Here is a 141,807-nt window from a genome sequence, read left to right as displayed (position 1 = left end):
ATAATCAATGTAATACATTTGTTCAATATACTGTTATTTATTTTATACAATGTTTTAACATGTACAATATACATAATAAAAGAAACACAAAAAACAAAAGGAAATAATGCAGCTTGAATAACCTGAGCAATAACAGCTGTTTGTAAAGGTAAAATTCAGATTGTTTCCAATGAAACAGGTGGATCGAGCGTTTTCCGTGTGCGGAACAATTGAGTACATGGCTCCCGAGATTGTGGAAGGAGGCGAGTCCGGACATGACAAGGTGACTTTGTCACTTTTACGCTTATGATTTATGCTAACTGATGCTCACACATGCCAAGAACACTTGCGTCAAATGTGTGTGTGTGTGTCCTCGCAGGCGGTGGACTGGTGGAGTCTGGGTGTTTTGATGTACGAGCTTCTGACAGGCGGCTCGCCCTTCACCGTCGACGGCGACGAGAACTCGCACACGGACATCGCCAGGTGCGCATTTATTTATCGTCTGACTTTTGCTTCATCGGTCGTGTGCGTGTATTGTGCACTGAAACATGTGTCTGGCTCCGTCTGCCCCAGGAGGATTCTAAAAAAAGATCCTCCTTTCCCCAAAGATATGGCGCCGCTGGCCAAAGACATCATCCAGCGGCTGCTCACCAAAGACCCGGAGAAGAGGCTCGGCTCAGGTCCAAATGGGATGGAGAATGTCAAGAAGCATCCGTTTTACCAGGTCCGGGCTGGGATCATTCATCCAAATATAAGTGGGATTGTCAATGCAACAGGTTGAACCCCTGCAAAAAGTGAAATCAACAATATAGATATGCGGATAATCTTGGGTGTATTTTTCAGCCAATAGTTGTGAAAACACATCACGATATCCACAGATTAAGTCTCTTACACAGAACTGCTACGTTTTTCTTCCGGCCAGAAAATCAACTGGGAGGACCTGGCGGGCAAAAAGGTGCCCGCCCCGTTCAAACCGGTCATCCGGGACGAATTGGACGTCAGCAACTTTGCGGAGGAGTTCACGGAGATGGAACCCACCTACTCGCCCGCTGCTCTTCCGCAGAACTGTGACCGCATCTTCCAGGTGGGACACCAAACACAATTGAGCAGTTTGTGGTGCTTTTTGTATCATGAGTTTAGAGTTAGGCCATTCATCAAGACAGCAAGTTAACCAATAAACATCAGTGTCCTCAAAAGGTTGCTGTAAGTCAACACGCGTGTGTGTGTGCGCCCGTCGCCTTTCACGCCGCCACGATGAGCCTTTCATCGTCGTAATTGCAGCCGCACGACGTCTGCCCCATTGAAGCCGCAGATGCCAATGACTATTTTTGATGGCTTGGCTTTCAAGCATAACACGGGCCCCAACTCCCCCGCCGCCAGCTGATGTGCGGGTGTTGGAATTTCGACTCTCGATTGCCTTCTGGGTGCTCGAGCTGGGGCGCCATCAATAGATGCATTAGCTCGGCTTCTCTGTCGGAATAAAAGGTGACACTCGTGGAGCGTCGACGGGTCTGCCGCGGTCACGCCTCCCGTCTTTGATTGCACACGTTTTGCGCTCTCCGCCTGTTTGGGGAGGGGTCTTACCATGTGCCAACCCCACCCCCCCACCCCAACCAACCATGAACAAAACAGAATTAAAATTGCATTAAGAGCGGCAGGCTGTAATTTTGACAGCAATCACATTTTCAAGCCTGCCAATTTGGGGCATCGCATTCATTTGCGCAGCCGTCCTTCCGTCCATCCCTGGCTGCAGCTCTCTCGTGTGCGCCACAGCTGCGCGTATCTGTGTGTGTATGTGTGTATGTATGTATGTGTGTGTGTGCGCGCGACTCACATTAATGCCAGTGCTTGGGGCTCCGGAATTCCCGCAGTTGGAATTAAGCGATCGTCTGTTCACAATAAGCAGTGGTACAGCAACAAGACCCAAAAAAGGAACAGCTGGACAATTTCCGTGCAGAATTGGTGTGATTATTAGACCAGAAATGTCAAAATGTCACTAGCTGGAACATACAGTGTAAAAATGCAAACATAGCAAAAAGTTGTCTGGAAAAATACTTACCATTAATACCATTAACCTTCTCACATTTGTGCGTTTTTTTGTTTTTTAGGGCTACTCCTTCATGGCCCCCTCCATCCTGTTCAAGAGGAACGCGGTGATGGATGACCCCAACCAGCTGTGCAGCGGCTCCGAGCGGCCCGGGTCAGTTGCAGTAGCCCGCAGCGCTATGATGAAGGTAGGGATGGAATAACAACAAATGACTAAGAGTTGTAAAAATGAGAAAATCTGGTTTCATTGTGTGTAGTACATTCAATTTTGTGGACATTGTATTTTTCTCTCTTGAAATTGTCATGGCTTTGTCTCCCGGCAGGACTCGCCTTTCTACACGAACTACGAGATGGACCTTAAGGACAGCGCTCTGGGTGAGGGGAGCTTCTCCATCTGCAGGGGTTGCACGCACAAGAAAACAGGGCAGAAATATGCCGTCAAGATCGTCAGCAAGCGGTAAGAAGTCAAAAAAGTGTTCTGACAATTAAATGTGGCTGCTTCACCTCTCGTTTGCCTTTTCCTTCCAGGATGGAGGCACAGACTCAGCGGGAGATGGCGGCTCTGAAGCTCTGCGACGGCCACCCAAACATTGTCAAGTTGCACGAAATCTACCATGACCAGGTGCCCGGCTCGCTCTTTCTGCACTTGATAATTCTGCTCGTGTTGCTCATACCCTCATTAATTTGTGTGAAGGGGCCTGCTTAAACAAGAGGCTGAAAGCCCGACAGATGCTGTTATGGCCTAAAAAAATAAATCAGACCTCGATACACTCACTAATTGTGCCCCAAAGAGCAGCTAGACAAAACAACGCTCAAATGAGGTTCTTGATTTTGACACACTTGGTGAATGCAGTGAGATGACTACGAGGCTTAAAAATAAATGGGGAAACATTTCACCAGAAATGCCATAACCTCCAAGTACAGTATCTATCACCACTTTAAAATACAAATTACTGCTTTCCGATTACAAACCGGATTTGGTTGAAGTTGGGAAATTGTGTAAAATGTAAATAAAAACAAAATACAATGATTTGAAAATCCTTTTCAACATCTATTCACTTGAATACATTACAAAGACAACATATTCAAACTCATGAACTTTATTTTTATTTTTCAAATAACTAACTTAGAATTTTATGGCTGCAACACGTGCAATAGAAGTTGGGAAAGGGCATGTTTACCACTTCGTTACATCACCTTTCCTTTTAATAACACTCAATAAACGTTTTGGAAGAGAGGAGACTAATTCTCTTAGCTTCTCATGTGGAATTCTTTCCCATTCTTACTTGATGAACCGCTTCAATTGTTCAACAGTCCGGGGTCTTCCCTGTCGTATTTTACGCTTCATAATGCGGCACACATTTTCAATGGGAGACAGGTTTGAACTGCAAGTGGGCCAGGGGAGAACCTGGACTCTTTTACTTTGAAGCCACGCTGTTGTAAAATGTGCAGAATGTGGCTTGGCATTATCTTGCTGAAATAAGCAGCGGCGTCCATGAAAAAGATGTCGCTTGGATGGCAGCATATGTTGCTCCAAAATCTGTATGTACTTTTCAGCATTTATGTTGCCTTCACAGAAATGTAAGTCACCCATGCCATGGGAACTAATGCACCCCCATACCATCACAGATGGTGGCTTTTGAACTTTGCGTTGATAACAGTCCGGATGGTCCGCTTCCTCTTTGGTCCGGAGGACACGACGTCCAGTGTTTCCAAAAACAATTTGAAAAGTGGACTCATCAGACCACAAAACACTTTACTATTGTGCATCAGTCCATTTTACATGAGCTCAGGCCCAGAGAACCCGGCGGCGTTTCTGGATGTTGTTCATAAACGGCTTTTGCATTGCATGGTAGAGTTTTACCCCGCACTTACTGATGTAGTGACGGACTGTATTTACTGACAGTGGTTTTCTGAAGTTTTCCTAAGCCCATTTGGTGATATCCTTCACTCATGTCGGTTTTTAAGGCAGTGCCTGAGGGATCAAAGGTCTTGGTCTTGGTCAGTCTTGGTTTCCGGCCATGGCGCTTACGTGCAGGGATTTCACCAGATTCTCTGAACCTTTTAATGATATTATGGACCGTAGATGTTGAAATCCCTAAATTCCTTGCAATTTTCCTTTGAGAAATGTTGTTCAACTGTTCTGCTATTTTCTCACGCAAAGTGGTGAACCTCGCCCCATCCTTGCTTGTGAATGACTGAGCATGTTTGGGGAGGCTCCTTTTATACCCAATCATGGTACCCACCTATTCCCAATTAGCCAGATCACATGTGGAATGTTCCAAATAGGTGTTTGATGAGCTTTTCTCAGCTTTCTCAGTATTTTTTGCCACCTTTCCCAACTTCTACTGGACGTGTTGCAGCCATGAAATTCTAAGTTAATTATTATTTGGCAAAAAACAATTACGTTTATCAGTTTGAACATTAAATATTTTGTCTTTGTAGTGTATTCAATTGAATATGGGTTGAGAAGGATTTTCAAATTGTATTTTGTTTTTATGTACATTTCACACAATTTCCCAAATTCAACCGAATCCGGTTTGTAGTCATAGCGACAATTTTCAACACACACACACAGTGGCTATAAAAAAAAAAAAAGAGACTTTTTTTTTTGAGAAGGAAATAATGTGTTCAGGATTAACTTATTTTTTTTTGTTTTGTTTTTGTCGCAGCTGCACACATATCTGGTCCTGGAGCTGCTCGGCGGAGGGGAGTTGCTGGAGCGCATCCGGCGGAAGCGACACTTCAGCGAGACGGAGGCTAGTCGCATCATGCGCAAGCTGGTGTCCGCTGTCAGCCACATGCACGACGTCGGCGTGGTGCATCGGGATCTGAAACCGGAGGTAGTCAGCACGCTTGGCGTATGCGACTTGGTGTTTTTCTAACAAGCAAGAAAAGACAAATGACCCTGTGTGTGTGTGTGTGTGTGTGTGCGTGCGTGTGTGTGTGTGCGTGCGTGTGTGTGTGTGTGTGTGTGTGTGTGTGTGTGTGGGTGGAACCCTTCCATAGAATCTGCTCTTCACTGATGAAAGCGAGAGCTCCGAGATCAAAATCATCGACTTTGGCTTCGCTCGGCTCAAGCCGCCGGACAATCAACTGCTCAAGACGCCCTGCTTCACCTTGCAGTACGCCGCACCCGAGATACTCAAGTATGACGGCTACGACGAGTCGTGCGACCTGTGGAGTCTGGGCGTCATTCTGGTGAGTCCGCTATGGCCCATTCTATCCATAATGTCCACTATTGGGTCTCTTTTAGTCCCATTTTGTCAAATTGTATCCCACAGTGTGCTTCACATAGTGTCAAAACAGCATTTAAAGACAAAATACAACGTTGAAGGGCAAAGAGTTTAAGACATTTAAAAGTAAAGTAAAGAAATAAAATAATTTCAGAAACGATGATTATCAAAACTCTCAACAACAAGAAAGCTCACTCATATGGAGGGGAGCTCACACGAGGATAGCAGGACGCATCCTCTGCTGTATATGCAGCTCAGCTTTGGCTTGCGGCTATTTCAGACCACGCTCAGCAAACCGGAGCATCCATTAAAAATAAAATTGCATTGATGAAACAGAACATTGTATGCATTTTTTCTGATGTCGTTGGCAGTATACAATGCTGTCCGGCCAGGTGCCTTTCCAGTGTCAGGAGCAGAGTCTGACCCACACCAGCGCCGAGGAGATCATGAAGAAAATCAAACAGGGAGACTTCTCCTTCGAGAGCGAAGCCTGGAGAAATGTGTCGCAGCAGGCCAAAGATCTCATCCAAGGTGAGAGCAGACCAGAGCAAAGTTCTTCCACTTGCTGTCGACTAAAAATGACATCACAGTTGCCCAATCGTGGCCCTGCTTCTGAATGTCACGTGACCAAACGTGGAAAACTGGCAAGTAACTGTCGGCGGTCCTGCAGAGCTGCTGACCGTGGACCCGAGCAAGCGGATCAAGATGTGCGGCCTCCGCTACAATGCTTGGCTCCAGGATGACAGCCAGCTGTCTTCCAACCCGCTCATGACGCCAGACATCCTGGGCTCATCCACCGCCTCGGTCCACACCTACGTCAAAGCTACCTTTAACGTAAGATAAATACACATTTTTATAAGGAGATAACTGATTAATCTGCCAGCCGATTAAATCGGTTGATTATGGCCCTTCAGACATTGAGCAAAATAAACAGCCAATTAATTGGTAATGCCAATTGCCTCAAAATATCCATATCGGTTTGACCATTGCTTTTAGAAAAATAATTTAATTCAATCTATTAAAATGTTCCAAATGCTCTGAAGCCCTTTTATGCTTGGCAGGCTTTCAACAAATGCAAGCGGGAAGGCTTTCGCCTGCAGACGGTGGACAAAGCGCCGTTGGCGAAGCGGCGCAAGATGAAGAAGACCAGCACCAGCACCGAGACGCGCAGCAGCTCCGGCGAGAGCAGCCACTCCTCGTCCTCTTCGTCACAGTCGCAGGAGAAGAACTATGCCGAGGGGGGTGACGGCAGCCACCGGCCCGCCGAGGGCACGCCGGGCACCACTCCGGTGGGCACACCCACCGGAACGGACCCGGGGCAGCAGCAAGAGCAGCCGGCGCCTCCCGCCTTTCACTTTTCCGACGGGAAGTGATGACTATCTTTTCTCCTTTTTTTTTTTCTTTGCATGGTAAGCATGCAAGCAAGGAGCGGCAACCTCAATATCAAGCAAACCTCCTCTAGCAATAGCTCGTCCCGCTCTTGACCCCGGGCCCAACCTCCCACACACACGCACGCACATACACACCAACACACCGACATGCACACACGCTCACACACTCTCTCTCACTCAGCTCTCTCACTCACACTCTCCCTCTCTCACACTCTCTGACCCACGCTCTCTCTCACTCAGCCTCTCACACTCTCACTTGCTCTCACCCACCCTCTTTCGCTCTCATTCACACTCTTGCTCTCTCTCTCTCTCTCATTCTCTTTCTCTCACTCACACTCTCACACTCTTCGCACACTCACTCTCTCTCACACATTCTGTCATACTATCTCTCATACTTCCTCACTCACACTCACTCTGTCTCATTCTTTCTCTCACACTTACTGTCACTCACTATTTCTCTCACACTTTCTCACTCTCTCGCACTCACACTTTCTCACACTTTCACACTTTCTCTCACACGCAAAAATATTAACACCACAGACACATGAACACAAAAACAGACATACAGAAACAAATGTACTGACATAAACACACGCACTGTGTCAATAAAGGAGTGGAGCTGGCACGGTGAAAAAAAAAGACAAAAGAACACAAGGGCTGCCCTTCTGTCCCAGCTCCTGACATTTCCATCTTGTAAGCCCTTCCATCCCCGTCTAACGTGCCGGTCACTGTCCCCCCACCAGGTCCAAAGGGAAAAGTCCGAGCCACGAGAGAGGAAATGCCGACGCTTGGCCGCATCGTGGGTCCACTTCTGTCGTCTTGGGCGAGTCACGTGTGTAACGGTATTTATACTCCATTTGTACGGCAGATTATTCATGATGAGATATCCTGTTAACTTATTTACGACTCGGACGAGGGAACGTGCGAATACGGTGAATCTTTTAAAAGAAAACTATTTTGTGTACAGCATCTAAGCTGGGAAAGACCCTTTTCCAAAAAATAGTTTGTATTCAATGGAGGATCCCTTTTTTATAGAGAGTATCAACGCTAACTCTTGTCAGTTAAGTTAGCATCAGTGTGGCTGCATTCCAAACGCTGCACTTAACATCAACTGAACGGAACGCTATATTTGTCCATTTGCTACAAAACTACGGAGCCCCAGACGAGACATAATTCAGTAAACTGTGGCCATGAATTAGGTTTAACCTTCACACAACAAAAATACTTGGGGACTAAATCTCAAGTCACATCTGGGGATCTGTACAAAAAATGTTGCTAGGCCACACGATCTCATAGCAGCAGATGTGTGTTAAAAGTCCCAAAGCAGACGGCTCAAATCGTCCGTTCACTTCCTGTTTGTGCTGATTTATAAAATAAATGTGCCAAAAAATAGCAATTACATTTTCAAACTGCAGATCAGTAGGTGTCGTTTATTTATTTATTCTTTCATCAGAAATCTTAGAAATGTAGCATGTTCCGTGAGCATGAGCGAAGTACCTCCATGAGGCAACAGTCACCTACTGAAAAATAAAAGAAATTCATGTGGGTTTACAAAATCTGCTATTTTACACAAGTTATGTAGATGTGAAAGTTGATATTGCTATTGTTGCCAACTTCAGTTAGCTCAACGCAAGGACTGACGGCTTTAATTAGCGCAACATAAGGACCGACTGGTGAAAAAAAAATATCTCCCTGCCTCAGAGATTTTAGTGGTCCGAAAATAGTTATGGATTTTTCAGTTTCACACCCTGATCCAATTTGGATGCGGTGGTGTGATTTTGTGACTGTACGCGACATGACATGATGTGACACAATGCCGCACAATGCCACACGACTTCCAATAGCATACTTGCTAAACCCAAGACGTTTTTGCCAAGTCGGCCACATTTATCACAATGTGGCTTTGAGGCCAACTTGATTAGTTAGATTTAAGCTCATGAGAACGTTTACTCAACACAACTGTACCGAAATTCCGTGCGGTAGCATTTTAGGATTATCAATTGCAAGCCACTCGAAGCACACCTGCTACAACAGAGGCTTCTCGATTAGCGCCGTGACGTCACATCAAGTGTTTGCGCATGCCAACCGTTCCCAGCCCTCGTGTCTGTTTTGTAGCCGCTTGTGTTCGGTAGACATGCGTGATCTCGCCCCTTTATGCTTCGTTTTAGTGGGAGTCGCTTTTCCCCGTCTTCTGTTCGGATGCACTCAGCCGCAAAACCAAAGCGCAATAGTACCGCTGATAATAACCTCGAGGAAGCTCCTCCGCAATCTCTCCTCTCGTGCAAATTATGCAAAACTGCTGTTTGTTTTGTCCCACTGCGCCAATCTGTTCTCTCTTTTCTTTAAACTATGCACCCCCCGCCCTTTTTATGTCTTTTTTGGGCGGGGGGGGTGTCCTCGCCGATCTTTTAAGCGCGTCTGCAACCAAAGTGCACCACATCCGTCGTCCACAATGGGAACGCAAAAAGTGGGATTCGTGGTAACATTGGAGCAGCAGCAACTACAAAGCTCTCCTTCAATTTAGTGCCCTACACCCCTCCCCAATCCACCAAGCCTTCTTCTTTTGTTTGTGTGTATTAATAGCTCAAGTGGAGCAAAGAGGAAGAGTGTCCTACATTGAAATGCAGGCTCCCTGTGGGAGCCAGCCACTATTAGCTAATGTGCGCCAAATCACGAGCCTCCTTTCCTTCTTCCAAAAGCGCGTCTCCAGAAAGAGCGGGTCCACAAGCTCGTTTACAATATCAGCCGCCCCCCCCCCCCCTCCCACCTTTAAACCCCGCTCTTTTGATTTAGCCCTTGAAGTAGCCTGAATGAGCTTCACGACCTTTGTTCCACACGGGTATTTCAATCATACATTTTCGAGGTGGAGGAATTCTCGTGAGTGTACGGCTGCAACGATACCCCAAAGTTGAGATACCATTTGTATCTCCAATTTCTAAAAGGAGATTTGATGCACGATAAAACTATTCCGTTTATATCTTAAATAGAATATTTTTAAGGAGAAATAAGGAGGCTTCGTACCAGCGCTTCGTAAAGGGGGGGGGGGATTTAGGGTTAGGATTAGGGCGAGGGGGTCCTATCTATAAATGACACCTGCAGTTGTATCTAAACCAGAAAATTTAGTTGGAAACTGAACACCGCATACTGGAAAAACTGGTGGATTCTTTATTTTTCTTTCCATAATTCGGATTACGACATTATTTTTCCAATTTATAAGACATATGTTAAAGTAACATTTATAACGATTTTAACACTTTTACACTTAACTGCTGCACAGTTCACGCTCGTGGATTTCTTTTCATGAGTCCATTTCTTGTTCTATGATTATCATCACTTTTTGTACTTTTAAATTTAACCCTAACTATATTTTTTAAGATGAAAAGTGTTAAGAATTGAGAATTTGAAAAACTGTATAAAATGTAAAAACACAAAATGGACCCTTTATTGCCAATAAGTAGATAAAATATGTAATTGTCTGATGTTAAAACAAGTTTGAGAAAGTAATTCAGAAATATCCCACAAATATCATCACAAGGTTCCACTGTACTTCATTGACATATTTTAATGACACTGTAAAAATGGCTTTTGAAGTATTCCCCCCAAAAAACGACTTTACTTAGGCACAAAATCTTACTACATTCCCTTGGGAAGCGACCTATTCAGCTGCTCCGTTTTCCTTTTTGGTTGTTCCCTTCCCACATGTACTGAGAAAAAAAAAAAGGTACTGTAGCAGTAAATCCCTTTGAGATGCGACATTTTGCACTCCGACGACTTTTGTTTTTAATCTAATGTTATCCGTTACGTTCGTCTTGATTTGCATCAAGGAGAATCTCCTCAAAGAGATTTTGCATCTTTCTTTACCGAACTTGTCATCCACTGTGAATCATTTGAGGCCTTTAGCCTAACGGGAGGAAGTACATCGGATGTCTTTTTCTTCTCAAGAACCTAATTGTATGTTTATTTGCTCATTTGCTTTATTTGTTTTGTTGTGTTTTCATTTGGGTACAAAACCTGCTTCAAAAAAAATAATAAAGTACTCAGGCGTGTTGTTATAGTTAGCGGCCGCCAGATAGCAGCAAAGCACACGCGGAAGGATGTCAAGCTTAAGTCCAAAACATCCTCTTCAAGCTACTTTCTTTGTTCTTAGTTTGAAACAAAAGAAAGAATAATGAAAATGAGAAAACTACTCAATAATAACTACTGTACTAATTGTTGACTGATCGGTTGGTTGTCTGCAGTTGTAGTCTTCTTCCCCGACCATTGTGAGATATTTATATTTATTTTAGACCTTTAAGGTCCCCGGGAACTATTTGTTTGTCATGTCACAATAAAATCTTTCTTTGTGTTTACCAACTTGTACTATTCGTCGTTTAAGTTATTTTCACAGCAATTAAATTCATCTTATATATACACGTGGGTTCTAAATTGTGTTCATGCTACAAACATGGTGTGCGACAAGCATGATCCTCCCCATTTTAAGAGATAGAAAATGCTAAAAATTATTACTCATGTTGATCTGATGGAGTGGGGGTCTCCCGAAGACAACACTGAAGTGGTTGCTGCTCCACGGGAGTTAAGCGTTTCCTTTTGTTGCCCCTCCAATTTCTGACTGGTACTGCCCCCACCTAGCACCCACCGTGTGCCCCCCCCCCCACTCCCCTTCTCACTCACCCCAAAGCGATTGGCATTCCTGGGGGCCACCAGTGAAGCGTCTTTAGAGGAAGAGGAGGGGGGCGGGCCGTGGCGCTGGGCTCCTGGGTGGCCCCTTACATGGACGACAACCCAGAGGGGCGGCAACAATGTCTTCTTAATTAACTGGGCATCCTTAGCAGAGTGAGTGCAGGAATTTGGCCAAGGCGAGGAAGAGGGGTGAAACATGAAGGATGAGCATGGAGGAAGAGTCAGTCCCCATCATCCACCTAGCATTTGTTTCGGTCACCATCTCGGTCACCTTGAGCCAGTTGCCCACTCTGTTGTGTTTGGACTACTTCCCACATAGACCGTCGTTGCCTTGGCGATACCAACAGACCCTTCGACAAACAAAACATGACCATCATCAGTTGTTGTGAGTTTTAGCTAATCAAGGCTCAAGTAAATAAAAAACAAATCAAACTCTCAAAAAATCACATAAATAAATCACAAATTCACATAAAAAAATCCACACAAAATACATGGAAAAGCTTCCAGAAATTCACATAAATCAAAAAATAATCCACATAAATCAAAAAATAATCCACATAAAAATCCTTTCTTTGTGGTCTTATCTTTTTAGTGTACGGCATGTAATAATAATAATAATAATCCACACATACATCAAGGTATACATGCAGCTTTGTGCAAAGAGCTGGTTACCATGACAGTACGTCTTTGAAGGAGGGCGGTGGGGGTCGACGGTGCGCGCATCCATCTAATTGTATTTCCTGGCAGCCAAAGTGAAATGGACCTGCAAAGACCTCAGGCAGCCACATGCGTGGCATAACGGGGACGCCCGCCCGGTCGGGTTAATGCATTGTGTTATTTGTGACTTTATACAGCAGCCTACTTCATCTCTTTTTTCCCCTCGAGATGCTCTCCATGACAAGTCCATATGTTATGCTTTCATCTCAAAAGAGGGAAAAACCATCTATACGGGTAGTGAGTAGAGCGAGAAACTTTTGAAAACTCTAACCCTGGTTTGATATCAAATTTGAATATCCAAACCCTCGTTGAAAATTAATTTGACACTCTAATTTGAAAGCTGTTATTTGAAACTGGTTCTGACGCTACCATAACTTGAAACCTCTTGATTGGAACCCTAATCTTTTCTTAGTACCCTAATTTAAAATTCTAATCCACTGGCATGGAAACACTTCCCCGTGCCATCTGAAGAGGGTCTCATTACATCAAAACCTAACATTCATAGCTTTTTAAAACCGTAACTTGGAACCCAAACACTGTCCTGAAACCGTCTTTGCTTGAAACCCCACCCTAAACACGGCCTTGAAATCTCAACGTTGTATTAAAACCGTAACCGCGTCTTTGAAATCCGAACATGAAATTACACTATCTCATGGAGCTCCAAGTGCCACCCCCTCCCTCGCTCATTTGCAATGCTCATAATAATAACATACGGATTCAAAGCTAAATAAAATAAATAAATAAACAATGAGCGTGGTCTGTGGCTAAATAGATGGCCTATTGTCGCGAGCAAGTTGTCCTTGCTCGCTCGGTCCTTGAAAGATGACGGCGGCGGCTCATTCAAAGCGCGGCAGAAACAAGTTTTGTTTTCCAGCCGCCCCAGCGAGCGGCAAAAAAAACAATGAAGGTCGTTTGGTTACGAGTGCTCTCCACCGAGCGCAGATGGAATCCGTGCATTGTCACGTCACGGATGGAAATGGATGGCGAGCGGCCTTCAGCCTGGTTTACAGCTGGCCAATAAAGTGGAGGCTTCTTTGCATGACAAGGAAACGTAATGTAACGAAATTGATGTGTATTCAATTTCAAACGTTGTCAGCCGTCACATTTCTCCCATTTCATCGCCTGGTCCTGACTGAACACGTGTGTTCTTTCAGAAGAACATCCAATTAGGGTTAGGCTTTCAAATTATTGAATCAAACTAGTGTTAGGGTTTCAAATTTTAAAATTCGGGATTGGTTTTTCAAATTAGGTCTTAAATTAGGGCTGAGGCTTCAAATCAAAATTTCAAACTAGGTTTGGGGTTTCAAATTAGGGTTTTGAAATAAGGTATTCAGTTTAGACTTGGACTTCCCGAGTATGGTATCAAGCTAGGGTTAGGGTGTCATAGGGTTTTAAATCAAGGTCAGGGTTTCTAATTGGGGTTTTAAATTAAGGTTAAGTTTTCAAACCAGGGTCTCAAATTAGGGACAGGGTGCCAAACTAGAAATAGGGTTTCTAATTAGATTTTTTAATTAGCATTAGGGTTTCAAAGTAGGGTTAAGGTTCCAAAGTATTGAATCAAATTCAGGTTAGGATTTCAAAATAGGATTTAAAACTATGGTTAGGCTAGATCCAGTATTTGTAAAATGCCTTGTTGAAGGGGTGAACTGAAAACAACTAATGCCTTGCTATCTTTGTGGCAGGGTGAAGAGCGAAGCTGAAAAGAACGTACAAAACATTTCTGCAAAAGAAAAAACAGACATAAAGAGCAAAAGCAAAGCTTTCTGTGCTAAGCCACTTGAAATTCCCATTGACGCGGCCTTGATGGAGATGGTCCCATTTATTCCAGAAGGTGGCACAATTGTGTAGGCGCAGGTCCGCACAGGCCATTCATTGCGATTGGGGGGGGGGGGGGGGGGGGGGCTCTCTCGTCCCTCAGTCGCCTCCATCTTTGTTACGTGCTGCTTGACCCGCTGGCCCCAAGACACTTTTGACAACTTGCCAAGATGTCACGGCCTCAACCATTTGAATAAAAAAAATGTAGCGAGAGGGAGAATGTGGATATTGAAAGTTACCAAGGGCGCAATGCTTTTGTCCGTCGAGTGCACTCTACCTTCTTTTTCTTTCTTTCTCTGTCTCTCTCCGTTTCTGTCGGCCTTCGTTTGGAGTCTGCCGTCAGTCAAAGCGTGCGCGTCCGTCCATCCTGTTTTTTCTCGCAGGTCGCCATGTTGAAAGCCTGGCAATGTTCATCTGCAGGTCACAGAAATCAATGACATTCATATTCATACCAGTTCACATTTGATTCAAATTGAATTCCTATTCCATTCATATCTCAATCCTCTTTGATTCACATTTGATTCAAATTAAATTCTCTTTCCATTCACATTTCATTCCCAATAATACATGACGCATTTTATATTTTACACTTACTTGATTCATATTTGATTCCAATTGCTTCCTATTTCATTCAGAATCATGACGTAAACTAGATTCTTATTTGTTCGCTAAACAAACAACTGACATTTGATTCCCATTTCCATTTTATATTGTGTTTACATTGCTTCTTGTTTGTTTCCCACTTTACCCTGATTTGAACCCCCAATTGATTGTTTCTGGATTTGAATGTGATTCACGTTTGATTCATCATGACTCACACTGATTCTGGCTCATTGTATCGTTAATCTTGATTGATTTCTGAGCTTTACATTTGATATCTTTCTTTGACCTCTTTGTTGATTTAGACGGCCGCCGTTCACACGGTTTGTGTGTGCGACTGGACACGGATTTGTGCGTTTGTGAAAGGACTGACGGCTGTTCACGCCATGTCTGTTTATTATTATTACATTAAGTAAAGTGGGAATCATCTGGGGCTAGCGAGCCTCTTGATTGTGAGATGCTGCTGCATGGTGGTGTGTGTGTCGGAGGGGGCGCACTTGACCTCCCTCTCAATGGCGGAGACGATGGAGAGCTTCTCAAAGTTGTCACTCAAGACTACCCCCGCTCTTGACGTGCTGCACCTTTGTTTCATCCCCCAGCTCTCCACTTTTATCTTCTCTTGACTTCACTCGGCGTAATGCCGCCAATCAAACTGAACAAATATGCTCCCAGAATTTGTTTTCACAAAGTAATAACAATATCCACAATATACTAACAACAAAATAAACCCAAAAAACAATTGAAGCATCTCACAGTAATTGGTTCCATCTTCATGAGCTAACCAAGATTAACGTTCCATTTTTAGGCTCGAAACAGTTCTCCAACCGCGATTCTTGAGTGACTGCGTCAACCATCTCGGTTACAATTTTACCAGCTCATCGAGATTAGGGTTCCACTTTGATGAGCTACCAAGCTCGCCTTTTAGACACACGAGCCGTCGTGATCTTACAGGACTTAGGTTCCACTTTCAAGAGTTAGCCAAGTCGTGAAAACGTGTTGGGTGGGCCCAGACAGGAGCGTTGTGTTTTACGCCAAGACAATGCAATTAAATGATTAACTGTCAGTGCGGGGCGTCGACAATTAAAAGCATTCTCGGAATGAAAACGGCATTATGACGCCGCTGATGATACCCGCCACGTCCCCTTTTTCGAAAGCAATTTTCATAATTCCAAATAATTGCAATGATGGCATATTCATCCGTTTAGTGGGTGCTGAAGGCGGACGCTAATGAAACGCAATCATTAGCATCCAAACAAAGTAATTGGACAGGCTTTTATTCCGGCACATAGGTGATAAGGCACAATCACCAGCCGGGTCCAATCCGACGTCGAGTAATTAAAGCAAAGAGGGAGATGAGACGGTGTCGCTTTGCTACACCTTTGAAAACAGCTCTGATTGCTTTGATTAGAAGCCTTACTGTACCCCCTGATTTTGTTTATGGATACGCTAAGCAAGGGTGGGGTTGGGGGGGTATCAGGGTCTTCATGTGAAAAGTATGACCGTAGAACTTGTTGAGCTCAGTATGTCAAGAAAGTATTGCATTAGTAATCATGGATAATTATAAAGAGGAGGAATATTATTTTTTTAACAGAAATAAATTAATGTATTAGTGTGAATGCTAAATTGTCATTATCGCACATTATTGTGTTAAATTTTCACATTTCAGCATTTACATCAATTTCTGCACTTCTTATAGTTTTTTTTAATAAAACCTTTAGTATACTTTATTAGGTTGAGGGGTGAAGGGTCAAGGCTTAGGGTCATGGTAAGCTCATCATAAAAAGCCTTATGGTCGTTTTTTTCCAAAAGGCTGCGCGAAATAACTTTGTGGCATATGTGTTGGGGGGGGGCGAGAGGGGTTGTGATTTCGACAGACGAAGAATGAGTTTGATTAGCGCAAGTTTCACGTCATCGGCAGCCATTGTGTGCCAGGCGCCAGGCTAAAGAAATATATATTTATATCCCCAAAAGCGCAACATCCACCGTGACATTTCTTAATCAAATATGGCAATCAGGCGGCCGCCATTTGCCGTCCCTTTTTAATTCTTAATCAAAAGCGGCAAGGAGCAAATGAGGGCGAGACGGTGGCGGCGGTGGAGACGCACGCGGGTCATTACGCGGCTTTCTCCCGGCCGACGAGAGCCGAGTACAATTCATCAGAGGCCATTAGGAGCATATTTACTTAGCGCTGCGGGGGGCGCCCCCATTTTGCCGTCCTTTTTTGACTGATCCTATTCTTGGACCACCACAAGGAGGGCGCAAAGTACAAGCGTGCCTGTCTCTCCTGTCTGCGAGCTGAACCAAGCCACGTTCGGCACCGCAAATCGGCAGTCCAAGGAAAGGGGCCAGGAGACTCACAAGACAAAAATGCTGATGTGGATACCAGCAGGAACCGGAAGGGACTCTGAAGCCAGCCAAAGTTTTGGTGGTCGTTGAGGCAAAACTTGAGCGGGGGTGGAGTTTTTGTGGCAACGGACTTCTGAAATTCTGTCCTTCAAACACCAAAACAACTGATAGCGTCACAAAGGAGGCCAAACTGCGCCCGCTTTTACCAAATTGACACAAGATTGAGTCACGGGGCCTTGCTCTGTTTGCCGGGTGTGACCCACCATTGCAGGAATGTGTGCATGTCCACTTGTCAATCATTCACTCGCTTTGCTACATAGACGCCCGTGGTACCAAACATGACATCATCGCTTGCACTACATTATGAAGGAGAAAGTTTGCGGGGGTTGCTGTTCATTTACATGTCTTGAGTACAAGCGGCGACACATAGGAAAGTTGACAAAACTCATGAAATTCAAATCATTCAAAAATTAATTCTGTTTAGCCCCCTGATTTCTTCCCCATCAAAAAGAATCCTAATTGAGACTTGTTAAGAATCAAAATTAAATCGAGGAACCCGATTCGGCATTGTGCAAATTCAACCGATGCCCCGCCCCCTGGTCTTGAGCACAACACTGCTCTGCAGTCATGCTGGCAGAAGTTGACGTGGATGAAGTGTGGCACTTGACGGATGGACAAGGAGCACGTCTGATGACGGCACTGCCACCGAGTGAGAGCGTGTCATTTTCTCATTAAGGCGCCAAGCGTTCTGGCCCTGCCCCAATTAGCGGCGGGCGCTGACCTCGGACGCACGTTTGGCACCTTCAATTCATCCTCCCAATCACCTTCATCAGCGCGCCGGCGTCCAATCATCGCCGGCCCGATACATAATTCATACGGCGGGGATGATTGTACGTCATCCGTGCAGTGTTTTTTCACATCGGAAAATCCTTTTCAAGCATAGCTTAACAACATGGTGACATACATATGAAATGTATTTCCATTTTCCATGCATCAACGTCGTCGGATGGCAATTGTCAGAAGCCTCACTCAACGCGGAAAAGTCGTAATATCTACCGTTTTTACCATTTCAACGCGAGAACGTGGATAGCAACGCTATAAAAATGTTGACTCATCTAAGTCAGAAAACATTTTAGCATTTGAGAACTAAATACAAAAATATTTTGGATTTCGATGCATTATCATAGTGTTTGTCACTAACCCATTAATCAATTGATCTTTTACGCATGAGAGTCAGAATCTTGATTTTACCGATAACGAGGGAAAACGTATATTTATTAACGATCCAATGAAATCAATCTCACACGCAGGAAGGTTGTTTTTAGCGTTTGTTAACAACGCAACATGAAAGAATTGTGTTGCATCACAACAACTCGCACAGCCACCGATAATTGCTGCATGGTTTTCTGTGTCGGTCCACAACGCAAGCTGTGTTTTATACGTGTTGAAGTCGTAAAATCTCGCATCTCGGGAAGAAAATGGCCGCCATCGAAACTGCTCTTGTCTCGGATTGTACAAGTGCGCCTGATAAAGTGTCAAGATGGCCTTTTTGCTGCTTTAAGTTCATCTTGTTGCCGAACTCGACGTGACAATTCATTAGCGTTTATCCTCAATGTTTGCACTCTCTTTCAACGTATGTTCAAGTGGGGGGGAAGGGGCGGTGCCCCCCTTTTCCCGCCCCCTCCGCCTTCTGCACGTGCAACCGCCTCCCTGCCTTTCATGGCTCAGAAACGCTCGATTCGGTGGCAGTAATCAGAGCGGCGCCTCCAAGCAGGCGGGCGGGCAGGAGCCCCCGGCCCCGGCCAAGCCTCTCATCGTTGGCCCCCGCTCAAGAGCTGCTTTAATTAACCATCATACCACAGATGGGATCGATTTTCCCCCCTCCGCCTTCCCTTCCACCCTCTTCTTCTCGCTGCTTTCTCCTCCATCTTTGCTACTTCTTCCTCTTCTCTCTCGACCGTAATTGCACTGGATTTGTGCCAGCATACCCCCCCCCCCTCGGCCCCCCCCCCATGGCAGGCCTCACCTGCTCAATCCCTTATTAGTGTCAGGAGCCATCGCGGATTCAACTAAAGAGACGGGAGATTGCTTTGTGCGAATCAAACTGGGACTTTTCTCGCCGTACATTTGTGTGTGCGCAAGTGTGTGTCAATGGCAGGCTGGACTTAAAGTGGTTCAACCTTAGGTGCGGGATTTACATGATTTATTCCATTTCTTCATGCCGCCAATATCTGGTCCCGATTATAGAAGCCATCAATCGATAAGATACCAAACAGCAACAACATCTACTATCTAATAACAAGCATTTGGTAGATTAGGTTGTCATGGTAACACAAAGGCTAAAACCTGATTGGTTAGGAAAACAATGGAACCAATTTGATTGAAATTTTAGCGGGTACTACCGTGACAAAAAAGCTGCTTCAGACCAAACATGGTTGCTAAGGACAATTGTCTTCTGAGGATGAATTTTCCACAATCTGGGGCTGCTACCAAAACGTGTGGGAAAGCCCTCCAAATAACGATTCATCTGGCCCTGGACGTGCAATTTGGGCGTACATACAGATGTTCACTTGGAATCTGCTAGAGTAGCACTCTTGAGAAATGACCTGTTGTGTGTAAGAAAATGGTGGCCTATTGATTATTCATGGCCGTCGCGAGCGGGAGATTAACATCTATTTGTGAGATAGGTGAGTTTGTGGTGCAAGGTGTGTTTGCTCACACACGCGTGTGTGTCGGTGAGGCGGGGTTCTGCTCAGGATTGCTCCGTAATCGCAGTCTTGCGTCCGCACGGCACAGCTTGAAAGTGGTGTCAGCTGGGCTCTTGTCTGTTTGCTAATAGGGAGGCGGGGCTGGGCTGGGCTTGGCTGAGGGGGGGGCAGTATTGGGACATTGGGTCAGGTCGCTCTCTTCGGTGTCTTTGATCCCCAGGTAGGGGACACGAAGGAGGTGACGCTGCTGAATACTAACAGAGGGTGGCTTGAGTTTGACATTCCCATCGCGTTGGTTTTGCCAGCGAGCAGTTTAGTGCGGCGCGGCTTGCTAACACACGTTATCAGCACACTAGCTCAGTGGACTAGTGGTAGCAGAAGGTTGTGGGTTCAAACCCCGGTCGGGTCATACCAAAGACTATAAAAATGGGACCCATTACCTCCCCGCTTGGCACTCAGCATTAAGGGTTGGAATTGGGGGGTTAGATCACCAAATGATTCCCGAGCCCGGCACCGCTGCTGCTCACTGCTCCCCTCTCCCCCAGGGGATGGATCACAATCACATGGGGATGGGGTAAATGCAGAGGACAGATTTTACCACACCCAGATGTGTGTGTGACGATCATTGGGACTTTAACTTATACAGGGGAAAAATAAAAGATAGACTATAAATTCCGTTCCGATCAAAGTAAGATGCGTTCGATGGTAACGGTAAGGAATGGCATCCATGGTGGAGCCTTAGAAGGAGGCAGCAGAAAGCAACTTGGACTGCTACTGAACGGCGCTTCTTGTTGCACGCCAGCAGGTGCGGCACTCGGGCTTTTGTGCGCTCCAGCTGCTGATTTTCTTCGCGTTTGTGTAGAAAGCCGGGCTGTCGCCGCCGCCCAGCTGCCAGAAGCAGGCGCGGGCGAGTCGGCCATCATTGTGGTGTGATTTCCTCCTCTCCTCGCAGATGGAGTGTTTTTGTCGGGAGCTCGGGCCACTGTGATTGCCTCTTCGCCACCGGTGTCAGCCTGGAATAATACTACCCCCCTGACAACCCCGAGCCTCCCTCCCCGCTCTGGAACAAAACAGGATCAGCGCAATCCATTTTCTTTTTCTTGGGCAAAATGGAATAATTTCAAAGAGACAATCCCCGGCGTTCCCAAAGGCGCCGGCAGGAGAATCAAAAGACAACCATTATGGCACAGAAACTGCGGGAGAGGTGTTCTGCTTTTTCTCCCCCACCTGACCTCCCCTTTGGCTGGCGGCAAACACACTCTGCCTTGTAGCCTGTTAGCATGCTAAGCTAAGCCTCGTGCAGGTTCAAGCAAAATTGACATATGTAGACGCGCCCCTAAAAATGTTCCTAATTACCTATCTTAACAATTGTGACTCTAAAGACATGCCTTTACTGTAGTTCTGGCGGTGTCAAACATATCAGGAGAACCATCTGGGCCCAGTGGCATCTTTACATTGAAAAACGTGTCGATTTGTGGCGCATCCACAGCGTGCTGCCCCCTTCAGCACCCTGATGATGCTTGAGCCGAGTGCGGCGGTGGCGCCGGCGGCGACTAAGAGAGAAGGCGGGCGGCCCATCTCACTTGCACCTCTTCTCCCGGAAAAGATCCAAGAACGAGGGTTTTTAAAAAAAAAAACGTTTGAGGGGTGGGTGGGGTTGCTATAAGAGTCATTGTGACGCCCCCCCCGTCCATATTCTCTGAATCGTAGATATTCCTGAACAGCTCCGCACTGGAAGCGTGGAGCACATAATAAAGGCCAAGAGGCTCGTGGCGCAAATAACTTTTTTTTTTCTGGGCAATGTCCGGAAGGTTTCAGGGATGCTTGACCGATGAGAGTCAATTACAGATGATGGAGGGCGATTGACTCCCCGCCATCCGTGTCAAAGCAAAGTTACGCCACTGAAGCACACATACTATGTATATGTACTTGGAGGACTATATATGCCATAGTGTGCAGGGAATTTTTTTTATTTTTTTTGTTATTAGAATTGAAGTTGTAAATGTAGGTCAGAAGCGCAGAGGAGGAGGAGTACAAAGAATCTGTACTTTGTTACTTCCTAGCACTCGTGGAAGGCACGAGGGGAGCTTGGGGGTGTTGGTGGGGGTGGGGCTAAGGATCTCGTCGGCATCCAGCACGCCACAGATGTGTTTTGCTAAACCAAATTGGCTCTGACCTACCAATCAGAGGATGGAAAATGCTGACAAATTCGAAATTTGAATTTGAAACTTAAAGAAACTCACCATGTCTGACTGGATTAAACAAAAATTCTAAAGTCCACACACTGGACGCAGCGCAGCAAAGAGAACCGCTCTGAAATGAAGTACAGTTAGGAAGTATTTGTACTCCACCGGCGTAGGGCAGGAGGGGAGCTGGGGGTTGCTTGTCGGGGGCTAAGTGTCTCATCAGCATCCAGCTCAGGTGCTGCCGGGGCCCGCGCTCTAACTATACCCCGACTTGATTGTAATTGCCTGAATTCCACTCCCGCTGCTTCCCTGCTGCCACTTTTAACTCCGCACAGCCCGGCGCTGGCTGGCGTGGAGCAGCTGACTTGTTGAGGGCTCCGAGGGGATGCTCTCCTTCGCCCCATCTCTAGTGGGGGTCACAGGTGCATGACAATAATTTCACCGTCGCCCCTTCTTACATGTGTCCCCACAGTGATGGCATGGCAGACGTATTTCGTCCTGAGGTTACAATGTGAAAGCCCAAAAAGACACTTGACAAGAAGCGTGAGCAAAAAGTGGGACTTGTGCCCACAAAGTTGTTGGGGAAATTTGGAAACTTCCGTACTCTCGTTATTGTCGCAATGCCGCCAAAGCTTTAGTTTTGGGTCAAATTTTTTTAAATGATTGATTCTAAATAATTTTAAAAATTACAACAAATTAAACAGCCGCAACATTTTTTTGGTCAAATATCTAATTCTGTGTATTTTTTTCCATTGATATTTTATGTCAGTTATGATTTAAATTTTGCTAATAAATGAATGGGAGACTATTAAAAATGACTTTTTTGTCTAATTTCCTCTCATAATAAACTCTCATCATTTTTGCCCCATTTTAGGAAGTATCAAATTGGTAAAATTTAAGACCCTAAATAAAGTGCTCATATATGTAAAAATTCATAGACAAACATATAGTTCGCTTTCGCAAAAGGATTTTTGTTTTTACATTGATAAATTGATATTTTTACAACAAATAAAAACAATTGCAAAATATAATATTTTTGTTGAAAAACGTTTCGGGAGCAAATATTAAGACCAAAATCAAAATTAAACAGCCTACTCCAAATTGTCATACAATCTTAATTATCGACGGTGCGTGTGAGCTCTTTAACAGTCCTTTTGTTTTGCGTCATTTTGTAATGAACAAGAGCACAAATGAATCACTTCCTCTCACAGAAACAAGAGCCCTGAAAATTACCAACCGGGTGGAGGGGGGTTAAGAAAAATGATTTTCCAGCAGCAACAGAAAGAAGCCTCCGCAGGGTTAAGCTAAAACAGTTAGCCTGTGGCGCTCGTCACCTTGCGATAATGGCTCCGGCTGTAATGAAGAACGGGCTTGTTGTCAACAGGTGGTCTCTTTAAAAAAGAGCCACGGCACTCACCATGATGGGGAAGGAAAAAGGGCTGGTGGTGGTGCTGGCTGAAAAACTGCCATGGCAAAATGTGTCAGAATCTAATGTTCTGCAGAGTGAAAAGCCTGTTTTCGCTCCTTTGTCCCACCCCCCCCCGCTCGAGATTCAGCCTTGTTCCTCATTGTTCGCGGGCTCAAACGAGCAACAGTCTTTTTTGACACCGAGCCACCGGCTGAATAAAGACTGGAGCTGACTAGTCACAGGAAAGAGCTTTCTTCCTGGAGGGCTTGGAGCCCATTAAGAGTTGCCGAGATATGAATAGATATGAATCCTCTCCGGCGACCTCACCAGAGGGAGGAAAAAAAAAATTATGAACTCCAAAAGACAGGCGGAAAGAAGAGGGGGGGTGTAGACAAGGAACACCTCTGTGTCTTTTGAGCCGGGCTCCCAAAAGACTCGGTGAGACACGGGGGGTGATTGACAGGTGGGAATTAGTCCCAAGTCAATGCGGAAGTGGACGCTTTGTTAGCGTGAAAGGACAAACGTCGCCCGCGTGACCTCGCAGCCATGCTCAGGTTCCACGCTTGCAGGAATTGAAATAAAAAAACGGTTGTTTTCAAAGACAAGCGAGCGATTGACAAATTAATGGCGTTGAAGTTGGATGAGTCCCAAGTCATGCTACGTCCCAGCTTGGCCGAGACGAAAGACAAAATGGCCGCTTCTCGACACGAGGAACGCATGGAACGTAAATTGGCCAAGCGCGGACTTCGAAGAATGTACGCGAGAACGAAAGGATATTTTCCCAGTCAAGCCTTCACAAGTATCGGACCGGCGATGCGGCTTCGATTTAAGCTAGCTCACATCGGGTATTCCTCTGAGTTCTTGGTTTATTTGTACTTTGGATTGGAACTTGGGCCGGAACTGACGATGAAGATCACATCGACGTAAAAACAGAAATGAATGCAATTGGGACACGGACAGTAACTTTTTCAGCACAACAATTTCCTACCGTATATTTTTGGTAAGTTGCGTAATTTATCTAGAGTTTTGATGTATTTACTTTCTTAATCACACTCACCTCTGGAGCTTTGACTTTGACAACGGCGGGCCACCATTTGTACAACGTTGCAGTTAGCCCAAGTTCCCCGCAGGAGGCCGCAACCCTTGCCACAAACTAAAAAACAGGCAGGATGAAGATAATGAGATATTTGGCGAGCCACTTGAGGAGGACGCGGGGCTCAATGGGCGCATGATGGGCAGATCCCGGCCGTCGCGTATAACCTTTTGTCCCGCCGCATAATCCATTTGTTACCCTCGGAGCAATTTGTCCTCATTAACCCTCACGAGGGGACCGCGTGCGAGACAAAAGCTCCAGGGGAACAATAAAAACCTCCAGAGAGCAGAGCCCCAAACCCAAATCCATTTGTCAACGTTGCAGCAGCTCAAGTGGTCCCTGCACATTTCGACCCCCTTGTCTAACATCCGCAGAAGGATCCGAGCCAAAGAAATAATAAAGGAAACAGAGGGGTACACCTGAAAGAAACAGAAAAAGAAATCCCCATTTCCGTGTTAACAATAATATATCCTGACAAAAAAGACGCCAGAACGCAAGTTCTATTGTACCAAGGTCACTCCATCAATCAAAGGGAAAAGAGTAGTGACATGACAGACAAAGAACGTCACCGAAGAATAAAACCGCTTACAGTAAATGCAATTACGGAAGAATGTGACACCTGTTAGCCGCTGACGTTTTATGACTTGGCAGTTTTTGCACCACTGTGGTGATTATTTTGATTGAACTAAATCAACTAGATGGCCTGTAATTGATTAGGAGTACAGAGCTCAAAATAAAAATATTTATATTTATGTACACACACATTCTAGTACTGGCTCTTTAACTACCATTTTTTATGAGCTTGAAGCAAGCACGCTTTGCCTCTGTGTGAGTGAGAAAGTGCAATCTGGCGCTCAAATACGTGTGTTTTTTAAGTTTGAATGTGTAGAATTTCATTTAGTGCTTCTGGATCTGGAACAGTTTGGAACCAACGTAAATGAAATTGAATAGCACTAATGCAAAACGAGCCTGTTTCATTGCAATCGCTCGAAAAAAAAGGAGAACGTAATTGTCGCTTTAGTCATTTATGAGGAGGACGGCGGCGGCGGCATCGTCGAGCGAGCGCAGCGGCAGCCCGTTTAAACGGCGACGGCGGCGCTGCTTTGTTGGGTCTGCGAGATGTTTCGCAAACAAGAGTTGCCATAATCAGGTCATTTGTCATAATGACAACCATTAGCGTGGATCATCAGCAACGCAGCAGTCAGGCAAAGAAATCAGGTGGCCTCGCTCAGCTTCCTCCCAATTACGCGCCGTGGCGCCCGCACACCCGCGTGTACACACATGTGCGCACTCTCGCTGTTAGCAGGTTGTTTGATTTGTCTGCTTGTCTGTTCGACACATTGCTGATAACCAGCCACGCTGATTTCGAGCAGGTTTATTTTTTGCGTCAAAAATAACTTAAAGATATAAAAACTTCAGCATGTGCAGTACAATTCAGTTAAGAGTACACACACAAAAAAGTTAATTTGATCAATCAGATGCTAACCTGATAATGGTCATGGATATGATCAATAATATACACTAATTCCAACTATTAATTCGAACCGGCAAGCAAATGAACGAAAACTACCAACAATGAAATTGAACGATTTTAAATGTTAACTACAGCACCATGGCAGCATGTCTGGCTGCTCACTCCATTTGAAGGTACAATATATAGCATGGAGCCTATGCTAAGCTAATGACTAGCAAGAAATGACTTCCCCGAAATAAAAAAACAAAAACAAGAACTAGTGGCTAATGAAGTGGATGCTAAAGTACGTACATAGCGTGTAGCATGGCTAACGAAAACCATGTAAATGATCAGAGAATTTGAAATGAAGCACAAGTCCAACGTTCCAAGCGCTAAATTTACATTTATTTACGCAGGGGAGCATTATACCGGACTGGGGACACACTGAAACAATGCAGACAAAACACGCCTTGGTTTCCTCATGTAAATTTTCTATGTCAGCCAAAAAATGATCATCTGGGTCCATTGCTACAGCTAATTTTACAATTCCACCAAATCATGTCAAAGTGGGAACTCGGGTCCATATGCAGGCTGGAAGTCATTGGCCTTCTTGAGCAGGGCTGCTTTGACGGCGCTAATCTTCTCATCCAGCTCGGTCAGACTGCAGGCCTGAAGGAAAACGTCAACAGCTAAGTCAGCCTGGCAGCAAGGAGACGAAAGCATCCCAAAAAGAACAGAAAAGAAAATGTGTACCTGAGCAGGGGAGGTCTTGGGTCTCTTGTGTGGGAGGTTCTACGAAGAAGTAGACACCTTGATGATTAGCCAAAAAGTCACAGCCTCCTCCTACGTCTCAAGTAAAATGCATGCACTATAGGATTTAACTCTGAGGACTTGTCCAGTCCAAAATCTTTTCTGTTTTTTGGAGACGTCATACCAAAAGGACGCCCTCTACTGTTTTTCAGCAATAACTTCATTTTAGTGCCTTTTTGTGACGTTTTTGTGGGAGCAACTACATGTAGCTGCTTGAGCAAACCCCCAAAATACATTTTATCCCCACCCCTCCCCCCAAAAAGTGGTACTTGGACTGGAAAAGACCCCGCGGATTTATTCAGAAACACTCGACATGTGCGCTGGCACAAACATGCAGCGAGTCAAAAGGGGTTGAAGAGCGCAGCGTGCTGTGCTGTGCGATGGCGGCATCACGAGACGGAGAGACATGATGCAGCTCATCTCGAGCACACTTTGAAAACGTTGTCGCTACACACACACACACACGCACACACACACACACACACACACACACACACACACACACACACACAGACACGGCGGAACTACGTCTTCCATCAAGCCACGTCGCATTCTGCTCATGTGCTTTTGACAGCACGTGAAGTCCCGAAAATATCGGACATGTAATCGAGTATTCCTCAATGTTTCTGCTTTTTTAACAATATTGTTATCTATTTATTGCTATCATTACGATGATGATCTATTTAACTATGAAAGACAATGTGGTCTTAAAAGTGGAAAAGAAAAACTATTGTACACAAGACAATGAATCGTGTGAAACAATTAACGAAGACGATTATTCGTTGATTTTAAAACTTTGTAATGATTCAACCACCAAAACTGCCCTCATAGCCTCATGTCAATTTCTCCACGGCATTTGGCACATTCATCGTTTCACTTCGATTACGTTTAAGATTGTGAGAGGCCAAAATCAAAATTACGATTCATTTTGGATTAATTGCCGGGCTCTACCTAGACGAACCTTGAACCTTTCCTAAATTTCAGCCGAGCATGTTACCAAGTCGTAAAACTGAATATTGAAGTCTGCCTCGAGTCATGTGACTCAAGTCCCACACCTTTGTTGTCACCTGGGCCCACACAATGGCCGGTGACATGGCACCTCTCCCTCTTCACTAAAGGAGTGACCCGCCAGCAATATTTTTTTGTTCACACTTTTCCGTCTGCCAGCTCAAACTTTTCTGCTGGAGTCTCCATTTTTGCTCCAAGCGGCTAATGGTGCCTCACAGGTGACTTTGCTACTAGTAATAGCAGCGGAACTAGCTAGCAACTTCAATTAGCCGCTTACAGCTTTGACTATGCCGGCTGGTTCTTGAGAAATAAAGCGTGCATGTCCTCACCATGGATTGGAAATACTCTGGCGAGAGTCCCTCCAGCTGTAAGATGCGGTCCTCCAGCTTCTTTAGCCTCTGGTAGACACTCACAGGAACTGGGCCCGCTGCAAGAAAAAAACATCTAAAATCACATATTAAACCCATAGAAAATGTGTGTGTGGTGATCCATCAGGGTTCTAAAGAATTCCAGTCAGGAGGTGAGCTTTCGTATTACCTGTCGGGAGTCTGAGGTGAGCCTCTATGTTGTTGAGGCGTTCCTCGATGGCTGGGTTGCCGCAGTCTTGTGTGGCAAGGCTTCGTGCCTGTTCGCCAGCTTCTCCTTGGCCTCCGGAGTGGGTCTGAGGTCCGTATGTGTTCACCACCCGCGTGACTGTGACAAACATTTCCACAAAAAAAAAAAAAAGCAGTTAATTTCTTTTCATGTTTGTTGAACTTGCAGCAATGTTTGTTTAAAATGAGATGGGCAAGACGCATCGCGCTTCCTTAATTCATCTCAAGAATTAGTTTTGTCAATTTAATAACGGTGGTCTGTGTTTTTTTTATACACACAATTAGTGTGTAAATGCACAATGATTGCTACTTTATGTTCCAGTTGTACCTTTGACGTGGCTTTTAAATCCGGGGAACGGCGTGAACACGGCGTCTGTTCTGGCGCAGCTCTCCCCTGGTGAGGAAGAACAAGAAAATCACATGAATAAAAGCGCAATAACATCACGGCCGCCGTGTTTTCCAAGGCCGTTAGCTACTCCAGCTCAGTCCGGCCTGACCTCTCGCCCGCTGGAAATCAGCTCTCTCCCAAACATTGGCAATCTGTGCGCAGGCTCCCACTCCACACCACGCCGCATTCAATCCCCCCACCCCTACCTCGCTCACCCTGATTGCAGTCGATCACGTTGCAGAACTCGCGCACGTTGTTTTCATTGATCTCCATCTGCTTGCGCTCCATAAATGCAGATATCCTGCGCTCGATCTGGAGGGACGACACGCGTAATGACAGGCGATGGATTGATCGGCCATCCGCAAAGCAAAATTGTGTCGCCGCTGTGATGAGAATGTAACGAGGCAAACGGGAGGGGAGGGCGGGGGTGAGGGGAACCTCGCTGGGTTTGTGGGCGTCGCAATTTACATGATGAGGAATGACAATTGCAATTCCAAGTAGGCGCATCGTGCGGGCCGGCTGGCCACTGTGGCGTGATAGAATATGAATACTGTTTGCTTGGCTAGCAAAATAAATGCACAACAGAATGGGGCCTCTTGTCCTCCATCCACATCCAATCTGAGAGTAATGAGCATCCACTTCATAATCCATCAAGGACCAGGCCCCGCTCTCAAAGTCCTCCAAGCTCTGCGGTCTCTCACAGCAGACCGCGCCGCTAAAGGACCCCCGCCCCTCCCCCTGTTGCCAGATCTCGGGCCTGCAACGAGCCCTTTAATGACGTGAGGATTATTCATAAGCGTAACCCACCTCAGACTTGCCGGCACGGATTTGCACCAAGACGTCATCGGCCGCGTCAGGGAGGGGCGGCGTTGACGGGCTGCGGCGGAGGGCGGATGCGGTGTCATGCGGCATTTCTTTCTCGGTCTCAAGTGACTCACGAGTTGGAGCCTCTGCCAGCGTTTTGAGGTTCTCCGACATGGCCTGGAGTAAATACAAATACTTTTCCAATCCTTTATTCCATAGGTGTCAAATTCTGGCCCGTAGTAGAATCCGTGTTCATTTTTTCCCAGAATGCACCTGAAATTTTCAAGATGGCGCTGCCTAGATTCGATACTATTGGCTTCCGAGCAGCAGTCCACAAACCAATGGGTGACGTCACGGATGTTACGTCCATTTCTTATATACAGTCTATGTGTCCGTGCCTATGTGAGCAACTTTTTTCCTCAATGGAGATGACGAAAACTTCTCACAGGAGATGTCTGACCGACAAACACCTTTGTTCGATAACTACGGTTTCCTCAGCTCAAACCCTACATTGATGAACTGGCATCCAAGAAAAGATGCCAGGTATCTGGCTTGGCCGCATCAGAGTAGATCAGTGTGTCGCAAAATGACCAGTAAATACATTTTCTATTCACTTTTTCTTGCTACTCCAAGGTCTGAATGGTTGATTTATTCATAGCTGTTATGTTATTTTATTTTCAAATTTATTAGCCTGTGTAAGAAGCTAATTTTGACATTTACCTCAGAAGGCTGCAAACAGAAAGGAGGCATTCAATTTTTATTTACATTTTATTTAATATGCCATTGATATGTTTTATTATTATTATTATTATTACTATTATTACTATTATTGTTATTATTAGTATTATTAGTGTTATTATCTATTCTATTTTTCATCACTATTTATTCCACGTCAACATTATTCGCTGCTGGTCGAAGCCGTTGGTTTTGTTTTGTTTTGCTTGTGCCATGGAATGAGATTTCATTCTGTTTACTATTTTGAATGACAAGAAAGCAAGTCAAATTTGAAAATAATAATAATAATACAAAATGTAATGTTCAGCAACAAGTTTAGAGAATACAAGCGTTTATATGGTAATGAAAAACTGGGGTTTTAATGGGAGTCAATAAAGCAATCTTGCCCACTAAGATGTTTAACACTATGGTAAAAAAAAAAAAAATCGTCAAATTTGTTTTGTTGGCATCCAAGTCTTACTACCACAACCTGAGAAAACTGTACAAAAATCCCAGTGAAATGTTGAGGACATGTAGTGTACCTGTAGCTTAATGATGTGCCGTTGTAGACAGTCGTAAGTGTAAGCGGCGTCCGACGGCTGTGGATTCAAGGCATCCAGGTTGACGTCCATCCTCAAAGCGGCGTCACCTAATTTGAGCTGAGACATGCACAAAAAAAGCAAGAAATGTTTAGTATTTTTTCACTCAATTAACTTGCCTCAAATGATTGTAGTGAACATACGTTTTCATTTTGTGTATTTTTATTCTTTATTTAATAAATGGGGGATTTCTTTGTTTTAATTCATAATGAGAAAGAAAAATGAAAGAAAAAGCTTTGCATTGAAAAACTGCAACATTGGCAACAATTACTAAATCTTCGCAAGGTTGCGGCACTCATAAAATAACTAATAAACTAAACTCATGAAAACATAAAAAATAATCGAGGACTTGGTTCTTATCCGTCACATAAATATATAGGAAAGAAACATTTTGAGCACTGTAGCGTGTCGCTTTACGAAGTTTTATTCATGTATTTGCAGTGGTGTATGATACCTGCCCCATCCAATATGGCGGCCTGGCTACCAAAACACGAGGGGGGGGGGGGCTAACCCTCTCAATGAGGCATCTACGATTGTCTGTGGTGAACAAAATCTCAGTTTAAAAAGGCTTTTACTTCTGCGAGGATGTCGGGTGTTTACGTTGTGAAATGCTGTCGTGCAGCAGCGACGTGCATTAGCATGTGAGCTAGCAAACAACACCGATTTGGCTGGCTTCCGCGCTTAAAAAAATACCGAACCAACCTCGCTGACGAGGTCGGCCAGCAGCTTGAGCAGGGCACTCATGCAGTCCGTGTAGCTGGACAATTCGCTACAAGTGGACTCCTTCGCGGAAGGGAAACTCTCACCGGTTAGCTTCATTGTTTCCGCCATTGCTGTTTTACAACAGGAGAAGACGTGCACGCCAATTGGTTGGAAGAAAAACATGGAGGGCGGAGCGTACGCGTCACTGCGTGGGCGCGCGTGTGCAGCCAAGAGCGCCCACTTCACATAAAACCAAAAAATAAAATCCCGATTATAAATTCCATAATTATTTTAGAAATGGTCACCGTACTGTGGGTGGAGTCAGTGAGATGCATCTTCACCAGCATTTACACCCTAATTTGCTCATTATGCTGATTTTTCTATTTTTTTTAATCGAGTCCACAATTTCAAACTTATAATTAATTTGTAATTTCAGGCTTTACATTTTCGCTCTCAAACGTGTTGTTTGTTTTAAATACCTCAATTCGTCACTTCTCTATAACTGTAAACAGTGATGCTTTGGCATGTAAAAACAGATTTGATAATACAGAGTGTGTTAATTGCATTAGATGAAAAGCACGCATTATAATGTAGTTAAAAATTATAAAACCAGGTTTATAATGTCATACTTAGCAGTTAACATTACACTTGACAATTCATACTAAGGAACAGTCATGCTCTAATGAGAACATTGTTGTTGAGTGCAGAGCAGCCTGTGCAGCAGTAGCATCGACCACAATGGTGATTTTCGTGTGAACGTGCGAGCGCACGTTGAGTGACTGTGGGAAAATCTGGCTGCTCTATTCATTTTGCCGTCTATTCACTTGATGGCGAGAGAGACTGATGAGGACAACAACAGGAAAATGACAGTTGCTGGCAAACGAGAAAGCACCGCGGCACTCACGCGCCTCAAATCTCTTTTTGTGGGTTAATCATTTTAGGAAAAAAACGGTCTGAGGACAAGTTCCTTGGTTTCATTTGTCCGTGTTCTGAAACGGGAGCGGAACTGTAATGTAATAAACACACTGAGCCTACGTTCTCCCTACGGACGTGTCGTCGGAAGAATTTAAACGCCTGGTGGCCATCTTACGTTGCCACCCACTAAAACTGACTACTTTGAATACATCGATGGAGCGAGGTGTATCTCATGCATGTGGTCTACATGTTGTCAATTTTTAAATGAACTGCAAAACGACTATCCTGATATTTCCAATCTTCGGTTTCATTTCTTTTTAAACAAATTATTTGTCTCTTTTTCATTGTGTACATCGCTGATAATTGTTAAAAACAGTATGCAGTTCAAACGATACAAGCACAATTTAACGCATTTTGCGTGTTGCCTTGATTTTGCCCCTCCCCCCCCACACACAATTTCTTTTAAATATCTTTTTTAAAAAAGCGCCTGCACCTGTCACCTGGGGTCCCGCTGCCTCTATTCAATCCTCATTTACATAACCTCGTTTAGCAGTTCACAAATCAGAGCCATTAGGCGTCGCTCACGGGAGCCGAGGCTTCTAATTTGCCGCCACCATGCAGTCAGCCGGGAAATTGTTGTGCTCGGGAGGCCCCCCAAAAGAAAGGTACGCGTCCTGGCTTTGATTGTTGATTGTGATGGTAAATGTACAGATGATTAGGCCACGTGACCACGTCACCCTCCCCCCGCCCCCACGGCACTATTGATTTCTTGCCAGAACTCAGCAGGCAACCGATCCCGGGTGCTGTGGGAGCCCGCATGAAGCAGGAAAGACATGGGTCATCTATAGGCTATATAGCAAGGTGCACAAGTCATCTTGCTGGTAAATGTCCGTCCGCACGTCTGAGCGTTTCGACTCTATTCCTTTTCACTCCAGCACATTCAATGGCCTCAAATTCATCCCAGTGTACGCTTACACAAATTCGATGACTCCCCAAAAATTTCCTCTTCGCTGCCGGTGCGTGAAATGATTGTCAAGTTGTGCGCTCGCTGCTTCAGCCCATGCGCAACCATTTATAACGCCATTCCTCAAAATGTGCGCGCGCGCAATCACTCCAAGTTCCCAAACGGGGGGAGCCTTTTATTGATGCGCCGTCGATTCAACAGGCCGTGAATAGGCCCAGTCAAGAGCCAAAAATATATTTTCAATCTGCATTCAATTTGGTAAAGATGACAGCAAGGAGGAGTGCGATTCACGCTGCCGCAAACTTGCCGCCGGCGCATTGTGAGGGGGGGCCGGGGGTGTGTGTATCTTTTGGAGAAGCCACGTTTAATTAATCAACAGATCGCTACTTTCCTCCTCCTACTCCCGCTCGCATGTGTTTGCACTTCACGCTCGGCATGAGGCGCATCCTAAAGATTGCGGGAAACATTGCGTAACAACACTATCTGATATGTGTTGATATGAAAAGAGTCAGCAGACTGTCAAAAGGGTCATGTCGCACAAAAGTGTTTACGAGGGGGTGATTCGCGAAAGTGCGCCGGGCCGGCTGCATGCATTTTTTTTAACCAATATATTTTATTCTTTCACTTCACTTGAGGATAATTTATTACAAGTGTGCAGAGCAGGTCGGTGTGGGGGAGGGGATTTAGCAGAGTGGTGCTCGAGAATGCTATAGCAACCAACAAGGGGACCTTTGGTAAAAGCAACTGTGCTGCTGGAGTTGCACAAAAAAAGAAAAAGAAAAAACAAAAAGGACACCAGACATGCAGATCATGGCGGAGGAAAAGAGATTTAAAACAAATCAGCTCCTTTCCCATGCAGATGCAATTAGCTTACATGAAAGTTCTAATTGTTTCATTTTAGACTAAAATATTTCAGTAGTGGCATCTCAAAAGTCTACACACCCCTACACACTTTATGAACCTAAAAAAAACTGACACCAAGATCATTTCTAAACCTTTTTCCCTACTGATACTGCAATAATGTAGTTGCACAAGTGTGCACACCATCTTATAAATGGAGACGTGGCCACATTCAGAATGAACTCTTCGCATTCAAAAGCGAGTCAGCATATACCTGCCACCATTTGAAGCACATCTGACTGAAGTTCAGTTGTTCTAGTAGGCTTTCCCTGACATCTCTTTTCCAAGCAGAAAATAAAGATTTTGCGCTTACATTGACTGCTACTTGGAATTGTTCGCAATTTCATCCTTCACAGTGGGTACGTTATTCTTTGGTGATGAGCAGCAATTTGTTCGTGTCAATAAAAAAATCACAGCTTGTGTTGACGTGATGACGGAAATTTCATTTTTTTGGATGACACAAAGCTGGAATGCATTTAGTTCCAAGTGTGTTATTTTGTTTGAAAATGGGCTGCTTGGGGGATTGTGAAGAACATACATACAGGGGCCACCTATAGCTCGCTCCTAATCTCGTAATCTTCCCTCCTGACAGGACAGGTCTTCTTAATGTTGTCTTGACAAATTACTTTTAATGAAGACGTAATTAATGGAAGTAGACTGTCAAAGCAAACAAGTCTTCTAATTGATTTGTGGGAGGGGCGGGTGCAGAGCGAGACCTCGAGCCAAACCCAACCCGCCTCCCTCTTTGTCCGGGGGAGCCTCTATTGATTAGTGCCTGTGTGTATCACCGCGCATGTGTTTGGCTTCATTAAGAGATAACGGCTTCCTGATTACTTCCATCCCCGGCTTTAATGTCGCTTAATGTCTACTTTGTTCCCGTGTCATGTCGGGGGCCAGCGGGAATAATAAGAGCGTGTGGGTGGGCCCGTTGAGGAGGGGGGGCCCCCGTGAGGGGCGGTGGGCCATCAGGGGGGATCGGTGGAACGGGTTAGAAAAGCAGAACCTCGAGACGCAGCATGTGGTCGGTCTGCTAAACTGTCGGCAGCCATTTCAGTGCCAGTCGGACCTGATGCTATGCTAACGTACAAAGTATCTCCATATTTGGGGATTCCCCCCGCCTCAGGTGTCAAAGTCGGGTCCTCCCTTGTATCCTGCCTGTTTTAGAATGATGCCTCCTCCAACACACCTGATTCAAATGATCTGGATGGTTATCGAATCTTGCCGAGCTTGCTGATCATGTGATCAGGTGTGTCAGAGGAGGCAGACATCTAAAAGAGGCGGGCAGGCAAGATGGAGGCCCTCGAAGAACGCAGTTTGACAGCTGTGGTTTTTAGAGCGATAGTTTCACCCCAAATTACAACTCCAAGGGTGTTCAACTTCAGAGATTCCACCAAATTTTCTGGTAGAATCCTTTTTGACAGTTCAAAGTTAACTCCGCTTGCTCCCCTCGAAAAAAGTTCTTCTTTCTTTTTGAAAGGGAAGCATTACCCCGGCGGCCCCCCCCTCGCGGTCGACTTCCGTTCGCCGAGCCTGTAAATTGACCACATTAAGAAAAACACGTCTCCAACTGAGCAATTGAAAAATACACGGTGACAATTGCGCCTAAAAGGAGCCGGCGGGGGCGACGCGCCACAGAATTGCATGTTAGCTAATTGTTAATTGAGGCGGCTGCCAGAGGCTAATTGCGTCGGCGCAGCCATTTGCATGATGGACCAACCACCTGCCCGCAGCCTCTGCCAGGGCAAACTATATAATTAGTCAACCTTTTTTTTTTGACTGTCGCCCCTTTTGTGTCGCATGAATTCCTCCTAATGACATATTTCATTAAGAAAGAGAAGGGAGGAGGAAGAGTGGGAGGGGGGGGGCGGTGGGCAAATATCACCACCACCCTCCCGGCTAATCCCCTCACAGGCTGTAGAAGAAAATATGTTAAGTCTCAACAGGTCCTAATGTGCGGGACCCTATTTACCTCGAACCTCGGGGGGTGGTCCTGGCTGGGGGTTAAATGGACATTTGTGCCTTTTCTCAGCTGGGATCATAGCGGCGGCCAAGACAGACGCCATTGAGCTGTCACATTTTGGGGATCTTGATTGCGTATTGTCTGGCAACATTCAAGGCTTCTTTGGGTGCTGCAACCTATCATTCACTTTGGGGGGGGGGGGGGGGGTGAGCAACATGCAGAACGTGGGACACTTGGCAGCCCCTGCGAGAATCAGGAAACTCAAAAGTGAGGATCGTTAATTTTCATACACTGAAAAGAAATGCTGTCTTGAATTTACTCAATTTGATTTGGTAAAGTGGTTGAAGAAAATTAAAACATCTGGATCCTGACACAATTCTTGTTTATCGGGAGGCGGTGCGTGCGTCAATTCCCTTTGACCCTTTGACTGATGCCCTCGCCAGGCCATTGACGGGCTCATTTAATCTCCAGTTATCTCAGCGGGGTGCTGACAGAGAAAGTGTGGCCTTAACCCATTTAGTCATGCCTCGTTAGCCCCCAATGAACCCCCAAAGGACCCCCGGGCGATACTGTACACAGACCCATGGGGGGCGGGGGGTACAGAGGGCCACATGCTTGATTGTGAGGCGTTCACTGGCAGAACGCAGACTTGCGGCATCTGCTTGGGAGAAGGGTCTCAATCTGATTGCTTTTCTTAAAGTAGTTTGGGTTTCAAGTGGAAGGGTAGTGTTTGAAGTCAGGGTTTCAAATTAAGGTTTGAAGTTAGTGTTAGGCTATAAAACTTGTCTTGTGAACACCTTCCTTCGTTCCTTCCTTCCTTCCTTCGTTCCTCCCTTCCTTCGTTCCTTCCTTCCTTCCTTCCTTCCTTCGTTCGTTCGTTCGTTCGTTCGTTCGTTCCTTCCTTCCTTCCTTCCTTCCTTCCTTCCTTCCTTCCTTCCTTCCTTCCTTCCTTCCTTCCTTCCTTCCTTCCTTCCTTCCTTCCTTCCTTCCTTCCTTCCTTCCTTCCTTCCTTCCTTCCTTCCTTCCTTCCTTCCTTCCTTCCTTCCTTCCTTCCTTCTTTCTACTTCTTATGTCTTTTTATCATTCCTTCCATCCATCCATCCCTTTCTTCCAACTTTCCTTTCGTCCTTCCTTGGTCATATCTTTTCTTTTCTTATCTTGCTTACATCCTATCGTTTTGACTTTCACTTTATCATTCCTCCATTGCTTCCTTCTTTCCATTCATACTTCCTTGGTTCTCCCATTCCTTTATTTCTTCCTTTCAACATACGTACATTCCATAGATCCTTTGTCCTTTCCATTCTTCCTTCGTCCTTTCTTAATCCCTCCGTTGTTTCCTGCCACCACCTACTTTGCTCCCTTTGTAGCGTCCTTCCTTCGTGAAAATTGGAGCCCACCTCCTTTTGGGCCCAGCCTGCATTTCTCCCAATAAAAGCTGCGCAGAGCGATGCAGGCATTCCCGCTGCAAAGCGGGCGGCCATGAGCTGAATGAGCTTGTAGGCTGATGGGATGCAAATGCGCGGCGAGCCCTTGCGGAATTTGGAGAGTGCACTTGTGCATTGGGATGAGAGGGCGGCAATCTGTACGGCTCTGTTTGACAATGAAACCAATAATGGAACACAATACAGTCAACACTCGCTTATTGTCGGCTTTAGGAACCAAGCTCGGAAGCAAACAGCCTCAATTCACCACAAATAATTGCCCAACCCCCTTGCTAACAAAAAGTATAGCATGTACCCTGCAAAGCTAACTCACTATAGCCTATGGAATGGATGATTACATTTCAAAATAAAACAGAATTAATATAAGCAACTGTACGTTCATGAGCCGTAAGGCAAAAGACGTATGCAACAATGACGCTAATCTGAAGGACAGCTGCGCAACAGGTGCAACACACACACACAGAAACACACACACACAATGGTGCCACAACAATGCAAACACTTGCGATGGCTTAGTTGAGAATAAAAAAACAGCACTTGAATTGCTTGGAGGACTAGCAGTTCACCGCAGTTAGCGTGCGCAAACATTATTTGAACAATTTTCACATGTTGTCGCGTTTCGGGCGTAAGGATTCAACCAACACTTTGTAGAGCAACTAGACGGTCTTTATTTGCGTCTCATATCTTCTAAACTCGCAGCCATTCCACATCACCGGAACACCCCCAACCCCAACTTCCTGTTTGGCCCTTCAGAATAAAACAGCAGTACAAACACTTAACACCACATCCCCCTTTCTTTGCAAACATGAAGACGTACTAATTTTGCATGAAGGAAAAACTTTTTCTTTTCTTATAACACCACTCTTAAACATTTCCTTTTTCTTTTCATGTAACACCACTCTTAAACATTTCCTTTTTCTTTTCATACATACATGCTTATAAATCCAGTTTTTGTGGCCTTGTGACAACACGGCCAAACCTTGTTCTGACAGGACTTGTTGCCTTTGGAGTTTGGACAGGGGACTCACTTATGTTTGGTGTTGGTAAGGTATCCTCTGTTGGACTGATAGGTGTACTTGGGATTGCCATCTTTGGTGTAGTTTCCGGCATTGGCAGTAGATGATGTCTATTTCTCCTGATGGCTCCGGAAGGACCTTCAACCAGGTAAGAGCGGGGTGCTGAGTGAGAAGAAATGACAGTCCCTTCACTCTTAGTGTCCGTGATCCATACCGGTTGTCCTGGTGACAGTTGAGGAAGATCTCTCACACGATGTCGCCTGTTGTACCCCTCACTGTATTTCAACTTCATCTCTCCTTCCCTTGACGCCACAAAGCCCTTGTTCGGTAGACTGGGAACAAGTAACGAAGGGAGCTGGGGCACTGGAGTGCGAAGTCTTCTTCCCATTAGAAGTTGAGCTGGGCTATATCCATTAGCCAAAGGGGTCGCTCTGTAAGCTAAAAGTGCAAGATACGGGTCTTTTGCCTTCTTGAGTAGTCCTTTAACAGTTTGGACATGACGCTCAGCCTCACCATTGCTCTGTGCAAACCTTGGACTGCTGGTTACATGTCTGAAACCGTAGGCTGCAGCAAAATCTTTGAACTGTTGGCTAGAGAACTGAGGTCCGTTGTCACTGTAGAAGAATTCCGGAATACCATGTCTGGAAAAAATTGACTTTAGGTGTACTATAACGTCTTCTGATCTAGTGGGTGTCAGTTTAGCTATCTCCACGAATCTGGAATAGTAGTCCACCAGAAGTACGTAGTTGCTGTTGTTGAGTGTAAAAAGATCTGCACCTACTTTTTGCCATGGTCTCTCTGGAAGCTCGCTGGGCATTAAAGGCTCCACTGGATTGACACGTTCTTTAATGCACGTGGTGCAGTTTTTCACAAGCTCATTTATTTGGCTACTCAAACCAGGCCACCACACTGCCTCTTTCGCTCTCTGTCTGCATCTTGACATGCCCTGATGTCCCTCATGGAGAGCTACCAGGACTTTGTCGCGCATAGTGGTAGGAATAACAAGTCTGGTGCCTTTCAATAACAGTTCGTCATGGACTGTTAATGTGTCTCTGTGTGGCCAATAAGCTTTGATTGGACCTATGAGACGGCTGTAGTCTGGCCAGCCTCTCTGGCAAAATGACATGAGTTCCGAACATACACTGTCATTTTTTTGCTCTTCTTTTAATTGTGTGATATATGTCGAGCTAGCAGGTAGGTTTTTGACTATTTCGTTCACATAGATGTTTGTATCATTTAGTAGTTCCTCCGTAGCTTTAGAGTCTGTCTCTTGATTGACAGGTGCGCGTGACAGTGTATCCGCAGTGAGAAGTGCTTTTCCTGGGGTGTGTGAGATAGAGTAACTGTACCTCATGAGCCGTAGTCTGAACCGTTGAATCCTGGGTGGAAGTTCTGTTAGTGCTTGTTGTCCCAACAGGCTGACAAGTGGCTTGTGGTCAGTCTCTAGGGAAAAATGTCTCCCGATGAGAAAGTCTTTGAATCTTTCGCATCCCCACGTTAATCCAAGCGCTTCTTTTTCCACCTGTGCATATCTCTGCTCAGTCTCTGTTAAGGAACGTGAAGCATATGCTACTGGTCTCCACTCCTCACTCTCCTTCTGGAATAGGACTGCTCCAAGTCCATAAGACGAGGCATCTGCCGACATTTTCAAGTCTTTGTTCGGGTCATAGAGTGTGAGAACGGGAGTGGATGCCAGCTCGTTTTTCAACTGATCAAAAGCGTTCTGCTGCGCATGGCTCCAAACCCACTGGTTTTTCTTTGACAGCAGGTCTCTCAGGGGCTTGTCTTTTTCAGCCAGACCAGAGATAAACTTTCCTAACTGGTTAACCATTCCAAGAAAGCTGCGCACTTCACTGACATTTGACGGCTCCTTCATTGCTATCACAGCTCTTATTTTGTCCGGGTCTGGTCTGACTCCCTCAGCAGACAAAATGTGTCCCAGGAACTTCACCTGTTGCGTGCTCAGTTCACACTTGTCCATGTTTAGCGTGACACCGGCCGCTTGAAGTTTGTTTAGCACTGTGTGAAGTCTGGCGTTGTGTTCTGGTTGGTCCTTCCCCCAGATGAGGATGTCATCCATGTGACAAACCACGCCAGGCAGCCCATTGAGAATCATTGACATTCTCCGCTGAAAATGTTCCGGGGCTGAGGCAATCCCAAACGGAAGTCTGTTAAAATGGAAGCGTCCGAATGGGGTAATGAATGTTGTGTAGTGTGCTGACTCTGGTGCCAATGGAACCTGCCAGAAGCCTCTGTTTGCATCGAGCTTGCTGAAGACTTTTGCTCCAGTCAGGGATCCAAGTGTCTGTTCAACTGAAGGCAGGATGTACTTTTCTCTGCACACTGCTTCGTTGAGGTGGGTGAGATCGACACATATGCGCACTGAGTCACTCTTAGTAGGCACTGGGACCATACCTGAGCACCATTCAGTTGGCTCTTCAACTCTGCTGATCACCCCTATTGACTCCATTCTTTCCAGTTCCTCTTTAACTTTTCCCAACAAAGGAATGGGAACGCGTCTTGGTGTGGAAAGGGAAAAAGGCACAGCATCAGGTTTCAACTTTATAGTATAAGGTTGCTGCATTAAACCCAACCCTTGACATAACTTAGGGTAGTTCTCATTCAACATTTTAATGTCTATGCTATCTGCTCTAGACACAAGGTTTAGTTTGACACTTGCTGGCCTACTTAACAGCGCCATGTGTAAGTCTCTGATAACATACACATTTTCCTGAATCTTTTGTTCACCTTTACACAGTGTTTCTTTGCACATACCTAAAACATTGAGTGGAGTGCCACCTGGTCCAATCAATGGTCTATCTGGTTTACACAGCTCTGTTTCATTTTGGTTTATACAAAAGTACATCTGGGCTGGGATAACAGAAACATCAGCTCCAGTGTCTATTTTAAACCTGACTTTGTGGTTTCTGATGGTTATGTCTGCATACCAAGGATCTGAACCTGCATGTACTGAACCAAGGAATATAGGTGTCTCGTTACATTTCTCTGTTTCAATCATATGTACATTTTTAACAGATTTGCATACTTTACTGTAATGTCCTCTTTTACCGCATGTATGACAGGTTACATCTTTCGCTGGGCACTGTCCTTTGCCATGTGCTGGGCTTCTACCACATCTGTAGCACTGACTCTCATTTGGTGATTTAGCCATTTTGTGTTTTGGTAGACTTGGGGCTTTGTACGTAGAATGCTTTTCTCTCTTGTATTTCACTGACACTGCATCTAGGTCCGCTTTCTTTTCCCCTCTTATATCGGTTTGCTGCCTCTTGATGACTTCTGACTGCCGGGCTTGGTTCACGGCTTTTTCCAGCGTCAAATCTTTGTCCATTTGGAGTCTCTCAGCTAAACTGGTGTCTCTCAGTCCCACGACGAGACGATCTCTTATTAACTCATCGTGCAAGGCTCCGTAGTTACAGTTTTCGGCCAACGCGTACAGGGCAGTGACAAATGAGTCTACAGTCTCATTAACTTGCTGTACTCTTTGGTTAAATCTAGCCCTCTCGTAAATTATGTTTTTTCTGGGCACAAAATATATGTCTAAAGTGTCTCTTACTGCTTGGTACTGATGCCTCTGCGCGTCCGATAAAGCTTGACCTCGAAGTATGTCGTCTGCTTCGTCCCCCATGCAGTAGATGAGCGTGTTCACTTGATTAGCTTCCGAACTCAGGTGCAGGTTGCTAGCAAGTCGGAATCTTTCAAACCTCCGTATCCACTTCTCCCATTGCTGTGGCCTTGAAAAATCAAATGCTTCAGGAGGCTGAATGGTGAATGTGGCATTCGGGGGCGGATTAGCCTGTTGCTGGTGCGGTGGAGTCGCCACGTTAGCTCCTGCGTTACCCTCCGACATCTTTCTGCGTGTGGCGAGGGCTACTTTTTCTTCCAGCACGACCTACTCTCAATCCCCGGCGAGTAAGCTCTTACAGTCGATCCACTTCTGACACCATGTCGCGTTTCGGGCGTAAGGATTCAACCAACACTTTGTAGAGCAACTAGACGGTCTTTATTTGCGTCTCATATCTTCTAAACTCGCAGCCATTCCACATCACCGGAACACCCCCAACCCCAACTTCCTGTTTGGCCCTTCAGAATAAAACAGCAGTACAAACACTTAACACCACACATGTCAACTACGTTATGCCCACTCTTGTTTTTTTTTTTGTCTTTTTAATAAAAACTTGAAATAAAATATGTTATTCACCAGACATGTTGATGCAGACCTCCTTCCTTCCTTCGCTTGTTTAAGCTAGCTGGTAGCGCTCATAAGTGCTGCTCTGATAGAGCCAGCCAAAAACTTTTGCTGGTTGAAACAAGCCAGCCAGCAACGGCAACGTGAAAAAAGGTGGTTTGATGTCAATTAGTTGAACCTGGGTTTCAAACCAAACATGGTGACGCGGCATTTTGCTGCTTTGCTGGATGCAAGCGGAGTAAGCTAAATTTATAGGGCCACTTGTTGCAATCTATGTTTGAAGGATTCCACGAGTTTGCAATGAAAAGAAGAGTAAAAATGACATATTTGGAGGCTTCATTTGTAATCCCCTACATTCATCCTCTACTTTTGCGCACTTCATTCAAGTTAAAGACGTAAACGGCAAAGCCAATGCGTGCTTGGAGGTCGTTGCGCTTGTAAAGCCGAGACAACCAAACCTTGACGACCTGCCCTTTCCACCGCCTTCAATTGGCAAATTTACATATTTGCTGACGTTGAACAAAAGGTCGCCAGCACCAAGTGGCTCCAATATTTGATTGCTGACCCCAGAAGGAATGAAACAGCCTTGGGAATTTGCTCTCGCTCTTTCTCCACCAGTCACATTGCTGTCACCTTGGACCAAACAAAAGCATAACCTCAAGTTTCAAAAAAGCAAGTTGGGGCAACAACGTTGTAGGTTATGCTACAATTTTGCAATAAAATGAATCGAGAGCACGCGTGGAACAAATTAGTGATGCTACTCGGTAATAAACAATTACAGAAGTATAACAAGGAGTCAAGCATCGAAAAATCATTTTTGCAACGAATTGGGAAAAACTGACACAAAAAACGATGTTTTTTAGGGATCTGACACAAAAATTGTGAACCACACATTACTGATGACTGTTGACAAGAATATGCTACATCACCATAATTTAAGAACCACTTATTCCCAAAAAATTGTAGGTTTTACTACATTTTTGCCCCAACATTTTTGTTTTTTGTTGGATTTAATTTTCTTTAATTCTTTGTTTTTGTGGAGTTTTTTCGCAGTTATGTTTAAGTGTGTGTGTGTGTGCGTGTGTGCGTGTGTGTGTGCGTGTGAGTGTGTTTTCTTCAGGGCCACCAAAAGGGGGAAGTGGGTAACATATCGCAAATATGAAAAATCCAGATATAATGCAAAGCGTGGATTACAATTCACCATGTTCTAAGCAGTTCAATAGAGTAACGAAAATGATGTAATGAAACAAACAAACAAACAAAATAAGGCAAGATTCCAAAGGCTATGTCTCTATTATTGTGAAAATGAGCGTCTAAATTCTGCTTTAAGTCAAAGGGCAACGCAGTAAAAGGATATATAGATCATATCACGCGAACACGTTTGACATACGCGTGCTTGTTCCACGGATCATTTTGTAACGATTGTATGTGTCAACACGGAATTGAAAAGCTATTTCCACCCTGAAATTAGACGACCTGCAGTGAGCCGCGTTGCCTGGCAACCACATTGTTAGGTGGCGGGAGAGTGGCTGACCCCCACCCCGCCCATTCGCCAGTTCCCCTTGCCCTTAATGATGAATAAAGCTTTTTAGACTTTTTTTCTCAAACGCCTTGAACAAAAAATTATATATAGTATTTAAAAACAGGGTCCGATTCAAAGTATATAAAAAAGAAAACAAATATTTGCTTTGCTAGTGATCTCTCTCACCATTGATTGATTGGTGATAAGATGGCGTTTGGCCTGCGATAAGCTGCTGTTTGATGTGCGTCGACTCACGCACCCAAAAAAGTAACATTGAAAGACAAAGGCAACAAAAAGCTCGAGTTGACCGAGCAAACGGACCCGCCCGAACACAAAAGCCCAAGAATGGACTTGCTGTTTGCTCCTCCGTGATGAAACGTTTCACGTGAGTTTGCCGTCAACACGTCAATCAGTGCCGAAGAAATGAAAGGACTTTAAAAAAAATGTTCCGTCAAAGCACTTGGAGTTTTCTGTTTTAATAACAAATACTTAAAAATGAATTACAGTACTGATAAGATGCTGGCCTATTATTTTGAATTTTTTTGTTAGAAAATATTTCATTAATATTTGTGACAGTTGTTGTGAATGTGCTATCCGAATAAAGATGTGCTGTATTCTAGTAGTAATACTAGAAGCGTGTTTTTTAAGCTCGAGTTGTCATCCTAATTATAAGAAAAACAGGACGGAAACAACATACAATATAAAATCATTGATATGTTACGTATGTCCCTTACAATATTGTTTTTACTGGTTACAAAACAAAATACATGTTTAGTAATACAAAAATGTAACATTCAACTTTAATAAATTAAAGTGTGGCAACTGTTATGGGGCAATTCAAATGAATTACAAATAAATACAAGTGAATTTTGAATTCTAACACTAATGAAGAAACTATTTTGTTAAGTTTTGTTTCATTTATGATTTCGTCATCATGTTTTTTTTATTGCAGTACTATTTGTATTCTTTTTTTTTTTTAACAGATTGTAAGGTCCACTTTGGCAGCACATTCCACAAATGAGGGAGAGAGGTGTAGGGGAAGGTCACCTTTCCATAATTTATTAATAAGACTATTTTTTCCGTGTTAAGTCAAATATCTATGATAATTTACATATAAACGTACAAATACCAAACCAAATGACAGCAAGATTGTCCCAACAGAAAAAAACTGTACAATAGAGCTGAAAATCCCAACTTTTTACATGAGGAAGGGGCGCGACAAGGGGGGAAAAAAAAGGCAGCTAATGTAAATCTATTTTGGAGCTAATATAATTTACATAAATAAATCCCACAAGTTGCAGTAGAAAAAGCGAGTCCGGAAAAAATCCTTTCCTCAAAAATGTTTGTTTTTTAAAATGTGCGATTACTTGAAGAAGTCGCATTTGCGCTCCCTTTTTGGTCACCACGTCCTGCCGTACAAGAGCGCCGAGCACTGCAACGCGCTTCCGTACTCAGCGGCGGGCGAATTGAGGTGTGACAGTCCGCCCACTTGGCCGCCGTGCAGCGACGGCGGGCTGGCAGACAACGGCGGTGCACCGGCGGCCACCAACTCCGGAGAGTGGCCGGCGCTGCCCGCCTGCTGCTGGCCGGACATGAGGATCACGTTGGTGGCTTGCTGCTGCTGCTGCTGTTGCGGATGCCCGTGCGGGTGCTGGTTGTGGGCGTGGTTGTGATGATGTTGATGGTGGTGGTGCTGTTGCTGCTGCTGCCCCGCCGTCGGCCCGCTCCCTTGACACGGCTTGCCGTCCTTAACCAGAACAGGAACCGCCACCCTGCGGGGCGATTGCTGCTGCTGCTGTGATTGCTGGCAAGCCGACGCTGAGCCACCCTCTTGCTGGTGCATCTGCTGCTGCGACACCTTGTCCTTGGCTTGCCTCTTCATCTTGTAGCGATGGTTCTGGAACCAGATTTTGACCTGGGTGGGGGTCAGGTGGATCATGCTGGCCAGGTGCTCGCGCTCGGGGGCCGACAGGTACTTCTGCTGCTTGAAGCGGCGCTCCAGTTCGTACACTTGGGCCTGCGAGAAGAGCACGCGGCGCTTCCGGCGCGGCACCGCAGCGCTCAGCGAGCCATGCATGCCCTTGGCGTGGGCCTCCGCCAGGGAGCCCAGCCCGCCCATGGCGCCCATGCTCATGGCCGACGACGAGCCGTGCATGAAGCGGGAGACTGTGAGGGGAAGGCGCACACACAGACACACACGGGCGCTCGTCAGTTCACACAACTCAAAACATGCACACACTGGAAAAAAGTTGTTGGATTTACCTTTTTAAAAAAAATAAAAAGACAACAATAAAATCAAGTTCCACCAACTTAATTTTATTTAGTGTAATATTTAAGTTGGGGGCAGATTTTAAAGCGTGCAACCAAAGCCCATGTTGCTGGTATTGTTTTGTTTTTTACTCTAAATCCAACAGACTCTTTTTTCCAGTTCACATATTACACTTTGAGTAGCAAATTTGCACATATATAAAAAAAGTACTCAGATTTCACAATTATAAGAAAACCTCATTTGTTAAAACAAACAAACAAACAAACAAACAAAAAACATATTCACTTTAACAGTAAATTTGTTTGGGATTAGGTTCAATATTTTACAGGGGGGAGTATGAATCCACTCTTAGCAACAAAATTCAATTCACGTCTATGGCTGAAAAAAGCATTTTGATAGAATTTGATTAAAAAATGTACATTAGTTGCATTTGAGTAAATTACGTTATATTAACACTGATTATTTTAAAGATGGACCTCATTTTACCACAATCTAATTATATGTGTGTAATGAACAGATTAAACTATAGACGTTTTAAAAGCACACCACCACCAATAATAATAATAGCAATAATAATCCTATAGACATAGACAGGTGCGTTCATGTGGGTGGACATGAGAGGTATGAGAAGCCTTGTCAGTGGGCCAAATTCTGGGCCCCCGTGAAGCACCCCCCCCCCCCCTTTCAAAAACGTCAATTCACTGTTTTTTGTTGTTTCAATAATAAGTAATCAATTTAATTTAATCGTCACATAATTTTGTGCTGTCATGGAAATGTGTCTGTTTTAAAAAAATATAAGTATGACGGCTGGGATAGGCTCCAGCACGCCCGCGACCCCAGTGGGGACTAAGCGGTACAGAAAATGGATGGATGGATGGATAAATACTTTGTTTTATTTTGTAGTTTTCAATCATAAACACTATTTTTATTAGAAAATCACAAAAAATATTTTTTTCCTCTTCAATTTTGTTGTATTACAGTATGTACTATCAATCTTTAACAATACAGGTATTATTGAACAATAATTATAAAAACTTTAAAAAATAATTAAAAATAATAATAATAATAATAATTAAAATTAAAAAATAATCAAAAACTAGCAAATGAAAATGTTTTGTTGCAGCTGTAAAAAATAAAAATGCATTTGTCTTTAGGTTTGAAAAGTTAACATGGTAAATAAGTATAGTTTTCTACTTCCGTTAGATTTTTGCAATTAGTTCAATAATCTATCAATCTTCAATAAAATAGTAAATGAATTAAAATTTTGAAGGCAGTTTGATAAATATAACTTGACAATAATTTCTCTTTTACGATAAATTGGAAAAACGTTATCATTTCCTATTTTCACATTGCAAAATATATATATATATATATATAGACGTCTAAAATGTTTCAATGATAAAAATGCAGTCTTAAATGATAAAAACCGGTTAATTTGCAGTTTTTTTTTTATTGTTAAGACGTAGTTGTGAATAAAAACTGCAATATTTTCTAGTTTTGAATAAGAACAAAGGGTACAAATATTAAAATTTTGCAATTAATTTTCAATGTAATATTTTTCATTTTGACCAAGTACAGAAGTTTTTGATCCTTGAAATGTTCCGTAAAAAAAAACCTGTTTAAATGTCAGGTGGCGCGCGTGTGCGCGTGAACTCACTCGTAGAGAAGCGTGGGTCAGCGGCGGGGTTGCCCGGGTACCATCCGGTGGCGGCGGCCGCCCTGACTCCGTCCTGGTAGGGCGCCAGATCACCGGCCACGCTGCCGTTGCAGTAGCCGCCCACCGCGCTAACAGCGGCGGCATGGGACAACTGCGGCACCCCGGCGGCGCTCATGTGGTAAGACACGGTGCCGCCAGCGCCGCCACCACCTCCGGCGTTGGGCCCCAGGTGGTGGTGATGGTGATGATGATGAAGGTGGGGCTGCTGTTGCTGCTGCTGTTGTTGCTGCTGCTGTTGTTGCTGCTGCTGTTGCTGCATGGCCGCCTGGGACCCCTGCAGCTGCCGGTAGCCCCCCAAGTTGTTGCCGCCGTTGTTGGCCGCCACCGCTGCTCCAACGCCGGCGGCTTCCATGGCGGCGGCGGCGGCGGCCGCCTTCTTGTAGCTCTCCTCCAGTGGACTCAGGATGTCGGACACGGAAAAGGGGGTCGTATGCTTGGGGCTCATCGACATTATTTGTCCTGGGGGGTCTCCTCTTTCTCTTCTACTTGTATTTAACTCTTTTCTTTTTCCCCCCTTTTTTTTAATGTCCCTCGTCTTGTAGTGGTTGTTGCAAGTCCTTCTGGTTGTTGTTAATTGGGTGGAGTGGGAGCTGGCCGTGGCTGGCTCGGGGGGTCCACGCAGCACACGTTTAAGGCGGAGGAGGGAGGGGGAGGGGGCGGGGGCTGTGGTGACGTCAGCGCGGCACTTTATTACCTGCGCTGACTGCTGAGGGCCTCTTGATGAGCAGCACGAGACACGCAGCCACAGTGGGCTGTCTTGCGTGGACCACTTCTTCGTTTTCTGCAGACTTGAGAACAGAACCACTCACTCCTTTCACGGTCTGTTTTAATGGACTGCCCACGTGCACGCGTGACAGTGGGTCAGACCGAGGACAGAAAGTTGCCATTTTTATGATAACGTTTAATTTTCCAGTTTTTGACAATATTAATTTACAATTGAGTTTGAAAAGGTTTTTCAATTTCTAATATATTTCACGCGGCGGCTCGGTGGCGCACTGGCACGTCACAGTTAGGAGGGTGCGGGTTCGATTCCACCTCCGGCCCTCCCTGTGTGGAGTTTGCATGTTCTCCCCGGACCCGTGTGGGTTTTCTCCGGGCACTCCGGTTTCCTCCCACATCCCAAAAACATTCTTGGTAGGCCGATTAAAGACTCCGAATTGTCCCATATGAGTGTGAGTGCAAATGGTTGTTTGTTTCTGTGTGCCCTGCGATTGGCTGGCAACCGGTTCAGGGTGTCCCCCGCCCACTGCCCGATGACGGCTCGGATAGGCTCCTGCGCGCCCGCGACCCCCGTGGGGACTAAGCGGTTCAGAAAATGGATGGATGGAATATTTTTCACACTGTATTCTTGCATTGTAAATATATATCAACTTCTCTTGTCTTTGTCTTCTATATTATAGTCAAGTAATTTTGAATGCGACTTTTTATTTGATGGAAAAACGCATGATTAAAAATGTGTTTCGTCATACCATTTTGAATAATAAAACCCCCGTTTATATTTTGGAATGGCAATAATGAGGAGTTAAATAAACTGTTTAGTTCCATATCTCTATATTACAGAAACTTTTTTATTTTATCATTGTATATATATTTTTAGCATTTTTATTTTTGGAGTATCGGAAATAGTTTATATTTTGAAAGATTATTTTCTATTTGTAAGCAACAAACATGTATTACCTTGTATTTTCTAATTTTATTTTCTAGTAGAAAAAAAATGCAAAAATATATTTTCTTTTTTTTAGGATGTTAGGATGTTTTATATTCTATTTTTATATTTTACAAAATGCTGTTCATGAAGAAAGAAAACTTAGTCTTCTATTTTTTCAACTGGAGTGGCTCGAAACTCAAATGGCTCAAAACGGGTCAAGCATATCAGTGACGTCACACCAAACAGCCCTGCGTCACACGAGGATTTAGTGTAGTAAATTTGCGTTAAACGTGTGCCCCCTAGTGGAGAAAAGCGCCATTGCAGACCGTTGACGTTTCCCGCTACCAAAGGAGGTGTTAGGGCTCTATCTGGTGGGCAAAGAGGGACGTGCGCCCACCTGCGAATAAAAAGCTCAAGCAACAGTGCTTTTATCTCCCTGGTTCTTCTCAGCACTGAAGTTGAGATGTCCTACTTTGTAAGCGGTCATTGAACGCTCCTTAAGATGATCAACGAACGGGGGTTTGAGTGAACCAGGCGTCTTACTTGCGGGTTAGACTAAACAGCGACCAAAATGACTCGTTTCATGAGAAATTAGACCACCAATGCATATACATGCCGATAATTATCAGTGTAAAGCTGAAAAACGCATGATTCAGCTCTCGAGGAACATTACAAGGACCGACTCGGCACATCACTCCCGTCTAATGAAGTGGCGTGAAAAGAGGGTGCTGGAGCGAGTCAACAGCCGGACAGGATGAGCCGGCGAGCCGCCGCCAATTCCTGGAAGACACCAATGGCAACCCCTGAAAGCTTGTCTTTGTCCGCCCCCATCATGCTCACACCCACAACGGCATTGTGGCCGCCACGCTCATAAATTGCTCGCAGGCAGCCACTGATTAAACATCGCGCAAATTGAAACACTAAACATTTTGTCTGTTCCCTCTGCAGATCCCCCTACTGGGTGGAAAGGGGAGGGGGGACAATGGTGCATTCAGGAGGGGGGGGGGCACAAAAAGAGGGGCCCCTCCCTCCATATGTGATGCAAGGTGGCCCCAGCGAGGGCCACAAAGGACCAGGTGACAGGGACGATGGGCTGCGAGGTCACAGGACGAGCAAACAACATTATTGGGGGGCGGGAAAACACGAGACCACCCGAACCCCCGATCCCCCGCAACACTAACCCCCAGCATTAACACCCACGTCATTTTAAACACCCATTCCACGCGGTTACAAAAGACCTTTCCAGTCTCCTGGTGATGAAAGATGCACAAAGATGTCTTCCGACCCTTGCTTCTCTTAATTCTGCTCTCAGGGAACGTTATGGGTTATTTATGACCCGGCGAGTCCAAAAGCAGATTTTCATCCAACCGCCGATTCTCTTCGACATTTTCATCACAATTTCTTCTACTTTAAGCCTCATATTGAAGATTGTTTAACAAGTAGCAGTTCATCCTCAAAAGTGCTGGGTTAAAAATTGGACCGACCCAGAAAGTTGGCTCAATTGAGTGGTTTTTAACCCAACTTTCAACATTTGATTTCTCAGCTTGTTCATAATGAACATTTTGTTTTTTTACGATTCTGTAGCGCATGCGGCTTCTCTTCAGTTCTCAGGCAATTTTGTAGCGCTGCTCAAGAGAAGTCAACCTCTTCAAACTCTGAGCATTTAAAAGTCTGAAAAGGAGTCGAGTTTTATGTATCCGACTCTGCTGCAGACGTCACAGCTTTTAAATCGCATAATGACTTTTTTCAACATCAGAAAAGCAACTCAGGCGCTGCTGTAGTATAGGCTCTTAACCCAATTTTTCAGGCGGGGGGTGTGATCATGATATTTTTGGAGTAACACGCATGTTTTGGTGTGTTTTGCAAAAATAATAATAATAATAATAATAATAATAATAATAATAATAATAATAATAATAATAATAATAATAATAATAATAATAATAATAATAATAATAAAAGGAAAAAATAATAATAATAATAAACAACAATCATTTTGTAAAGCAAAAAAAATGGACAATTCAACAAGCTACTTTTGCGAACGTAAAAACGGTCTTTCCCGCATTTTCAAGACTCCCTATTGTCCCCCAAATAATATTATATAAACAACATAGCAATGCCAACGTCAATAGCCTAATTGAAAAATATTTTAATGTTGTTCCACCTTAAATTGCTGTTTAGGCGCTTCTCAAAAAATACGATTTTTAGTTAAAATCGTTTATTTATGCATTCCTTTACAAAAGAAATAATACAATTTAGCATTTTAAGGAACATATTCCCTAAAAATACGTTTTCCCTAACAATATATTGGCTTCTAATTTGCATAAAACTGACGCTCACATTCAGCAAAGTCAACAACAGCCTACAGAGATGTCGAATTATACTCTGAAGGCAAAAATATTAACTGTATTTCAAAAACAAAATGTGCAAAGAGGTCTTATAAGTTGCGTGGGAGGGAGGCGGTGAAGTCCGTGCATGTCACTTGAACGGAGCAAAGTGGACCGGGTCACCCCATAAGTCCGTCCAAGCGAGCCTGGAGGCCGCCGGGTTTTCAAAGTGCGTCTGGCGGGGTGGCAGGGCCACAGCTGCAGGCGGCTGAAGGCCCACCAAGCCTTGTAGGCCTGGGTAGGCGGCCAGGGGTAGGCGGAGCGTCCTCGGCTGCGCGCAGCCGCCCGAACCGTCCAGTAAGCTGTAGGCGGTATGAAAGGGTTTTCCGTCACCGAGCAGCACCGGTACCGGCAACGGCATAGGCATCGGCACCACCAGCCTGCGCAGCAGTGGAGGGTGCAGCATCTGTTGCGGGTCGTCCGCCGCCGACGGCCCCCGGCCCCTCTTCATCTTGTAACGGTGGTTCTGGAACCAGATCTTGACTTGGGTGGGCGTCAGGCTGAGCAGGCGGGCCAGCTGCTCTCGCTCGGGGCCGGACAAGTAGCGCTGCTGGCGGAAGCGCTGCTCCAGCGCCAGCGTCTGCGACTTGGAGAACAGCACGCGACGCTTCTTGCTCTTTTTGGCTGCCGCCGCAGCCGCCGAAAGCGCCTCGCACGGAAGCTCGGCGTCCGCCGACGGTTCGTCCGGCTTGGTAGAGTCCGGAGACGCCTCTAGGCTGCTGCCTTCATCCCAGGCTGCAAAAAGGGGCGCACGCATGTCAGCTTTCAATTTAAAACGTGTGCGTGACTGTCTGTTACGCAACTAATAAATCCATGGCGCTCCACTCCATATTGGCAAATGAATAAGAAATTAATTAAATTAATTTTTCCATTTGTTTTTTTAGAAAACGTGGACTATCTTAGAGTGAAAACAGTGGTCAATTTCTAAATTACAGAGGTGCAAGGTGTTAAGCAAAATCAAACAACTGATACAGATTAACGACAGATATAAATTAAATGATGAAAAACTGCCATTAAAATTATATATAATTATTACTCGCCATTATTCAATTTGAATCTTTTTGTGTCATTATGCATAAAATGTTTTCTGCACCCTGGCGAGTGACATGGAAGTACGGACTAAGTTTCCTGCATCATCAATCCCCTCCATCCCTTGGATGAAGATAGAAAAAGGTGCACTCACACATGCAGGAGCTTGGGTCCGAGTCGAGCATCCACGACGAGGAGGAAGACGAGGAGGAAGATGAGGAGATGCAAGAGGAGGAGATGGAGTTGATGGGTGCAAAGGGCGACTGCGCGGCCGAGAAAGTTGAGGAGGACGCGGGAAAAGCCTTCGGATGGCACTCGGGAAGGTCTAGGATGCTCCGGACGGAAAAACTGAACTTGGTGGGCACCGCCATGAACGCGCACACCCATAAAAGAAAAAAAAAATAGATAGGAAAAAAAATCCACCTCCACCGTGTGTTTGCTCGGCGCAAATAAATAATCAGGAGAGAAAAAAAGTAAGCACTTGAGGGGATTCCAACAAGTCCACTTGACGGGCTGGTGCAACAGTGTTTACACAAACACATCCACGCTTATATATAACAACCCCCCCCCCCCCCGGGCGCTCTTTGGCGCTAAATATGCCGACACTGGTGTCACTCGATGCGGGAGGTGTTGACGAATGAGCGGCTAGGCGGCGGCACAATGCGAGCGGGGAAGCCACAAGTCATCGTTTAGACGTTTAGCGTCGCTCGTCCAAACACATCACGACAATTGCCGCCCCCCATGAATCACCGTCTTGGGTGGCGAGTGACAACAAGAGCCCCAAACGTGCTATTAGGACACACAGAGCCCCCCCCCCCCAAGACACTAGCCCTCCTTCCTTTTCAGCCCAAACAAGGTGTCAAAAATTAGCATACAAAGTGAGCAATTAGCGAGTTGGTTCAACTAAATGCACAAGTTATTTTCAGCTAATGTGCGCAGAACGCAGGCGTGACGACGATGACGGCAGACACTTCATGGGCTTGTTGGATTCCCACGGAAGGACAGTTTTGAAATATTCATTTGTTGTTTTTTGATACAATACGATGTGACGTCACCACGCATCGGTTTTCAATCTAGTGACGCACTGTTTAAATGAGCGTTAACTATTTTAAGGCCTACTGCTGGCATCACACAAGTGAAAATTTAGCTTAGGGGAAGGAATAGAGAGAGAGTGTGTGTGTGCGTGCGTGTGTATGTGTGTGTGTGTGTGTTGGGGGTGCGGGGGCTTCCCCTTCGCGGTGCGGGTCACCCATTGAGAGCCATGACAACACGGAACAAGTCGGGACTTATCCTGCCAACGTGACGCACATTGTGGCGCTCATTGGGCGTCAATCAAATGCAAAATGGTGACCGCGTGGAACAAATACTTGAACGGGCCTCGACATCTTCCTCCTTTGTAAGACCTCCGCCCTCCCTTGGCTGGGACGACCACCCAAGAGGAGTTGGGTGGCGGAGCCCACGTGCGCGCGCCTGTATCGATATCAAATCCTGCAAGTACACGCACATTTGTCGTTTCAGAATTAATGTATTTGCCGGTGAGCTATTTTCTTATTCACTGAAAAACCTTTGTGATTTTGCTTTCATCAAAACTCTACTTTTGAATAAGTACTTGAATGCATACAAAAACAAAGATCAAATGCAAACAGTTGGGCTTCAATAAATACAAGTGAACAGTGTCACGAGCAGAGACCGAACGACCATGTGCTGCACGGACTTTATTGAATTGGTGAAAGGGGAGGTGGACAGCTGATTGCTGGCTTGGCTGATGTAGCTGCAGGGCGACTGAGTACACTGTTTCGGTGGTATGGTCCCTGCTTTATTTAAAAATATATATTTATTCCAGTAAATCAATTTGGTTTTCTTCTTTAGGTGGGACCAGTCGAGGACAGAGTATAGGAGGCGAAGCTGGTTGCAGACTGCGGAGGCAAGAAGCAGAACCCAACCTGACGGAGAGTGCAGAAAAACGAGTGCGCAGGGCAGCGGAGCGCAGCGCGTATAGTCTTGGTCAGGGCCAAGCGGGCGGTAGGGACGGGCGATCAGAACGTGGTCAAGAACCGGCAAGTGGTCAGGACGAGCGGCGAGCAAGGAGAGTCGGGTCAGTACACGGGCAATGTTGGCACATGTGTTATCAGGCGGGCGGGCACAGTGAGCACGAGTTGTATCACAGCTAGCTTCCCTAGGGAAGGCAAGAGGACGAACCGACAGCGTGTAAACGGAAGCCCGGAGTAGGCTGTTTAGCGGGGACAGGCGCCAGTGATCAGCTCAATTACATGGGCGTGCGTGGCTGAGAACGAATGACGGCAAGGAAAAGTCACCAGCTGGATGGCAGGTGGAATGGGTACGTGACAAACTGTGTAAGTGTAATTGAAAAGTAAAATTAGGGTTCCCATGTAGTTTCTATTTCACCCAATTTTCCGTTGATCAAAGCATAAATATTTTTCTTAAATTCGTAGTCAGTATCAAAGCAGAGTACATTTAGTGCAGTTTGATGTCTTGCTTGCAATATGTGTACCTTTGCTGCCCTCTTCAGGACACTTGTATCTACTGCGCTCAACACTCGTCAAGCAAACGTAGTCACGTTGTACTTGCAATCAGCCACCAGGAGGGGCCATAGCATCTCACAGCAGCCGAGCCGCTCGGAGCACACACAAAAAACAATTATATAAATGATTATGCCACATTATTGACAAAAAACGTTTGACAATACCACTTTTGTTGTGTCAAAGTTCACACTATATGGAAAGGGCGCTTTTTTGTGGGGGGGGGGGGCCGATGGACGACATAATAATATGAATATCAATAGCAATAAAAGTAGCAATACACCAACAACAACTATTCATAACTATTCACATTTTCTTGTTCCCACTTTTTTGCTGGCATAAACTATTAAGCTTGCTGGTCTTTTTTGTCGCCGTTGCAGGAAACTGCCAGTCCCTGAACTAATTAGTCACTTAAGTGAATAGGATGAATGAATGAATAAATAAATGGATGGATACTTTAATGAATGATAATGTAGAAACAAATAAAAAGTCATATCAATAACCTAAATGAATTAAATATGTAAAAATAAAAATAAAAACAACAAACAACAAATATATGAAAATAACCTTTGAAATAAGAAACATTTAATTCATCATTATACACTTAACGTTCGACGTCACGTTTGGTTTGACCGGGCTGTAAAAATTGCACTATGTAAAAATGTTACACATGTCAGGAGTCAACATGAAATGATGCGTCCGCGTGCGTGCGTGCTTGGGCGCGTGGTTGTGTGTGTAACAAGCTGGTACATCCATCCACACAGTAGAAGGAGGTAAAATGGCGCCAGTGGTGATTAAGCTGCACATGTAAATTTGGACGCGCCAGCAAATCAGTGAGTGTTTTTTTAAGGCCGATGTGTGTGTGTGCGAGTGGGGTGGGGGGGGGGGGGGGGATGACTTTTGAGGATATTGCTTCTCACAATGACACCAGGAAAAAAAAGTCTGTTGGAGTTAGTCAGCAATACGAATATGATGATTTGTGCAATATTCATGCTGCTGAAAATGTTTTTAATGTGTTTTCACTGAATTATATATTTCTAAATGATATACTGACACCACAAATCTGATCAGAACGCTGCAATGTCATACTCATGACGCATGCAGCTATTCAAGATACACTTGTCCATTATGGAAATAAGGCTGGTGTAATATTTACTACATGATAACACTCGTCACAGAGTTGGACATTTACTATTTCTTATGGCGACCAAAGTTATTCACTTGCATTGCAAGTCTATTTTTCAGTCAGTGTTATTTTCCTCCCCTTGAAATTATTTTAGGCAGCATCACGTCATGCGTGAGCCGAGCTTGCGTAGAGCCGTTGAGGCCTCCATCCATCATGAGCCGGGTGAAGGCCGTGCAACAAGCGGCAAATCACGCGTGTTACAAGTACTAGTATGCGCGCCCACAAAACGGAAAGAGATACATTTTTACGACAATAAAATACATTCATAAATAGGGGGCTAGTGTGGTGCAAAATGTGGAGTGAGCCCGCATACGCATCACACAGCATTGTGTGGATGCACTTAGCATTTTTAAATACTACATGCATGCTTTGTGCACGGAATCTTCGTGTGTGAGACAACTTCCTTTGTTTTTTTTAATATACTGTACTATATTATATTTAGGTCCTTATTTGCTCATTATGCAGTTGGCCTATAACAAGTTACATGTTAAAATATAAATCAATGGAATATAATCAATAAAAGCGTAAACAAAGAGTCATCAAAAATCAATTAATTAATTTAAAACCAAAAAATGAATTTTAAACAATTAGTCCCGATTTTCTTCCACATTTTCTCGGACAAAAATGTATCATATGCTATTAAGAACACGATAATGATAGCAAATTTTGCGGTCAGGTTCTGGTTCACTTTTTTTCTTTAATACCGTGGCGCGTGAGGATATGCTTCCACGCCGAATTGCGCGTTTTTCTGCAGGAAGGTAACTTCAAAACGGCGAAAATGTTTGATATTTTTAATGGGTTTATTAAATAAAATAAAAATAAACTATTTTGTTCGCTTGTTTAACAGACACGCGAAAACAACGTTGTAGGTTTGCGTGCGTGCGAAGGCCTGCTGCGAAAAGGTCGCGCACCAGGACGGTCTCGTCCATGAAGATGATGCAAATATGTGAGCAGATTGTGTGCACGTGGCGTGTCAAAACCGTGTTTCAACGCACGAAAAACTGCCATGAAAGTTACATTTGATTTTTTGGAGGGCAACTTTAGTGCGAAAACAAAGAAATTGCTTGCTACTTTGGCGTAAATATGTGAATTCAGATTTTTGAAGTGGGATTTTCTTCTCGGGGGATAGATGGGAGATCCGCACCCACGCAGCGTGTATGTGGCCGCTAGTGTACTATCAGTCTCAATAACAAACACATCGGCGGTGACATGCAGTCAGAGTGATGGTTGGGGATGTTGGTGGGAAGGGAGGGGAGGGGGGGGGGGGGTCAGGTGTCATGTCAAACTTGGCGACCAATAGCGGCGTGCTTTCCTCGCATCCAGCCAATGACAGAGCGAGGACGTATGCGTACGTCCAGCCTTCGATTTGTGCGGAGCGGATGGAAATGTAAAAAAGCTGCTCCGAGTGCCGCGCGTCTTCAGTTGCGAAACACATACGAGCTTCGCGTCCGTCCGCCCGCCAGGCAGCCTCGCCTCGTCTTGTCCGTCTTCTGAAGGCTTCGCTCTCGGTGCCGGAGCAGACAGTAGGCTGGTGGTCACTGGTTGGGGGAGGAGGAGGGAGTCGATTGTTTTTGACACGCTGGACGCGGAGCAGGAGCCTCGGGGTAGCAGCAGAAGCAGCGGCAGCAGCAGCAGCAGCAGAGGCAGCGGGGCCCTGCAGCAGCCGCAGCAGCAGCAAGCGGACGCCGCCGTGTTCCTGCTTTGCGGCTTCAACGCCATGGGTAAGTCGCAAGCTTGAAAGACGGTTGCGGGGTGAGGTTTTGGGGGTGATGTTGTGCGTGTGTGTGTGTGTGGGGGGGGGGGGGGGTGAGGGTTTATGCGATTAAAAAAAGGGGGGGGGGCACTGGAAAGTTGTCAGCAGCCAACTTTCAAAACATTGCTCACGTTTCAGCATGATGCGTAAAGGTGAGCGACGTGATTGTGTGTGCTATAAAATTCTTACTTGGACGTCCACATGGATTTCAATCAAGACTATAGCAGAACAATATACGTCTTTATTTTTTTTTTTTTAAGTTACCCCCCTCCCCCAAAAAAGAAACTCGAGGCAAAAGAAACCTATGACGCCTATAGAAACTGATTTTTATGTTCGAGTCACGTTGGATGCGCGGAGGTTTCTTCATTTGACTGCCTGCACTGATTTTTTTTTTTTTTTACTTCATTTTGCTCCACTTGAATCTCAGCGTTAGACTTGTATAGTCAGATTTGAACAATTTCAACATGGTGAATCCAGGCCTATTTAGTAAATGGAATTTATTTTGGACTTCAGTGTACGTATAATCTCAACATTATTTGTAAACAACGTGCATCGTGTCAAGTCTGTCTACAGTAGGATAAAAAAAGATCAAGTCTCAACATGCACCAAAATTGATGCCTAATTTGAACTTTTAACACACTTGAGTTTCAGCATAATACATTGAGATGCATCTGTAAGAATGAGTTTCATCATGTGTGTTGCAAAAGGTTTGGACGACACGTAAAGAAGCTTTCGTGTAATATGTCAATAGAGCAACAAAAAAAACAACACTCAGCAATGTCGATATGTTGAAACTTTTAATTCTGAGCCATAATATCAGCAGAAATACAGTCATTTATGATAGACTGGCCTTTTTACGGTCAAGCACCACAATGGATGCAATTCCGTACAATGCAACGTAATATCAAAATTGTGTATTTATCAAAATCGTCTAAAATGTTTTACACACTAGTTGCCTTTGATACATACAAGTCTCTGGATTAAAATACTTGAGTGAGTTTCAGCATGACCAACAACGTGCTCTATTTTCCCATCAACACTGAACCTGTATTTTGGACATATACTAGTCGTACTTTTGGTTCAACTTGGATTCAGCACAAGAAATACATGCAAGGGAGTCTCATCTTGGACTTACAATTGATCAACTTGAGTCTCAGCACCAACATGCAAGCATCTGTGGAGAAAGACATAAAATAGTTTAATTTTCAACTTTGAGAGTCTCAGCCTGATGCAGGCAAGTGAAGCATAAATATCGAAACAACGAAAAAATGATATTGCACTTGGGATTCAGCATCCATACATGCATGCATGCAGAAAGAAGTACTTTAATATTTGCAATCCTCGTGTTTCAGCATGATTTATGCCATGCAGCATGGCACAACTACCACCAGAAGTCATATTTTATATTTGACGCGCTTGGCTTTCAGCATATGGGCCAACATGAATGAATAAATCTATTTGATCTTGGAGGTATACCCTTGATTCGCTTGAGTTGCAGCACCGAGGTGCTCGCTTCGAGTCTCAGCATGATGCGTGCAAGTGTGAGATGCACGTAAAAATTCCTTTGATATTTGTCATGCTTAATTGGGTTGCGGTGTGCAAATATAGAAATAAATGCAATATATCTGGGTCTTGTCCGATTACTTTGGTTTACGCATTCATGCTAATGGCTACAGACGGTTTGAGCTCAGCATGCACGCACACGCAGCGCCCAACAAAAGTCGCTTTGGAACCACGTTAAAAGAGCCTCCGCGAGGTTCGGTTGTGCCCCGGTGGCGACTAACAGATCGCTCTGGCCTTCGACTTTCAGAACCCGCCTTCGGCGAGGTCAACCAACTGGGCGGCGTGTTCGTCAACGGCCGGCCGCTGCCCAACGCCATCCGGCTGCGCATCGTGGAGCTGGCGCAGCTTGGCATTCGGCCGTGCGACATCAGTCGCCAGCTGCGCGTCTCCCACGGCTGCGTCAGCAAGATCCTGGCGCGCTACAACGAGACCGGCTCCATCCTGCCCGGCGCCATCGGCGGCAGCAAGCCGCGCGTCACCACGCCTACCGTGGTCAAGCACATACGGACGTACAAGCAGCGAGACCCGGGCATTTTCGCCTGGGAGATCCGCGACCGACTGCTCGCCGACGGCGTGTGCGACAAGTTCAATCTGCCGTCCGTCAGTTCCATCAGCCGTATCCTGCGCAACAAGATCGGCAACCTGGGCCAGCAGGGCCCCTACGAGTCCGCCAAACAGCCGCCGCAGACGCACTCGCACCCGCCGCCGCAGCCCGCCGCGCTGTCCTACAACCACCTGTACTCGTACCCCAGCTCCAAAGTGGCCACGCCGCCCGGCATGCCCGCGCTCCCCGGACACATGGCCATGCACCGGATATGGCCCTCGTCGCACTCGGTCACGGACATTCTGGGGATCCGATCCATTACCGAGCAACAAAGTAAGCTGGGTGCATGCTGCATGTGCCATTCCCTCTGCACTTGTGCGCGCGCGTGTATTGCATCTTATTTCATTTTTTAGCTATAAAAGTGATCACTTTTGGGGTGCCCCCCAGGAAAGAGGTCAATCAGAATTAATACGAATGTCAACATGGGGTTTGTTTACACTTTTTTTGGTTCTCCGAGTAGGCGGGAAAAAGGAGTGGTGTCAGGCCGCTGCCAGACTCTCTTTTTCGGCTTCGTACACAGCTGCGGCTCGCGAAGGGATTTATTGTAGAAGATGAATTCGGGCGTGCAAACGATCAGCAGATGTGCTTGCGATAAAACGTGAAACTTTAGATAGAAGCTCTACTAGACGAGTACCAAAAAAAAAAGATAATTGAAAATAAAAACAAAGGGCCTCACATTGCAGAATTTAAAACAGGAGGACGTTTATGGCGCAAATTTGACGACAATGGAAAAAAGGGGGGAGACGAGCTGCTGACGTCACACTCGTCCTCTTATGACAGTGAGAATTGGGTTTAATTTCTATTTCCTAAGACAAATACATTCAGGCAAATCAATACGTTAGCAAGTAAAGACAAATATTTTAAATATTACACAGAGCTAAATCATAAAACGATAATAATCATATACGAAATTCATGTGACACAGATCTCGTGTGTATAATCTTTGATTGATATTAACTTCTCATTTGCATATTTAATTAGCCCGTAATATATATTGTGGGTTTTCTGAAATTTACAAATTATGTTGACCAAAATGTAAAGATGTAATATTTGCTAATGCATATTTTTAATCTGTAATAAGAGGGGAAATCTATTTTCAGATAAAAACAACAAATGATGCTGTCGCCCAAGTATAAATAACAAAATCATTAAAAATACAAGCATACTATGTACTGTCCAGAGAACTCGGTGTCAAGCGGTTTATAAAAAATAAAGACCTGGTCACGTCACGTGATCTTTGGGTCACTAATCAGATTGAATGCTGCAATGTTGCACAATCTATTTCCTTCTTGCACTGTTTGAACCGACGTTTACTCAGGCTTAAAGATGAGCAAATAGAATTTTTAATTTGAAAAGACAGCTTTGATTGACATGCGTACACGCTCACGATATGGAGGCACACACACATGCACACATGCACACGCACACGCACACACACGCACGCACACACACGCACACACACGCACGCACACACACGCACACACGCACACACACACTCCAGTTTTCTGAGAAGCAGTCTATAGATTATTTTAATTTAATTTAAAGACAATTTTAAGAAGGATTTAATTATACTAATTATATTAATTATAATTAATATGTCACCATAAAAATAAGATGTAAAAAAAAAAACTTTTAGAGAAGGCGTGGTGACGTTCTGACCCGCGTGATCATTTAATTTTTATTCAAAGTAATTTGATATACAGTTTTTATTTAAATTGAATTTTCTTGGGTGTAACATGGAGAAAATACGATTTCAACAACTTTCAGAAATTTCTATCGACGTTTTAATAGTTATAGCTTGCGGGGAAGTGTGTGTGTTGTAATTGCTTGCATTTTAATATAACATATGAACAAAATGTGTGACTTCAAATAAAATGGAGTAAGCAACAAGAACGTTATAAGAGAAATTAAACTAAATTAAAGGGAATTTTACATCTGTAAAATCAAATATGGTCCCAAAACAAACGAATAATAATAAATAAATAAAAAAAGTTTGACTTCAGTGAAATGCATGCATGGGGTTATAAATACAATAAATCGAGAAAAACTCATTTATGAGAGAAAATAAAATTGTAATCCCCCAAAACATTTTAAATGTGTGTAAAATAAAAAGAAATATTAACAAAAAGTGTAGTCGGAATACGTTTAAAAATGGGATCTATTTAGTTGAAATTTCAAAATGCCTGAGACAAACGAGGGAGACGGAATTTTGAAATATGGATCAATTAAATATGACTATATAAAAAAATAACAGTCAACTCTAATATGTGGATGCATTAAACCAAGCTAATAGAATTTAATATTGTCATCAAAACCTATTTTCTCCGAACGTAAATAACGGGATGGCAGATGACGACATTGTGCTTGCGTTGGCGTGACTTGGCCCAATTAAAGTGTCATGCTATTAAAAATGCTATTTTTATTCTAGTGATATTTGGTTGGCTCGCGTGCAGCCACATTTTAATCAAAGACGCGCTATTTGAAAACATCATCCTTCATCATTCTGACACCACGCAGCTACAGGCGCAAACACTGTCAACCCATTTATCAGACGTTTTAATCAAAAAGTACATTGATGCTAGGCCAGGGAGCCACCCAACACCCACCCTCCCCATACACATCCATAATGGGCCCCATGCTCTAAACTCAACAAGTCCGCTCCTGCCTCAATGCCACACAGCTCATTCATTTTCTTGGGGGGTGGGCAAAATAATTCACAGTGAATATGCGATTTTTGGGGCATTTAATGTGTCCAAGAACGTAATAAATTGATGGCATATGTTTATTTCGTTTTGATATCTGCATTATTTCTCATTCAAATGTGACACTGGACACTAGGGACATCTACACCCTTATAATGAGATGCGAGACTTCAGCCGGATGAAAAAATGTCTTTACACTTGCCAGCGGTTATTGTCAGACGTCTGACCTGATCGGGCAAGGTGACATCAAGAGGCTGTTCCTAAGAGAGGTCTAAATGACCAAAATATTAGAAACAACACGTCGAGTGATGTTTAGGTGATTGATACCGCGTCCTAAATTAAGAACAACTTTCCCTCCCCCATATAAGCCGGCGTGGTTGTATGTCGCTGAGACGAGCGCAAAAATAACAGCTGGCAAAAGTAAAAATGGACATAATGTACATATGTAAAAAAACTTCATAAAATATTCATACGGAACTCATTAGAGGCGTGCAGGTGTTTCCAATGACTTTGGCCAGTTAGCATACGAGTTGAATGAGTACTGTCTTTTTTCAAGTATCTGTACTTCTACGTGTTTGTTTTCCTATTAAGTGCAGAAAGTGAGTCTTTTTGCTGCACACAAAGTGATTGTAACATTCGCTCAAGTAGCACAACCGCTATTTTTTTGTATTTTGTTTTTGTAGGAGCATTTCATTGGATTTAACGGCGCCCTTTCTTGATGTTTTTTTTTCTTCATCCACCCGACCAGACGCCGAGTGGCTTGCCCACAGCGAGCAGCTATGTCACAGCACCCAGCATCCTGGCCTCCCGACGGCCCACCACCCGAGCGTCAGCCTCCACGGCGTACAGCGGCATCACGTCGGCCTCTGTGACCGTTCGCATATGGCGGCCGCCGCTGCCGCCGCCGCTGCCGGCCAGTGGCAGCTGTGACAGCGGCCCACCGGACCCGCCTGAACGCGACACCGTCCACCCGGCGGCCAAGACATTCGCTGACAATTTTTCTTAAATGAAGGACTACAGGATTTTATTTTTGCTCTTTTTGACTCATTGAACTTTCGACATGGACGCGAACGCATCACGGAATACTCCGACGCAGGTGGACCAAACGCTGCATTCAACGCGCATGCGTAGAACTTCATTCAACGCTACAAATGGAAAAGGGGGAAATTTTGCATTCAGGGTGCTTCTTAGTTGTATTTTCTACTTTTATATGATTATTTTATAGTACGGCAGTGATTCTAAAACTTTCAAACAAGGCACGTATTATGCAGTAAAAAAAAAAGGAAATTTGATTTTTTTCCCCCTCCACACCACACCAATTGGCCGCATTGGGAATCAAAGTAACAGAGCATGTTTTCCCCCACTTGGAAGAAGAAGGAAAAAAAAAAGGAAAATCTAGTGCCCCTTTGTGTTTGTTATTATTTATTAGATTAAAGGTACGTTAGAATCAAGTGCAATTAGCCATAATATCTTACAATTGGCGTTTGTACGTAACGTTGTTGCCAGACTTCTCAGTGGTGACAATTGACACATGATGTTGCACAATGAAATTGAATGTATCTTATTAAATTGTTTGGCTGTTACAGACCTTGGAAATGTTGAACTTTATTGCGAAGGCAAAAAGATAAATGTGACGAGTGAAAATATTGTTTACAAACATTATTATTTACGCTAAAATAGGTCTCGTATGGTTTAAATAAAATGTAATTTAATTGTTCAAATAGTTTATTCTACTGTTTCCGCAAATTTAAGTATGTTTATTTTGAAAGAGAGTAGATAACTGTGTCGTCAACTATTTGTTATATAAGAAGGGGAGCACATGCTACAGCGACCCGTTAAATGATTTAAGAATTATTTTAGTTTGAAGCCAGGGGAGAAAATACAAATGCCTATACTTTCCCTACATTTTATTTTCAAAGTTACAACCTAGTGAATCTGCAGCTTATTTTGAAGGTTATTATCATCATTATTATTATTATCATTGTTATTATTATTATTATGAGTCAGAGTCAACTTTATTGTTAATTCCTTCATGCCAAGACACACAAAGAAATCGAAATTACGTTTCCTCCATCCCACGGTGACGAGACAGTGCACGAGTAACATACAAGTAAACAACGGGGGAGAGAGTTCAGGACCCCAAAAGCCTGGAGATCACAAACTTCGGCAGAGGCGAGCAGTGCTTGCATCCCACCACAGAGTCCCGGCACCATTCGTCACGGATGTAGACGCGCATTCCACCTCCTCGCGATGTTCCCCCTCGTACAATGGCCCGGTCCGCCCTATAGCGCGCTAGCCGCTCCAAATGCACAGCAGTTACGCATGCACTGTCCGGTTCGTAGATCTCAGCAGGCATGTTGATGCCCAGCGATCGAACGTTCCAGAGGCGTAGCCAAGCCGGGGCGGCGCCCCGGTTAGGACTCCCTGCGCCCCGGTTGAAAAAAATTCAGCTCTTTCGATTCTTCATTTTCATGGCGCTTTTTTCTTTCGGTTTTGCGCGAATGTGCTTGCGCTATTCTATGTGCGCGATGTTATCCATTCACCGTTTGCCTCCCGGACCTGGATGTTGTTTTAGCGATCAGCGAACGCGTGGGTGATGTTCGATTTTTTTTCCTGTGGGCGTGCGCCCCTACTGGAAAAATTCTTGGCTACGCCTCTGGAACGTTCGCCAGAAGAAAGGAAGGCACGGCCGGGCGAGCTGGGTTGGGCGCCAGCCTGGCCCGGACGCCCCCGCTCTCGCCCCTCTTCAGCCTCCTCGCACACCGCTTCCGACGCTTCAGGACGGAGCAGACCGAGCGCCTTTAATGTCCCCGCTTCAAAGTCCAGATCGCCACAAAACTCGCTTTCGCCGATGTCGAGCAGAACCAGCCCGCTGTACTTGTAGCACAACCCGGTACGACGAGACGAACACACAAAACTGTCGGACAAACCCACATTAAACGACAAAACAAAACACCGTTCGGGACAGAGAGAGGCCGCTGCGTGTGCACGCGCCGCCATCTTACTTACTTATTATTATTATCAGTATTATTATATTCCACTTTCAGAGCAACAAGGAGTGGGGGAGGGGGGTGATGAATATTTAAGAAAAAAAAAAACCCCAACACGCTCACCTGCTGCCGACTTTACCTGCAGAGGCGGGCGGTTTTTTTTGTTGCCGCATAAACAGACGGCTGGTGGCTGCCACAGTGTCAACAGTCGGATTTGACTTGGAAAGTGCTCGTCCCCGCATGCAGTGGTCACGGACCGTTGCTCAGGGCCTGGGCGAAGGGGCGCAGGGCGGGGTGGGGTCCTTGTCATGTTTCTTTTGACTATACCTCAACCGCATCACAGGGGACGTGACCGTGGCCCGGATCGGTGTGAAAAAGTACTGACATGTCTTGTTGTACAGCCTTTCAAAGCAGACATAAAAAAAATAGGAACATTTCCCTTTTGACAATCAACAGCTTTGTATTGGTTTGCCAGCTGACACTGTCGCATAGCGTTTGAATATGGGAGATTGTTGTCATGTGTACTGCACTATTTGCCAGAAATTCCTTCAGCCTCTTCGGCTCGCTGTCTTCACTGGGTTCCCAGCTTGCACGTTCAACGCCTTATAAATTCTTTTGTACCCTTTTCTGACAGGGGCGGGTGGTGGTGGTGGGGGGGGGGAGCAGTGTGGGGTACCATCACTTCTCCATTTTAGGGAATTTTGAAGATATTCAAACTGTCCTGCAACAAGATCAACCGTGAAAACCTTTGGCGTAAATTTGGAGAGCGAGAGCATTCCGGATACGTTCAATGTAACAAGTCGTGTGGTCTCAAGGGGAGCAGAATTTGAGGTGATCCCAATAACATGTCAGCCCACTATAGCTGCCAGGCATTTGCCTAAATACGCTGCGCACATCAATAATATTAATGGTTAAAAGCGCACGTGTCAAAGCCTGTCACCGTGCACGCGGGTGAAATATTACCGAGACAGCGGATGAGGCGTGGAGAAAGAAAAGTGTGAGATTTACGGCGGGGCGAAGGTGCGCAGGGAATGTCGAATGAACGGCGCCACATCGCAAAGACGACGGCGGGTTTACGACCTCAGCAGTCGCCTCATCCGTATGTCCTTCAAAGTTTCGGCAGCACCGAGGCGCAAACAGTAATCGAAAATAAGGTGCAAAACTTTTAACGACGACTCTGTTAGTCAACGATTTTTTTGGTTTATTATATTCACAGTGCTTCTGTAACGGAGATCGGACTGATAGTGCGACTCGTTTTACGGTGCTTGCTGTCCCGTACCACCAGTAACAGACCGGTGGGGTGAAATCTCGCGTGCAAAAACAAACAAAGCCAGCGATGTGAAAAAGGTGTTCCAAACATATACCCAAGTGAAGGAAACAAGTAATCAAAAATGTTTTTTTTTTTTAATTATTTGGCAGTAGATGCATCCACACGTCAGTTTGTTTCATTTAAAATCGAGGCACAATCTATTCATTTCACATTTGGCACATAGAAAAAGGAGATGCAACAGCATAGGTGAAATGTTTGCTTTCCTTCTTGGAAAAAAAAACCCTTTATTGCTCAAATCAAGGTGACGGAAGTTTCATGAGTGAAAATCAAACATCCAAACCGACAGCGTGAAAAAGTGCCCCAAAACACCCAAGTTAAGAAAACAAGTCAGCGAAAATGGGTTAAAAAAAAAAGTGTTAATACCTGCAGATACACGTCAGTTTTATAACAACAAAATAAAATGATTAAATTCACATTTGGAATATATATAGAAAAAAAAATCAGTCATGCAATAGATAAAAGCCAGTACTGTGTTCTTGATATGCATGGCAAGATATGCGTTGGCGGCTGCAAAGAGCTGATCAAGGTTTTTTTTTTAACGGGTCCCCAGTTTCCATGTCCTTGTGGGTGATTTTCAGTACAAAATATGGCTGGCTCAACGTTTGAGATGTTTCACTACAAGTGAACGTTAAAGCTTGAACACTTGAAATAAAGCTTCAGAGTATTTTTCAAAAATATCGAATAGTGCATTCAGCAAATATTGATTTGGACCTCACCTACTACATGTCTGTTTTTTAGCATTTGCAACTTATTTTGAAGTGACTGCATTATAGAAAAATACCTTTTGCTTTCGAGGTATGAAAGGGAAGGACTACATCCCAAAAGGCACTCGTGGTCTTTGCGGCTGCCGGGTCTTTACCAGTTCCTCTGGAGCCACCCGGACACGTACTCGTACACCAGCAGCATCACAGCGCCACCTGTGGTCAAATGAAGACAGACATTTACATTGACTGATATGAAAAAAAAAAAGGAAAAATAAATAAGGGCAAATGTTACCTGGGCCAAGTCTCATGACCTTTGGCACCAAGCCCTTGTAGAGAGCCAAGTACCTGTGCAAACACAACAGCATCTGATTTAGCTTGCTGTTCGAGAGTGTGTCATCTCGGTGGAGATGTTCAAGGGTCTCTGTCGGCTGCTCGGCGGGGAGCACTCGTGATGTTCTGACCCGCTGCTTGATGTATTCAAGGTGACCTGCGGCCTGGCGCACCCGTTCCCTTCCCAATCCTAGCCTGGCCTGGCCTAGCCTGGCCTGCCGCCGCCCCCCTCGACGGCGTTAATAAGGCTGGAGCCACTTCCTCCCTTGCCCCCGTGTCTGATTAGATTGACCCGAGGAGCGCGGCGCGCCTCGTTAGGGTGCGCGTAACGACGTCCCCCACAGGGACCACTAATTAGCAGGGACTGTGTTGTGTTACTGGATTGGGGGGAGGGAGGGGGGGGGGGCGATTGGGGCATGATTCTGTTGCAACCATGTGACAACTTTTTGATATACGCAAAAGGTCTATCACTATGTAACCGCAGGTGAACTTTTGGATAGAGATCCGTTTGTCAACATACTTGAAACAAAAAAAAAGGGCAATGACGAGTTTTGCCATTTTTTTTGGTCAGGTACGGCATTGTCTGAGCTGACAAAAGGTCAATCACTAAGGTCACTTTTGGTCTGACCCATTGTTATCGTCAACGGTAAAGTCACCATGTTTCAATCTATCAGTGCAATGCTCCCCAATGTTGACAAAAAGTCGGTCGGAAGGTTGAGCCTTACCCTTCCTCACGGTAAACCAGCACCATGGTCTGGAAGCAGGTGCGGTACTTGATCTGGCCAGGGACCGGCTGCGGGCCCTGGATGCGGCTCTTGGCCACGTCCCAGGGAATGTTGACGCAGGAAGAGATGGTTCCCGACACCAAGCCGATGGCAAACTTCCTCAGGAATTCCAAGGTTGGGTCCTAGCGGACACACAGTTGATCACGTCAATCGTGGGTATCTAACCCCCCCCCCCCCCCCCTCAAAAAATTATTTCTTAAACGTCAATTAAAGATGATCACACTGTGCGTTACTTTTGAAGTTCTACGGGTCGCTAAAAACATGGACACCTTAACATGGTAGTGGCGAGAGGGCATATGATTGCAATCCTGCCATGAAAAGCCGCTAGCATTGTATGGTAGCTAGTGTGGTGGTAGTAGGGGCGCTAGATGAGTGCTTAGCAGAGGCACATGTTCTCAGCGAGGATTTATAAACAGGGCTCATGCAGACAGACTCGGGGAGGCATATGGGGACGATTTGCGTAATTGGACTGCAACTCGGCACACAGGCGTGTTACTGTACCCCCGCCGCACACCTCCCTTCAACAAAAAGGGGCCAGACTCAAGAGAGCTCTGACAGCTAATTGGCTAGGAGAGTTTTTACAAATGCACCGAGAGCCCGCCCAAATCAACGGCTCATCTCCAACACGTAACGGAAACCTTTGAGCGTGGAACAAGACTAAATGCAAACATTGAGGAAGAGCAGTCTGGACCGCTACCTTACCGGGTTAGCCGGGATGGCATCCTTGACATTGAAGTAGAACCCAAAGTAGATCATGTTGAAGACTCCGTGGCGTCCCAGGGTGGACGTGAGCCCTTTGTTCAGACCCTTCAATCCGAAGCCGTCCGTCTTGATGACATGTCTCGCCTGAGCGAACGAGGACGGTTGCTGCCGACCACCAAACCCAAAGCCGTCAGAATGGAAGGAGCCCGCACGGAAACCGAGGCATGCTCGTGTTTGACGTACCTGCTTGAAGGCGTCTCTGTTGGCCTGCAGGCTGACTTTGACCACCTCGAACGGATTGACCACGACCGCTTCGGTCAAACCCGCGCCGAGTCCCGCTGCCGACAGCGCCTGCGAAATATCGGGTGGTGTTTTATTACCGATACTGTACCGCTAGCGGGCTGATAGCAGTGTTATTTGAGTTACCAAGTATGCCGATACCAGCCACTGATACTTACACAACAAAAACAACAAAAAACAATCTGCTCAAAACTCACATTCACCCAGACACCGAGTCAGAAAAACATTAGAGCATTTTTCTTGGCGTGTACTATTATCCCAAACGTTACCCAATCGACATCAGCTGCCCCCCAGCTGAGTAATTTTCACAAATGTGGGAATAGAAAATAAATCAAGTTGAAAATTGACATCTAAATCATATCACGCCTATTAAAAGCTGTCATTATTGCTGGTTACACAACATCCTAACGCCTCACCTGAAATTAAACGATGTCGCAATGCTGCATGTATTTGCACGAAGACAGCGCATGTGTGTGCGCACATGCTGGCGTAATGGGAACATGTCAAGAACGTGTCTATAGCTCATTACTCTTCCTGCCCTTTTTATCCCGCTGTCAGTGCCCCGGCCGGTCGGCCGGGAGCCATCCTCCTCAGACATGTCGGTGTATTTACACAGGCAGCCGCCGCCGTCGTTTTTGCATTCTGCATTGGGCCTGCTGCGTCCTCCTTAATCACGCTGAAGGCATTCAGCTGCACCAGCCGCACAACCGTCAACCAGTGGGCAGGTAAGCAAAGGTCGTACGCTTTTGGAAATTGCTGACTTGATCCCAGAATATTACCAATTTAAAAATATTTGTAAGAAACTTGCATGAGAAAGAGAGAGCGCCATTCTTCAGTGATGACAGTATTTGTTCAAATATGGGGAGGGGGGGGGTTGATGCATGATGGATGGGCCCAGTAAACAATGACAGCAAAAAATAAAAACGCCCGCCCGCATGCATGAGGAGGATATATGTGCCGGGGCGGACGTCGGTGCTGCAGGTACGCCATCCATCACGGCTGACACCTGGCCGCCACCTGAGTAGCCCCTCCCTCTTGCAAAATGGCGACGACGGTACACAAGAAAAACATTTGCCATTTTAAGCCTTTTGTCATTGAGTAAAGAATCTGCTTTACAATTTTTTTTTTTTTTTTTATAAAAATATTGTTCCATCTCCAAATGTCCGTGAAAAAAAATGCAAACTTACGTGCACATTCTGACAATACAACACCCCACCAGGTGCAAATTGTCGTGCGTTTGAATAAGAAACCGCATCGCAAACATGAAGGCCAAACACTTATGCATTCGACACGCTGCAAATTATTCTTGGCATCCGTCAGCAGGTGAGGCCAAACATCGACACTGCGTACAATGTTCTTCCTGTTCCGTGTGTGTGTTTATCTTTCCAGCGAGAGTGTACTCAGGTGCTTGTGTGTGTATGTTAAGACTCACCAGGCCCGGAGACAAAGGGGTCAAATTCAGGAGCTTCTTGTACTGCTCGAAGGTGAAAAACTGCAGGGGGGAGGGGCGGGGAGTGAGAGCAAGAGAGAAGTTGAGACAAACGAGTGTTGACGCCTTGACACGGCCGCAACGTCCACACCTGTACCGCACGTAGCGACTTGGGAGGTGAACGTGTAATCATCCTCAAACTCAAAGATGGCTAGTCGAGGGTTCACTGAACAGGATCTATTTCAAAAATGAGGGAAGGCCTTGAAGCCAACACCCAAAAAATGTCTAATAGGAAAGTAGTAGTTTTTTTTTTTTTTTTTTTACAGCTGCCAAGTGGTGACATATCCTAGCGCTCTCAAACTTGTGGTGCATTTTTAAAAAATACAGATGTGTAAAATAGCTGCCTCGCTGCTATCATGCTAAATAGGTAGCTAGCAAGCTAGATAGCGAGTTAGCTTGCTAGCCAGACAGATAAGTCATTCATCCTGTGAGGCAAATTCATTTGTTGCAGCAGCAAGTGTCATACCTAAACATTTCCATTGATAAGATGCGGAATTTAAATAAATCTTGTTTGTTGGTATATGCAAAATAACAATGTGGCAGTAATGAATGCAATATAATATTGATAGTGACATTTCATAACATTGATTAAGTATAGTTAACTAAGTGTCCACTATTTGGTTTTTTTTTGCTATTAGTGAGGGTTCCCTGTATTTGACTTGGGTTTAATTAGCCACAAGATGGCCGCCCACTGTTGTCACAAGACGGCGCGACAGGCCGCTAACTGCTTGTAAGTCAATATTTGGGCTGGCCCAACAGAACAAACAGGAGCGGGTGGTCCAGGTGGCGCTTCTGAATTTGACAGACATGATGTGTGCGGTTGCGCCAACACGACTCACCTTGACTGCCCTCTTAGGCGTCTCGGCCAGGATGGGGGGCAAAATTCCCTTGTAGAAGCCAAAGATTCTGTAAGGAGACAATCAATCATTAGGTCAAACTTTGGTGGTTCCGCTAGAGTTGACAGTAAGTACAAGTCGACGTGTTGTGGCAACATTGGCTACAACCAACACAGATGATGCCGGACGACCGCCCGCGGGCGTCAATCTTGAAAAAGAAGCGGGTTGCGTTGCAGGGGTCAGTGAAAATCAGTCCAATCGTATCAACAGCTCAAGCAATAAACAATCAAAAGAGGAGCTTTCAATCAGATTGCGCCTCTCAAGAAAACAGACGGAAATAAAGGTCGACGGACGGCTATGCAAATGGCAGCCGCTGATTTCCCGGGTGTGGTCAAACCTCCAGGCGAGTGAGAATTTGCTACAGGACAAACATGGCCGCCGCCATTTGACTGCAGGTTTGCATTGCAATGTAAAGTACACACATTTTGGCTTTCTTTACGCAAATAATGCAAAGCAAAAAGGGGGCTGAGGTCAACCCCCCCATAGCTGCTTAAAAAGACAAAATTTAGCAGTAGAACCTTCGTTCCAATCCTGAGGAAACCCAGCAAAGGTAGACGAGCTGCCCTCGAGGGAACCTTTACACATGTAAACAAGCCGACGTGCTTCATCTGCAAATATTTTCACTTTCCCACTGCCTCGGCTCTTTCCCGCCTTACTTAGCGGCACACACGCATACGACCACAAGGATGCCGACCACCATATTTTGTGTCTCGTGAACTGTGTCTACGGTTGTCAGTTTGCTTCTGCAATAAAAAAAAAAAGAGAAGTCATTCAAAAAGAAATTGCCACGGCGAGAGCATTTTTTTTTCAATATTCCTTGCCTCGGGCTGCGGGCCAGCGTGTGTAAATAATGCTGCCGATTAGACTTTTTGTTTGGCCTCCAGACGGAAACACTCAACCCGCTGGGCCGCATGCACACAAAGAAATCGGAAATTAATCGCTGTCGTTTGATGTGCGCGTATTTGAACAAAGCAGAGCTCAGGTTGACTCTGGCGCGCCTCCGGGAAATGTTTCTTTCCAGAACAATTCTGCAAGACTATTTGTACAAATCCCCACTAAGTGGTTTGGCCCGCAGATAATTGAAGTGGCGCTGTCACTCAGGACACTTTCAAGTCAGGATGCGACTCTGCTTGCGGGATTTCCGAGCTGTCGCCACCTGATGCGCTTTTTCTTTTTTCCATCTGTTGTAAAGCTGTCGTTTTGCCGTAAAAACAAGCGGCGGTCGACACTTTCTCCCACGCCTGCGCTGTCTCACCGAGCTGTCACTGCAGCAGGAACAAGATGAAGAAAAAGAAGAGGAGGAATGGATCCCCAACTGCATGCAGAATTGGACATTTGGCCGTTTTGTTCTATTGTGACACGGCACGATAGCACAAAACGGCCAAATATCCAAATCAATTCTGAATCGATTGAATGAAGAAAACAGGACTCACCCTTCGTTGCGGGAAATGGTACGAAAGCAATCGCCCAGGCTTTTGTAGCTGTTGGGGTCGCTGGTCCCCCTCTGGATCTGAAACCTGCACGCACGCACGCACAAACACACACGCGCGCACACACACACGCGCGCACACACACACGCACGCACACGCGCGCGCACACGCACGCACGCACACACACACACACACACACACACACACACACACACACACACACACACACACACACACACACACACACACACACACACACACACACACACACACACACACACACACAAAATCAACTACATTCTGCAAAAAAATGTTCCATGACAAATAAGGTGGCACCAGAATTCGTTTTGGAAGTCAAACTATGGAGTCACGCGGAATCGTTTTCCCGCCGCTCTCACTTTCATTCATTTCCCGCGAGCCAGGACGAGAGGACTCCCCCTCCCCTTCAAGACCAGACTAGTGTGGGGGAGGGTAAGAAGTCAAACATTTATTTAACCCAAGCGATCCAATTAGCCAGCAAAGCTTCCAGGCCGCTAACACGCTGGTAAGCGCCGTGAAAATGTTTCATGTGACGCACTCGGCTCCAGGAGAACTTTTTACTCTTTTTTAAAAATTTTTTTTTTATTGTGCAGCACACTTTGGCAGCCTCGCTCACTAATAAAGGCCGGAGAGCAGCATTTCAAATTTTTTTACGCGAGGAACCGGCCGGGGGCCACAGAATGAATTAAAGGCGGCCGTTAAGAGATGAAGGCTTGAGCGTATTGAGGCGATAAGACCTCGTTAAACGTAGCTGCGCCGTTTTGACCCTACAACCTGGACAATAAACCCAGAGCCCTCCCCAACTTTCTGGACCATTAATGAACACAATTAAAAGCCTAACTGTCCAATATTTACATTGATCCATTTCAAGGTAGGAAAGCCGAGGTGACAAGAAAAGATTTCCACATGGGGATCTTCAACTGCAAGGTCAACGGGGTGAGCAAGTAAGTCGTCCACGCGGGTGCGTGATGGGCCCATAAAGAGCCCCCAGGTTCCACTAAAGGAGTGTGGGAGGGGGGAGCTCACATAGATCAGAGGTGTGCAAACCTTTTCTTCTGAGGCCTACAGATAGAAAAAGGTCATGGACGTTCTTCACCTTGAATTTCTTTTATACGCTAAAAGAAATCCACTTTTTCCATATATATTTTGGTACAGGGTGTTTCATAAATAAGTCACTTCCCAAAACCTGGCAAGGGTAGCAAGATAAAACTGTTTTGTGAACTGAAAGATTTAAGACTGCAAGGGGCTTGTAAAAAAAAAATCAGAATCAGGCTTAATGAAAGGCACATGATGCCGGGGATCAATCTCCCAATGTCTCCTTCACCCGGCCCAAAAGTGGCCTGCCGTCCGGCTTGCAGTCCTCTGACTCCACAGGTGACCTCAGGGTCACCTCATTTCCTCGTGGCCCTCCGCTACCCTGCCATAAAAAGCCAGGGAGCAGGCCGAGGAAGATAATAGGGGAGCACCAAAAGAAGAGAGGGGGAGGGAGGGTCAGTGAAAGCCCCCGGCAAGGAAGCAACTCGTGTCACTTTTCACAGCTACCAATTGTGGAAGCCAGGACTTGAAATGCTCGCTGTTAAAAGGTTGCAAGGATGATGATGGCAAGCTTGAGTTGAGCACAGACTCCATAGGAACACAAAACAGCCTCGGTGCTTCTGGCAGATTCATTTGGCTTCCGAGTCAGCTGTGCTGATCATAAAACTCAGCAGAAAGAAGACCCCAGAAAGCTCCACACGCATCCCCCGGGGGCTTGTTTGGGAAGCTGCCGGCGACTCCTTCAATCATCGGCCGGCTAAGCGAGCAGAGATAAAGTACGCACCGAGGTGATGATATCTGAGAGTTCATCAAGAGCAACACCCTCCCCCCTCCTCCCCCGCCTTTCCTCACCCACATCCTTGTTTGTCTTTTACAGGCCCGGAGCTGCCCGGGTGAGGGTGGGGGCGGGTACAGAAGACGCAACTGCAGAAAAGACCTCATCCGCACCAAATGAGACCAAGCAAGATGGCCGGCACGAGGGAAAGTTGAAGGTCGGCGCCAGGTCATGTCCATTCCCGAGACCTGCCGGTAATTCTTAAAGACAACAATCTAAGGCATAGGTGTCAAATTCGAAGCCCGGGGGCCAGTTATGACCCGCCAAATCACTTTATGTGGCCCGCAAAGACAAATTGTGCATCGACTTCACGTGTCAGTACTAAAATTCCAAATTGTCTTCACTTATAAAAAAATTGAAAATTTGCTTGAAATTTTCATTAGCATTCATCTTTTTAAAATAAAGTTTTTACTCGTCTCTGATTTCAAAAAGTTATTCATCAGTTTGTCGTGAAGCCTATATAAGGCGTTGACAGTCATAATGGCCCTCCGAAGGAACAATGACTACGAGGCGGCCCGCGACAAAAATGAGATTGACACCCCTGAGAGAGGTAATAAAACTATCAACTACTTAACCGTGCACATTTATTTTAGTGATGGTGGTGAAACCTGGAGAGCTGCAAGTATCTTTTTTTAGGAGGTCGTTTTGTGTAAACCATTAATAAATGAATGAATAAATAAACAAATAAATAAACAAATAAACAAATGAATGAATGAATGAATGAATGAATGAATGAATGAATGAATAAATAAATGAATAAATAAATAAATAAATAAATAAATAAATAAATAAATAAATAAATAATGTTGACTGGAAGGAAGATTCTCATACAGACTATCTGCCAGCGCGCTGCAATGGCAAGTCTATTTTTCATTTGTTTTTCGTTTTTTTTTTTTTTTTTAACAGCCAGACAGTTAATTTTAACGGGCGGGATCATAAAAGATGGTATAAAAGCCCATTGCGCCGTTCCGCCGAGGTTAAGAGGACTTGTCGGAGATGAATGATCTGAGCCTTCCATAGCGAGACTCCGGACAGTCAATCACGCTAACGGGGGAAGACCGTCGACGCCGCTTTCAGGATGAGGGACGTTGACGGCAGACATTATGTCATGACCGGATCTGGTACATTGAGAAACCAAGACCAAACCAAGAACAGGACCAGGCTGATCAGAACCACTCAAAAGTCCTATTTGAGCAGGTTTAGCAGTCCAGATGTTTGTAGCGTGACCCATCGCGGCGCGGCAGACAGGGAAAAGATGTGTGTCGAAATCCCCCCCACCAGCCGAGACGAGGACAAAACTGACACCTAAAGGTTTTCAGCCGCCTGATGTATGGCTCGTAACGTCGTCTTGAAAAGGCCCTTAGCTGCTCGCCTGGAAAAACTGAGCACTTTAAAACTCACATTTCCAGTAACTGCTTGCATCATCCAAAAAGTATTTCTTGGGTGTTCAAATCGGGTCTTTTTCAGAACCAGGCCAAACGCTGTTAACTGAAATGACGGTGCTAATGTCCGAGCAATAACTTTGAATTGTAGCGAGATACACACACACACACAAAAAAAAAGGAGCACGAGCAAAGAACTGATTCTCTTTCTTAACACAGGAAATAAATTCAATTTCACGGCCGGGTGAAGATGGTGAAAAACCAGAACCAAAGACGAGGTCAAAATAATACGGCTCGCGCTCATGGTGCCAACTTGAAGATAGAAAAAAAAAAAAAAAAAAAACATTTTCTCCAAGGATTCCAAGGGGGAGGGGGCAAGTATTTAGTTTGACATCACATTTCCTTCAATAATAAGTTGAGATTTTTGGGACCCACAAAAAAGGTTTAATAAAAGCTGAGCAGAACTGGAATCGTCACATCTCAGTCTAGCTCGACCCAAATCGAAGCGCCCTGGTCTGTAATTAGCAGTGAGGAATGTGAACTTGACTGATAATGATTATAGGTAGCACGGTGGCAAAACACCGAGATGCACATCTGCTGTTTGCAATGAAATCTACAAAGACTCAAAACATGACAAAGAACACAACTTTTCAGGCATAAAGACGTAGAGAAAATGTTGCAGTGACACAATCGGTGCGCTGTGCTGCTGGGAAAGCGCTCAGAGTACAAATTCTCATCTCATTGGAAGAGCATCTGAGAGCGGCACACCTGTTTTTGAGCTTTGAGCCGAAACGCTCAATGAAAACACAAAAGTGGAAAGGACGGGCGACGGTCCAGTCAAGATCACACAAGTCGCAAATCAACAGTCAACCTTGATCCATTTTCATTTGTTTTGTTCATCTTTTATCACGAGTCGTGCAGTCTCTGCACCTAACATGCTGTACGCTCTGACACAATCCCGCCCCTCCCTTGTAGGATTTAATTGCAGTGAGGAGGGGGGGAGGGGGGGCTGCTGACCGCTGACCTCCCTGCTACTTTACAAGGAAAGATCAGCTATCAGGCTGCGGTCGCCGCTTTGTGGCCTGCTGGGTTGGACCGGCGTGAGGGATTCCTCCAGGAGTGACTCGGGGTTCACCAAGCAGTCGGGGGGGGAAAATGATGCTGAGGCAGAGAAGGGTTGGGAGGGGCCGAGGGGGGGGGAGGCGCACAGTGCAGGACGTCATCATTCAAAGGCCTCGTGAAAGAACAAACTTTAAAGCGTGCTGTGCCCGAACGGACGTAAGGTTGCCGTGGTTAGCACTGCCCGCTACAGGGGCTCCTGGCAGCTTTTTTTAATCATCTTGGAAATATGCTACTAGGGCGCAGCCGACGGGTGTTTTCGGATTTTGTTGTTGTTGGGGTCTTCAGTCCGCGGTGCTCGGACCCCTAGTTGACCTAAAAAATCTCAAGTTGTGACACAGGAAATTCTGAAAATACGGACAAATTTGTGCCGAATTTGCAGTTTCTAGAGAGCGTTGAACACAAAAGGTGGAAGTTGTAGGGGACGATGCCAAAGTCACGGTACGGGCGTTGGTCGTAACCGGATCCCCATGCGAAGGGGGAGACTCGGCTCTCTAATGAGCACGGGCCACCTGATCAGAGTCAGATGGCGGCAGCGCCCCCAGCAAGCGCACGGCCGGCCCCCTGCAGAAAGTGCCGCCCGACACCCTTTGTTACCTCCAAGTGAGCTGAGACCAGCCCGTGAACCATGTAACTAGGTGCTTTCCAGGTTAATGAAAAGCTGTAACTGGTCTCGCTGTCTTTTGGGTTAACTGTCCCCCCCCCCCCCCCCGACAACTTTAGCCAACTACCCCCTCTCCACATTACCCCCCCCCCCCCCAACTGACTGACACCTCCTTCAACCTTTTTGCAGGGCCAGACCCAATTAAGGGTTTAGTTCGTGTGAAGTATGCTACATTGACATTTGAGGCTGATTATGATCCAAAGTGAGCCTCAAAGAGAAGAAAAAAGTTTTGAAAGTGAAAGCGGGTACAGACGGTTGAAAACCAAAGAAAATGTCTATGACCTCATTGAATAATTGGCAACGACCCCAAAAAAATTTGTTCAATTTGCTGACTGTTTTAAGAACTCAAATTGAGAAGCAACAATCGACGAGCAATAATGTACCAAATCAATCTGCATTTTTTTCCAACTAATAAATTGTTTCGAGAAAGAATTCAATTTGGGCCTCTCAACTGTAAACATTCCCATATTTCGGTCGTCCTCTGCGAATGCCGAGGTTTTGGCAAAACTTCAACTTTGGCAAACAATGATCAACACATTAGCCGATTTTCTGACAGGTTATGAACCGAACAAGAATGCAGTTTCATTGTTTTATATTGTGATCATATTTCTCACGGCAATCGGCTGCGCAACTATTTATATTGGAAGTTGGGTGTCGCCGTCCGCCCAAAAAAAACCGCAAAAAAAAATAAACGACGCTGGAACATGATGACTTGTTTGTCTGCCAAGTGCATCTGTCATCCCAAAGGGTGGATCAGTATTTGTTCAAGGACGTCAGCTGCCAAAGTGCTTCGTCAATTTTTTTTGTTCATTTGTTAGTCACAGCGGGCGATTTTGGCAAACTTCGCTACTACTATCTGCAATGTGCAAAGACAGACAATCAATTCAAGTCAAAATGCAAAGACAGGAGGGAAGAGTTAGACAATTATGAGAATCAACTTCTGAGAAAAGAAAAAAAAATATGGACAAAATGTCAGACTCAATGTTTGAGACGTCACAACAATATTACAAGAATAAAGTGAAACCAATCAAACAAGAGCCGCTGGGCGAGAACATAATTTGTCACCTTTGCCTTGACGAGGGTGTTACTGCCTCCCACCCCCTCCCCCAAATTCCTTTGATTTTGTGTTTTGGGAGGGGTTCTAATTCACTCCAGTTGGGGATCAATTTGGCCCACTGGACATTAAAGCAAGAGCCAGAGGAGCCTAATAGAAGCCATGCTCGCTCGCTCACTCGCTCACTCGCTCACTCGCATGCCCGGTCGACGGCAGTGGGGAGACGGAGGTGGCGACTCACCGCTTTTTCAGGGAACTTACTAATGGACTTCAGCCTCCTCGTGACCCAATTAGCTACTAGCAAGACTGATTTGTACCTCGTGTGTGTGTGTGTGTTGCACTACTGTGAAGATGTAGCTGAAGCCCCTCTCCCAAAAAAAAAGACGTTGCAATATTAGGATACAAAGTTGACAGGTTATATTGCTGTGATTAAGTTTTATTTTTTTTTTTATAAAAATGTTTTTTTTTTTTTAAATATTGTATAAAGACTATTCATGTTAGAAAAAAATGGTAAGCATGGATACAGATAAATGAAGTGGACATGCGAAGAACGTGATTTGTCTTTGTGGAACTCAAGTGTTGCATAGCGTGGCGACACAAACATTAACCCGTTGCACATTTGGCCCCCTCGACCCGGCGTGAGGACGGATGGCTTGAACCATAACACCCCCCACCCCTTCGTTACACTCACCTGTAATAAAGCCTCATACCTTCCCACCGGGTCACCATAAATCCTCAGCCTCCCTTCAGAGGATCAAGTATCGGCCGTTAGCTTTTATTCGTGCGCCGGCGCGGCCTTTAAAGTGCAAGCGTTTTCGCTGATTTTTTTCTCCTTTTTTTAAAAGGCGCGCCGAGCAATTTATCCATGAGCGAAAGTGCGGCCATAAATGACAGAACGGGGCGCGAGGATTTACTGAGTGGCAGCCAAGGGGGCAGGGGGCCTAAGATGTGAAGCCAGAGGTCTCGGCGAGGCCTATGAAAGACTATAAAGCTTTAGTAGTGGCCCACGACCTGTTTATGACACCAGCGGGGTGTGAGGCTGCCCTCTGCGCATTTCACGCAGCAACACGCGCTGAGCAAGAAAAAAAAAAAAAAAAGACATGAGCGCTTACCGGGTCTTGACCACGTCCAGAGGATGCATCAAGCAGATCTCCACCAGACCTGAAATAAGACATTTTTTGTGAGAATTTGGTGGGACTTTTCATGAAACAATTAAAAAGAAGATAGAAAAAATATATTTTTGACGGATTATACACTACAGTTGTTAATTTTTTATGTAGAAATTTTGTATCATTTTGGGGGGGGATTAAAACTTTTTAAATAGTTTTCAACACAATTCAACACTTTTTTTCCACTCATTGTAATCACTTATCAGCCAAGAAACGACACAAAGAATTCTGTGGGATTTTGCATGAAAAAGTTGTGCAAGTTTTTTTTTTGTCTATAGATTTTCATTAAAACAAGTTTTCAGTTGTTCAACATTCTCTTACCCTCCTAATGTTTCATCACGGAAGAAAGTACACTTCGGTCGGTAAATCCAAATTTTGTGGGATTTTTGTTCCAAAAGTAAAATTTTTTAGTATAAAATTTACACTGCATTAATCGCTCAAGAAGTGACATCTGTATTTGAATAGATTTTTTGTTTCATTTTTGCTTTCCGTTCCAAAAGGTCACCGAACGCATTTGTTGTTTTAAACTCTACCAACTTTGCAGACAAGCTTATCTGGCTCATCACCGTTGGGGCTGTTTCAAATGCCAACCGTCGCTCTGGTTGTTCCGAGTCTTTTGTCATCTTTGCAAGGAGCATGCCTCTCCGTAGGACTCGCTTCCAAAAAAAAAATGCCTGTATGCAAATATGGAACGCAAATTCGGTAAAAAGTTGTAAAAGCACGATACAAATCAGCAGAAAACAGATCAAGATCAGATCAAATCAGAAGAAAGTCATTCGTGAAAATAATATTTTCCAATAACAAATGTCAGTAGGACATGTACATTTTGTGATGCTTCAATTTTTTTTTACTTAAGAGTAAAGCAAGAATCGTACGTCAGAAATCCAAAGTGACCTTGAATGCCTTGTAGCGCAGGCGGGTGTTTCGAGACGCTATTTGGACACGATACAACCTGTTTTTCAGTGACCTTAATTCACTTGTGCTCAAGTATCCGACAGAAGTAAAGAGCTCGATTAGTTTTCGCCGTTGAGTTGCTTTTAGCCCGCACATTGTTTACTTGAATGAGGAACCCGAAGTTGTTCCAGGCGCAGCACACAAAACAAACACGATTGAACTGAACCTCGTTGTCCAAACAAGGCTAACACAACTGCAGAGAAGGGCGTCGGCCTTCCTGACGGAAAGTCGAAAAATGCACTCGCACAAGTTTTTGTCTTACAAGAACGAACCACCTTACGCAAGTCACTCACAATTGTTCAATAGGATAAAGATTTAGTGGTATGCATCTCGTCGGTTGTGAGTGACATTGCGGCGGCGCAATTCGGCCATTTGAATCTTCTTTTGTTTGCCCAGCACAAAAGCAGTGACAGGCCTTGTCACCAAATCTCTTGCCAAGGCTGAGACAAAAAGTTCACGCTGTCTGGGCCGCAGCCATTAGGACCCACTTAAGTCCGTAATGCTTTTCAGCTCCAGAGCTGTGGACATGATTCAGCTATAAAAATTCCGAAATGGTCAACCATTTTGGATTGAAGCAGCCATTTTGAGCCCTGACGAATCAGTTTTTCTCTACTGACGGACGAAGCTAGACTGCATGTTGTATGCGTCAAATCTTATTGAGTTTCTCATGATAAATTTGTGACTCACGCTAAAAGATATTCCAGAGAAGTCGGGTCGAGTGTGTATGTGCGCATTTGCGAAAGCGCAGCTGCAAGTAGCGTCGCCCTGCCACTTAGCCGGTTGGGGAAACGGATAAATCGAGAGGAGCTCATACATCACGCCAGATGATTATCTGAGCTGCTTGTTGGCTTGGGAATGTGCGCGCGTGCACGTACACACACACACACGCACACACACGCACGCATACACACACACACACACGTACACAGTTGCTCCCACGCAAAAAAGTGAAAACAAAACAATAGCGCGCGCACACTCATTCGAAGGAGCGTTTGCACAATGTCTGCAGGTGTCATCCATCATTATACAAAAACACACGCACACACATACACGCACGCACGCATACATGCACGCACGTATACACACACACAAACACACACGCACACACATAAACACACACAAAATGACTGTACTTTGCAGCAGATAGTCACCAACTATAAATACATAATATAATTTACGTATATCGAAAATAAATTTGACTGATTGACTGCAGTAAAGCAGTAATTCTTCTTTTAATTTGTAGAATACATTGTAAAGTCAATTTGAATTTGATGAATCATTCAGCCATTTTTATCCCCATTTTGAAGGGACACGCAGGTGCTCTTTGGTACTTTCCATTATTAATCCGTCTCCAAACACAGCTGGAATGCCGAATTGGACAGCCGCAGAAGCTCGTCGCTCACCCGCCAATTTGTCAACCTTGCCGGCCCGATATCCATCACCGGACGTGTTCAGATCCAACGTCAAGATAATGATGGGTGGCATCGGAAAAGTTCTTCTCATTTTTCCCGGTGGGGAAATAAGTCCAAGTCAATTTATTATGAAATCAAGTCAAACGACGACTATTTTCCAAAGGTAAGCCCAAAAAGAGGAATTGTTTGTTCAAGGTCAAAGGGTCAACTTTTATCGATCAATTTTGTAGCAGAAAGTTGAATTCACAGCTGAATACATTGAATTTGAAGATTAATATTGAACATTGAATATGTTGACAGGAGTACAATTCATTGTTAGTCACTGCAATTTGGACACAGATTCCAAAATGGCGGTGGAACTAAAATTGTACTTTTGCACTGCCAATGACAAATTGAGATGTCTTCATCGGGCGTGCTTTTGATTTATCGTAACGTGTCACGGTCCATTTGTGCCCGCCGGCTGCATGCTGAGACAGCTCGGGTATGTCCACCGTCTGTCAAACTGTAGATGAACCCTAATTACTAGCGAAAAGATGTGTGCGCATCCGCAAAGTAGGTGTGTGCGAGATGCTCCCGACCGACCGGGTCAGCTTGACACACTAACGACAAGCCAACGACAGATTGACAGGCAGCTCGTCCCTCCCTCCCTCGATCACAGTCAGTGTTTTCTTAACACCTGTGGTCACATTTTTTGACACAGCATGCAAATGGCTGCGCGGTGGCGCTCGCTCGCTCGCGGAAGCGGTGATAGAAGCAGCAGGCCGAAGAGACGACGTGGATGCAAAACATAGCGCAACGGATAATTGGGAGGAAGTGCGGCGTGTCGCCTCGGCCCCATTCTTTCAACGAAGTGGACTTGTAAACAAATTGACTGCAACCCCTTTGGGACACCTGTCAGGCCGACTCGGGCCTCCTACGCAGAATTTCTTCTCCAAATCTTAAGGTTGTTCGTCAGTGACAGACTACAAGACTAAAAAAAAAGTTTTGATTTTATCGCATGGGTGGTGTGCTTATCTAAACTAGGGCAAGGCCGATTAATCGGGTGGCCAATACTAGCTCTTTGGAAATTGGCCCCCAAAAAATTTTTTTTTCAATCTAAATACACATGAACACATAATCACATCAGACAAAAGTAATGACATAATAATAATAATAATGACCCACTCACTATTGACACTATCAACCAAAACAAAATGGTCGCCAACAGATTTGTTTTTGTATTTTTGCAAACATGCAAATGTTGTAGAAAGTAAAGCAAATGTAAATATGTGCACGGCGCTGTCAAGAGCTGCGTGTACTTGAAGCTGTCGCCACCTTTCCGTCAAACAACCGCACGCCAGTCGAAAAAATCCCACAGACTCGAAAGGCTACCATAATAACACACTATTGATTTTCCGCTACAAAACAAGTGTCATCTTTAAGTCATTATGCCCGTCCGTGCTGCGAAGTGACGAGCGCTAAGCCAAAAAAGAAAAAAAAAGGCTTTGCACTATCATTATGTTTGCCACCGCGTGACCACATCACTGCAACGAGAGCCGTACACATGACACACGGCCTCGAGTTTGTCGTCTTGCGCCAAGTCCTCATTGGAGTACGGCAACGGGAACCCAAATTGTATTTTGTAGGAAATTGGACATACACGTTGGGTGCAGAACTTTGAATGCTACTGGGAGTCCATTGAATTCTTTTGCACTTTTTACACAGGACAGAATTCGTCACATTTGTGGTTGTGCTTTTGGGAAGCTACGTAGCATTAGCATAATCGCTTAGCGAGTCACATCTGACTGTTAAGAAAACAGAACCCCCCCCACACACACACACAAATTCAACAAACAAGATGAGTCAGTTCAGTGGCCTTAATTCTACCTTTTACATGACCTGGATATATATAAAAAAAAAAACTGACTGTGCTGGATTTAAAAATTGTTTTCAAAAACCTTTTGACTTGCCAAGCTAGTGTGAGTTTGCAGAAGCTGAAACTGATGTTAGCTGTGAGTTAGCACTGGCTCCCGCTTTTTAACGGCAAATCTGCATGAACCACATTGGGGTTGTTGAGGCCCCCCACCAAAAAGGCATCGGAGTATTTTAACACCACGCTTGACCATAAAAGTGGATATTTAGAGGCAATAATTGTTTTAGTGAAGCTGTAAATTGTTTAATTAGTTGTTAACGCCTGCCGTCTTAAGATCCCCGACCCCTGATTCGTCAGCAGGCTCAGACCCAAGGTTTGAGTCTGGATCAGCGTTTGGACTACCGAGAGGGACTTTGGGTCCAGATTTGAAAACTCTTGTGATGTTGGGATGCGTGACGGTTGGGACGTCACCCAAGCGCACGCAAAAAAGATCAATGCAAACGAAAATAACAGCGGGGAGGTGACGCATCTCGCAATCCGACATGGTGGTCCATCCTTGTGGGAGTTTCTGCTTAGGCGTGACGTTCAAGTCGAGGTGGCACAACCAGAAAGGGAGCGTGGAGTGCTTTTTAGTTTTTTTTGTTTTACTTTGAGGCATGAAGTCATGAAGAGCGCCTGAGTGAACGCGCGCTGAACGCTTGAAAGACAGTCCACTTTGCTTGAATAAATGGAAGTGGAGGGCGGTGGGGGGGCTTTGGCGACATGTAGCGAGACTTGCACACGAGACGGAGCTTGAAGTTGAAAATCGAGGGCCTCCGACAGTTTAGCATGGATACTTTTTGAAAGGCGGCCATCCAGCTTCGTTCAGCAGGCCTGCGCAAAAGTGTGCTCGCAAGTCGATCAAAATTGAGGTGCATAAAAAAAATTACATTTCAATAAAACACTATAACTACATTTTAAAAAATTGGTATAGACTGTATAGTAAATTAAATTAGAATGTAGTCACTAATTACACTGTTCAACATTTTTCATTTCTGTTTTTTTAAATCAGAGATCCAAATAAAGTCCAAGATATATTTTTTTCACACTGACTCCGAATGAATAAACGTAGATACAGTTTCGTTGTACTTGCATTTCATCTTGAAGTTTTTGAATATTTTTGACTGACTTTTTAATGTAGTTTATTTGTAATACCTTTTAATTGAATCATTATGCAGACATTTTTTTCAACTTGCTATATTCCACCAGTGTTCAAACTGTGCACAATGTCACAATACAATACTACAATAATATTAAATGCATTTTTGGGAAATAGCCAACACTGCCGTTAACTGATGGTCAACATTGTGGTACTTGAAGTGCTCAATATATTTTTGTCAATGTATTATTTAAAAAAAAAAAAAACGGATGTCAACCAATTTGGGATAAAGTTGAAAAAAGTATGGCGGAAGTGCTGTAACTACTATCTGAATTTGAGAGAAATGTAAAAAGAAAACAACCAATTTAGTCTTACGCGAGTCATTATTGTCGCAGTTTTGGAGCGTTAAGTCAATGTTTGCGGCCATTAAAAAGAATTTAGCTGGAGCCGCTCCACTGGCAATGAATGACAGCTCGACTTTCAAGGTCCGAGGTGACACCCAAGAGGTCAAGCAAACATTCCCGGAGTTCGCCAGACTCGGAGTAAATCCGCATTTCTCAGTCTTCTACTGGCATCCGATGATGGCTTCTCCGGTTTCTGGAGTTCCGGTGTGACGAGGAGGAGCGGAGGCGTTGGCCTTAAACCGACTTGTCACAACGCTGCGCAGCAGCCAGCGCGTTTTGGCTGACACACACAAGGAGACACAAGAATTAAAAGCGTCGCTGCGTCGTTTGTGGAGCCTTTAATGGAATTCAGCGGCACGGAAAAGAAACGGCTCGCTCGTCCTATAATTACGAGGTCACGATGACCACGTTGGACTAACTCCAAGTGAACTGCACGCGGTTTGCAGCGCTTGCTTTTATCTCGGTGTTGCCTTACAGAAAAGCTGAAATAACTCATGACGGACGGCCAGTTTGACTGATAAAAGTATTTTAAAAAAGTCTTTTGGCAAGCGTTCGACTTTGTGACTTCCTGAAACGCATACATTACAGCCTGTCGCAATCTTACGAAAATATGTCGGGAAATCGTTTTACTTCTGAAATGAAGTACGTTTGGTTCAAGTCCACTTTTTTTGACGTCCATCTTCTTCCACTTATCCGTGACTGGGTGGCAGGGACAACAGTTTAAAGAGAGGAAGAAAAAAATCATTAAAAAAAACAACAACTAAAAATGCTAATAAAAATGTTATCAGATTCAGCACTGACGTTCTTATATTACAACATTGTGTCTTGAAATAAACATTTTCAACCAACTATGAGCTTGTTTACAAGTGATGAAATGACTTACTATTCAGAATATTAGTTAACTAGCATCAGTTAACGGACTTTAGCGCTCTGACAATACTATAAAAATTAGCAAAGTTGCTAAATGTTGCTTTATCCCACACCACAACGAATATAGGTTGTGGAAGATCTCACTGGTTGGAATTTTCTTTACGTAAAATGTAAGCAAACCAAATAATGTCAACTACAGTTAATAACTGGTCGAACGGTGTTTAAAAATAGTCCGTCAGGGTTGGCAAACGACAAAGACGACGCCTTCAATTTTGGCGATATCATCACGACGTGTGAGGCCTCTCGCGCCAGACGGCCAAGGATAAGCCCAGACATGTCTTAAAAAATAAATAAAATAAAAGCCCACTTTGTGCCCGAGTAGCTGCATGGCATGTACTGTACATGCTTCAACCGCTCAGGCTGGCTTTTGGTTTTTTTTTTTTCTTTTTGCTTAGACAGATGCCGACTGTGAACTCTTGACACCGGTCGGACCGGTTTATGTTCAACATGTGTGTCTGTGTTACTGTCTTTCCACAAAGCTGCCCTCACTGTCGACCCAAGTGTGTGTGTGTATGTGTATGTGAAAGAGAGAGAGAGAGAGAGACGAGATGAGAGGATCTGTGGCTATTTGGGAGGTGGAGCGTAATGACACACTGGGGACAGATTAGCCGGACGTCCATCAGGGACGACTCTGATTTACAGCCACACTGACCAGCCCGTTGCCCTCCACCCAAAGCAAACACACACACACACTCACACACACACGCACACACACACACACACCGAGGGCAAAACACGACTGCGTCTGTGCGGTGGCCTCGCACATATGTTAGGTTCTTTGATAGTTTTTGGAATGGACATGAGCGTCTTACGAGGCCGCCTTATGTTGTTTTCTTAGAGGCTTTAAATCACAGCGACGTCTATGAGGGTGTGCAGTGCGTGTGGACGTCATATCGGGATGAGTGCCCCCCCTCCCCTGACCACGCCACCCCTTGCTACAGTGCGGGTAGATAGACAGATCCGTTAAACAAGATGTCACCGCCAAACACAACAATGATTAATCACACACTGCAAATTATAAGCACCTGTATGAATGAACCCGCCCACCGACTGGGTGACTGCATGCTTTCACTCTATTAGACAAGCAGCCCACCCCGTCGAAAAAAAAAATATACTCAACCCCCCCCTAGGTTGGAATGAGAGGAAGTCTGGTTGAAAGTGAATGTCTCCTACACATTAAAAATTGTCTGCTTTTCTGTGTTTAGGTTAGGAATGGCAATCTGACTGTGCCATGGTGGCTAGTGGTTACCACGCTTGTGTCCCACTTTTTTGGTCTTTGGTCCAAACCTCATTCTTCGTTGTTCTTTCCAAAATGTATTGTCTGTAAGGCATTTTTTTTTTTATCCTGACATTATCATCATTAGGTCGAGGCCAGACATTATTTTGACCAAGGCCAATCTGATTAAAGTGATGGTGCTAGCTTTTGTATGCTTTCACCTCCTGCTGACTTTTTGTTCCTTCTTTAGGAAACTCCCGCTGACTTTTTGTTCCTTCTTTAGGAAACTATACATCCGCATGTAGCAGCCAACCGCCTCACAACAAATCATCTCACAAAAGCACAAAAAGTGACCAAAGCTACCGCAAGACTGTACTATAAACATGGCGGAAATAGAGACGTTACAACATGGCATCCATAAATCGTTTGACATGCATCCAGACCAATGACAGAGCTTTGCGGTCACTTCAAAGATTGTCCAGACTTTCCTTTATCCGGCTCTGGACTCTGTGAGTCTAAAACCTTCAGTTCCCTGCCCTTGGTGAATCGCTTTGTTGTTTTAGAGGGCAGTTTGCAATGACTTGTTTAGTATCTTGATTATTTGATACTCAGAATGTAAAATTATGCTTTTGGAATTTGCATGTGTCTGTATAGTTTTGACTTTCAAACATACCAGAAAAGGTTCTACTACAGTCTCTCCGGGAAACTCTTCCTCAGACACAACAAACTCCTTTCCGGACTGCCCCCCACCCTTCCATCTGCATGCGTTATGCTAACGAGCTAGCCTCGCTGATAGCCGTCGCGAGGAAATGCGCCTTTGATTAATGCAGACAAAAGTGAGCTGGGCAGACAGCGGGCTCCACGAGTTAAACGAGTCGCCTGCCATCAGCCTCAAAGGGCTCCTCGGCCCCCGCCCGGCACACCCCCGACGCGCTGCTGAAAAGAATCTGTAGCAAATGAAAACCATATTAGCAAGAGCTTACACCACCAGGGAAAGGTTTTTGTGTGCGGAAATTACATTTCAGACTCAAGAGCGACCATAAACTAAAAAACAAAAACAACTTGCCATTACTAAACACCTTCACGTTTTCAAACACACTTTTTTTTTTTACATGCATTTCAAAAAAGATTTTGAAAATAGAGCAAAAATTGTTAGCCTAATCGCAGTGTTACAAGTAGGGTTAAGTAAAGGATATTTTTCTTTTTTCTTTTTTCAAAGTCAAATGTTACAAAACTGCACAATATTTTTAAAGGAATTAAAATGAAAATAAAATGATAGTTTTTGCTTTTTCACCAATACATTGAAGCTCAGATGTACAGTTAATTTTCCATTCCCTTCTCACAATTTTAAAACTTGTCAAAAAAAAAGCTGGATAAATTTGTGTTTTTGCGATCTAGACGGGGATTACTGTATTTCAATGATCCAGAGGAGACACGAGAACGAGAGCCCCATCTAACGGAGCAATATGTCAAGATGGACCACACCAAGCAGGAATACATATGGCGGGGCGGAGGGTTTTGGCCCCCCCAGCTACCTGCCTGTACAGTCGCCTCTCCGCAAATGTTTACTTTGGAGCAGACTGGTGGCCAACTGGTTGCAATTGACCTCGTAGCGGGACGAGTTAGAGAGCGAACTCGAGCCCCCTTTTCCCTTCCCCGAGAGGACAGCGGACGAAAGCCACACACGTACACAGAGCGCCCGGTGCAGAACCCACGTGGAAATACTTGAAAAGAGGCCAAGCGGCAACAAAGAAGCACTTTGCCCACTGCGCGCTTAGCGACCTTGCGGAGGATACCCCTAAAAACTAAAATGCAGGCAACACCTGCCACAGGTGCAAGAGCTTTTGAGCCAGGAGTTGCTTAGATGGGTTGCGGCAGGAGGCCTGGGAATGGGAGTCATTTCTAAATGGAGATTTTAGCAGTCTTTCTTGGGTGGGCAGGAATTGCTGAGACGGGATGCTGCTTAATCCAAATAATCTGCTCCATATGGGAATTACATCCTAAATTGGATGCTGTCCTCGTCGAATGGAGTGTCTCAAGTAGAGACATTAGCATGCTATCTTAGGTTGGCTGGGAGCTGCTTAGATGGGATGCGGCAGGAGGCTAAACCACTCACTTTATGATCACACAAGCTTCCATCAATAAAAGTCCAAGTTTAAACAAACATTTGTCCTCCGGTGCCAGTTCCTTTGGCAGACCAAGCCTTCTCTGTGGCGTACACCTGAGCGAGAATGCCGGCAGGAAGCGAGGGGGGGCGGGCGGGGGGCCGAGTTTGGCGTTTCACTTTGGGCCGGTCATTTGTCACAATTGTCACCCAATGCACAAACACAAATTAGTGAATTAGAACAGCGGATGTGTGCGTCGTGCCTTGGCTAAATCAAGTCAGCGCTGGGAGCTGTCATGACGGCTTTACCAAGCGTCCGTGCGTGCTCAACAGAAAGGTGCCTTGCATGCTGGCGCAACCTCGTCCGGGTTTGGGGGAATTACAACAACTGGACATATTTGGCCTTTTGTCGTGTTAAAAGTGATAAATTACAGTCAACCTCTTCTAGGCATGGGTGGTTACCGTTTCTAAAGGTATACAGCATTTTGAATACGTCACGCTTTCAAAAAAGTTGTGGTTTCAAAACTGCTAAAACTCCCCATTAGCACTACAAGCTGTTTATATTTTGTCAGCTACATGTGTACTTGGATACTTTTATCTCGGTAGAGCAATGATATGCAAAATGGCAGCTAAAGAAGGTCGATCCGCCATCAACACCGCAAGTCTGACTCAAGTCAAGTCATATGAATCGAGTCCCCCATCTCTGACCATTGGCGAAATATGACAGGACGTCCTACAGCAGCTAATTAGCCAACATGTTAACTAGCATAGCTGACATTAGGAGACACTCATTTTGGGAGTTGTTTCTTTGTATATTCGTCACCCACCGACCTGCAGCTGTTTGAGACAAACCAAGATGGAGCAAAAATTCTAAAATTAAAGCTTAGTTTGGATCGACACTCCTATTCCTAAACATACTCCTGGGCTGTAATTTGCAACAGGCAACCGCCAGGGCAGCCGAGCAAAGTCTCCGTCTTATCTGGACAGGGAATCATTCAGGGGGAAAAAAAAAAAAAATCATATCAGCGGGAAGGCGTGTTTAAATATAGCTGTAATTGCAGCAATCGTTTCTCGCAGCCCCCTTGCCATTCCCAACGGTCTGACGTTCAGCACCCCTCCGCCCCCTCAACACAAGCTCTCTCTTCCTCGCCGTTTCCTCCGCGAGTATCCAGTTAATCCCGGCTGCCGGTGTGGCCTGACAGTTGCATGACAAGGAATGTTTCCCTTTGTAAGAGCCTACTTCCTCCTTGCGCACTTTGAGCCCTAATTGAAATGTTTCCTATTGAGCTCAATCAAGAGAGGCAATTACCTAATTATTCGCTTATGCCTAAAAACTGGAGCCAGCGAGAGACGTCGGAGCCGCCGGGGTACGGAAAGACGAGCGGGCGGAGGGGGGAAAACGAAACAGGAAATGATTACGGCAAATAGACTAAAACAATTTCCCGGGTACCCAAGGGAAGCAATTCTCCGAAGCCCCAACCAACGAGTAAAATTAATCATAAGCCGCCATTTTGAGGCAGTACACTTTAAAAAGACTCATTCAAAAACAATTCTAATGGGAATTCCATGAGTGGGTGGAAAATTTGAGGATTGACAAATTTTAACTTTGTGAAAAGTTTCTAACATGAAGTTTTCATTCCATTTTTTTTGTAATGATGATCAAAATTACATCAAAAGGAAAAAATAACTTTTGTAGCAACATGAATTTTTATTTAGCAGTTATTGTAAAATTTGTTAAATTAAAATGCTCGTTTGCACATGATATTTTAGGGAATTTTACTTTTTTGAGAGCTATTATTGTTGTTCTAAAGACATAGATTAAAAAAACGATTTGTTAAAAATGATCCCTTTAAACACATTTCAACTTAATGAGACAGGTGATAAAACACGCTGGCACCCGAAGGCCTCGCACAGACGCCCACCGAAGACGCACGGCTGCCCAACCGAATCTGCGTTCTCTTTCAGGCTTTTGCCGACACGCACGCTAAAAAGAAAACAGATTGCTGGCCATGAAAATAAAAAACATTTCAGAGTTCATTTGAAAAGGCAGCATGTTAAAAAGCAATCAGTACGTCGTTAAAGGCATCCATCTTGTGCCCCCCGCTTGTGAATAATTCATTTCGGGAGCAGGCGGGATGGAAGTCTTTGCAGATATGAATTCTGTCCCTTCTTCAGCCGCCTCACGCCACTTCGACAAATGTTGGCCGGACGACCTCTAAATCAATCATTGAAATATATGGATGGATCAGCGAGCCGCTTCTTAAGCACACACACATGCCGTAGCTTAATTCACCCGAGCCGGCCATATTTCAGCCAACATGTGCGCCACTGTTGTCTAAACAAGCGCTGCGAAAGCCAGCCGGGACGTCAAGGAGGGTCCTGGCTGGAGGTCATGGAAAGCACTCATAATGCACGCACACACACACACACACACACACACACACACACACACACACACACACACACACACACACACACACACACACACACACACACACACACACACACACACACACACACACACACACACAAATGTATGTAAGACACATAAGGGAGTGAAGGTACTGGCTTGAGGTCATGGAAAGCGCTTATAAAGCCGCCTTTCAAGCCGGGCGGAAGACAAGTCGGCAGAACAGACGCAAGGTTAACTCCTGTGATAGCGCAGCTGGGCAGGAATGAAGACATCATTCCGTCGACGTCCGACAATCTGTACGCGCTCACGGAAGGCACCAAAACCCGAAAAATATCTTGAACTGTATGTAATTGGGTATGAAAAATGAAAAAAATCTTCCTTTTTCACCTGCTGTACACATCCAAAGCTAATTGGCTAACATGTTTTGCTATCTTGTGTGTAATGTCGCTAGCCCTTTTTGTATTTTAGCATTATCGTAGCTTTGTAAAAATCGGCTTAGCCGTTTTGGTGCAATTGAGCAAGTTTTGACAAAACTGTATCAATTTTGGTCAGAACTTCTTCAAATTAGTTAAAGAAACACAAAAAAACCGATACAAATTGTTCCCAGTGCCCTGTAGTTAGACCCTCTCCAGTAGCAATTCACACTTCTGATTTTTATAAAGATCCTCAGCCTACAATCATAAACAACGTTTGTAAAACTGGAAATTATTGCTCAAGCGAAGGACCAAACTCCAATCCCCATAAAGCATTGCAAACGAGGACTGTCGGCACCTCGCCAGACCAACGGCAATTGTTCGTGATTTGCGGTGGATTGTGGGAAGTGAAGTCCTTAATGACCCAAGGCAGCGGTAGCAGCTTTTGCGGCTTCTACCTTGGATTGTTATGACATTGTGGCCAACAGCTGCGTTTTCCATTGAGGAAGGCGAGTCCGCGAGCTCCGCTTTCAGCTATGTGGGAGACCGGCGGCGTTGACACACTAAAAACGACAAACGTCTTCCGTTATGCCTCCACTAGGACACTTCTAGGGAGTCCTAAAAAGCGACAAAGCCTTTATTTTGTTATTTAGCCTTTCAAATGTCTCACCTGCACGACAGAAGCAGAAGTGACGCTCCAGTGTGCTGAGAGAAGACAAATGGAAGCGCACTCACACACAGGCTGGGTGGGCCGCTTCAGCTGGACGGGGAATTCTGCTTAAACGCTTTGCAAGTCACCCGGAAACGCACACTTTCTCCTCACAACATGCCTCATCTTGGAGAAAGTTTTATGCCGTGTTTGGAGGAAAGGGACAGAAAGAGTCGCAATGGGTCCAGGAGGTCCGTACCAAGTGCCCCCCTCAAGCCACCCCCCCATTTCTGGATATGCCAGTAAGGGGGCAGAACCTGAAACCGTGCAAATGTGATCACAAGAGCCGGCCTTGATTGGGATGGCCGCATATGATTAAAGATAATTGCAAAGGACCGCTTTCCAAATGCTGCGGCGGTTTTGGAGGATGGGGGGCTGGCGTGGGGGGAGTCCAACGGAAGGATTTAAAACCGTTTCCCAGGCTTTTTTCCCCCAAAAGAAACCAGAAGCAGAAACAAGTGAATTACAAGCGACTAGTACAAGATACTCAGAGATTTTCTTATGCTAAAAAGTTTAGCAAAAAAACTTTTAGCGTAACCGTGCTAGCTTTTACAAGTGCTTAATTCCGATCTTTCTTTACAATAGGAACTTTAAATTGATTGACATGACTAAACTTACATTCTCCTCGCGATAAATTCAGGACATTAAAATTTAAACCCTAACTCTAACCCTTTCCTTCCCAAAAGAAATGAGGTCAAAGCAAAGTGAATTAAAAAGATACTTTGAGCAATCAAATTTACGTCTACTTTCTGGTAGATAAACGACATTGGGGAGGCGTCAGCGGGTGGAAGGGTGGCGTGGGGGTGACCCGAGCCGTCACGGCGGGATGATTGATGGTTGGGTCGCAGTGCTTAAGTCAACAGAGCAGAAGCACGCCTCGAACCTTCCACTCAGCACCTATTTTAAAAAAGAAAGGGGGTCGACTTCACCTGGGACTTCTCTTCAATTATCCTATCAAAACAAAATGGAAAGAAGGAAGCAAAACAGAAGAAGCTGGCCCAGGACCCCGAAAAATGAGATTTGCAAGACAAGTAAATCCAAGCTCCGTGTTCTTGTGGTTTGATGGACAGGATGAGAAGTTGGGGGCGGGGACTGGGGGGGTGTTCAGGGTAATTCGCTTGCAGGCACAGGTGATCCGATGGGCTGAGAAGGCTTTGGGGAGGGTGGATCCGCTTCAACACCTTCGGACTACACTCTCGACACATCTCCCCCTCAATCATGTCATCAAAGAATTCAGGTAAGAGGCGAGGTGTCAGGCTCTGGAATTTCAAAGCATCTTGGGAGGGACCTCCTGGATGACATTTGGAAGTCACCGGGCAGGACTTGAAGTCGTGGCCGCTGACTGAGTTGAAGCCACGCCCCGGGGATCGACCGGATGGGCCGGATCACTTTGAGTGACTCAGTGGATCAAATCAAACATGGCCATCTGGTGATGACAAACAAGATGATACAACAAAAAGGGTGCACGTCTTGATCATCCTTCCTGAGTGTCATCTCAACCAATCACCCCCCCCCCCCCCCCCCTACCTTGACTCACTCGCTGCCACCCGACTTGTGCCTCCCAGCTGCATCCAGGCCCGTCCTGATTGCGCTTGATTTGGGTTAAGTGAGTATTGCTCTGCTGCGGTTTGGGCAGGGATGCTCCCACGGGCTGGAAACTACACTGGAGGGGGAGACCTTTTTTTTATTTTTTTTGCATGAGTGCCAATGACAAACTCAACTGTTGGGATTTGAGGGCCGCAGCTTTTGACTTAGAAGTCATGAAATACGAATTACAATGCGGCACTTTCAGCTTTTCCAATTTCTACAACTCTAAGGCGTAATACTAATTCCGATCCTCAAAACAATCACATTTCACATGTGAAGTCCAGACATCTATTTTGGGCCTCAAGCTTCTCCCGACTAAAAACAAAACAAACTTGAAAGCAAGTTTGAAAGTGGTGTCTATGGCAGCGTACACGAGTTTTATAGCGGCAGCGTGCCAAAAATGACATCATAACCGCGAGCGTAGCAAGTCCGTCGTGAAAAGAATCAAGCGCACACCTGCCTCACCGTCTCGCTCCATATGGGATGCCTCATTAAGTGAGTGCGACCATGAATTCTAATCATGCCGCCAAGCCATCAAAAACATAAGATGTAAAAATCAAGGAAGGGGCCTAACCGCGTAAACAATAGCATTAGCTAACATGCTACCATAACTGTGTCGGAAAAGGATAGCGAAAAGAAATTACCTGCCAAAACAAAATCAAGACCAACTTGAATAAAATCACTTTCTTGCAAAAAAACATCAACACAACTCTATTTTCCCCCAAAAATCATTTTGAGAGACGTACAAGATGATTCCTGTTGTGTTTATCCAAACAGGGAGACAGGACGTGGAGAACCGTGTCGGATTTGTTGACAGGCGGGACGGCCAGCGTACGCGCCAAGCCTCCCCGGCCGGCCCAATTACGCAGACCAAAGAACATGGTGTGAACTTCTCAGGGACGCAAATTGCTCTGCTTTTAATTATGCAGCACGCCAGTTGGACGCGTCTCCTGGAATGCGGCGAGCGCAAAGATTCTTCAGTAGCAACCAATGGCAGATGTTTGCCACGCATGAGAGCACTTGAAAAAGTTGCAAAGTCCGGAGGAAAGCAATATTGGTGTTTCCACAGCGGAGTGGACAAGAACGATTCAAACGACACAACTTTCACGATAACGTTGCTGGAATCAGCTAAAAAACATTCCAATGAGAACAAAGCATTGTTTGCAAAAAATCTTTGTTAAAAAACAGACAATTGAACATTTCCCTGAAGAAGGTCTTTCTAAAAATATAAATACATAAAAGTGACTATTTCCTTAACTTACTCTTTCCTTCCTCAAACAAACACATTTTTCTTGAAAAATATTACTTCCTCAAAAAAAATCTCCCCAATTTTGTTCCTTAAGAAACCAAATTATTTTTCCTATGAGTGAAACATCTCCACTGCTCCGAGGCCAAACATCTGCGTCCTTGTAGGTGGCAAAATTGTCTTTGCAGAGTTTTCACGACGATAGCAAAACTCCTGGCTGGGAGTTCCGCGCAGATTTTTTGTTGAGACGTTATGCTCCTAAATTACAAACTACAAGACGGGGTCACGCATCAATGAGCAGAGTTATCCAAAGAAGCCGAAAGGGCAGAGAAAACATCAACTGAGAAAGCAAGGTGGAAGGGGGGGGGGGGGGGGGGATGGGGGTCGTTGGACCACCAGGACTATCCTCCCCGTTCATGTTTGTCTAAACTTTCACGGTCTGGCTAGGGTCCTTTAGGACCATCGTTCACCTGGTGTTTTTCCTCCTTCGCACCCAAAGGATAACATGTAGCGGAAGTAGCGCACATGACGGAGGAAAACCCCACTGAGGCGGGGTCACCAAGTGCCAACGGCATTCGGGCCTGCTTCACTCGCAAATCCAGATGACGCTGAGATGCAAAAAGGTTGAATTGCGAGTTGGACTGGTGACAGATTTAGAGATTTCAATACTTATTTTACGGGGGAAAAAAACAAGATTTTGGACTGTTTCACATTTAAAGGGTATGAAAGTGTTCACATCCTCCAGATTCCCACAAATCGAAGGCCTCCATGACAGAAATATGTGTCGTCCCCACGAACGCCCTTTTGAAGTCACACTTCCCCGCAGAGCTCTGACGGGGAAGCCGGAGCAGGATTTTCAAAAGGGGGGGCTGGGAGGAGAGAGTGGGAGGTGTCTATTTTTTTGTTCCTGGCTGTGGAAAATGGCGGTGAGTTTTACGGTCCATGTTCCCCGGCCTCCTGTAAAAATCACACGGGCCGATTTCCAGCGTTACGGCATTGTCGCTCCGCTCCGGCCAATCACAACACTGGAGTGTGTGCAAGAAGAATGGAAGCATGCAGAGAAGAAGAAAAAAAGCAACGGAAATACCTGCGGGTCTACTTTCGACATACTATACACCATCCGAGGGAGACCCGTTGACTTTGAGCTGGTCTTTAAGACCCGGCAACCTGGCAACCTCCCAACATGGTTCCTCAGGCACTTTGTTTTGCAGAGAGGAGGTGGGAGTGAGTTTGGACGCCTCCCAACAAAAGATGCATCATCGCGCTGGGTGGCTAAGTGGGCACGGTTTTGTAATTCCATATTATGGCAGGAAGGCGGGCGAGCAGGCAGGCTGGCCTGCCTTTCCCCTTAATTGTGATTGTCAAGCTTTCTATTGGATTATGTTAAAGAGTAGGGCAAGAGGCGAAGGGGCGGGGGGGGGAGCAGCCTCGCTGGTCCTGTGAGGTCTGATGAAGACATTGCGTGTGCCACATCACATTAGCGGACAAGAAGGGCTGAGGGGAGGCAGGGCCACCACTTGGGACGACCAGGACTGGAAGGTTCCTAAATCAAAACACAAAGCATCTTCACATGACCAGACCACTTCACGACAATCCGTTTGTAGGCATCTCGAAGGCAGAGTTAACCTGCCGAGAGCGGGCTCTGGCCCTAATGCGGCGCAGATGTGGCCCCTCGCTTAGAAGTGCCACTTGGACTGAAGGCACTTCTGCTTTCTTACCTCTCTCTGGGGTCTACGATGTTTAGAGACAGAGAGAACCGTATCTGTTTATCTTGGACTACGGGGAACGGCGGCACAAAACACTTTGATCAAGACGCAGGCCGTTTACATTACGAGAATTGTTAGTCATTTTGTAAAGCGGTGCTAATGGATAAAGGAAAGGTGCAAGATAGGGGCGTCAGATAGGAGGGGCCGAGGGGGAGGGGGCATGCCTGCTGGGTATTATGCACATGGAAGGCTGCTTCTAAAATTGGTCGTGCATTACGCGGGCCTAATGCGGGCTTTATCGGCAGTTGCCATCGGACCCACAGCGGAGCTCCCGCTAAGCCATACAAATCAGGATCACAACCATGCCAGGTACGGCAGAAGGTACGACGAGCACGCTTCCTCTCCGAGCCACTCCCTCCCTCGTTTAGCCCGAGCCCCCCGCCCTGCCTTTCCTGGCTCCGTTGCTCCAGGAGATGGTATCGTCACTGCGGCAGACTTTGGATTTCTTGGGTGACTTCAAAGCGCGTTGGGCTAAGTGTTTAGAAGAATGCGATGGAAACAGGAAAATAATGTTCTGATTTCTGTAAACTCTACGGCATCTGCTTCTGCTTAGCAACGTCAAGGCGCCGGGGGGGCGCTCCCAGTCGGGACTTTGTTCGAGAGAGATGTTCTCATCGAGTACAAAAACGATATTAACAAAGCGTTGATTTCATTCACCTTGTCAGGTTACAAAGGAACATTTTGTAAAAGAAAATGTTGAGTTACGTTTTTCTGCTGATTAATACAATCAGGCATGCTGAGTTCAAAATTTGCAGGATTTAACAAATTCCAATGAGTAGCTTTTGTAGATGGATTGAACTCATCGACAGCTATGTGGCAACTTGCTTGTTCGTGCAGTCACAACTGAGAAATGAAAGTGAAAGGTGTTTGCGACTCCCAAAAGATCAGTGCTAGCAAAATTTGCGAGGCTAGCCTCGTAGGAATTAAAAAGACTAGCACTACCTTTTATCTTTACCATTATGTGTTCTATTTTGGTTTTTTTGCTGTAGTTTTCTTTGGGGGGGGGGGGGGGGTTAGGGTTAACCGTAACATACTAAAAATCTACAGTATGGGTGGGATTTGGATAAGGATTTTGAGATGGAAGGGTTGGGGGGGCGTTGTAAGGGGACGGCTAGAGGAAGCGAGTTAGCCTCGGATGGGCGAGAGTGAAACCCGAGCATGATTGAGTTAGTAGTGGGAAAGGAGACGGACGGGAGCCTTCGGGCCGGGCAGGGCCAGTCGGATGGCCAAGTTGTGTATACAAGGCCCGCCTCTTGTCATGCCGCCCTGTTGGCCTGTCGCAATGCTGATGGAGTTATCTGGCCCGCGCCTGAAGAGGCCTTGTCATCTTGTTGTATACACAAGAGCAGCCAGCCGCCATTAGTCTGTGTGTACGCTTGCGCGGTGCCAGCCACATTACTCAGCCGCCCGCCACCGGTTCCTTGTTGGTGGAAATGTACTCACGCCGTCCTCCTCATTCTTCCCAAGATGAAGGTTATACAAACATGGTTGGAAATCAGGTCTTGGCAGGCAAAGCGAGGACCTTTCCGGGATCTGACATGGCCAATAAAAGTGATACTGAAGCTTCGGTAGGACTTGCGATACGAGTGACCTAACGCGAGTTTTGTCAAGACGGATGTTTTAACTTATTTTTTTTACTAAAAAATGAGATAGCATTGTGTTATAGTTATAGTGACAGGAAACTCATTTGGTATCGGCGTCCATAATCGGCCTAGTCGTCATTTTGACCGTTGGATTTTTCAAATGTGTGTTTCAACTAAAGCTTGCAAATGTGTGTTTCAACTAAAGCTTGCTTGCAAAATAATTTGGAACACAGCGTCCACGCTGCAGTTCCTTGTATTGTTTCAGACAGATGACAAGGAGGGAAAACATTCTGCAAGAAATCGGTCCAAAGCCAACAAAGACGCAAAAGTGGCTTTACAGACAGAAGCCCTAAACATTTAATCCTCCGTGAAAACAGCGAAAGGAAAAATCCGCCCTAAATCATTTTGAGGCTGCGAAAAAAAAAACAAGCCTTGGCAATGGCTCCTTGTGCTTTTCTCTCCGCTTCATTGTTTGGTTGTATATTTTCCCCGTGTTCCAGCGGCCCGGCCAAAATATCACACAAGTCAGGTCCCGCGGAACATCTTCCATCCAGCGCCGCAATAAAATTGAACAAAAAAGATGGCTGCCAAGTTTACGAAGAAACGTTTTCGGCTAGTTTACGACGTCCAACCTCCCGGCCTGAAGAGCAAAAAGTTGCCTCCAGATGGATTCCCGACAGACCTGAACAGAAATGCATCAAAAAAGCAGAACAAAAAACAAAAAAAGAAATGCAGGGTTTGATTCTTGTCAAAAATTCAGAGCCTTTTGTATGTTTGGATTGAGCCGTGTAATAAAATATTTGGTTCGTGAAACTAGCGAGACTTGTTTCTCAGCAGGGAAAAATGATTCCCACTTGAAATCCTATTTGGAATACAACCTGCGAAGCGGCCGTTGGGGAAACCTTTGGGTCTGCTGATCGGGGGGGGGGAAAGAAAGCTACAGAAGATCTATGAGGATAACATGGCTATAATATCGCCCAAAAGAGAGAGAGCAAAGGTCAACAATTTGTATGAGTTTCCTTCCTTCTTCTCAAACAGCTTCGTTTGGGTCATCCGCCATTTGGAGGCGACCGCCAAAGCGAAGCTGGCGGGCTTGACTAAGCTCATTTCCCTGTTCTTTCCCAAAAGATTAGGAACGGCAGATGAGGACAAATGCATGTGAAGTGAGGGAGGGGGAGGGGCTGGTGGAAAGAAATTAGAGCAGGAGGAAGTGGCCAAAGGATGCAATGATTTCATTCATTTTACAGTCATAAACGTGGAGCAATGCTGGCCAAATGTCGCGCATGATGACTGCAAACAAGGCCGGCGTTTCACATGCTCGCAGGCAAGCTCTCAAACAAATGCAGCACCAATTTCTCTTTTTTAGGGCGGGGTACTTTTATTTATAAAAATATTCCTCTTGTAATAGCAACATATTTTTACTCATAACCTTGTCTAGATTGTTTTTTGTGCACATTTTCGGACATCCCCTAATCCTTTGTGGATTATGACAGCCGCTAATCTTCTCTGTCGATCCCTCGCTAAGTAAACAACAATTTCACGGCCACTTGGACTCAGGTTGTGTCGACGTCTAATTGGCGGCAGGGACATCTCGGCCAGCGCAGCGGCGAAGACGCATCGTGGACGGACGAGGGTCCGGAGAACAACGGTCTGAACGGCACACTGCGGGCTCTCAGCATTCTTTGCTCCAATTTGCTCTAATTAGCATCAACCGCGGGCACATCCATCATGCTCCTCAAGAAACATAAACAAAGTGTCAGCTCTAGCGTAACAAACCGGTCGCCTGGCTACTTAGTGCAAATTATTCTTACATAAAAACTCAAGCGAGTCCTCAAGCAAAACACAGATTTCCCGCCATCCAAAAAAAAAAAACACACTTCCCCCTGCAGGCCATCTGGGGAAATGGCGCTCAAATGAAATTGAAGACATGTGTTGGAGTCTCGAGTGTATCGCAGTCGGGATTTGCGGTGGTTGGTTCATAGGATTGCGTAAGCCGTTCACAATTTGTCATTAAATACGTATGACTTTAACAAAACTGACTAGACATCATTTTCACCAATTATCACAGCAAGCTTGGCACCCATGTCACTCACCAGATCAAGCCCCGCCTTTTAAAGCCCTACACACTCAAAAGTCGCAGATAGCACGTCAAGGATGGTATCTCTCTGCCACACAGTTTCAAGAGAAGGTGCACTTAATTTGCTGACCCAAACGTCCAGGAATAACAATAATTTGATGCGTAGGTTACCACAGATTTGCTGCCACAAACTATCAGACCATACAATTTAATTACCCGCCCCCGAAGTCAAATCATCCAAAAGACCTCAATGGATGTTTTAACCGAGAGTCACGCGGAGGCGTTATTCTAATCAGGAGAATTCTCCCCAAACCTTCCAATGATGTCACTGTGTTTGTTCATTATGGATTCTTGTCAGGAGTCCAAAATTTGATTCACTTTCATGTGAAAAAAAATGCCCCAAAAAGTTTCCCACAAAGCTCAGTTTGATTTTACCAAGCTGTTTTTCCAGCCCGTTTCCTCGCTGATGGGTATCGCTCACAAGCCATTAAACTCCCGAAGGGACTAAAGTGTCACTCAAAAACTCTCTAATCCAATGCCGTGTAATCGCAAAATCGACACAAAGACTCTCACGCTTGGCATTTTAGACCCGCTTGTGGTCTTAAAAGGTCTGTCTAAAAGTGGGAACTTTGTAGTCCACATGTTATAAATGTACTATGGCTAGTACTATTTTTTCAGTGTATAGTGTTTAAGTGTAATTTTAAAAATTATATTTGTTTTTAAATCAAACGTATTTTTGTTGAATTGAAATTTGAATTTGGGAAAGTTTTGCCAAGTCTTAGACAGTTCTAAGCAGAACGTTTTGCAGGAAATCCATCGTATTATTAATTATTTTATTGCTTGCATTTTTTTCAAATAAGATCAATAAATATATGGAAAAATCTACTTGCAGTAAATGAAATGTTCCTAACTTTTTTTATACAGTTTCTAGTTCTTGTATACGGTTTAAAAATGTGCACTCTAAATAAAATTCTAGAATCCACTTTTTAAAGGTACATTAATCAATGCATACTACTCAGAATCAAATTCAGTGTTATTGAATCAATTTTGCAAATTGATTAATTGTTCTGTACATTTGCCATTATAATATAAAAATGTAATTGATGTAATAAAACAGATCACTAAATAGAAATAACTATACTGACTTAGAAAGTTTTGCAGATCTTTCATTTTCACTGATATCTCAATATTATTATAATGAACATAAATCTGAAAAAAAAACTGCTACCAGGATGAATATTGCAGGACATGGTTTTTTTGTATTTCATTATTGAATGAAAATAACTTGTAGATTATTTTGCACTATAGTAAATCAAAGTACTGGTTGATGCACTTTTAAAATCTATTTAAATGTAACATTGATCGAATCAACGTTAGGAACGAAAATTGTTCAGTCTACATTAACTTGTGTCCAATGTTCTGGCTTTTCATAATTTCCCACTCGTGACCATATTTAACATGCTCTATCTGCCGCCACATGACGACAGTGTGATCCTTCCAGTGGTCCAGTAAAGTCCAGTAAATCACTCCCTCTGCTGAAAAAAAAAAAAAAAGTTGTGCTGCTCATCTGGCAAAAGTTCCACAGGCCCGAATCATCAAGAGAAAGGGGGGGCGCTCCCCCCACCCCACCTACCCCACGACAACCTCTTCGGAACCGACCAGGATGTTTGGGTTAGAAAATGACTGCTGCTGCTGCTGCTGGTCCCTTGGCCCCCTTTCGCTAATTGGCCCGAGGGTAATTACCTTGTCTCCTCTCCACTTAAGTACAAATCGGAGCTGCAGTGTTATTGTATCGGGTGGGCCAAAAATTCGCATGACTAATAGTCACAAGCGAGGCAATAATAACCGAGACTGGGGCGAATTATACACCTTAACGACAAAGTCAAGAAAATGACAGAATATTGTTGGATGACCAACCCCCAAAAAAGTCATGTGGGATCCTTTTCATTCCACACCCTTAAAAAAAAAGGGTCTTGGAAATCCGCTAAGTAGTTTTAACATCAACAAAGAAATTCTTGATTTATCAACTCAAATGCTGACACCCACGTCATTCACTAGTTCAGGCTAAACTTTTTAAAGCCACACACACACAAAGACACAACAAATATGTGGAATGTGAGGATGGCGACCCCAAATGGACAAAAATAATACCTTTTGTAGCAAAATCCATTTGAATGCAATTACTTGATGATTGATGAGATAACCGCGATACTAAAAATACGTGTGCAGGCGGCGCCCGCGGGCACCATCAAGACTCCCATTGAGTTCACGCCAGTCGCATTTAAAGCCAGGCGTGTCGTTTTTCATCTGTTTTGGGGATGAATCTTCGCAGACTTCAGACTTTCCCCTTGGGTGATGTACGTCAGTGTGTAACGCTTCATGTAGCGTTATGTAAGCCACCCGAGGGTCCGGCAAAGACCAGAACACCAACGCGGGCCCGCCGAGGGTTTCGTCTTGTGTGGCGAGAGCAAAGACAACGCAGAGAGAGAAAAAAAATAAAAATAAAAAAAATCTGCCACGGATCTTGTTTCTGAACGTTGCTATGGAAACAATGGTGCGTTTTCTTATCGTAAAATCCGGTGATTACAGAGTGCTTACAACTTAACCTTCCTCCGACCCGCTCGTGCTGGAGCGGCTTCAAAGGCCGCAGAACGGGCCCGTGTGTGGTCTTGGTTTTACTCGGCGTGAACGCTCGGTAGAAAACGCAGCGAGCGACCGAGCGCCGGTTAGTCACTGCTTGGACGTCACTGTGAAGAGTTTTTAAGAAGAGAAGTTCTGGAAAGGTTTTATTGGGGGGGGCGGGGTTTGGAAGTCTTTCAGAATAAATGTCTGCAACGAGGCTAATATTTATTCTTTTTTTTACATTTCCATTGACATTTGTGGCAAACAGATGTTGGAGCGGCTCCGCGCTTTTTAAACGGCACATCGGGGGTGTTGAAAGAAGCCGTGCAGCGCATCAGGAAAGTTATCCATCTCAGAGTTACCCTAAAACCCAACATCATCATCGAATTTACCGCTCAGGGTGCTACTGGGACCAGCGGAAACGCTTAGCGCGATATATCAGCGCTACGATAATTATCTTCCTGACATATTTGGATCACATGCGCCTCTAAGGGCAAAAACATTTGAATCTGCATTAAATAGCTATGCGGCAAATGGCTGCCAATATTTGACAGGGGGGAAGGGGAGGGGGTGGACTGTGTACGACAAGTCGCAGATGTTTCGAACCTCAGCGAGAGAAATTAAAACCAAAATTAGCATTTGTGCTGGACTTTATATTTAACGCATGTGAGAAACATCTGTCCTTGGACGTTTGACGCGTATCATTTTTGTCCTAAAAATGAACTTTACAAGTCACAGCATTTATGAATGGAACAAAATCTTCTGCCCGTGGGACAGAAACATGTTTTCACATTCGAGTTAGATAAATCCTAGACTTTTTTTTTATTCAGAATTAAATTTAAGGCCAGCTCCTCAATGTTGCCAATGTCTCATGCAGGGGCGTGGTGGTTTTCGGAATTCCAGTCCGATTCCCGAACAGGCAGTCCATTTCAAGGCCGGTCGAGTCTGTTATACTTCCAATTTTAATTTAGCGCTTATTGTTCAACATTTCAATGCCAATGTTCGATACTCTTGAGAATAAAGTTATTTGCAAAAAAAAATGCCCATACTTGATTTAAGATGCTCTATCGGCATAAAGAAAATTACCGTTTTTGGTATATTAGTCAATAAATATTGAAGGTGAACTGCTATATTGAAGCTAATAGTTACCTAGCATTTTCATACTATTTGGCCGGTTGATAAGATCATTTGAGGTCTGAAACCCAACACCACATTTTAACGCATTTTCAACATTCCCCTAACGCGATCTTCCATTCAGTTTCTCACGGGCTACTCGTCTACGGCTGGATGGTGCGCCGCCAGCGTGTTCTCCGGTATGTCATCCACTTGACCGCGGGAGATCCGAAATAATCCAAAGTGTCTATAAATTTGAGCCTCCCTAATTGAAGCCTTGAGCGTGGCCACCGGGCAAGAGAGAAAGAAAAGATTCCCCCGCGGGACCCACGCAAGACAAATGACTTTATGACGTTCATCTTGATAGAGTTATCCCAAAAGTGGGCAGGCGCGCTTCCAGAACGGGCACAGCTACTGAGGGGAGGCTTCCAGTCTGTGTGTGTGTGTTTTTGTGTGTGTGTGTGTGTGTCTCATCCAGAACCCCGTAGAACACACGCATACAGACGGAAACTGCCATGTCATTCCGGGCTTTTCGCTTGTCCCTTCGCCTTATTGACACTACTTATTATGTTTATTTATACGTCGGCGCGCAGCACGCCGCCTTTGTAATTAGCGTATGTGAACTCTTAGCCGACGCCGGATCGAGTTGCGTTGAACGGTTCCTTCAGCTTGAGCGGAGAGGTTCGGGAGAGAGCGTCGGAAGGGTCGTAGGCGGCGGCGGCCTGGTCGCCACGTGAAGGGCGCGGGGTTAAACTGCAGATTCGGGAGTTTTCAACATGTACGTCAGCGCTCGTGAGGAACAAGTTGCCGGAGAATAAGCAGCCACCACTTCTGACACTTGGAGCCTCAACTAACCAAAAATACAAAGAGAAAATTGTAGTATTTCATTACATTGCATAATGCCTGGTCACACAAACAAGTGCAATGTCAGTACCAGGTTTAGAATAGTTTGGGACTTTTTTTTTTTGTGAGTTCTAAGTAGTGACGGGGGTGAGTCTAAAGGGGGCTAAAGGTCGACGGCAATACCAACCGTACATTAAAGTACTGGTATTTCAGTGTGGCTGTATCAGTAATGAGCACCCTCTTGTGGCCGTTTTACAAACACGCCGTAGAAATTAGAAGAACAGAAAAATTTGCTAATAATTTTGTGCGATTTTCAGGGAAATTGCTCCATTGGGATATGTAAGTCTATAAAGTGATCTGTTATTGTTTTTCTGGGGTGATATTTTATGTATCAAATGTTTGGAGCGGTATCTGTACTTGGTATCGATATCTACTTGAGAATTAAGTACTTGTAATGGTGACGCTACATACATTTGAGTGACTGGCTTTTGCCGTACCGGGTCTTGTTGAATGAGTGCTAAACCAGGCCAAGCACTCTCCGGCAAATAAACATTCACCGGACTGGACTCCATGACGCCGCCTCACTGCTGACATGAATCATCAATTTGAAAAAAGATGACACACTCGCGCACACAGAACCTCTCGCTAAACTGAAATGTTTTCATCATGTCCGGCGTGACAAGCAAGAAGACCCAGTAGTGGTCCGTGTAATGATCTCAGAATGAAAATAAGCAGATGTTCCCACGCGCGCCCACGTGCACAGAGCAGGTTTCATTCAAAGAGTCAACGTCCTTATCGGCCACGCCGGTCGTAAGTTACTGTACTTTATCATCACGGGATCCATCTGTAGCAGATTCACTTTTAAAAGCAAGTGAAGTGAGAGAGAGGGGCGTTTTCTGTCAGCTCACAGGCTCATTGGACCGAGAGTCTGTCAATAAATAAAATAGGCCTTGGTATGTTTTAGATTTTGCTGACACTAATGGCTGTCAGGTAAGAATCAAGTGCGTCTTTACATGCTTGACTTTGAAGTGCGCGAGCGCTCGTTTGACACGACGCCACTGGGAGCAACTTAAAGTCGGACTGATGCTGAACCTGACGTGCACTTGTACGCTGTGGCAAAATACATTTGAATGTTTATTATTTTTTTATGTTATTTTTTTGTTTAGTGCCTTGTAAACAATTCATAAAAATTCGACTGAAATATCTTCAAATGCCAGGATTGTAATGTATATATTTTTTGTTATTACCTTTTTAAAGTACTTCAATTTTATAAAATTATAGTTGTTGGACAAGTATGTTAAAATAGCCTTAATTTACTGTACTTGATGATTCATGTTGATCAATCTGAGAATGATAAAAATTAATATGAAATTACATATATAGCGGCCAAAACTCAAAATAAATATAAATTAAATCTGATCATTTCTAATCAGCTTCACACAGAGGCCAGAACAAACAGATAGCATATTTTATCCTTTTTAGGCTTCTTTTTCATGAAGTCATGCGTGTTCATTTGTTGAACATTCTCTGCTAATTTCTGACGACAACGATTGTTCACATTTCCCCGGGAACTCGTAATGAGATGATAAATCTTGTGGGTTTATTATTGCACATGCAATGAGCGCTTACTCCAATAACAAGCCGCTTGTGAGGGGGCCGGGTGCAGCACCATATCGGCCATTTTTAGCCAGGCCTCAACAGAACTATACGTGCATCTGTCAAAAGATGGACAAAATATTGTGTATACACGTCCTCTCTGTCATCATTATTATGAAGAGGATATAGTGGTCCCCGGTTCAGATTAAGAAGAAAAAAAAAAAAAATCAACCTGGCTTCCAAAATATGAGGTCATCACTGCGCACATCTGTCTCCAACATGTCCGCCGGGAGTTCAATCACGGCCGAGCCAAACACGCACACGATTGTTTCTGGAAATAAATATTAGCCCTAATTCGCCCTGTGATTGGCGCTCGGCGCTTCCTGGCAGTTGAGGGGAACACACACTCGTGCGCGCACGCACACACTCTAGGGCTGAGAGATGATCCAGATTAATCAATTATTTTAAATGTTTTTGTCAGAATTATTTTGGATTTTTGAAGTCGATTTTTCGTAGTGTCCGCTACACACACAAACAACACGGCAGTGAACAAAAATTAATTTGTTTACAAAAGCATTCCCTTCAGCTAATCAAGTATTTTGGACTTTTCAGACACAATTATTGTTTTTTGTTTTGTTTTTTGTTTTGTTAAAGCGAGCCCCTTTAGTGAGTTTTTCCCCCAAAAAGTGATGAATACGCTTTATTTCTGCAGAAAGGATGCCGAGACATGATTTACCGCGAAATGAAAAGAGAACCTGCTCGCAACGGGCAATTTGACGGCTCATTCCATGATGCTAAATCTTTACAAATTTAAAAATGTAAATTTATTCAGGATCCCGTTACGTATGTTAAACTACAGACTTCAGAAGTAATTCTACGGTATGTTAGGTTAAGCGCTGGAAGCTTTTCAAGACCCTGCGACAAATAAGAGCACTTGTTTTGTTTTAACAAGTACACGGCTGTGATATCACCAGGATGTTATGATGAGCGTGACCCAAAGCATCGAACCTCTACAAAACAGCAACTTCGACTGCTGTGAATCTACCACCACCTTATGGACATATGGGGAATGAAGTCAAGTACATTAAAAAAAACGCCTTTACAATTTACACCAGGGGTCCCCAAACTTTTTCCTGTGAGGGCCACATAACCTTTCCCTTCTCTGATGGCGGGCCGGTGGCAGTTTGTAACAGAAAAAGTGTGACGATCGTAGGGGAGCTTAAAAAAATTATTGTTTTCCAGAAAGCCACACATAACCAAATAACGGTTATTTAATAACCCTTTCCAGGTTCTTTACAGAAAAAAAGTCAGGAAACAAATAATAACACTATTAATGAAATAAATAATAACTAAACCCTCTCTGAGTTCTTCACAGAAAAAACAGGAAATAAATAACTAAATAACTCTCTCTGGGTTCTTCATAGAAAAAAAAACATGGAACATTAACTTTCTGTTGTGCCATGCACAATCTTAACAGATAAAAGTTCAGCTCAGTTGTCAGAGCAGAACCTCTCTGACACATATGAGCAGTCTCTTAAAGTTCTTGTGTTCCTTCCTTATAATCCTTTTGTAGGTTCCAGTAGGCTTGTAGACACTGCTGTCTTTTTTGTTAAAGTTTGATAGTGCGTCATAGTCTGGAGTAAAATTTGTTGTGGCAATTCTTAGGCGAGATCCGAGGTGTTGGTCCGTTTACCTCGATCTGTGACGGGTAGATGTTGACGTTCATGTGGCTGAACGTCACGTCGCGTACGTCGAGCCAAATTGGCAACTCTTTTAAACGCTCGGCACTGCTTTACTTGGGCGACATTTTAACGGAAGGATTCCAGGGGAAGGTTTGTGGGTGGCTTTAGCGCAAAACTGCATCTGAAAGCTCAGCGCGCAAATTACAAGAATGCTGTCGTCACAGCCCACGCTCTAAATTCGGGACTGATACAAATAGAGCGCGAGTGCGCCATGTCCGTACACGCACTTGTGAGTGTGCACCGAGCTTTCTGACACGGCTTCCGGTAGTAAATGCGCAGGCGAGCGCTTCCCCATCTACTGGGGAAACGCAGTCATTGCAGGCAAAATGAGCAAAAAAAAAAAAAAAGTTTAATAATACAATTTATTCAGGGTTGGCGGGCCAGATTAAACGGTCCCGCGGGCCGTATCCGGCCCGCGGGCCGTAGTTTGGTGACCCCTGATTTACACAAATAACTATCACGAAGAAAGAGACACTATGGCCTAGATATAGACATATAAACACACACACATATACACACACACACACACACACACACACACACACACACACACACACACACACACACAGTAATCCCTCGTTTATCGCGGATAATTGGTTCCAAAATCCACCCGCGATAAGTGAAACCCGCGAAGTACGGTCACCAACAAGAAGTACTGGGCAGGCTAACGAGTTAGCGGAAAGATGTTGATTCGCGATCGTGCTAACACGCGAAAACGGACTTCTAAAGGAATGTAAACGAACATTTGGAGCAATACTACCGTGTCCTAAAGGGTAGACACATGTTTCCTCAATTTAGAAGTTTTATTTTAACTTTTAAATGAAAGATCAGCGATGTAGTGAAGCCACAATAAACGAAACGCGAAGTAGCAAGGGATCACTGTATATATACATATGCAATTTATTTTTTTTTTTTTTGTAAAAGTCAACTAAAAGAGGACTTCTCGAATATGCAGGTACCAGTTTGGAAAAGAACACCACAAGCAAACAGAAGTCTTTTGAATACATTTCATGCCCCATTACATACAATGGATAAAAACAAACTTCAAACAAAAAAGGTGAAGTCCAAAAAGAGGAAGCCAAACTAACCAAAACACAAAGATGCAACACAATGTACCATTCTTCCTCTTTGAATGATGTTAAAGTAAACCTGTGTGTAAAATGCTGTAATGCTCTTTGGTCGTTAAGCCTTATAAAATACATAACGTTTCTTCATAGTGAAACCTACAGATTGTCTTATTATGTCAATACAATAAAGCAGATGAACGCAAAAAAAAATCTGTGCAAGCAAGGAAACAACCGCTTTGCAAAACAGGCCTCAAAATGGCCACCACACTCCCCATTATTATATTATGCAGTCAGCTCACCTGTCCAAGAATACAACGTGAGCTACTTTCAAGCTAGCAAAAACCTTTGTTGCTTTATCAATCTTTTTTTCATAGCAAAAGTAAAACAGTAACATTTGTAATGATAATCCTTGCAAGTCATTTCTCATGAAGACACTGAAAGTGACTAAAAACTGGTCAATCATGTTAGCACTGCTAATGCTGAACCAAAGGCAACACAGATTTGCATTTTTGCTCAGTGGATCTGACTTTTTTCCAAATAGGCCTCTTAGGCAAAGCAACAAAGTAAAAATTCACAAGGCTAAACCGAGCCATTGGGGGGCAAGAATATTTCATGGGATCAGCAAAACATTAATTATTATTTTTCACAACCCGCCTTTTTTGTTTAATGCTGATAAATATTACATATATTAATTAATTAGAGGCCCGCCGCTTTAGTTCACTAATGAGCCTTTTCTCACAGGGAAAACTCAGTAGGGTTAGCAAATATAGCAAATTCTATTTGCAAAATGTAGAACGAACCTAATGGTCAAATACAATCATAAGGCAGACAAATTTCAAATATACTACTCGAAAAAAAATTTGAGATATTGATTGGGCTGAAAGGTGAAACGCAAACGTCATTTTTCCTTTCTGTCTTTGCCGCCATCTTGTGGTATTGACAGGACATTGCGGTACAGTAGATACATGTTTGGTTCTATTGGGCTGAGGTGAAACGCAAACTTCATTTTTCCTTTCTGTCTTTGCCGCCATCTTGTGGCGCAAAGACAGCGCTACAGTAGATCATTTTTTTGGTTCTATTTGCAGCAAGGCTCAGTCCTGCCCAGTTGGTTTATTTTTTAGAAGTTGATATTTTGTTTTTCTCTTCTCCTTCAAAGTCAAAGTCTGCTTTATTGTCAATTTCTTCACATGCCAAGACACAAAGAAATCAAAATTACGTTCCCACTATCCCATGGTGACAAGACATAGTACACAATATACATACAAGTAAACACAAAAAAATAGAAACAAGAAGGCACAAACAATGAATAAATAAGAGTGATGAATAAGTAATAAATAAACAAATAACATAATAAATAAGAGGAGCAAAAAATGGAGCAAGTGTGCATACAGCAGACAGTCAGAATATAGCGCAAAAGTACAGGAGTCAGTCAGTTTCCGTTGTTGATGACACAGACAGATTTCGCAACACCTCCCAAAAACGGATAAAAGAGTCAAAGTGGCAGCGAGGCTTTGCTGATAAACGGTGCATTATCTCAGACATGCAGCGCTGCTTAACCAACATACTCGCTCATTTAAACTGAACTTTGAAAAAGTCCAAATGAAACAAACAGCAACTAACACGAAAAGTCCCAAAGTAAAGTTCTAAGCTTTATTATACTACTGTCATGCGTGATGACAGTTTGAACTCTGACTTTGTGTCACTGAACCTCAGGGACGTTAACAATCAATCGGCTTTGTTTGAATGCACTTCAAGGTTTTGCCCGCTGGGTCGTGAGTGCGTCCATGTACAGTACGCCACTCCTGCACCAGGATCCCACCCCGCTTTGCTCCGGTTCAGCACGAGCACATGTTTTCAATATCTTAAGATGACCAAGTTGCGCAATATCTTTCTTTTTAAACAGGCCTTCTGGGAGAAACACGGAATTTTTGTGCGCTGGGTTCAAAAAGAGAGCAAGATAGTACACTTGTGCTGACGTTCTAGTTGGTTTGGGGCGATGATTTTTATTTTTTTATGCTTTTTGTCCTGCAGCCGTAAAACAATGGAACTAAATGTGTGAAGTAATTATAGATTGGTTATGATTAGAATTCCGGCGAAATGATTGCTTAGTTATTTCGTAGAAACAAACAAAAGAAATGAAAATGAATATTACTATGTATTCAAGATATCATTGTCTTTATGTGCTTATTTTCTCCTAATAATACTTTCAAATTGCCTGTTTAAATAGCGTTTCCATTAACAAACTAAATAAGTTATGACCTTAACCACGTCTAACAAAGTTTTTCAATTAAACAAATAGCCGCACGCATGCGTGATGACGCTATAGTGACGTCGCTATGCTACAGTTAGGAAACGGAAAAGAACTATCCTGGCTTGGACGCCTCATCTTCGGCACGACGACTCAGACGGCCCCCGCCCTGGGCAATTCTATGATAATTGTGTGCTTTTTAAAGTATTAACACTTTGTGGTCAAAGCCGACTTGTAACGTCACTCCATGTGCAACAGGTCACGAGCAAGAGCAAAGTTAGCAAAGCCTAGTTACATAATAGTTATAAAAACTTTTGTTAAAAACTCTCCTACCTGCAGAGCCTCCAGCGATAATCTGGTGGGTGGCTTCCCGGACCAAGCCGCGCGGTTTGGGGCTTGTCGTAGTCATGTCGGCTGCTTTCTCCCCTGCTTGATCTGCAAAGGCGAACACGCTCGGCGTTAGCAACTAGCTAGTTAGCTAGGCTCTGATCACGTTTCGGAGCAATGACGTCATAGCCGTCACTTTTTAGCGAGGCACACTAACCCGACTCGTGGATGTGTCGCCTCGCGTGGATCTGCTTTTCGTTTTGCTTCACATTCACTCCCGCACGCAGGGCGGCATGTGGGCCTGTTGGGATTTAGCACCAGAACGCCTCTCGTGTCCTGTTGGACCTCCTTTTGCTGCAAGTCTGTAGTTCAATTTTGGATTCCCCACCCCCCGACCCAGTCCCACATCCCCACACCGAACCCCAGTGATCAATACTTGACAAACATGACCATAAGATGACACTTATCACCACTTTTTGCCAATTACTTTTTTATCTCGAGAGAGTCAGCCAACTAATCATAAGGCAGTAATTAATAGTTAAAACATTAATCCTTCTATTGCCCGTAGGTCCTGTTTTGGAGAATGCATACGGGTTGTTTCATGTGAAAACAGCAATAGCGGAAACGTAGTCTCTTGAAATAAAAAAAATAAAAAAAAGGTTACATGCCGTAACACTGGCAAGTTGAAAGTAAGAAAAATATGTTCTTCTGTGTGGTTTTTAGCTTGTATTTTTTATCTTTTTATTCTATTTATTTATTTATTTATTTATTTAAATATTTTTGCACTGATCGGTTGGCACTTTTTAAATTTCATTGTACATGTGTGACAGTGACAATAAAGATCTATTCTATTCTAAAGCTATATGTGAAAACCAGGATGCTATAAACAAACGCACATGGATAGATAATGTTTTTCATGTCTACGTTAATTTGGCCCCCTAATCCAACTAAATCGCACAGAAATCACTCTTTGGTGTAACATCTGACAGTGGAAAATAAAACTCCATAAAAGATAATGCGTCAGGTGGATGACATCATTTTTTGTAAGTACATCTATCTGTAAATGACTGAGCTGAAACTGGACACACAAAATGAGAGTGTATTTTGCCAACTGTACCGCTTTATTTTCATGGGACACACAAACAGTAACTGACAAACAAGTGTTCTTAAATTACAACATTAATTCAAAAAGTTTAGCGTTTTTGAGAATTTTCTTCAGTCTAAGCCCCCAATACCACGGGTGACCAAGAAAGAACATAGACAAAGAAATAGTACCTCATAGAAGCTACTCTTGCATCAGAATTTCAAGCTAAGTTGATACCGTGCAGTGAGAAAAATGTTAATTAATCCAAGCTAGCTAGCTAGCTTACCTAATGATTGTACCTTTGTGACATATCTTCATTAGGTATCTGGTTAAAAACAAAGAAAAGCAATTTGAGCGAGGCACTCTTCGCCACGGTGGTCAGAGTAGCGTGGGGACCTGGGTGGTGTAGTTCATGGCGGGAAAGTGGCGAGCGTCGACGTCCCACTGCTGCTTTGAGACGCAAGGGGCAGCCGGGGTCCGGTGGTTCATATAGCTGGCCATGAGCAGAGTCAGTTCCAGGATCTGAGGGCGGTTAAAGAAGCTGTCACGGATATTGTTTAGAAGCGGCGCCGCTGTCTACGTCATAACAGGTTACTTTTGGTCTGGTCATGGCGAACAGCAGCTTGGTCACGCCCTTGGTCTCGCCTCCCGGCTCCTTCTGCTGGCTGGCGACCACCATGAAGTCGTCACAGCAGCCGCCAAAGGTGATTATCGACTGGTAGGCGTATGAGGACAGTGTGTGCTAATATACAAATAGAAATAAAAACAGTGGTGTTAATTTGCGAGCTCCTCCGTTGGGCTGGTGATTTTCCTGATATTAGAAAGTGACCATAGCGTAGTCCAGCACGCATAGCCCGTCCTCGTTGACCGCCACCCAGGCCTGTTCGTGAGGGGCGGGCGGCACGGCCTGCAAAAAAAAAAAAAAACGTTAAAAGTGAGCAAAACCCAAAATGTTTTGTTTTAAAAGTATGTGCCAGCGCTACCTTGACGTTGAAGAGTTTGGCCCCAAACAACAGCGACCTGCGCGCCACCGTCAGGTAAATTCTCACACACTCGGTCGCGCTGCAGCCACGTAGCGCGGACCACTTGGCCGACAGACGCTCGCTCAGCTCCCTGAAAACATCATTGTGATATGCACACTCAAATCATGACTACTAATTTATTAAACCGGCACAGAGAGGAAAGCTGGAAACAAATCACTGATAACTAAGAATATGTGCATGCTTGGTATAAAAAGTCTTAAATGCGATTATTACTTTTACTCAATTGTTATATATTTCATTTTAAATTGGTGTAGTTAATGAAATATCCGGTGACGTGTCAGACTGACTTGAGCTGCTCGGCGCTGCAGTTGTGTTTGTAACGTTTGGGGTAGAAGCGCTCTAATGCCTGCAGGAGCATCAACTGAGACTTGGCTTGAGGGGAGGAGGCGGGTGAGGAGGGCGCTCGCTCCAGATCGCCGTGCTCAACCTTTAAAATATCATTTGCCAAAAGTTTCTTCCTTATTCAGGCATCATTCAAAAAGACGTGATGAGTATGGGTGTACCTGCGCCATGAGGGCAGCCACCTCCAGCGCCAGTTCCTTGTTGACGGGGAAATAGCCCTGCTGCACGTTGTCGTTCACCTGGTAAGCCAACAGGAGGCGCTCGCCCTCCGTCTCGCCTTTGACTTGAGAGCGGAAGCAAAGCCTGCAGGGGAGGGAAGGGCACAACCCTGAAGGTTCGGAACTTCTGTTTCCATGCCACAGCCATGTTTACATCCACAACTGGATGCAAGGTCAAGATTCTAGAGCTACATATTTCTTATCTTGGAAAATTATATAATTTGATTCTATTTAGCTATGAATTTAAAAAAAAAGAAAAAACATTTTCACTTGTATTTATTCAAAATAAATTCAGTTTCTTTCTTTTGTAACATATTACATTCTATTAATTTGTTACCAATAGCATTCACTGTGCATGATACAACCTTTGTATTGGAAATGTGCTACCTGTTCTTGTAAGTCAACCGTACAATCCGCGTTCCCTCGTTCTTCGCTGGGTGTTGCTCCTTCAGGGCCTGCTCCCACTTGGAAATAACATCGCAAATCTGGAAGAAAAGAAAAGAATGTGGTTTAACAAGATCCATTTGAAGCTGTTGTATTTTCAGGAAGTTGAGCATGCCTTAGCGGGGGGCAGCAAGCAGTGCTCCAGGTCTTTTCCGGACGGGTCGTCGGTAAAGAGCGCAAAGCCGGACAGCTGCGGGCTCCGCATGCCGATCCTCTGGTTCAGCGTGTTGAGGAACTCGTCCACGGTGGTGGAGCCATCAAAACCCACAACTTGGTACGTGTTGTTCATAAAGTGCACCGGGATGCTGAAGGGCAGGGAATGGTGGTAGGGGTTCCTCAGCAGGATGGAGACGATCTCCATGCGTGATGGTCTGGCCTCCCGCTCGCCGTTGCGCAGCGTCCGCTCGACTGAGCGCTGACAGTACACGGCGTACTTGCCCACGTCGCTACTGCGAGCGGGGGGGACGGAATGTAGAACAATCTCTCAGAGTTGCTTCCATCGGATGGCGGCGAAAGGAAGGACGGGCTCACCTGGGGTCAGCGTTTCGGTGCAGGTGCTGCCTGAGGTACCACAGGAAGTGCTGCTGGGGGAGGAAGAGCGCCACACACAACGACAGCAGCTGCCAGCACTGACAAAACAAACAAAAGTGGTGAATATCTGAGGAGGAGAAGAAGAAGATGGCGACGATAAATCGTCAAACCTGCGTGACAGAGTAGTCGTGCGTCGTGCGGCGGTTGGTCTGCTTGATGAGCTGGCAGAACATCTCGTTGTGGAGCTCCTGGTGCGACAGGCACACTTGCAGGGCGTTCTGTGCCAACGACGTGTGGTAGTCCACGCACGGAGACTCCACCAGCACGTTGATGAACAGCTGGCATGACTGCACACGCAAGATGAAATAAGGATTGCTGCCTCCAGCAGGGAGCAGCAAAGTGCAGCCATTTTTCTAGCAGGAGTATCTTGCTATAGAAAAACTATACATACATACATACACATATATATATTAGCAGCTTTATTGATATGTATTGTGAATTGATTTTATATATTTTTTGTGTGTTTTAACTTGATGAACATAATAATTGATATGTGTGAGAAACTGGACCTTGAAGAGCTTGAGAGCTTCCGTCTGTAGGGCGTCCGAGGGCAGCGTGGTGAGCGGCGAGCGGAGACCTTCCTTGGAGAAGCTCAAAGCATCACTCTGCCACAGGCTGCTTTCTGGGAAAACAAAACAAAAACAACAATCGGCCGTCAACACTCAGCAGCTGATGCGACGAGCGAGTGAGAGACGGTTGTTAACACCGTCTACCGGCTTTAGACACACACATCAAAATAGCTCGGTGCTGACTCAACGTCTCTCCATTTATAGCAACAAGTGAGAATTGTGCAAAGTATTTTGTGTTACTGAAGCAACGCGATTTGCTCGGCTTCAAGAAGATTTGATGGAACAAGACCAAACATTTACAAAGGTTGTAGTCTGAAAAAAAAATCCCAAACCTCCAATGTGATAGCTTATCAATTTGCGTGTCAGTCACCTGTGTCTCCATCTGCATCCAACAGTCTACCGATAAGCTGCTCGCACTCTGTGCCCACCTTCAAGTTGGCGCCGCTTCCCGCTGCCACGCTCAAGTGGTACAGCCACGCATCCTGTCCATGAAGTCGGCGTTAGCATTAGGAAGCTTCTTAGAATTGGCTAACTGACCTTTTCCTGTTTGGTGCCGACGAGGAGGTATGAGGGGCTCTGGTCGCCGGGCTTCACCACCAGGGTGCAATGTGACGAAAGGAAGCCGCCGCCAAGGCCTGCCTCGTAGTCCTCATCCGAGTCGCACGAGCGGTCCACTTCCTGGACGGACGCCGAGCGCAATTGCAGCTGGCCCAGTGGCAGCTGAAAAGTGGACGCCATTATTTCAAGATTTAACTCAATAAAATTATACTCCTAGCATATTAACTCCTAGCTAGTTTAGCATTTTCAAGACCAACAACCACAAGTTGCCCAAGAACCACACAAGTTTAGCCAAAAGATTGTTAGCATGTTAGCAAACTAGCGTGGCCCTTACAATTTCAAAACCAACCATATGCTGCTGTTAGTTTCACCATTTCTAGTCACTGAGGACTGTTAGCTTAGCTTGCTAGTTGCTAACTAGCTTAATTGTAAATAAAGTGCTTATCATTTACTTTATCTTCTTGGTTGCGATAGTAGTAGAAGACCTTTCCGACCAAAGAACACCACACCAGCTTGGAACGCCCATGTTTGACCTGGGGAGAAAGAAGAAAAAATAAATTTCATTTCAATTTTCATTTTTTCTCCCCCCAACTTTTCTATGTGAGCGCATGAAGGATTTATTTCCCGTTCAAAAGCATTGTACAGCATCGTGGTGGCGCTTACCTTAGTGAGCCAGCCTGTCACAGTGGGCTTGTCATAGGTGGGCCCCACGCTGACTGGGCTGCTGGCCTGAACTTTCAAGATGTTCTGCAAGACCCGGATCCACTCCTCCAGGATGTTAGGCGAATCCGCCGTCAGGTAGAAAGTCTTTTTCTCTGTGATCAACTAAAAAAATGTCAGGGGAAAAAAATGTGGCATGTTTTGGGGCACCTCAGGACCGAAATGCAAACAAATGTACAGTACACAATCCGGAAACGAAGTAGCGCGAGGAAGCTTACTTGAAAGGTTTGCGCTCCTTCTTCACGGACGATTCGGCAAGACGAGTTGAGCTCAATCTGACCTTGAGGTTTCCTGATGACGTCGCTCTAGAAGCGCCACACATGCGCAGATATTCATATGAAAGGTCTTGAGTAAGGTTTTGAGTACGCAGAGATGCCTACTCACGGGTGTCTTGTAGTAGAGAATCTCGCCGTTCCTGAGGATGAACCAGCGCCGCTTCCACGCCTTCACCTGACTGCTCATCTTCAACAGGTAGCCAGATTTCTCCAGCGTCTCCTGAACGCAACACATCATTCAAGTACGTGTTTTGCTGAATGCTAACACGTGAGTAGTTGACATGTAGCAAGACACCAAACTGAGTAATGAAAGAATAACAAGATAGTATACTCACGGGCCCTGTGCTCTCACAAGAGTAAGAAGAGGTCCTCTGGACTTTGTGCTCTGGTTCCGAGTAGTCGCTGTCCAGGGAGCAGGCGTCAGGCGGGATAGCGTAGTCGCTCTCCGAGCTGATGGAGGACATGGAGACACCTGGAAGGAATGTCCAATGAAATGCATCGCTCGGCGTGGTGAAGCAGGACTCCTCGTACCTCTCTTGACAGCACGAGGGCTGCCGGGAACGCCGGCCCGCTTGTCTGGACTCAGCACAGAGGTCCGCAAGCTGGCCAGGGAGCCGCTGTCGTCCTCTGAACCCGAGTCGTCGTTGTCCCGCAGAGGCACAGCGCTGATCTGAGTGGCTTTCTAAGCACACGCAAAAGTGACAATATTATTACATTTTCTCTGAAGTTTTTTGAAATTTCCAAGTTTCCACAACTCTGTATTTTCTGTATAATTCTAATATAGTTAATGTAACTATTTAGTTCAGCCTTTATTTTCGGTGTAATTCCACTGTTGGCCACTAGATGGAGGCACACTATTCAGTTTGACACGTCAATTATTTGTGCTATTAAAAGGCAGAAGGGCTGACTCACCCCTTTCAGTGTGGTGTAGACCGGAACGCTGATGTTCTTGTAAATCAACTGCGCAAAAGGACTGGCCGCTGGACACTGGGGCAAAATGGAACCTGAAGGAGAATCAAAGTTGATTAGAACAATAGACACAATGGATGTTTTTAATGCTAAAATATTGTTTTTCTTAGCCGTCAAGTTTCAAATGTACAATTGTCTTCAATTAATTAAAAATAATAAAATACGCAAATGTTTTTTGAGATGTTAAGATAAGTTAAGACAAGTTAAGATGTCAAATTTATTTGCATTTCTGAAGAGAGAAAATTGTTGTAGTGGCTGATTCATTGCTGACTTCCTGAAGCCATTTCAAATGTGGATTTTTCTATTTTAATTTTGATCACAAATCCCCTACATTTGTTTTTAGCATAATCAGACAGTGTGCCGAGATAAACAGCAGTTTTAAAGTCTGTCTGGTTTAAATGTGACGCAAAGCAGCTGACTGTGGCTTACATAAAGCAACACCGTAAACACCCTTCAATGTGATACGCAGCTCTGTTGTGTCTGGAAGAGAAAATAGCTTTTAATCCGCCACCTGCGCCTTTTATACAGATAACCCTACGGAAGGGGAATATCGACCATGTGTGCTTGTAGGCAGTGACGTGACATCACCCACAGATGAGTTTTCGATTGTTCTTTGTTACCATCGGAAATAAAGCATGCTGATGTCAATGGGGACCACAAAACTGAAATGAAATCGAAATAGGACAGCCAGAAATGAATTTGATTTTCAGGCTCCAGTTGGGACAAAATAAAAAACAAATGTGCCAAGTCAGCATTGGCATAAAGCCCAACAGCAGCGCTGGCAAGCCTCGCCGGGGATCACGCAAGCCGCTAAATACAAGGAAGGACGTCGCAATGAGGAGCCTAATTACAGCCAGGCCTTGTTGCTTTCATCGAGCGTGATTACAAAGTAGCTATCTCATTGCCTTTGAGGAAGGGAGCGTCTCCCGGCCAAAGATGAGCCCACACCTGCACAGGTGTGTCAGTTCCCAGGCCGCAGGAAGTCACATTAAAGGCCCTGACGACGGATCTGGACTGGCTGCTGAATGACGCGTGACTTGCCGGCCACCCATGGTAGTGATCTGTTTGCTTGACAAAGTTTGGACAGCGGCAGGTCGTGCGTCAGATGGTTGAGTAACTTGCCAGTGGTTCACTGGCAGAGCTAGAGGGGGGGCCACGGGGCCGCTATCTCCCAGGAAATATGCCGTGCCACGCCAGATATTGACTTTTAGGGATTTCTTTCCGATAATGTTTTCCACATTTCCACCCGACCCACGTCGGTAACGCAAAATAGCGTTTTATCGGTATTTTCTGAAGAATTTTGGGGGTTTGTAAAAACATTAGTCATTGATCAGGAGCTAGGACTCACCTCGACCTTGGCACCTGGCTCCAGGTGATGCCTCAGATACTCTCATTCCAGCCTTGGCCACGGCATAGATTCGACTTTCCTACAGGGGGTCAATCAGTTCTATTATCACGCCCACTTCAAGCTGCAAAGTGCTGACTGATCTGCCTACCCAGGAAGGGAAGCGACGCAAGGGAGGCGTCGGTGGTTTCACAACATCAGGATCCAGTCTCTCCAGTTCCTCTGCAAGACCCACATGGGGGACTCCGTCACGCTCTGATTCGGATCCTTCTACCACGCCGTCCATGCTGTCCAGGAGCGTGTCGTCAATGTCCGTTTCCTCGACTGGCTGGGAGACGGGCGACGCGCTGGTGGTGAGGGTGGAGCAAGTGGACGAGGGCGTCATAATGTCGATGCTGACCAGCTGGTGGAGTCGATCCAGGTTGTGCTGGGGCTGGCTCAAATGCTTCTTCACCAGCTGGATGCTGTCCCTGGGGGTGAGTGGTGTCCGGATCTTGGGTAAGGTCATGCTGGCGCCCGACTGGGCGGGATTGGGAAAGGGGTTGTTGGTGGAGGGTGAGCGAGGCACCGCTGGGCTTTTAGGTGCGAGTCTGAGCTCAGACTTTGGGGATCCGGCGGGACTGGTGGCCGTTTTCTCTAAAAGAGCTGAGGGACGACACGACGCTCGTCAGCTTTGCGGGCAAAACAAAGCGAGGGCTGAGATCTTATTGCCGACCTTGTAGTTTGTCTTGCAGCAACGCGATCTGCTCCGTCTGCTTCGACTTGGCCTGTTTAAGGTGTTGGTTCTCTTGCTCCATCTGGAGAGAAAACAGTTACAAAATATAAGCAGCAAAGCACCTCCATGAAATTCACCGAAATGGCATTACATCCTCTGCGCCACAACTTAGACCTGCTCCGAGCGGTCTCCACTAACACTTCCATTTCCATCTGATGCCAACTTAGCAGCTTAAAATCTTTATAAATCAGGGCCTTTAGAACTCGACCTCTCATGTCCAGAGCGGGACTCTGCCGTTCTCACTTACCTCCTGGAGCTTCATCTTCACCCAGTCTTTAATCTTGGCAGCCTTCTCCTCAATTATTTTGGCCTCCTGGGCTCTGACTAAGATCTGGAGAAAGAGAAAACATGACATTACGCGTGGACGCGTTGACCTCGGTTTGTGAAGCACGGCTCCATGGGGAGGCTCCAAGACCTGCTTTTCCAGCTGGATCTCTAATTTCTTGATGGTGGCATCTTTTGCTTGGACCCGGGCCATCAGGTCTTGGTACTTCCTGTACACTAAGCTTTCGGACTCGCAGCTATGGATGTTTGACGACTTGAGTTTTTCTTCCATGTTGTGGATCTGAGATGGCCGAGATAGATGAAATAAATTCGCGAGCTGTTTTGAAAAGCTCGGTAAAAGATGTCCTACCTGTTTCTCGGCGCTCTCTGCTCGTTGGTCGGCCTCGATCGCCCGCTGCTCCAGCTCCTGCATCTGTCAACGAGACAAAAGAGTCCGTTACCATGGTTTCCCGCGTCGGGGTAGAAACCCAGCACGATTCCCCCTCCACCCTCTTTCTCTCCATTGGGAAGCGTGTGGGAAAGTTCAACAGACGTGAAAATGACCTCATAAGTGTTTAACAGTTTTTTGTAATGCGCACACACACACACGCTCCAGACACACAAACTATATCACACACTACTATGTCATACTTCACTGTACAACACAAAATATACTACAGTCATGTATCCTCGTGGAAGTTGTGTATTTATAAATAAAAGTCAAATTACGGCGCGAGTGTGTGTATGTGTGTGTAAGAATGTCATCGCTCTATTCAGCGAACTCCTCACATGGCCTTCTGCCTTGCTCCCTAGGGAGATAAACTCCATGTCACTTTTTTTTTTTTCACTCTCACTCTTAAGCTCGCTTCTTTTTTTTCCACACCAAAGTGGGTCAATGTGTAAAACACTCCTAACTTGGCAACAGAGACCAGATGAAGATGAAGAAAAAAGCAATAACATGGCACAACGGTCGTCACTCAGCAGACCACCACACACACACATTGGAATTGCTTTTTTTTTAACATTGATGAAGTAAAATAAAAATAAAGAGGACGACTAAATATACAAGCTGGGCAAAGTTTGCATTTCCCTTAGTCAGCGTTTTCTTTGCTGGTATTCCCCACCTGACTTTCGAGGTGAAGCACCACCATGACTCAGATGTTGAATATTAAAAGCGTGCAGCCAACCTCCGGTGAGACACTATGACCGGACGCTGTGCGTTTAGCTGAGATGATCGCTGACTCAGGCGCTTTAAGCGTTTCCTTGTGCACAATTAAAAGCGCTGCTGCGGTCTGTGCGCCGTTTTGACTTGCTCGTGATGGACAAACAAAAAAGGCTTCAAGTTGAGCCGGACTGAGTTTCTTTCATCTGTGGATTAATGTAATACATGCTATTTTGGGGTTCCTCTCAAATGTATACATTACTATAGTTCAGAAAATAACATCTTAGCTTGCAAATAGTTTTTGTTAAATTTATTAACATAATTCCATCCAAATACAAGCCGAGAAGTCTTTCTGTCTCTTGTACCTTCTCGCCCAGCAGCTCCCGGATTTTACCGGCTTGGATCCGGAACCTCAGCAGCTGCATCTCCAGAGCCGCGCAGCGCTTCTGCCAATCCACGCCGGGAGCTCCCGCGACACCGCCGCCGCTGCCGCTCTCCATCACGTCAGCCATGTCCACGATTTTCTCGGACTGAAACGAGAGCGCGAGAGCTGTGTTTATTTCTATTGTGCAAGGTGGCGGTTATGGTGAAGAACTGGCAAGAGGAGCCACTGCCCTCATTGCTGTTTATGACAGTTGACTTTTTTTTCAGGTCATTCGGTCTGTTTGTATTGCGCAAGATGCTGTTTTTCGCAGACCTCCTTGGGTGAAGTCACGGGACACTTAGAGTCTGTTTTCATTTCCAAGACGAGAGTCATTTCACTTCCATCCTGGTGATTCAGTGAGCAAAAAAAAAGTGTGGCGGATAAATTTGAAAAACTTCCTCCCTGTGACACACACCGCACGGGAAACGAGCGCAAATGAACAAAACAGCTGGATGGAGTGAAGCTCGAAACTTTCTTTCCATTCCCTCGCCTCGTGTGGCCACACACAAAACCTCAGTAGGGAGGTTGTGTCAGCGGGGGGAGCCGGCTTCACTGTCTCCCAGGCCAAAGCGGGTCAGCTCTGCCTACTAACCCCCAAACCTCCCTTCCACATGCAATCCCTTCTTAATTACAAGGCAGGGCTGAAACTGGATGCTGCTCCGGTCTGGCACAATGGTGTCTTTCTGCATGACAGTCCCATAAGAGGGCAAGTGGGGGTGTGGGGGCACAGAGAAAAGAGGCAAGAATGTTTGAGGATGAATGGACAAAGGCCTTGGAGCAGGAAACTGATGGGGCACTTCATTTGTTTTTCTTTTACATCAAAGAAAAGGACACATGAAGGAAGCCAGTTGAGAAGGTTTAAGGCCTTTTGTGATATCAGAATGAAGACTTTTTGTTCACTTAGCAACGTGAAGTATGGTTACCTAGCTTGCTACAAATATGAGCTAGCTATAGCAGGCTAGCGCTTCCGGAGGCTTTTTTTTTCATAAAAGACATGGCTACCGGATTTCATGATGCTTTGTGAAACAGAATTCAGGGGCTGACTTTGATTTTAGAAGAAGCCTTTATATGTTAAAAATTGCGACTTCAAAGCAAAATGGCTGTGTCCTCGTTATTTTTTTCACGCATGGCTTTTGGAGACTTTTTTGTGGGTCCTACTCATTATAGGCATGGCTACCAAACTTCAACCTCAATATAAAACAAAGCATGACAAAGCCAAACGTGGCGAAAACCAAAGAAAAGTTAAGCAGTAACAGACAGAAAAGCGAGTGCGACAGACGAGACGTTCAAAGTCCGGCGGTCGAAAGTGCTCCCTGCAATTAGCCCGCTCGTAAATGCAGGCTTTGGCCGTACAAATTACAGAAGTCATGCATGCGGAGACTTTTGGACCCGAGATGACCACTTGGTGCTCGACTGGCTGGCGGCTTTGACGTAAAGCCGTGCACTTGGGGAGGAACGGAAAACTAATCGTTCTTGAGCGTATACAGTCAGCGAAGTTTAGGAAAACTCACAGACGACAATCAACTTCTCATCTTTATATTTACTCAACTTTAGAGTCAGCAGCTGATCATTCTTCTATTTACACCACTGGTATAAGGGCTTAGGAAGGGCATTTCTAACGCAAAGTTGTGTGCTTTCGTTGAATCAACAATATGATATTTGTTTGGTTGGGTAGTAAACTGAGATGTCTCCAGTTGAAACCATTTTTTGATAAAAAAAAAAAAATTCTGACAACAAAAACAACACATCTTGGATTACAAAGGTTGTCACATCACAGAAGGCCCCATTTGCCACGTTGGACATCCTCGATGACAACCTCAAGAAAACAAATGGCCTGAGCAATCGCAAGGGTGTCGGAACTTGAGCCAAACGCCAGAGTAAACTTTCCACTGAGTGGAAAAGTCAAGCTGAGCTGCCCCAAAGGCCACCTTGGAAGTGAGGAGCGTCGCTTTTGCCGACTGTGCCGTGTATCAACAAACATTTGACACGTGGGCATGCTACATTACTCGAGTTGGTGTACACTTTACATTTGAGCTTCCAGGGATCTGGATTTGCGTCGGGCCACCCAGAGAGGATGGGAGGATCCACAGGAGGAGGTTGCCTCGGATGGCTGCAGCCAGCCAGCCAGACAGACAGACAGATTGGAGTTCCAGAAAAGAGGTCAAAATAATAACGGAGAATTACCGGCTAATTCCGTACATGTACTGAGATGCTAACTTGGCTGACAAATTCCCAATGATCCATAAAAAGGCAGAAAATGTGACAATAGACACACACTTATTTAAAACAGACACGCCTGTACACACGTACAAGCGACGACACGCTGCCGAGCTTGCAGCTGCGCTGATGTCAGTGATTAGTTGCTGGAGATGACATCATCCCTAGCAGACGTTCCCACATCCCGCCTCGCATCACCCCCGATCCCGCCCGAGGCCTCGGAGGCTGCAGATGTGGGTCACCACGGCACATGTGCAAAACTACATTTTGGCCTCCAAGGGACAAAACAAAGTCAGATTGTTTTTGAGAAGATTGTAATATGAAATGCGGAAAGGTGAAACATTTAGATGCTTTTCATTTTTTTTCATGATGATATATACAGTATATATTTGGATTTGTCCAAAAAGTGACAAATATTCACAAAACATAAATCACAATAAAAAAAATGTGCCGTTTGTTGTCGGGCCGAAATGGATTATTGACATGTTTTAATGAAAATAAATGATTTAAGAAATAAACAGGAATGAATGAAACTTGCTTGTTGTTTAATTTCACGACCAATTATTAGAACGCAAGCCATTAAAAAATACTGAGTATATTCTATTTCTTCCCGTTTTTCTTATCTGTTCCGTCACCTCCGTGACCTGCCGCTCGTTGCACCTTTCCCAGCATGCATCTCTTTCTAGGTTAATAATGACAGGCTTTGGCCAAAAACCTACTGGCCCCTTGACATTCCTCTCTTGTGAGGTGTAAACACGCAAGAAAAGAATCTTGTTTTATTGGGGCGTGCTGCATAGAAAAACAATTAAACGCTACAATAAGCACGCGAAGAATCTGTCCAAAAGTTCTGAACTCTTATTTCCACGGCCACAAGAAATATACACTGAGCATGTGCAACACACCGGTAGCAAACTGACCTGTGAGAAAATATTTCTTTTCTGTTATTTTTTTTACCTTTTTGCTGGTCGACTCCACCCACAGGGCCACGCTCACGGCGTCCACAGCGATCTCCTTCGTCCACTCATTCATTCATTCTCCTTCTTCCTGAAGCAGCTCCTGCCTGGCCGTGCTCTGCTGACTGTGTGAGCCCGCCGCGTGCAAGCACACATGCAGTCACACACTCACACGCACACACACGCTCCTCCCGGCCTTCAATGAGAGGACCATCTTCCTCCTTTAAAGTGCCCGAAGCGGCATCAGGTTTCTGCAAGGAGTTACCCCTCACCCTCTTCTTCTCGGTCTTGGCCCCTCCCCTCCCACTCTAGGATATTGCATGAGAGGCTGGCTGCTCCCACGGGATGTAAACACACACTTTGTTTCACCCGCAAACCGCGGACGGTTACAGTTCAACGCAATTACCCGTGCGACGTTATGTAGGTTAACGCCGACGACTGCACATGCGCATCTGTACAGTATCTATGCATCAGTATCGGCTCACCAAGGATAAAGAATATCACTGTGAGAACTGTCTTATTGAATGTCTACATGTGTAGCTGCACCATTTGTGTTCATATATTGGTCAGCTCAGCAGTCATCGCTTGGTGGACTTTGTGATTTAAGCATCAGCCTGCAACGCTTCTGTCAGAAGCTTGATTCACACGCAACCACATCTCACCATGAGTTATACACACGCAGACATACACACACACGTGCAGACGCACGCTAACCTCCTTTAATGTCCTTTACACGTGTCCTTCCATAAAGGAAAAAAAAAGTGGTGTCACCAAGAGACTCTCACAAGTTTGCTGTCTAAAGATGAGGAGGAGGAGAGGAAGCGGGCTGACCTTTGCTGCGGTTTTTCATTGTGGTGCTGCTCGTCAAAGTGGACCACACACGGAGGAAGCTGAAAGGGAAAAGAGAAGCAAAAGGGAGTTAACAAGTCCTGTTAGCTTGGGGGGGGGTGACGAAAGAAACACTCAGGCCTTTTTTCCGCCATAAAACACTTTTAACAAAAAAGTCATCTGGGTGCTTGTCAAATATCCTACTCGATATCGTTGAAAATATATTTCAGATATATTGAATAATTCAGTTATTGTATTATCCTGTGTGTAGTTATCTTCTATCCTATGCTGCTCTCTACTGGACAACATGGGAAACATCCGTCAGTTTCAAGTTGAGCACCAGAGGCCGCCAGAGCAGAAAGAGCAAGATGAACAGAACAAACTAACCGTTGAAAACCAGTTGAAAAAAAAAAATGTCAGTCAACCATCTCAGCAAATTGCAAAACAAAAGTAAATTTCTAAGTAGTAAAGTAATAAAAGCATGTTTTCTTATTGATAAACTCATTTAAACAAATGTCCTTAGGAAACATTTATCTTTTACTTCCTCTGTCCAAAGACAAAACAGTCAAGAACAGGTTGTGCGTTTAAATACATAGCTGTTACAACCCTATAAGCAGAAGATATTTGAACAAAAACAGTGGCGCAACACGTAGAAACATATGTCGCAAATTTCCATCTTGTATAATATTAGATGGGCAATATTAAAGAATGATTTGGGCCTGTATTAACCCCTCCCTAGATCATCCTCTGTCCACGCCTGCACTAACAACCAGCCCCCCCACCCCCATCGACCAAGCGGGCGAAAGGTTGCAACCTCGCCATCAACCTTTTGGTGAGGGTAAGCGGCAGAAGGGGCCCAAGACAATCCAGCACTCTCACCAGCGTGGCAACCCCCAGCCGGACCCTCGCCCTCCAATGCCACGTCCCATTCAGCAACGGCCGTCGTGATCAAAGCCGCCACCCACCCCCACGGTCAGTCGATATCCCCTCGCTGTCCGGTCAACCGGACTGAAGGCTCGGAGGGCGTCCTGGTTCTCAAGCCTTATTGGAAGACAATGGAGGCCCCCCCGTCCTGTGTCAGTTATGTGTGTGTTAAAGCATCCCAAGAGGGTCCAGGAACGCGCAGGAGCAGGTGGCAGACTGCGTCCGCTAGAAATCAGTTCGGACTTGGCCAGCTGTGGACAAGGCGGGTCAACAGTAGGACGTTTCTCGTGAGAACTGCGATCAGAAACCATGTTACCCCGAAAAGACTTGGAGGTCTAAGTTAATCTTGAGCGCTCGCAGTCCATCAAAGGGGTGCCCAGGGTGGAAGTGTCCAAATGCTGCATACAAAAAATTATTTTTTTCCTCCCAACACCTGATTCAGCTCCTGCACATCTGGCCTGAGTTAGCACAACAGCGGACGTGCCCGAGCCCCCCCCTCAACACTGGGAGGTAAACATCTTCAGCTCGGGATCCCAACGGAGGCCGATCCGGCCCGGCCCACATGTTCCCCGGACAGGAATCCAAAACATCCTGAGCCGGGTAGCATGTAGAACAGTACACATCTGGATCGCAGATGTGCACCAATTTTTTTACGTATGCGTTTTTATGAAAAAAAGATAGCACTGTGTTGTTTAAAAACAAAATACAGTCTAGTATGCCACTCATTTATCTCGAGGTTATGTTCCAGAAATCAGTGCACTTCATCCGCCCGTCTTTTTGTGTTAATCCCTAAATGATTAAATGAAATAGTTCGGGTAATTTGAGGAACATGGAATGACAGTTCTAAAAACAAAATCCTAAAAAATAAAAGGTAGAAAAAATTTTAATATTTCAGCCTAATTGGAAAGAAATAAATGATAATTCCACATTATTGAACAACAAACAACAACAGCCCTAAAACTAAATCCAAGTCACAACGTGGTGTAGTTCTCCTTACTTCCACTAGGAGTCACTTGTGCTCTGTGATGGACTCCTTAGGTGATGCCCGCAAAGGAGGTCAGCCTCTGCGTGCTAACAGCTAAAAAAATCACAATACACAAAATGTTTTATCAAGTTATTATATCTCAAATTATCAACACATGTTGCCATTAACGAGTCACACATAACTTAAATGAGATGCTTTTTCTTTAGCTTTATGGTGGGGCGAGAAAAGAATGTCACAATTTTAGTTAATAAGTTATTAGCTTAGCATATAGCCTGAATCATACTCAGAAACTTTTTATCCGGCAGCCCATGACGTCAGGCAATGTTACGTGCACTCCAGTGTGTGTCTTGTTTTGAAAAATAAAAAGTGAGCATAGTTTGTAATTAAGAGTTATTGAATGTTTTTGGCTCTACGTTTTCCGCCCAGGTTACATGTTTTCCGTGACAAATACAGCCCCTGTTCCGCCGCAGCCTCTTTGTTTGTGGTAAGGAGATCCCCGTGTTTAGGTGGAGGTGGTCGCCCCCCCGCCCACACACACACACACACACACACACACACACACACACACACACACACACACACACACGCACACACACACACACGCACACGCACACCCACACACACATATCCAAACACAGACTTTGATCTGGTTCTCCACTGTGCTGGAATGCATGCCGAAGTCTGTGTCGGAAGTGGTGGGACAAAGTCGACCTGGAAATTTCAATTCATTTGGAAATTTCAAACATTTTGCATTGGTGGCCGCTTTCACGCGGGTGCGGTTGTTCTGCGCGAAAGGCAATCAGCAGTCACGGTTAGCATCATCGCTAATCAACTGAGACTTTGTGGCTTTGTGTCTTCCAGGCGCCACTTTTGTTATGCTTGCACAGCTTGTGATGGTTTTGAGGTCATTGCCGGCTCATCCGTCCAAGACAAGCAACGCTGGCTTTTCTTAAGACCCCCCCCCCCCCCCAACCAGCCTCTTGTCAATAAGCACGTAACCATGATGACAGAGGCCTGCATTTGACTTCCTTTTCACTTAGTTTGAACTGCAGAACTGGAAATGAAACCACACATTTGGCACTTTTTTGTTTTGCTGAACAGAAAGAAGGAACATTTCCTCAGAATACTCGTAGTTTGATATTTATATTTTATTTTTGTCATTATTTTTTTCCAATACAATTCAGATTGTTTTATTTAAACGTTTAATAATGTTGCTCACAGAAGCATGCAATTGTTTAATAATGTCCTCATGAGAACCAGCTTTTAAAATAAATACATAAATACATACATAAAAAAAAAACATAAATAAATGAATGAATGAACGAATGAATGAAGGAATCATGTCCATGTTAGTTTTCCCATTGAATATTAACACAAGACAAATGTGTTAATTTCTTAATCATAGCCTACATGAGAGCTTTTGAAAAGATTTTGAAATGCTCAGCATGAGCGCTTTTTAAAACATTTCATGCCGTTGACGAACAGCCACTTGAGAGCTTTTCAAAATATTTCATGATGTCCCACGTCAGAATTTCCAATATCAGCCCAGACGGTGCACACATTGTATAAATTCAGAGCTATGTTGTCGTTCTCCGACTTGAAATGAATATTCTGCTGACTCTCTGAGGGATGCGATAAAACTTGTGTTTCCTGAGGCTCGGTCACCCCCGCCCCGCCCCCACACTCAACCCCGCACCCACCCCCCTGGGGGTTAGCGCCCCGTCCTAGACGTAAACACGAGTGACAAATGTGCCCAGGTATCAGGTCTCGGCGTGGATGACTTAGAAGATGGACAAACAATGGACGTTGGGGGGGCAAAAAGCATGGAGTGCGTGTTTCTGCACAGCTTTAGTTCCAGTCCAAATCATTTCCCGGTAATTCCTCCCGGTTTTGTCATCCATGTGGTGCGGATTAGAAGGGCGGAGGGTGGTGGTGGTGGTGGGGGGGGCTCGTGTTTTGGTGGGCTGATTGAAGACAGACGGCCACAAGAGGCCTTCTTCTTCTTCTTCTTCTTGTCAAGTGAAGGAAGTCCCTGCCGGTGGGGGTCTGGTGGATCTTGGTTGTTACAGTATTTGCTCCAAAACAAGTCACAAAGTTGTTTTTGACCCGTAATTGTTTTTGTTATGAAATGCAGAAAAAGCTATTTTCACAGCTGCAAAACTTTAAATATTGTCGTATGGTCAATTTTCAGGGTGTCTGAAGTTTGATGATGTCGTCACCAACGACAATAATGGATGTCTTGTTCTTTCAATTCTTCTCTGACACTGGATGGATGTCGTTGGATGGCCCCGTGAGAACATTGTGACACCGAACTTTCTGCGCACGCATGTGCGACTCCTCCACAGGCTTGTTTACAACTCTGTGTGTGCGCGTGTGTGTGGGTTCAGTGGCACTCTGGTATGTGCGTCGTTCTGTTCGGGCTCTTCTGAAAGGCGGCCCCGCACGGCTCGCGCTTCTCAAGTCCGGCCTTGTTCCCCTCTTGCCTGTTTGTTCAGCTGGCCCACCAGCAGGGTCACCAGAGACGTCCCCCCCCTCCCGTCCCCTCCCCCCTCTCGACCTCCGCCGCCCTCTCCACCTCGGACACCTCCTAACCGCCCCCGCCTCGGGTCACCAACTTCCTGACCTTTTCACCCGGGGGTTTGGGTGGGGGTTATTTGCTCCAAGGCCATCGCTTAATAAGGGCGTTTTGTTTGGACCTCATTTGGGCCGCAATCCGGGCTCGGGCTCTTGTCATCAGTGCCATTGATCTGCTCCCAATGAGCTGATTAGGGGGGGCCTCTTGCGTGCTGGGGGGGGGGGGGAATGAACGCGGGTCAAGGGGCCACGCCAGGCCCAACACAGTCGGGCATTCACCATCGGAGGATGCGAGGTGAAATTAGCGCCGGTTGGATTAGCAAATGGGCTCAAGCCTGTTTGATAGTGTTTGTCGTGGTGGGCCTCACACCCCTTTTGCACTCTGGTCCATTTTGGATTGGGGAGAAATTTCCAGTGTCTGGAAGTACTCAGTGAGCGTCTATCCTCCTTCTCCTCCTCCTCCTTCTCAAAACTATCTGTCCATTCCTGATAAACAGCCAGATCAGAGGCAAGGATTTGTCAACACACTCACGATGACACCGTCCACCCGTCAGACACCCTCTTGCTGCTCATCCACAGGAGGCAGGACGTTTGTTTTTGGCCTATGTGCGTATATTTTTTCCCAGCAACACTTGCATCATCGCAAATGACCAATGATGACAGCATCTCCTGAGAGCTGAAACGAGCGGCCAAGCCTCAACACGGCCATTCTACCTCACTTCAGCATTTCACAGCGAATTAGATTTATTTTAAAAAGGACATTTTATGAAAAAGAATGTACTTTTGAATGTTCCCACCCACTTCTGTAAATGATCTAATTCCACTTAACTGGTCCAGAACTCTTGACGTTGAGGGAGCAAGAATGAAGGCAGACCAGACACCATCGTAGGTTCAGTTAAAATGTTGACGCTAAGTTACTGAGCAACGACTTTTAGCAACTTTTGAGTTGTATTTGAATCTTGCTTTGAGTTGAAGGGGAGTGTTCTGGTTTCTGGATGAATCAAACCCGGAGAAACTGGACGACTCTCTGAAGACTCACAACGTATGCTTAGAGGCGACCATCCCACTCGCTTCCCACGTTTGCTATCGATGACATCACTCGAGCAAGCGTCGTTGAAGACATCAGCGGCGTTGGATTTTGCGATCTGCCGAGTGACGGCTATGAGATCGAAGCGAAGAGGAGAGCGAGCGGGAGAGTTGCGGCTTGGCTGAACTCACCGTGATCCCCGGACAGATTTATTTTCTCCGGGGCCCGACGCTCACTTGCTCACTCTGAGGGGCCGGGATTTACAGACCTCGCCCCGCACAGCCGGGAAGCAGGGCTGACGACGGGATGGCATTTTTTAAGAAAAAGAATAAAAAAGATGGTTTCGCTTTGGGAGTGAACCTGGGCCGGGATATTTTTTAGGTTGCAGCAAAATGGAGACTGTGGGCACCAGAAACATGGAAGGCTGCAGTGAAGTGAGGACTGGAAGAGTCCTCCAAGAAAACACAAAACATGGACTGGGAGCAGCAACACAGCACAGCAGTGACACAGAGTTGGATTTACACCCCCCCCCCCCCCCCTCCATTATTTCCGATCGTGGAATTATTTTGACAATTGAAAGTTGGAGCCCAGAATGTGCTGTGTTCTGTGTGAATGCTTGTCACTCAACTATAAAAGTACCTCCGCTCAACATTCGTGATTCAGCAAGCACACACCGCTCACCCCGCCCTCTGCAGATCTCTCTCAATGGCGAGTAAATAACCGCAGGCGAGAGGAAGAAAAGGAAGGAGGGGATGAGCTGAGCAAAAGAAAAGATGAGATGGCGCTAAATTTTTCTGGCTGTGTTCTTGGGAGAGGGCCAGATCAGGGGACAATGGAAACCCTGTGAGGATCCAGACTTGTATGGATGCATCGGCCTATTGAGGAGCAGAGGGAAATGGGAGGGGTGGGAGATCAGTCACTTGCTATAGAAAATATTGATCTGACAGACTCCATGAAGGGACGCACAGGCTTGCCTGAAGGTTGCCATCATTCGGGCCTGAAATGATTCCACCAGCGTGCCTCAAGAATCTTCCTAGCACCTGCTTCGAGGAGGGGGCGGGAAAATAACCCCAAAAATATATATACGTTCGAGAATTATTATTTTTTCTTGCGTGCCCCAGACTACCTCACTAAAAGCACACAAGAAAATGCCAAATTTGCTTTGAAGGATGATTGGATTTTTTTTTCCACATGTGATGTGAGGCGAGCGAGAGGTTACTAAAGGCCACCAATGTCGCAAGGGCAAAGGAAGTGAAAGCGGAGGTCTGTTGCCATTTTGACTCACACTCGTCTCTTTGTTTGCCTGCGTTCAAATCATGCAGTCAAGGAGCTCAAGTGCAGCCGGAAATGAGTCACATTTTGAACTTTGAGATGTTACAGCCCAATCCCAAACAAAGTATTCACAGGCTGAAAATTGAGCCCCGAGATTGGATTGGAGCCAACCACAATTTGCGGATGCGCTGTCGATAGACTTTCATTACTTTGGGAGCATCCCTTACGCCCCCCCAACCTCCTTCCCCCAACAGTCGGGCCTCTTTGGCGACACGAAAAAGAATCCCCAAAGATCCCCTGCAGAGGAGAGCCAACGGTTGGGCTTCTCCGGCGCTTCATATCTTTGGAGATGAGGGAGGGAATAATGGGGAAGACAGACACTTTCATGGCTGACTTGGGGGCCATTACCCCCCCCCCCCCCCTCCTCCGAACCCACCGTGGGCCTGTTCTGACTCCTCAGTGTATTAATCTGCAGTGACAGCTTTGCTGTTTACCAAATCCTGGCAGGATTTGTGGCAGGGCCGCACGGCGCCACTTTGCTCCATTAACCTTCTGACCTCTGAAGACAGAGCAACCGGTAGGACCAACACCTGTCCCTTGTCACCAATGCCTGACCAAGTTCATCCAGAAGAGGAGAGTAGAAGTGCTCTAGCCTAGTTGACTAATGACTCGTCAGTCAATCGGGGACCAAAATTTATAAACATAACCTTTGCCATTAATTGTACAACTTTTTAAAATGAAATATGTCAGATATTTTTCTCAGACCTTGACTTTTTTTTTTAATCTTTTATTTTTAAAAAAAAAATTCTCATAAACAAGGACTATTTTTTTCATTTACAATATACTCCTTTTTAATATCTATTTTTAATTGGATTTTTTTGCCTTAGAAAAATGCAAAAAAAAATTTAAAATAAAACAAATTTGTGAATACTACTTTTCTCAAAAATATGGCTTTTCTTAGATTTATTTTCTCTAAAGTGCAACGATCCACAAAAATATTTTGAACATTTTTCAAAAACATGCGACGAGGATCCATTTCAGCCAATATATGACTTTCCTTTAAAGTACATACAAATTCAATCTTAGACTTTATCTCTTGAAAATTAACTTTTGACTGTGCACCGATTAAAACAACCTGAGCGAGTTCACCTGAGTGAGCTCCAACGGTTTGCCTGAGGACACCGTTAGAAATGTGTGAACACAGTCGCACACCCGGTCTATTGTGGGGGCTAACCTACATATTTGTTTAACGAGGAGAGGCAGATGATGTCTGTAAAAAAAACAACAAAAATCAAAAGAAGCTTGTAAAAACAAGTTCACTTAAGGCCGGTCGTTTGAGCGGCGGCCATGTGACTAAGTGCTCAAACGTTGCATCACAAGCAACCACGCTATCTAATCGACGCGATTGATTCAATGGTATGCTGTGTGACTTGCAGATAACAGAGTGTGTCATTGATCCTTCTGACGGCCTCAATAAACGGGACCAGAGTGGATTTTTTAGCGATCCCTTTTTTGCCGATTTGGGCCTTTATTAGGGCCTTGCATAAACTAAACACATGGCTCAAACGCAGAAGTCACATCATTGTGCAAGGTGTCAAACAAGTTTCTTCATCGCCGTTCTAATTACAAAGACACAAAGCGCCTTCCATCGAACGTCAGCTGATTTCCTTGCACATACACACACGCACGTACACACACAGTGTTCATGAGGAGTAACAAAGCGTCACGTCCTCCCGTCGGCAGGCTGCAGGCCCCCTCAGTCCCTCCCTCCCCGCTTTCAACCCTGACCTCGATGACATCAGACTGTCATCACCGTCACTCTTGCAAGGTAAACACACGCACACGCACACACACACACACACACACACAAAGTCAACTAAGCGCCTTTATGCCAATGTAGGCTCACTTAAAAACTCATGTTGGCCTGTCTAAAGCTCACCTGACACACTGTTGACTTTTGAGACAATTAAAGGCAATTGATGATCCCGCAAAACACATATTGAAGGTGCGACAATGTGGTTTATTTCAAGTTTGGCGCATTTTTTTTTTTTTTAGCTAGCCATAGCAATCTCTTTAGGCTCAACGTTGAGTTTTCAAAGTTTCGCACAATGACACAAAGGCAACGAAGCCTCACCCGTCTCCAATTTGTTTTCCGTTTGTCCTTTGTCCCGCTTCTTAGTCAGTTGCCACGGCCGACCCTCTTCCACTATTCTGCTGAATGTTCGGGAAAAAGTGGGTACGCAAGTGTTACCCTGAAAAGAAAGACTTTGCGAAGCATTTCGAGTTAGCCGCTCGCCACAAGCGCAAAAAGTGCTGCGCTCAAAGAGATAACGGGAAAGGTCGAGATTAAATGTTGTCCGAGTGATCATTTGAAAATGTAAACAAAGATTTATAAAAAGAAAGCGCTGCATATTGACCTTGATCTGTTGGAGGCTGATTTCAACAGGGCTGTTTTGGCATCTGCAAGGAAGAAATATTTGCGGAGGAAACGTGAGAGGGTATTTTAGGATGACTTATTTGGCTTCCCAAGCGTCTTTTGGGAGCGCTTGCGTTCCTCACCTCCTAACCTTGTGTGGTCATTAAAGACACTGGACATCAGCCACAAATTAAACAGTTCAACTTTATGGCTTTTTCCACTAATTAAATAAATAAAGACAGGGAAGGGAGGGGCGGTATTGAGCAAGTCGAGGCTTGCTGCCAGCCGAGCCTTCCTCCTCCTCCTCTTCCTCCTCACCCAGGAGAACATCCAGCTGCAAGCCATTGAGGGTGGGCTTAAAGGGGGGGGTGGGGCTCCTGAATGGCTACAAATCAAAACCAGAGGAGGCCAAGATCAAGCGTGTCATAAGCTTGTGTGTACGTGTGTGTGTGTTTTTTTTAAATCGTGAATCATCGACTGCGTTTCCCGAAAGAGACCTAAAGAAGCGGAGGAGGAAAAAGGGGTGGTGACTTTTTTTTGTCAACATGCAATGCATTTGTGAAGTCATTCATGAAAAAAAAACCTATCCGTGTCTGACTTCCACTCAAAACATAAAAGTTGGAGTGAGTTTAGAATATTTTGTTCAAGAAATTCTTTGGACATTTGGAGGTGCTGCGTGAGTCACCCGGTAGTGAATCACCTTCCTCTGCACTAAATCCTTCACGGCTGTGAATTATTTGGTGCAAAGGAGAAATTAAAGGGCGTGTGACGCAAAACCAAAACAAAAGCACGACATCACACGCAAGACCAAAAGTCAACTTAAAAAAAGATAAATAAATAAATAAATAAATAAATAAATAAATAAATAAATAAATAAATAAATAAATAAATAAATAAATAAATAAATAAATAAATAAATAAATAAATAAATAAATAAATAAATAAATAAATAAATAAATAAATAAATAAATAAATAAATAAATAAATAAATGCAACCGGCAAACTAATTGGTTATTTGGACGATGATGTTTGAGGGGCTGTTTTGCGATTGTCAGACGATGAATTATTGTGTGCCATGATTACCGCACATTGGCGATGATGGCAAGGTGGCGTCGCAAAACAGCGACTCAGCTCCAACCCTGCGAGCGGGGCTCATTTCCTGTACGGCGGCGCTTGGAGGCTATTTGGCTATTTTTTTTCCGGGGAGATGGCCGGCAGGACGAGAGATTTGCAGACACATAATCCTCCCAGAAAGAAAAAAAAAAAAAGTGATTTATTTATGAATTCCAGTGCACAAGCCGGCCTCCGAAAAGCCGAGCGGCCCACCGGCCTGCCAAAAGTCAATGGCTGATGTTTACACGAGCCGATTGGCCGATTCCCGCGGCGCGCTGGGCCCGCTGCGCTATCTTATTTACACAAGAGAACGAGAGAGAACAGAGGGGGTTTATTTTGGGCTATTCCCCCGTGGAAGGATCCTGTTTCTCCATTTCCCTCTATACGTGCACCGCTTCAGGTTCCAGTGTCTTTTAGCCACGCAGAACCAAGATGGAATTGGGAAGCGCACGATGGCATGATGATTGATCGATGTGCCCCAAAATAGCGCCAACTACTGCTGAGGAACACTCCATGTCTGATTTAAGGCAAAGGCCTTAACTATCGGCGGCTGGTATCGGCAGCCTCTACGAGAACCCGTGTCTTAAAAACGGTATCGGTCAAAGTATCGGTACTCCTAAATAATACGATTTAAAAGTATTACTTTATTAATTGGATTGATCCTGCTAAGTATTAGATGCTAAAATGTTTTTATTTTTTGTAATCCAGTCCACCAAGCATTTATATTTCCAAAGTCATCTTTGTCTTGTAATCGTAACAAGAAATTTTCCATTAGCTCTTTGATGTTGTTGAAATTATTCCAGGACATTTTTATCCACCCGGTGGAGATTGGAGTCCAATTTGCGTTCAAATAGTTGATTTGGAGTCGGTCGTTTGGTTATTATTGTTTTGCAGTAAACAAGCTAGACGGATGAGTCACGCTCGGAAGAGGCGCTTGGATCTCGCACAACAAGTCGCAATGTTACAACAACATCTGTCTTTTTACAAGAGAACAAAAAAAGAAAAGAAAAACACACCTTGCGTCACCCAACAAGATTTAATCTCGGCCCCTTTTTTCTCACATCCGTCAGGGATTCGGGGGGGATTATACAAAAAGATACGAGAGCGTTTTGAGAAGAAGCGAAGGCCCCCCTGACACTGCCGACGCCCGGTTCCAGATGTTTTAAGATGTCGGAGCGAAACCGTGTCCATGTCCCAATCAGGACATGGGAACACGTAAAAAAAAAAAAAAACACATGATTCTCGCCATTTTTTATTTTAAATCAAGCCTCTCCCCTTCCTGTCCATGAGCGGTCGTTTGCAAAGGGTTTGAGGGGCATTGTTGTTGTTGTTTTGGTTACAAAAGTACGAGTTGTATTGCTACTTGGTATCGTGACGACGCAAGAGTTGAGTACTTGTGATCCACAATTTTGTAAAAAACAAAACAAAAACAGACTATTAGTAAACTGACAGACTTTGTACTTGTTTGCATTATTTGCTTTCTAAAAAGCGAAATATCTA

General features: G+C 44.9%; 7 protein-coding genes and 1 long non-coding RNA gene across 19 annotated transcripts in view; 2 read left to right on the top strand and 6 right to left on the bottom strand.

Annotated features, from left to right (window-relative positions):
- Nucleotides 1–11,005, top strand: part of rps6ka5 (ribosomal protein S6 kinase, polypeptide 5) — a 15,116-nt gene extending 4,111 nt beyond the window's left edge. The window contains exons 6-18 of one of the 3 annotated variants that reach the window (XM_061301221.1): nt 179–262; nt 359–462; nt 553–703; nt 902–1,063; nt 2,088–2,213; nt 2,349–2,482; nt 2,554–2,647; nt 4,698–4,868; nt 5,035–5,226; nt 5,633–5,792; nt 5,932–6,095; nt 6,323–6,670; nt 7,396–11,005. In XM_061301221.1, the coding sequence (XP_061157205.1) occupies nt 179–262; nt 359–462; nt 553–703; nt 902–1,063; nt 2,088–2,213; nt 2,349–2,482; nt 2,554–2,647; nt 4,698–4,868; nt 5,035–5,226; nt 5,633–5,792; nt 5,932–6,095; nt 6,323–6,634 (1,854 nt within the window). In that variant the 3' untranslated portion in view covers nt 6,635–6,670; nt 7,396–11,005. Of the gene's footprint in view, nt 1–178; nt 263–358; nt 463–552; nt 704–901; nt 1,064–2,087; nt 2,214–2,348; nt 2,483–2,553; nt 2,648–4,697; nt 4,869–5,034; nt 5,227–5,632; nt 5,793–5,931; nt 6,096–6,322 lie in introns of those variants that run through there. The other 2 variants (XM_061301220.1, XM_061301222.1) reach the window with 2 other exon arrangements.
- A 15,036-nt stretch (nt 11,006–26,041) lies between these two features.
- Nucleotides 26,042–31,443, bottom strand: mbip (MAP3K12 binding inhibitory protein 1). Of its 3 annotated transcripts, none has more exons than XM_061302053.1 (9): nt 31,381–31,443; nt 30,518–30,634; nt 29,265–29,438; nt 28,664–28,769; nt 28,398–28,463; nt 28,014–28,169; nt 27,806–27,903; nt 26,412–26,450; nt 26,042–26,327 (listed from the first exon to the last, which is right to left on the bottom strand). In XM_061302053.1, the coding sequence occupies exons 2-9, from the start codon at nt 30,605–30,607 to the stop codon at nt 26,220–26,222; spliced, it is 837 nt and encodes a 278-aa protein (XP_061158037.1). In that variant the 5' UTR covers nt 30,608–30,634; nt 31,381–31,443; the 3' UTR covers nt 26,042–26,219. The 3 variants fall into 3 exon arrangements, with proteins under 3 accessions (XP_061158037.1, XP_061158035.1, XP_061158036.1); XM_061302051.1 differs by having other exon boundaries at nt 31,277–31,437; XM_061302052.1 differs by having other exon boundaries at nt 28,673–28,769; nt 31,277–31,437.
- Nucleotides 31,444–45,601: 14,158 nt separating this feature from the next.
- nkx2.1 (NK2 homeobox 1) lies at nt 45,602–48,639 on the bottom strand. Its single transcript, XM_061301583.1, has 3 exons — nt 48,439–48,639; nt 48,129–48,363; nt 45,602–46,368 (listed from the first exon to the last, which is right to left on the bottom strand). The coding sequence occupies exons 1-3, from the start codon at nt 48,637–48,639 to the stop codon at nt 45,602–45,604; spliced, it is 1,203 nt and encodes a 400-aa protein (XP_061157567.1).
- A 3,642-nt stretch (nt 48,640–52,281) lies between these two features.
- On the bottom strand, nt 52,282–53,623 carry nkx2.9 (NK2 transcription factor related, locus 9 (Drosophila)). The gene is made up of 2 exons (XM_061301584.1): nt 53,407–53,623; nt 52,282–52,958 (listed from the first exon to the last, which is right to left on the bottom strand). The coding sequence occupies exons 1-2, from the start codon at nt 53,621–53,623 to the stop codon at nt 52,315–52,317; spliced, it is 861 nt and encodes a 286-aa protein (XP_061157568.1). The 3' UTR covers nt 52,282–52,314.
- Nucleotides 53,624–58,325: 4,702 nt separating this feature from the next.
- pax9 (paired box 9) lies at nt 58,326–65,196 on the top strand. 2 transcript variants are annotated; one of them, XM_061301848.1, is made up of 3 exons: nt 58,326–58,699; nt 60,542–61,171; nt 64,349–65,196. In XM_061301848.1, exons 1-3 carry the CDS (start codon nt 58,696–58,698, stop codon nt 64,528–64,530), a joined length of 816 nt encoding a protein of 271 aa, XP_061157832.1. In that variant the 5' UTR covers nt 58,326–58,695; the 3' UTR covers nt 64,531–65,196. The 2 variants fall into 2 exon arrangements, with proteins under 2 accessions (XP_061157832.1, XP_061157831.1); XM_061301847.1 differs by having other exon boundaries at nt 58,347–58,699; nt 64,284–64,425.
- A 2,779-nt stretch (nt 65,197–67,975) lies between these two features.
- slc25a21 (solute carrier family 25 member 21) lies at nt 67,976–115,593 on the bottom strand. Of its 3 annotated transcripts, XM_061301648.1 has the most exons (11): nt 115,433–115,593; nt 115,222–115,323; nt 81,797–81,845; nt 74,560–74,643; nt 73,070–73,136; nt 72,174–72,233; nt 70,685–70,792; nt 70,442–70,606; nt 69,680–69,861; nt 68,917–68,969; nt 67,976–68,837 (listed from the first exon to the last, which is right to left on the bottom strand). In XM_061301648.1, exons 2-11 carry the CDS (start codon nt 115,295–115,297, stop codon nt 68,776–68,778), a joined length of 906 nt encoding a protein of 301 aa, XP_061157632.1. In that variant the 5' UTR covers nt 115,298–115,323; nt 115,433–115,593; the 3' UTR covers nt 67,976–68,775. The 3 variants fall into 3 exon arrangements, with proteins under 3 accessions (XP_061157632.1, XP_061157634.1, XP_061157635.1); XM_061301650.1 differs by lacking the exons at nt 115,222–115,323; nt 115,433–115,593 and adding an exon at nt 83,495–83,570; XM_061301651.1 differs by lacking the exons at nt 115,222–115,323; nt 115,433–115,593 and adding an exon at nt 82,175–82,285.
- On the bottom strand, nt 94,290–96,821 carry LOC133169542 (uncharacterized). Its single transcript, XR_009718424.1, has 2 exons — nt 95,360–96,821; nt 94,290–95,252 (listed from the first exon to the last, which is right to left on the bottom strand). It is a non-coding gene; the product is annotated as an uncharacterized LOC133169542 (long non-coding RNA).
- A 731-nt stretch (nt 115,594–116,324) lies between the features above and the next one.
- On the bottom strand, nt 116,325–139,240 carry plekhh1 (pleckstrin homology domain containing, family H (with MyTH4 domain) member 1). Of its 5 annotated transcripts, XM_061300803.1 has the most exons (31): nt 138,913–139,240; nt 131,918–131,998; nt 130,000–130,058; nt 129,170–129,908; nt 125,940–126,104; nt 124,783–124,845; nt 124,564–124,713; nt 124,396–124,479; nt 124,089–124,170; nt 123,525–124,018; nt 123,377–123,455; nt 121,972–122,063; nt 121,591–121,741; nt 121,395–121,531; nt 121,169–121,279; nt 121,003–121,089; nt 120,728–120,889; nt 120,517–120,597; nt 120,044–120,226; nt 119,877–119,988; nt 119,447–119,559; nt 119,048–119,224; nt 118,878–118,975; nt 118,462–118,795; nt 118,290–118,387; nt 117,846–117,987; nt 117,630–117,769; nt 117,283–117,412; nt 117,129–117,206; nt 116,895–117,041; nt 116,325–116,821 (listed from the first exon to the last, which is right to left on the bottom strand). In XM_061300803.1, exons 4-31 carry the CDS (start codon nt 129,242–129,244, stop codon nt 116,678–116,680), a joined length of 3,909 nt encoding a protein of 1,302 aa, XP_061156787.1. In that variant the 5' UTR covers nt 129,245–129,908; nt 130,000–130,058; nt 131,918–131,998; nt 138,913–139,240; the 3' UTR covers nt 116,325–116,677. The 5 variants fall into 5 exon arrangements, with proteins under 5 accessions (XP_061156787.1, XP_061156788.1, XP_061156790.1 ...); XM_061300804.1 differs by having other exon boundaries at nt 129,170–130,058; XM_061300806.1 differs by lacking the exons at nt 131,918–131,998; nt 138,913–139,240 and adding an exon at nt 130,876–131,433.
- Between the last annotated feature and the right edge of the window lie 2,567 nt (nt 139,241–141,807).

This window comes from Syngnathus typhle, linkage group LG16 (genome assembly GCF_033458585.1).
Source record: "Syngnathus typhle isolate RoL2023-S1 ecotype Sweden linkage group LG16, RoL_Styp_1.0, whole genome shotgun sequence".
NCBI lineage: Eukaryota > Metazoa > Chordata > Actinopteri > Syngnathiformes > Syngnathidae > Syngnathus > Syngnathus typhle.
The sequence above is the reverse complement of the archived record's forward strand: the minus strand, read 5'-3'. Positions and strand labels throughout refer to the sequence as shown.

Bases quoted from the DNA above. Each gene is read 5' to 3' on its own strand.
- plekhh1 (XM_061300804.1), bottom strand. From the start codon at position 129,244: ATGAATGAGTGGACGAAGGAGATCGCTGTGGACGCCGTGAGCGTGGCC. The intron at 124,480-124,563 runs GTCTTGGAGCCT...CTCTTTCTCCAG, and splicing joins AGATCCAGCTGGAAAAGCAG to ATCTTAGTCAGAGCCCAGGA. The intron at 118,796-118,877 runs GTGAGCCCGTCC...CCCCGCTCGCAG, and splicing joins CACCGAAACGCTGACCCCAG to TAGCGACGTGGGCAAGTACG.
- nkx2.1 (XM_061301583.1), bottom strand. From the start codon at position 48,639: ATGTCGATGAGCCCCAAGCATACGACCCCCTTTTCCGTGTCCGACATC. The intron at 48,364-48,438 runs CAGCAGCAGCAA...CATCACCATCAC, and splicing joins CCCAGGCGGCCATGCAGCAA to CACCACCTGGGGCCCAACGC. The intron at 46,369-48,128 runs GTGAGTTCACGC...TTCCCCTCACAG, and splicing joins TGACCCACGCTTCTCTACGA to TCTCCCGCTTCATGCACGGC.
- nkx2.9 (XM_061301584.1), bottom strand. From the start codon at position 53,623: ATGGCGGTGCCCACCAAGTTCAGTTTTTCCGTCCGGAGCATCCTAGAC. The intron at 52,959-53,406 runs GTGAGTGCACCT...CCCTTTTTGCAG, and splicing joins GGACCCAAGCTCCTGCATGT to CCTGGGATGAAGGCAGCAGC.
- pax9 (XM_061301848.1), top strand. The intron at 61,172-64,348 runs GTAAGCTGGGTG...CCACCCGACCAG, and splicing joins ATCCATTACCGAGCAACAAA to ACGCCGAGTGGCTTGCCCAC.
- slc25a21 (XM_061301648.1), bottom strand. From the start codon at position 115,297: ATGACTACGACAAGCCCCAAACCGCGCGGCTTGGTCCGGGAAGCCACC. The intron at 81,846-115,221 runs GTAGGAGAGTTT...GTCTTATTTCAG, and splicing joins TATCGCTGGAGGCTCTGCAG to GTCTGGTGGAGATCTGCTTG. The intron at 69,862-70,441 runs GTAAGGTAGCGG...TGTGTCCGCTAG, and splicing joins ATGCCATCCCGGCTAACCCG to GACCCAACCTTGGAATTCCT.
- mbip (XM_061302051.1), bottom strand. From the start codon at position 31,405: ATGGCGGAAACAATGAAGCTAACCGGTGAGAGTTTCCCTTCCGCGAAG. The intron at 29,439-30,517 runs GTACACTACATG...TATTTACTCCAG, and splicing joins GGCACATCATTAAGCTACAG to GCCATGTCGGAGAACCTCAA. The intron at 27,904-28,013 runs GTAATACGAAAG...TTTTTCTTGCAG, and splicing joins TCACCTCAGACTCCCGACAG to CGGGCCCAGTTCCTGTGAGT.